This window comes from Lutra lutra, chromosome 3 (assembly GCF_902655055.1).
Source record: "Lutra lutra chromosome 3, mLutLut1.2, whole genome shotgun sequence".
NCBI classification, from domain to species: Eukaryota; Metazoa; Chordata; class Mammalia; order Carnivora; family Mustelidae; genus Lutra; species Lutra lutra.
In genome coordinates, this window is record NC_062280.1 from 33,996,118 (window position 1) to 34,122,403 (window position 126,286).

The window sequence follows — 126,286 nt, forward strand, 5'->3', positions numbered from 1 at the left end:
AATGTTTGCATTTTTTAAAATGCCACTTAAAATTCTCTTAAATAGGTTTTCTTTTATAGCCTTATCGTTAAAAGACCTACCAGAGTTTTTCATCTATTTAAGTACCAGAAATATTTTAGTCTGCATGCTAGAATCTCTTTAAAAAAATATGCCAACAAGGAACACTTCTGAACTTATGAAAAATGCTTACCATTCATTTCCCTTAGTGTATATATATATGTATATATATATATATACACTATATATATATTTTTTTTAAGATTTTATTTTATTTGAGAGAGAGAACAAGTGCACACCTAAGAGAACACGACTTGGGGAGGGGCAGAGGGAGAGGGACAAGCAGATCTCTCACTGAGCAGGGAGCACTAGGCCAGATCCCAAGACTCTGGGATCGTGACTTGAACCAAAGGCAGACACCTAACCAACTGAGCCACCCAGGCACCTCCTAGGTGAATTTCCACTGGAATGAGAATAGGTAAAATAGAGGAATTACCTGATTCTCAAATTCTCACTGGATATACCCCATGATACTTTGGAAATTAGCATTATATAGACTTTAGGGAAGACTGGTCTTTTCCCTCAAACAATGGATGCCAGAATTTTGACACAAACTTTCTCTCCTTAGAGTATCTCCCAATTACAGAAGGCTCAGCAAGGCCAACCTTCTGTTGGAGGAATAGAGATGGGAAATCATGAATCACTTGAACTTCACTTACCACCTGGAGCCTGTCGACTATAAGACACTATAAACATGGCGTCCTCACCCTACAGCAATGTGAAGTTTGTTAGGTGTCATAGTGCTCACAAAACATACATTAGCTATTGAAGAATGTCATGTTGTAGGGCTGTAAGACACTTTAGAAATCATCTAATTCTCTAAAGCCTCAATGCCTTCATCTTACAGATCAGGTAAGTGAAGCCCAAATTCATAGGAACCTCTAGGTCTCCTTGAAGGTAGGATTGAGTCTTATCATCACAAGCCTGGGCATAATCCTTGGGATGTCAAAAGTATTAAATACGTCAAGTTAGAATCCATGATGAATCAATTAAGTGTTAGATTTTCTAGCTCCCACATCCAATACCAGATCCAGAATGAGACAATTTGAAACCAGAGTGACCTTTGGTTCTTCTGACAGGTAAGTGTGGACCCCCAGGGTATTTCAGTTGTTCCAGACAACTGCACATTGAGTCTGTTTTCCTATTTTCTTTTTTAATTTTTTTAAGATTTTATTTATTTATTTGACAGACAGAGATCACAAGTAGGCATAAAGACAGGCAGAGAAAGAGGGGGAAGCAGGCTCCCTGCTGAGCAGAAAGCCTGATGCGGGGCTCCATCCCAGGACCCTGAGATTATGACCTGAGCCAAAGGCAGCGGCTTAACCCACTGAGCCACCCAGGCGCCCCTGTTTTCCTATTTTCTTTAGCAACACTGAACAGGATCAATAACTTTTACTTTTTCCACTATAAAAATGGACAAAAGGCATTGCTGTTTTAATTTTTCTTTTTTTATTACTGATACTGAGTAACATTTCTCATATTTACTGGGAAATGGTCTTTTGTCTATGAATTTGGAATGTACTTTTTTATTGTGTCCTATCTTTCAATGCTGATGTTAAGAAATACTGTTCATTCTGATGTTTGGTCTCTATGTGAAGCCTTATCATCTTCGGAGACATGTATGCTCTTTCCCTTCCCAGCATTCTGAAATTTCATTTCGTGATTATGTATTTTGGATAGGTTCTATTTTGAGCAATTGGGAAGGCCTCCCATCTGAAACCTTGTATATTCAGTGGTTGTGTCACTTATGAGTTATTCCTTTGATAGCCTTCCCTTGTCTTTGTTCCCTTCTACATTACATCCTGGGATTCCTCTGGTTTAGATCTCCCTCCTAGGCCAGTCTACACATTATCCTTCTCGCCTGTTTTCTCCCTACTTCTGGAAAATTTCAACTGTATCTTCCAATCCTTCTTCCATTGGGTATTTCAACTTGGTGATGGTATTTTTAATTTCTAAGAAATCCTCTTTACTCTCTAAATGCTCTTTTTCTTAGAGCAACCTGTTCTTACTCTGTAGATACTGCATCTTCTCTTAGCCCTCTGAAGATACTGGTGGCTCTTTTCAAAGTACCTTTTCACTGTGCCTTCCAAGTAGCTTTTCCCTGTTTGTCTTGGTTTCTCATGTTATATGCTTTGCTCTTCAGTTGTTAGAACATGAAACCAAAAAGCCAGTTGGAAACCGTGAGTGCTTGTGTGAGACTTGTCAACCATGGTCTTCACTTTGAGAGAGACTGGCTGGACCGTTTATTGAGGAAAACCCCTGACATCAATACCTTTGTGTCTTTTCTCTCGGTTGGTACATTTCCCTGTCTGGAGGAGTCCAGTCTATCCTGCCTTCAGGATGTCTGTCTGACTGCCAACATTCTTGGAGCCCCTTTGGGGAAGAAAGCTGAAAGTCTCACACCCGTTGTGTCAATTTGCATTTATCTCCCTTGTTCTCAGCAAAACAGCCCCACATTCAACTTGTTCTGGTACCTTCTATTTTGTTCTCTGCAGGAAAACAAACAACTCTAGTCCAGTTTGGGGGGTGGGAGAGAGCCAGTAAAAAGGCTCTGTGGAGACCAGGGAGTCCTAATTAGGGAGTCCTAATTTCTTAAACATACTAGGAACCGATCCTCTCTGGCTTTTAGCTTCACTTTTTCATCCACTTTTATAGGTTCCTGATAGGTCCAGTTCCTGAGACTTTAAAAGGTCTGTAGTGTGAATCAGATTGCTTCTTGATTCTCTCTCTTCCAGATTAGGATTTCAAGGAGCTGCTTAGTCAACTGCCATTTTCCATCTGCTTTGTGATCCTAACACAGGCCATTCCTTTTTCTGCCCTATAGTCTAGAGGAACTGCAAATATCAAACAAAGAAAAACGTTTACTCTCATTTTTGTAGCATTTCAGGAGGGAGCAAAGGTTAAATATGTGTGTCCAATCTGTATCTTTACAGTGGTCTTCATTTATTCTCAGATGAACCTGAGAACCAGTTTGTTTTGCTAAAAACGTATCTGTCATTAATTCACTCACTCCCACCAAAGGTCAAACTCTTCATTTTATCCATTACTTCTACTTCAGTTTATTTATCAATTAATTTCTAGTTTTATGTTTATTATTTTCTTTTCCTTCTTTTTTGTTTTCTGGTTATTGTTATTACGTGCTTGAATTGAATGCTTTGTCTCTGATTAAATAATAGAAGCATTGAATCCTGAATTTTCTTCAGTGGCCAAATTCTTCAGCTGTTAATATCTAATATTCCCATTGCTGTTCGATTTTAAGGAGCTTGTAAATTCAATTTTTATTTTCTTGCTGATAGGACTTATTTAGAAGAGCAGTCTTAAGTTTCCAAATGGGATTAATTTTATTATCTTTTCAATTATTAATGTTTAACCTTGTTTCACTGAACATGAGAGAAAGTAGAACTATAAAATTTTACTAAGATTATTTTTATATTATGCTGTTAAAAAATTTTTTTTTGCCTTTAAGCTTCGTAACTCCCTTATGAAAACTCTTCAGGTTTAACTGTCAAGATTATGTAGCATAATGGAGATAATGTTTTAAAAAATATTTACATGGTTTTCCCTTCTGCCTTTCCATACATATAAGCCCAAGGTGTTCATCTGCCACCAAAGAGATGTTGGAAAATGAGAATTACTAAGATTCATTTGTGGAGAAGAAATGTAACGATGAACAAAGAGTTTTCAGTTTCTGACATTTAAATGGCATTTTGCAAGAAGACAATAGGCAAATATGCTTGAAAGTCTGTTGGAAACAAAGACATGTCTAAATTCCTTTGCTTCTACTTAATATATCAAATGCTAGGTTGTGACCACAAAGCAGTAATTCTCCTAAAGTTTATAGAAAATAGTTTTGTCCACCAGGAGGGATTAGCCAAGAAATCGGAACCAGCAAGGTGGCGGATGTTAAGCAGAGGAAGTAAAAGAAGAGTCTGTCCGTTCTATTCCTGAGGGGGGACCTTTGGAAAAGCAGGACAGAGGCCAGGGGGCACTGGGACCTAGGAGGAGGGAGTCAAATGTGTGTCTGATTTTGCTCAGAGCCTTGGCTTCAGGGAAAGATGCTAAGATAGTGATGCCCACTGCCCCTCCCCCCGACCATGGTGGAAGGAGCCTGAGTCTCAGGGTGGCTCTGCTCTAAGGAGGGAGGGTCAGGTGGTTACAAAACGGGAGGGTCTAAATCTGTGGCCTTCATCCTTGTTCATAAGCCAAGGGATGGGGGATGCTGAACTGAGAAGCAGCAGGCAGGGGGCAGGCTCTTGGTGGATTGCTGAGCTAAACTGGAAGGGACGAGGGCCCACCAGTCCTCAGGGAATGCTCAGAAAAGGCTTCCTCAGAAATTTGCCAATGTAGCTCTACACTGCATTTGGCATTTGGTATTGCAACTGAGAATTAAAAAAAAAAATTTTTTTTGGGATGCCTGGGTGGCTCAGTTGGTTGGACGACTGCCTTCAGCTCAGGTCATGATCCTGGAGTCCCGGGATCGAGTCCCGCATCGGGCTCCTGGCTCCGCGGGGAGTCCACTTCTCTCTCTGACCTTCTCCTCGCTCATGCTCTCTCTCACTGTCTCTCTCTCAAATAAATAAATAAAATCTTTAAAAAAAATTTTTTTTTTAAGATTTTATTTATTTGACAGAGAGACTGAGATCACAAGTAGGCAGAGAGGCAGGCAGAGAAAGGGGGAAGCAGACTCCCCGCTGAGCACAGAGCCCAACTCGGGGCTCCATCCCAGGACCCTGGGATCATGACCTGAGCCAAAGGCAGAGGCTTAACCCACTGAGCCACCCAGGTGCCCACACTGAGAATTTTGATGGAAGTCTGATTCTCTTTCCTTTATAGGCAAACTGTATTTTGTATCATTTTTGGAAAATGCTTATTTTATCCTTAGAAATCAAATATATGTTTTTCAATTTGTTTCCACTTTTTCAATAATCCTGCCAAACATTTGTGAGGCATTCTGAGTCAGAATTCACAGAATCCTTAAACGTGGGGAAATTTTCTTTTGGGATTTATTTTGTTTTCGCTTATCCTCCATCTGCTTGCTGGTTTCCTAGCACTCCTATTCATGAATATGAGGTCTCTTTGGTCTCTCCCTTCTGTCTCATCTCTTCTTTTAGAAATTCCCTTCCTTGGTCTTTTTTGCTTTGCACCCTGGAAGAATTATTTACCCTTCTAAATCATTATTTCCATTTTGGGGAATGTTTTTCCCGTTAGTGCTTCTAAGATTAAAAATTTTTGACAATTATTTTTTTTTCTTATTTCTAAGAAGTCTTTATTTTTGTAAATAGCCCTTTCTTATGACAAGATTGATTTATTACTGCACTATTTCTGAAATGAGCAAGAAGCCACATGTTTAAATACTGTTGAACTGTCTTCTGCTTTCTGCATTAATTCTGTCATCTTGGGGTCGTCTGCTGCCGACTACTCAGTGAGGCGTATTTTCAAGTGATCCTGCTCCTATTCCTGCTCTGTGTCTCTGTTTTCACTTATGATGCCACAGCCCAGGTTTGTTGGAGATACAGGCTCTGTTAGTATCCATGTTGGTCTGACTGCAGGAGGCCAAAGCTTAGTTACAGGGAGGCTTTTGGGGTGATTTTATTTCTTGGGAGCTAAAGGGGATTCTCCTGAGCTTTGGAAGCCTGTGGGGATTATTCTCATTCCAAAACACCCCAGGGAATTTCCTGGGTATCTGAGCTTCCCCTGCAGGAGAACAGAGGGCAAACGTGTCCCTCTCATTTGTATCATCTCCGCTGACACCTGTGGCACCAGTACTGTAGATGCCTCCCATCTCTGGTTTTCATAGTGAGAGAGTATTCTCTTCCCACAGTAGCTGAGATTGCTGGGTGTGGAGACAGGAAAAGGATGAAGATGGAAATAATGTGTGTCTAGGCTGCACTCTTGCTCACCAGTGGCTGACCAGTAACAACGGGGGTTGAAAGGGACTGAGGCATACCACCCTCAGTGTAGTGTATTATTATATAATCCACTTTATGCAGTCATAGTTTAGAAAGAGGAAATCCTTGTTTCCCTGACTAGGTAAGAATAATTTCCTACCCAAAGTCCATCAATGCCTGCACGTTGTTCTGCAGGAGAAAGACACTAGAAAGTAAAATCTCCTAGAATTTGGAGCTATAATGAAATGTAACAGGATGGTGTTCATGAACAAAGAAAAGATTTAAAATCGTAAGGAACGAATGTCATCTAAATGGCTGTATTTCACGGAAGCACGTGTGGGCTATATTCAAACCCGTGCATTCTAGCCAAAGACCTGATGCTAGCTGCTTTCAAGACTTACTATAAAGCTGTGATAACCAAGGCAGCACGATACTGGTGAAAGAACAAACAGACCAACGGAGCAGAACAAGTACCTAGAAATAGACTCACACAAGCATAGCCAACGGAAAAAGGACCAAGGACAATTCAATGGAGAAAAGATCATCTTTTCAATAAACAGTACCAGAATTGGACATTAGCATGCAAAAAAAAAAAAAAAAAAGCGAATCTCAACACAGGTGTTGCATCTTTCACAAAAATTAACTCAAATGGACAATATACCTAATAATAAAACTTGAAGCTATAAAACATCTGGAAGATAACACAGGGGAAATCTATGTGACCTTAGGTTTGGCAGTGAACTTTTAGATTCAACAGCAAAAGCTTGATCCATGAGAAAAAATAAACAAAAAACTGGTAAGCTGGACTTCACCAAATGTTAAGCTTTTGCTCTGCAACACACATGGTTAAAAGAATGAAAAGACAAGCTGCAAACTAGGAGAAAGTATTTGCAAAACACCTACCTAATGAAGGACTTTTATCCAAAACACACAATGAGCTCTGAAAACCGAGCAGTAAGAAAACAATCCAGATGAGAATATGAAAAGATGATGCTCCTCATATGTCACCAGGGAACTGAAAGTTAAAATTCACCATGAGATACGACTGCACACCCTTTGGATGACTGAAATCCAAACACTCACAAGAATAAATGTGTGCAAGGGTGTGGAGCAGCAAGAACTCTCATTGCTGGTCGGAATGCAAAATGGTGCAGTCCCTTTGGGAGACAGTTTGACAGATTCTTAACAAAGCTTAACATAGCCTTAAGATATGATCCAGAAATCCTTGGTGTTTACCCAAAAGAGTTGAAAACTTCTGTCCACTCAAAACCTGTATGCTAATATTTATAGCAGTTTTATACATAGTTGGGAAAAGCTGGAAGCAACTAAGACGTCCTTTAATAGGGGAATGGATAAACAAACTGGGGTACATCCATAAAATGGAATATTAATCAGTGGTAAAAGTAAGTTAGTTACCAAGTCATGAAAGGACATGGAAGAAACTTAAATACATATTGCTAAGTGAATAAAGCCAGTCGGAAATGACCACCTGCTATGTGAGTCCAACCGTATGACTTTTTTTGGAAAAGGTAAATCTATAGAGAGAGTAAAAAACAAACAAACCAGTTGCTCTCAGAAGTTTGAGGGAAGCGGGAGTGATGAATACATGAAACCCAGGGGATTTTTATGGTAGTGAAACTATTCTGTATGATACTGGAATGGCAGATGTCTAATATTAGGCATTTGTCAAAACCACACAGACACACACACACACACACACACACACACACCAGAGTGGATCCCAATGTAAAATGCAGCTGTTAGTAATGATACATCCATATTGGTTCATTAATGGTAACAAATGCAACACACTAATGCACTAATGCAAGACATTAATAATCAGGGAACAGTAAGCAGAGAAGAAAGGATATGTGGAAACTCTCTGAACTTTCTGTTACATTTTTTATAGACCTAAACTGTGAAAAATAGTCTATTAATTAATATAAAACAAAAATGTACCTTCCTCCTCATTCCCTACCCTTCAAATTCTTCCAAGTGAAAACTGATTCAAATGAAATACTGAAGGAGCAAGAAAGAACACAGAAGTCTCTCTGGATGTATTGGCTGTCTCTTCAGTAATGGCTGCACTCCCAGCATGGCTAAGTATTTGTGTGATTTGTCTTGCCTCTTCATTTGGACGGTGTGTTCTTTAAGGTATTTCATTAGGTATCTTGCATGTACTAGATTCTTGATAGCTACTAGTTAAATCAACTTAATCTTACACCAGTTCTCGAAATTACTTTTGGTATCTCAAGTCCAAAGATGATACATTAGCAAACACACTGCCATCAGCATGGAAAGAATTGAGAAATTAAGACATACCATTATTCTGTTGGCCTTAACTTCACATGAGTTTTCTACTGGCAAAACACTTTTATACAACTTTCTTCAAGTGAATTATTCAGTCCGATTAAAGGATGGCCTTTTGCTAACCAGAAATAATGTTTTATATTGTGAAGTGACAGAAGAAAAGGAACTGGTCAATGCCACAAAAAAACAAAGGGGATGGGACACCTGGATGGCTTGGTTGGTTAAGCCTCTGCCTTTAGCTCAGGTCATGATCTGAGGGTCCTGGGATCGAGCCCCACATCAGGCTCTGTGTCCAGCAGGGAGCCTGCTTCTCCCTCTGCCTGCCACTCCCCCTGCTTGAGCTCTCTCTGACAAAGAAAGAAATAAAATCCTTAAAAGCAAAACAAAACAAAAACAAATGGGATCCACACGTTCCTCTGAGTTTTCACTTACCAATGCTCATCACACAACAGCAGAGATCTTTAAATTCCATGGGCTTCTAACCATAAGGAAAATAAATACTGATTATTTAACTAATTATAACGTTTTTTTGAAGAACAAGATAAAATGGTTTACTTGGTGTAACAGGCTGAATAATGCCTCCCCACCCCACCCCAAGATGTCCAGACCCTAATATCGGGAACCTGTGGATATATTATTTTATAGGGCAAAAGGGACTTCACAGATACAATTAAGTTAAAAATCTTGAGAGGGAAGATCATCCTGAGTCATCAGGGTAGGACTGATGTGAATACAGGGTCCCCGTAAGCAGGGGGTCAGAGTCTAAGACAGGGGGTGTGATTGACAGAGGCACTGGGAGAGGAGGAGAAAGTTTTGAGGATATTCCAGGCTGGCCTTGAAGATGGAAGACCAGGAGCCCCTCCCAAGGAATGTAGGAATTTCAAAGAATGCCAAGGAAGGAAGGCATCCTTCAGAAGCTAGTGAAGGCAAAGAAATGGGTTCTCTCCCATAGTGCCTACAAGGCCACAACCTTGCTGGTATATTGACTTTATACCAGTGACACTGATTTTGGATCCTGACTTCCAGAACTAACATAATAAATTTAAGCCACTATTTTCTGGTAATTTATTACAGCAGCCACAGGAATCTCGTACACCCAGGGAGAGATATTCTATCTTGTACTAGTTTTCACTCTGGAACAAGCGGATTTGAAATGAAAAACAAAAAACAAACAAAAAACAAAACAAAAAACAAAAAACCAGAAGGATTTGTATGTGTTTGTGTGTGTGTGTGTGTGTATACATGAAAATATGTCCAGTCAACCCAGGGACTCCAGGAAATTGAAACTCTGCTGGGGAAGGACTAGTAGATATCCAGGAGTCTTGGATTCTGTATCAGGAAACAACTCATACCAAACTAAAAGGAGTTGATTTATAATGACTGGACTTAGATTAAAATCAAGAAAAATACAGGGGTGCCTGGGTGGCTCAGTGGGTTAAGCCGCTGCCTTCGGCTCAGGTCATGATCTCAGGGTCCTAGGATCGAGTCCCGCATCGGGCTCTCTGCTCAGCGGAGAGCCTGCTTCCCTCTCTCTCTCTCTGCCTGCCTCTCTGTCTACTTGTGACCTCTCTCTGTCAAATAAATAAATAAAATCTTTAAAAAAAAATCAAGAAAAATACAAATATTTGTGACTCTTTGCAGATGAGATTTTTATTTTTTTTTTTGTTTTTGTTTTTTTTGCAGATGAGATTTTTAAAGGAAAATGCCAATCAGTGGAAGAATTAAATGTGGCTGAGATGTCCCATGAGCTGGAGACCGGGAGACTATATTTGGCAGTTGCCCCCTTTACACCGTAGTAAAGTCTTGATTTCATTTCTGAATGATGAGAACGGACATATCCAGCCTGCAGAAGATGTTTTTTAAGGATTTTATTTATTTATTTAAGATTTTGTTTATTTATTTGACAGAGATCACAAGTACACAGAGAGGCAGGCAGAGAGAGAGGAGGAAGCAGGTTCCCTGCTAAGCAGAGAGCCTGACGTGGGGCTTGATCCCAAGACCCTGAGACCATGACCTGAGCCGAAGGCAGAGGCTTCAACCCACTGAGCCTCCCAGGCTCCCCCAGGATTTTATTTATTTGAGAGAGAGAGAGAACACAAGCAGGCAGAGGGGCAGAGGCAGAGGAAGAAACAGACTTCCCATTGAGCAGGGAGCCTGACACAGGGCTTGATCCCAGGACCCTGGGATCATGACCTGAGCTAAAAGTAGACCAACTGACCAACTGAGCCACCCAGGCACCTGAGGAGCTCACTCCCTTAAAAGACATCAATTTCTTCTTTCATTTGGAAACAAAAGAAATATACATTACCTCAAGTTCAGCAGGTAGGAGAAAGGAGAAGAGCATCAAAGGAAAGTTGAGGTGTGGAAACTATACAGGGAGGATTAAACCAGATGTGTAGTAGGAGCAATCAGGAGCCTCATAAGATGGAGAGACACATCTGACTCAGAAAAGGATCGAAGGATCCAAGCTGGAGCCAGGCTGGGGTGAACCCAACACACTCATTCAGGTAGGGCCCTACCTGAAGGTGACAAGGTGCTTCCAGACACCAGCAGATTTGGAACTAATTTTCTTGGTTCTGCTTCACGTATATTATATGGCCACACCCTGAGAAGACAAAGGTCATGGGTGAAGGGTTTTGCTGCAGAGGAGGGAGGCAGAAGTTTGGATCGAAAAGCAGGATTCATTTTCAAAGAGCAAATATATAAAGGAGAGATCCTTTAAACATTAAGAGCTTGATTTGCTGGCACTGATTTTCACAAAATAAAGGTAAGCACATGAATAATTAATAAGACACATACTATACATTTAGCTCATCAGAAAGTGCTTTTTATGATAAAAATTAAAAAGATGCATGTGGGTTAATTGTTTTTCCAAATATAAGTTGGCACACCATTAGAGACAAGGAGCATGCAAATGGTAGAGTGTGAATGTCAGAATCTTTAGAGTAATAAAGTGTTTGGGGAAATGAGAACTCAAGGTGTGAAAGGAGAGTGACTTTGCTGAAGATTAACACAGTAAAACTATCTTACTTAATCTCCTTACTGATTTTTTTTTTTAAAGATTTTATTTATTTATTTGACAGAGAGAAATCACAAGTAAGCAGAGAGGCAGGCAGAGAGAGAGGAGGAAGCAGGCTCCCTGCTGAGCAGAGAGCTCTATGTGGAGCTCCATCCCAGGTCCTGGGATCATGACCTGAGCCGAAGGCAGAGGCTTAACCCACTGAGTCACCCAGGGGCCCCCTTACTGATTATTTTTATAGTGAGTAGAATTGCCATTCAAAATGCCTCCTTGCTGATTATGTTTTAATTTGTTTCAAAGTAATTTTAAATACCTTCCAGGAAGAGGAATTATGCAAGAGTTCACAATGATCTACAACTAAACTAGATCTAGAACAGGAACCTTTCATTTTTTATACAACTGTCAACTGTCAAAATGCTGGTTTTTCTCTAAAAGCATTAGACCAGAGTGAAAGTGAACTTATGGCCAAGTTAGGAATGCCTGAATTCAACTGCAGTAGCCAAAGAACTATGTGTGTAGAACACTCTAATTTATCCGGCATACATGCAACAAGTCAGACATTCACACTCTGTATTTTGCCTTCCCAGGAAAGAGCACTACCACCCACCTCCTTGTCCAAGCCCTTAAAGTTTTATCTACCAGAGGTTCCAGTCTTGGCTTCCATAGTTAGTCAGGAAGATTGCTGGATCTCCCTCAAAAACACATCATCAATCCACCTCATCATGGGAGTTCAAAAGCTGCCATCATCTTTTCAGGAAAATACTATAAAACCCTTGAAATCAGGATCTTGTCCCTCATTTGCCACACTACTGTTTAAATGACCACTTAAACTTTCAATCTGTCCATCCTCTGATTAAAATTCCCCATTGGCTTCTCACTGATTACATTTAAACCTCAAGCCAGTGGCGCCTGGGTGGCTCAGTCATTAAGGGTCTGCTTTCCACTCAGGTCATGATCCCAGGGTCCTGGGTTAGAGCCCCACATTGGGCTCCCTGCTTGGCGGGAAGCCTGCTTCTCCTCCCCACACCCCCGCTTGTGTTTCCTCTCCCGCTGTCTCTCTCTCTGTCAAATAAATAAAATATTTTATAAAGAAAATGCAAGCCAAACTCTATCAAAGGCTGCAAGATGTTGAACTAGTCCTTTACCTATTGTATTTTGAGAAATTAGCTTTATTGAAGCACAATTTATATACAATAAAATTTACTAGTTTTAAGGGTACATTCAATGAACTCTGACAAATACACTCATGATATAGAATACCTTTAATCCCCCAAATTCCCTTCTGGTTCCTTACAGTTAATCACTTCCCCCAATCCCCTGGCAATTTTTTTTTTTTTTTTCTGGAAAGAGCTAGATAGTAAATAATTTAGTATCCAAAGAGTTCCCATCACAACTATTCAAAAGCAGCCATAATACGGAAATGGCAATACATAAATGAGCATAGCTATGTTACAATAAAAATTTTTAAAGCATTATTTACTTGAGATACTTGAGAGAGAGAGAGAGAGAGAATGCACATGTGTGCACGTGGAGGAGGGGCAGAGGGAGAGGAAGAGAGAGAATCTCAAGCAGTCTCCCCACTGAGTGGGGAGCCTGACATGGGGCTGGGTCTGAGGACCCTGAGAGCATAACCTGAGCCAAAGTAAGAGTCAAACGCTTAACCAACTGAGCCACTCAGATGCCCCTCCCATTAAAATTTTATTTACAAAATAGGCATCAGGCCAGATTTGGCCCACAAGTGAGTGTTTTCTGACCACTGACTTATAGGTAAAAGATTTTGGAAAACGTTGATTATTTCTTAAATACATTTCAGTCTTTGTCTCCTTAGTCCTCCTACTGGGACTTCAATTACACATAATTTAGATCATTTAATATTGTCCTGAAAGTCATTGATGCTTTATTCTTTTGTTTTGTTTTGAATATCTCTGTACGGCCTGGATAGCTTCTACTGCTAGGTCTTCAAAGTTGAGCTTTCCTGCTTTAATGTCATCCAATATGTTTTTCATTTCAAATGCTGTGTTTTTCATCTCTCTCTCTCTCAACATTCCATTAGTCTTTTTTACATCCTCTATTTCTCTCTTCTTTATGATCTTGTTTTTCTCTCCTTTCTGAATATGTGGACTGTATTTATAGGAGGTGCTAGTTGCATTATTGCCATTTTATGGTTCTGTTTCTTTTATTTTTCTCCTGATAATAGGTCATATTTCACTTACTTGCACATCTAGTAATTTTTTTTTAAAGATTTTATTTTTAAGTAATCTCTATACCCAATGTGGGTCTTGATTTTACAACCCTGAGATCAAGAGCCACCTGTTCCACCAACTGAGCCAGGCAGACACCCTTCTAATAATTTTTTTGTTGTTGGATGCTAGATGTTGTGGATTTTATGAATTGATTGCAGGTTTTGTTATATTCTTTCACATACTGGTTCACAGTCAAAGTACTTGGACTCAGTTGGATTCTTCTGAGGTTTGCTTTTGATCCTTGTTGTTGTAGGTCTAGAGCAGCCGTTAGTCTATAGCTAATTTTGCTTCACTACTAAGTTGACACCCTTCTGAGGATTCTATTCAATGCCTTGTGTTTTGTAAGATTTTTGTAAGACTGGCTAATAGGGGCATAAATGACACCCGATCCCATTTGGGCTCTGTGACTCTTCTGCCTTCTCCTTTCTTGTGGATCTTTCCTTGGCTTTGGGTAATTTCCTCTCCTGAATGCTGAACTCAACCCTTAGCCAAAGACTGGAGAAGTCACCTCTGCAGGTGTCCTGCACTATTTCCAGGCACAGTCCTCTCTTCTCTGGACTATGATCCACAAATTCCATCCATACTTTGACCACCCTAAACTCTGATCTCAGATTTCTCAACTTAGAAAGACTTCCAGGTCCAGGTTCCTCCCTCCCTGCACTTAAGCCTGGGAACAGTCTCCCCATAACAACCTAGTGCAATCATAGGGATCGCCTTCTTTTTCCCCTTCTCTCAAGGACCACAGGTAAAAGGACCTTCTCTCAAGGACTACAGGCAAGTTGTCCAAAATCTGAAAACCACTGTTTTGTTTATTTTTAAATTAATTTTTAAATTTTTTTATAAACATATAATGTATTTTTATCCCCAGGGGTACAGGTCTGTGAATCGCCAGGTTTACACATTTCACAGCACTCACCATAGCACATACCCTTCCCAGTGTCCATAACCCAGCCACCCTCCCCCAACCCCTTCCCTCCAGCAACCCTGTTTGTTTTGTGAGGTTAAGAGTCTCTTATGGTTTGTCTCCCTCCAGATCCCGTCTTCTTTCATTTATTCTTTTCCGACCCCCAAACTCCCCACATTGTATCTCCACTTCCTCATATCAGGGAGATCATATGATAGTTGTCTTTCTCTGATTGACTTATTTCGCTTAGCATAATACCCTCTAGTTCCATCCATGTCGCCGCAAATGGCAAGATTTTTCATTTCTTTTGATGGCTGCATAGTATTCCATTGTGTATATATACCACATCTTCTTTATCCATTCATCTGTTGAAAACCACTGTTTTATATACAGTTTGTCCAGTTCTCTAATTGCTTAGAGCTGGAGTATAAATCTCACCCTTGTTGCTCCATCATAACAGAAACTAGAACTCCCCTTGCATCATTTTTTATCTTATCTTCTACTTCTTTCCCGGATTCTACACTGTGCTTGCTGTCTTGTTCTCTTTTTGCCCCTTGAATCCACAAAACTCCTATTTGTCACACACTCTATCCAGAATGCTTTCTGTGCAGATTTTTATTCACTGCTGTCCACAGGTCTTAGCTCAAATGCTCAAATTGCTTTGGGGAGGGTTTTTCTAAATCTTTATACCATTGCAAAGTAACTCCCTACCGTTCCTGGCACTCAATTTCCTTCATTGTGCATATCATTCTGAAAACACCCTACTTACATATTTGTTCACTAATTTATTACTTGGTCTCCCACCAAAATGGAAGCTTCATGATGACAAGCTTTTTGCTTCCCTATTTTACTACCATATCCCAGTTCTTAGACTAACACCTGCAACACAATAGATGCTCAATAAATATTAGTTGATATATACAATATTGAGGACATCTCAATATTCTATGCTCTCTATACAATAGCTGATGTCTCTGATCATTTGAAAAGTTAATTTTTATATAAATTTTATTATATAAAGCCCCAAAGTTCATAACAGAACAAATTAACTAAATAGTGATATTGCAAGCAAATTCGGATGTTTAGATTTAGGTGGAAGATCTGTCAAGGGCATCTCAAAGGCAGTCTTGCCTTGGGTGACAGGTTGGTAGATAGACTCTTTAGAGTCCTTCTAATGTTTCCGATTTTGTGAAGCCTGCTAGTGATCTTCATGTTGCTACATCCGGAGTTTCACGCTCAGTTCTCATTATACGTGACTAACTAGCAGTTTCTGACATAGCTGATAACTGCCTTCTTTGTAAACGTGTTCTTTGCTTGACTCTAGTGATACGCCATGTTCTTTTTTATTTTCCTCCTTCCTTGGCCATTTGGCTTACTCTGTCTCACCTTAGTCCCTCTTCCAAACCTCTTAACAGTGGGGTGCCCCAGACCTCAAATCCCTCAATCTCTTCTTCTCTTTACTATCAACTCCTCTTGTCAGTTTGGGCCCACTCAGGTGATGGATACCACACGTAACTTAAATGAAGGAAGTTTAAAATAAGGAATTAGTAAGCCATTTTGGAAAACTAATTGTGCAGATTTCAAGATAAGTATAAGGGTGTAGGCCAAGAGAGAGTGCTTGAAGGAGGACAGGCTCAGAAGGGGGTTCAGTCTTCCCTGAAGAAACTGCAGCCCACTGGAAGGAGAAATTTGTTGGCCCACTGTCACTGTGCAAGCAGGAACAAGCCTCTGGGAGGCAGGTGAGCCGAGGCTGACAGGCATGTGTGCATTGGGTGTTGGGTGTCTGTGTCGGGAAGGCCATGGGAAACAAATCCCCAGGTGGGTATGAGCTGAGGCTGATGATGGGATAACGGGATCGGTAGAACAAAGGAGATTGGGTGTGCAGAGGGGATTGAGGCACCACTGCAAGGCACTGCTGCAACCGGGAGTTCTAAAGGCCTGGCTCTGCTGGGATCTTGTACCCCTCTGTGCCAGACTCAGATACCTGGACTGCTGTATGGGAGGGTAGTCTTGCCTCCCAGCATGTATGCGGCGGGGGGGGGGGGGGGGGCTGAGGGGAGAAGTGAGGGAGCAGTGGTCTGTGCTGTGGTATAGGCCTACACTGCTTGGGGGTTGCAGCCAAATTGCCATGACTGGGTCAAGGGCTTAAGAGAGCACTGGGGCAAGGGTGGGGTGGCCAAATGCTGGGAAGACCTAGACCCTGGAATACCAAGGGGTGGGAAAAACATGCAAGTGGGGCACTGGATGAAAAAAACAAAAAGTGCCCTCTCAAAACCTGGTGGGTGAACATCAGGCCCAGGACACGAAAGCATTCCTCTTGTGATGCCTCACTAGTACCTTCTACTGACAAAACTTAACACTGTGTCACCTGGCAAAGGAAAACCATTAAAGGACTCAGATCCACTGGCACAGATGGAAGGGTGTGCCGATAACCGACCACATCCTTGGTGAGTTCCTCCAGTTTGACGGCTATAAATACCATCTACATATTGACAACTCTGGAATTTGTATTTCCAGCCCACCCTCCTGCCCTAAACCCCCGATGTGCAGATCCAACTCCTAGTTGATGTCACACTTGGTTGTCTACCAGAAACTGAAACTTAAAAGGCTCTAAACTGACTACAGCTCACCCCTTTCTCAAAACAAAATGACCAGTGTAGCTATGAACCTAAAACTACCCTAAAAATGACTATCTCCCCCAGTCCCCAAATACAGTCAAAAACAAAAAAAAAAGGAAGTGAGGGGAACGGGAAAGGAAAACTACCCCACTCACCTTTACCCCCAACTAGGGAATGGCAATGCTATCTCATCAGTTCCTCAGACCCAGTGCTCTGGTGACAGCTCTTTCTCTCAGAGCCCACATCTTATCCCTCAGGTTCTATGGATCTAATCACTTGTCAGCACAGCACAGCCATGCCCATCACCTGGGTCCAAGCTCTCACTGTCTTCACCTTGCGACTGTTGCAACAGCTATAAAACAGCGACTAGAGCCATCTTTTTCTAAAGCCTGAGTGAGATTTGTGTCACGGCCGTGCTGATGCCCCTGCAACAGTTCTCCAATTCCTTCCAGTAACAGCCAGTCTTTAAAGGCCTGCCCCCTTGTACCCCCCCAAATTTCCTACTTCTCTCTCCCTCTCCACTCTGCACCAGTGATATCAGCCTCCTGATATCCTGTTGCTCAAACATTCTAGGCAGGTCTTTGAACTGTCTTATTTCTCTGCCTGGAACTTTCTTCCCTGACAGTGGCGTGGCTTGCACGCTCCTTCACTTCCTTCAGGGCATATCTAGCTCAGATACAACCTTCTACAGGCGGCCTGCCTTCATCATCCTATTTAGAATTATAATGTGACCTCCCCTCCACCATGGCACTCCTCATTTTCTTGAGCTGCTTTACTTTTTCTCACAGCCCATACATTCTGCACACTATATAATTTAGTATAATTGACAATTCTCCCCAGTGTACTCCTCTTTAGGGCAAAGCCTTTTGTCTGTTTTGTTCACTGTTGAGTCTCCAGTGCCTAAAACTCTATCAGGTACATAGAAGATTATAGATAAATACATATGAAAATACATATTAAATATGGCTAAATATTTAAAAATACAAAATAAATGGTTACACAAATGAATTCTATGAAAAAAATGTCATTCAATATAGTGTAAACACATTTCATGACATTTACATTCTTTAAATGGAGGAGGTTATGCATGAAACACTACATAGCACATGGGGAATCTTCATTTAGTAACGACATCCCAATTCCACCTGGGGATGAATGGGACATCCCACTACTAATACCTGTAACTTCTAAAAAGAACCTGTGTATTTCACAAATTGCGCCACACTCTGTCTTGAGTAAATTAAAGAACGAATCAGAATTCTTTGTGGGATTTAGTCTTGTCACCCTACCCTCCATGGTCCCTTTTCAATGTCTTCACTCCTTTCTAAGTAAGTTTTCTTAGTAAACCTGGAATGACGGAAATTTGAAGAATCGGAACTCAGGATAGATGGCAATTTCACACTACACCATTACATGCCATTAATTCTGGAGGTTGGATTTCCCCTACACTTCAGAACCCAAACCGCAATTTCCTTCCAACATCTAGGCAAACTCTCACAAAGCCAGGCCCTCTCCTCCTCCCCGCCTCGTTTTAGCCTCATTCACTCCTAGACAGCAACTCAGCAACTGTGCTCTGTAGTTCTTTTGCTTCTTCTCTAGTACAGGGGAAGCAAGGAGGCTGTCAGAGGTGGGAAGCAAGGGGGCTGTCAGAGGTGGGTACCCTAAAAAAGGAGGCAACTTACAACCAGACTGGGAGGGAAGCCAGACAACCCAAAGGCACAGAACTTGAACTACTGCAGTTGATGCCCACGGACTGAGAGTTGTTAGAGACTGATCAGGTTATGTATGCACCCACCTCTTTTCAAAAAACTGTAGACGTCTATCAGTTGCAGAAAGCTGACATCTGAAATTATAAAAAGAATATAAATTATGTAAATCTCTGGTTACACTAAATATATCACATTTCCATATATATGTAGACATCTTTATGTTTATCTCTTTCTAGTGTTTTTTCGTTTTTTTTTTTGTTGTTGTTGTTGTTGTTTTTACCAAAGAGGGGAGTTATTTACATTGTTATATCTGACAATGACACACTTAACCATGGGGAATTAACTTATAAATACAACTTTATTTCTTAGTCAACAAATTTCCTAAAGAGTTCCATCTATGTAGGCTCGCATGTACCTGTACATTTTTTGCCTAACATAGAATTTTGTTAGTATTTAATAATACACTCTTTCTTAGCAAAGGAAGTGAAATAAATAGAATAAGTTTAACTGATTTTATTATTTTATTAACTGGTTTCCCACTTGATAAACTATATACCTAGTAATTTAGAACAGCAATGATCAATCTACATATCAGCTACGTACTACTCCAAAGATCTGATGTCACTCACCATGCACACACAACTGTGCACACCCATGTGCACACGTACACCCATATCCATACGCACACAAGCATGTGCAGACCATTTGCACAAAACTGGATTTCTACAACGTGATTGGATTGTAACTGTTTTAGTAAACTCACTTTTTGGTCATATTCATTACAAAAAAGGAAGTAGGAAAAATGGGCCTTTTAAGGAAGGGCTGCAGGAAGTAATTTAGATAAATATTATATTTCAAGAAGTTAAACTAGCTCAAAAGAGAGGGACGAATAGTATGAACGAGTTTAGTTTATAAATCCAAGTTTCTAGACCATAAATTCAGTTGATTAGAGCACGATGTATTTAATAAGGCTACTGCAACAGCTTGGGTTAATATGCAGATCTACTAACTATATAGAAGGGGCTATGCTGTTGTTATTAGTGGGTTGGAATGAAGTTAGCATTTGAGAACTAAGTAACAGGCAGGTAAGTAAGAGCTGTTACAGTGAGAGCATGTCACCAGCTAGTCCTTTGGTAAATTCAAGCTCCAAATCTTCTGAGAGAAGCTACAGAGGAAAAACCTCCCTTGGGAGCAGTAATGTTGTTTGTCATCCAGATCTACCACTGAATTCGTAGTTGAGGCCAATGGAGAAGTAAAAGTTATAAGGACAAGTGAACATTGATCGGCTGTGTATCCAGCACTTGGGTTGAAACAGCAGTAATTGGGGCCAGGGTCCTAAGCACAATAGCAATAGCGAGGAATCTCCAAAGTGCACCTTCAGGGACCACAGTACAAGCTAGAAGGGGGCTCTCCCTCTTTTACCAACCTTGAGAATGAGGTTTGCTTGGGGATGAGCTTGTGGATCTCCTTACACACTTACTTACTCTACACACCAAACTGATGGAATGATTTTTAGGAGTCTCAACTTTTTCAAGAACGAGAAAAAACAATTAAAAACATGCATTTTGCTAAATTACTGGTACAATAAGAGAATATGGATGATTCTATAAAGCTCATTACTGAGAAATAATCCAAAAGTCAGATTTGGCTATTAGGGAATTGGGAGTATCATGTTCTTAAGGGAGTCCCCTCATGTCAGATTAAGTGGATGACTGTCAAACAAAAGCCTGAATTTCACTGGAAACACTTCACATCATTTGGATCACACGATAATAGTGGAGACTATGGCTTATACTTTATGATCTCACAAAGTTGGCAGCAAAAACATACCAATTTTTGTTACCCAGATCTCATTAAACTGCTTCACAATCAGTGGTTCTTAGACTAGTGGCATAAAGGTAACTGAACTTTGAATACTTGGGTTTCTGGATTCAATTGCTCTCCATGGGAATGCCTGATTATAACTGTAAGACCACAGGTTACTCTTTGACTATAAGGGCATGATTACTGACTCATCCTCCCCCCACCCCCCATTTAAGAGAACCCACTAATGACAACTGGTGGGCTGTGATTAATACTGTTATCTGATTAATACTAACTGGCCCACATTGGAATCAAAATTCTTGATCAACATATTGTTTAACCAGCTGAGGTGTAGTAAATACATGTAAGGGGCTAAAGAAAACCTCACAACTTGCATATCGAATGAACGTTCTCTTAGTCAAATCAGGAATTTATATGCTTTAATGACTATCATCAAAATCAATGGTTCCCAAATTTAGCTGAACAAAAGAAGCACCTCAGACCTACTAAGTCAAAATCTACAAGAGGCATTAGTTTTGTTTTAAAGCTTCCTTAGAAAACCCTGGTATGCAATTAGGTTTTAAAGTACCAGTGCCAGGGCACCTGGGTGGCTCAGTGGGTTGAGCCTCTGCCTTCGGCTCAGGTCATGATCCCAGGGCCCTGGGATTGAACCCCGCATCGGGCTCTCTGCTCAGCGGGGAGCCTGCTTCCTCCTCTCTGCCTACTTGTGATCTCTGTCAAATAAATAAATAAAAAATATTTAAAAAAAAATACCAGTGCCACTTGCTGATCCGCTTTGGGAATAGTTTTTTTAAAATTCTGTAGTATGCTTGTATAACCTTAATGACTACAACCCTCCAGTTCTTTGAGAATGGATTACATTATTTTTTAATTAGCCCAAGTCAGTTCGGTTAATATGGATGCCTTATTACAAATTTGGATAATACCAATTTTTTTTTTTAAAGATTTTATTTATTTATTTGACAGAGAGAGATCACAAGTAGACGGAGAGGAAGGCAGAGAGAGAGAGAGAGAGAGGGAAGCAGGCTTCCCGCTGAGCAGAGAGCCCGATGTGGGACTCGATCCCAGGACCCTGAGATCATGACCCGAGCTGAAGGCAGCGGCTTAACCCACTGAGCCACCCAGGCGCCCCGGATAATACCAATTTTTGTTAAAAAAAGCATTAAGAATACATAGGAGTACTGCAAAATGGGCTTGCAGACAAACATGAAAGCATGTGTGAACATAGTGTGCCTACGTTTTAACTTTGAAGGCCATTCCACTCCCTTTTCCTTCTTCATTTAGCTGGATCCCATGCCCTTCTGCTAAGTTTTCTGTCTCTTTTGGCCTACAAACCCATTCCATTTAAAAACTGGACTGACTAGTGGTTATTTTTTAATAGAGGACAGTATCAATATGGGAAATAAAATTTAGGATGAATTCTACAGATACTGATATTGGACATCAGTTATATAATTTGAATATACCATATATACCAATACGTACAGCTAGTATTACCAATTTCTCTTGTGCACAATCTGTTTTACAGTATCAAATTCTCCAAGGAATACTTTCTAATAAATCAACAGAAACTTCCACCAAAATACACACAAAAAATCTACCCTCAGATTCAAATTCAATTTATAAAATTCTGTCCACACTTTACCAAAATCAGTCAGTCACTGGGGACACGTTAACACTCATTACAAGCATAGGGTTTGGAATCAGACAGATTTAGGCCCAAATCCCCACACCCTAGTAACTATTCATAGGCTCTTGAATAAGTTTTTGTATCATTCAGTCTGAGTTTTTTCAGATGTTGTGAGAGTCAAGAGGGCTTTAAAATCAGCATTAGGGGCGCCTGGGTGGCTCAGTGGGTTAAGCCGCTGCCTTCGGCTCAGGTCATGATCCCAGGTCCTGGGTTCGAGCCCCACATCGGGCTTTCTGCTCAGCAGGGAGCCTGCTTCCTCCTCTCTCTCTGCCTGCCTCTCTGCCTACTTGTGATTTCTCTCTGTCAAATAAATAAATAAAATCTTTAAAAAAAAATAAAAAAATAAAATCAGCATTAAATATCATCTGAACAACTGAGTGGTTGGTCTACATTTTCCACTTTTTACCTAGTTGCAAACCAAAGACCAAATTATTTCCATTTATGAAAGTAAAAAACATAATTCTTACACCATATTATTTGTCATACCTCCAATAATGCAGTACACATTTTAACTTCTGAAGCTGAATCCTTTAAAACTTCCTGCTAAGACACTTGGTGACCATGAAGTGAATTCATCTGATACTTCCAGAGCGCCTACCCCACCACATGCCAGGCATTGTGCTGAGGCACTGAAGAAGTACAACTGCAGAAAAGAATTTTGAGACTTCAAATTTTAGTTTTCCCATACTGCAAGAATTTAATATAGTTTTGTGTTATTTGAACTGTACTTTTATCCAACTATTAAAATTTAACAATTTGTTACTAAAAAATATGCAAGATTGTTTTGAGCTCCTCCCATAAAATTACAAGGCCATGTCTGCTTGATTCATTCATTGGAGGGTCAATTTAGGCCCTAATATGAGGATCAGACACTTAAGTGACACCATTGTAAATTTGCTATCTCTAAAATTCATCAAGGACTTTTCAAGACTTTCCAGCTATTCAGGTTCTCCTGAGGGCTTCATGCTCCATCTCTGCACTGTTCCCTGTTAAATTCACTGTCACTATTACGCCTCCTAAAACTTCTAGCTAGATAATGGATTTGGTACAAGGCATGCAAAGGAAAAAATGTCTTTTAGAATTCAAGATTTGAATTTAAGCTCCATTTAAGCAACTATCCATGCAACCCACTAGAGTATGTAAAACTTGCACTAAGCTTCCAGAATAGCAGGGATTGCCTTCTGTTTCCCTTCCTACACAAAACTGATGACCAGTAAGATGAAGTATCTCAAGTTCCATACCAAGATGTGTGGTGTACTAAGTTTAGTTTGTTAAGTAAGAGTGATTTTGCCATATCCTCTAACTTTCCTTCCTGTGAATGAGGAAGTAAATGGAGTAAAATAATGAATTTATAAACAGAAAGTTACATCAAGTGACACTTCTCAGGAGTTAGAACAGAGTATCAAACCCAGGCCCAACCGGCTTGGCTGTGCCATTTCCTAGCAGTACCCTTAGGCAACATTGACATAATAGACAATTTCCATCTTACAAAGCTCATGTGATAACTAATTAATGCACATGAAACAGAACAGTGTCTGGCACGTGGTAATAAGGATGTAAATGTTGTTATTAACTGTTTGCTTATCACTTATTTATCCCTGCTTTGGGGAATAGAAATAATTCATAATAATTTTGCTAACCTGAAATGTTTTAACGTTCATATCCATGGAATACAAAATACCTGACTATATGCACCATATAGTAAAATATAAGATCTTCAATTTTTGTTATCTAACAGTTTTCCTCCCCAAGTGGAGACAAACTAATAGCAGTAAAAGTCAGACAGCTTATATAAAATTAGGCTATAAAAATTGAGTCTCAAGTTACAGTAGATAGGCAAAAATAAAACCTGTATACTAGTCAGCTATTCAAAATAAGTATCTAAAAATTTAACAAAAATAGCATCATCTGGATTTATCATTTTGAAATTATTTTCCAAATTGAGGAACTAAATAATATTTAGAAACCCCAGATGATGCCTATGTACTAGTTTTCCGGGGATGCAGGCATAATCTTGAGCTCACTCACTGGCTGTCTCCTAAGCCTATCTTGATACCTAACATACACACTGGGGGAATGGAATATCAACAGTGCTTTACTAGGACAAGGATTCTTATGGAGAAGGTCTATCAGCATCCTGGGGGTTTGGGAGCTGTACATGTCTAGGTATACAATGCTACAACAGGTGATTCTAATACATCCTTTGGAGAGACATGTGTCCCTTCCCCCATCCCCTTTTAAAATTCACTGACATAAAGAATCCTTGTATTCACAACCACATTTTATTTTGTGAGGCTGTGTTCCCTAATTGCAATGAATTTTCAATCTTTAAATAATATAACTATATAACAATTCAAAATAAACACTGTCCTGGATTTGAAAATGATAGCAGAGAATTACAACTTAACAAGTGAACAAAGATTACATCATTTTTGCAGTTAGAAAACTATGTATCCACCCTCGAAATTCTTCAAGTAAGTCATCAAAATTTATTCACATCAACAGGATTAAATGATTAGGATGTATTATTCTTTGAAATTAAGACATTAAAGAACTGAGAAAAACAGCATGAATGACCACTTGCTGAAGAGAAAGCAATGTCAACACGTACCATTATGAGCTTTATGAGCTAAAATAATAATTGAGTCAAAACGTGTAACTGTGTTAGGTGACCCATTTTTGTTTTTCACTGCAGTTATCATTCTCTGGCCATTCAACCCAACTGGAGTTCAGAAACGTGTTTCAATGTACTTATCAGCATTTAGAAGCATAAACATGAACCTGTACTCCCAAACTAGCATCTCAAAGCTCTAGATCTACATCTGATTTGTACAACCATACTTGAGACAAAATATAAATTTAACTTTACTGATTTTTAGTGGTTTAAAGTAGCACTTAAATTTGCGTTTACTGAAATTTCATATGAAGTTTTTGTACCTTTCATATTTACTAACTCAACAATCTGAATTGTTCTATTTCCCAAGGTGTCATAATTATTTAATTGGGGACTGAAAGCAACAAAACAACTGTGCTACCTAAACTACCAGTATCTTCCTATAGACAAACACCCTCCCATTACAGAAATCCAATTATGAAAATCACAAGAGTGGAACCCTTTGGCTCACCATTCTACACCTGCCCTGCTAGTGCTCAAGTATGGTAAAAGTATCCTGAGAATAATGTTCATGATAGTTTTCATCTGCATCTTAACTGCATCATGTAAAAGTGGAAAATGTAGAGATTAAGAGCATAAGGCTTATAATTCTACAGTACAAATGGAGACAAAATTAAATGCAGTAAGAGAATATTTGCCAAGTTTAACAGGAAAATTATAACCCAAAGAGACGCATGGGGAAAAATATTTACGTGGAGTTTTTAATCCATTTTAGAATTCAGTTGTTGTAACTTGACCATAAATTTAAACAGAAACCATCTTCTGAGACATACATTCTAATATATGTATCAACAGTACTGATAGTCAACCAAGAGTTGGTTATTTCAACTCATTAGTAACATTCCACTTTTCTATCCAACATCAACCTATAGTGGTTTGCCCCAATTACACGGCTGAAACACTGTCTTATGAAAACAAAATGAAACAAAATTAAATAAAATTGAAGATAAAAATACTCTGAAGTTAAAGCAAACTATAATCCTTGGTGGATCAATCATGTAAAAAACATTGGTGAAAGTTGGAAGCACAGGATAACTGACATGAATCTTCAGCACAAAGTACATCTTTGAAAACATGAAACGATGACTCTTTGGAGGACAATAGCTAAATACCCAAGAATCATCAGGTTTGAAAAATATTGCTTAATCACTTCCCAAAACACAGCTGCAAGAACTGAAGATCTCGTTAAAAAATATCAAGGGATTCATATTTATTGCGTCTTTAGAATGCATTTTAGACAGAAAATTAACAGTGCACCCCAGCTTCACCAAAATATATATTTAAGAGAGGGGCAACCTAAGATATTTATAAACAAAGTACCGGCTGTATGTGCTTTTCAAGGGTCTGAATTCAATACAACCAGTTGCTAACTTTGTGCTCTGACATACTTGAATTAGTGGGTGTGTGCATACTAAATCATTTATTTTTGTCGATAATAAATGAAATAAAAACACTGCCCTATACAATCCACTATTAGCAGTGAGTACAACAGCAAAAAATTATTATACAATTTATACATACTAAAATATTTTCTCTCTCTAGAGATAACGTAAAACAAAACCCAATCATTAGAGGACTTAATTTGGGAATCTCAAAATACAATAGGGGAAAACCAAATCAGGGAGTGTATAGAGCCCAAAATAAAGGTTCCTGGTCATAAGGCTAGAAGATTAGTAAGTGCATATGGTAGAATAAAGCATGCTCATCAAATGTATGCTTGGGTCTGTGTATATTTATCAAACCTTTAAATTAAACAAGACTAGCTAAAGAAGTGTCTTAAGCAGAGCAAGATTAACTGGGAACTGTGTCATTTCTTTTACCATTTTTGTTACCCAACTTATACAATGCGCAAAGTGCTAAGCAACACTACAAAAACACATTTACATCAACACTGAAGACCTGGGGAAATGAAATCCAACAATTTTATTTTAATGAGCTGTATTTTCTAAATTTTTGTTTTATTTTTTCCTGTTTTCATACAGTATTGAAAACAAAACGCGGCACATTCACATTTTCCCGAGGAACTGTAAAGATGATCTCTACAGGGATAAACGTTGTAAAGCCTGAAGCTCAATCAACTGATGTTGAAAACTCTCAAAGGGAGTAAAGGCTTGATCTGAATGGTCTAGAACATGTACTGTAATTTAATAGAAGAGATGGTCGTCTTAATATTTAATGATTTAAAAGAACTTCTCAGTCCATGCGGAAGAGTACAGTCCAAGAATAAATCAAATTTCTGAACGCATTTTATGCTACATATGTGTATACTTTGCGATCCTCAGGTGTTCGTGCCAAATATTCTCTCTCAATAAGTCCTTCAATACGTTTCTTAATAACAACTGGACTTGGTAAGAATCGAGCCTTCAACTGCTGAGTTACCTAAAAGAGAAAGTAAAAAAAACGAATTCCTACCAGAAAATTTTTAAAATGCATTAACATCTCCATATAAACACACAAAAATTCTTATCTTTGAAAAGAAGTGACGTGTCATTTTAAGATTCAGATAAAATTCTACTAATCAGATTACCAAACTCAAAAATTTAACTTTAAGAAGGCTTTATTTGAAAATGTAATATATGGGTTAGAACATGCCTCCTTCACATGAGAATATGAATGCTGAAGGGGGTTAGTAGCTGAATTAGTTGGACTATATGAACGCATAGCAGATTATGGTTTAACCATTCTGATGGTCTAAATGTACTAACCTCTCTGTTACTCTCCCAACTCACAGAATTTAGGAACCACGATGTATTTAAGAGCACAGACTCTGGACCCCAGAGTATCTAGATTCAAATCCTAGCTCTCCCATTTATGATCACTGGACCCCTGAGAAAGTAAAGTCATTGCATATGCTAAATGAATTAATGGTGCTTCCTGGTCCTGGTAAATGCTACTGTTGTCATTCTTTTCTCCAGCTGTTGTCAGGATTCTAGGTACTGTGACACTGGTAAAAATAAAATGGTAACTACAGCAGCAGCTGAAGTCTGTGCATTGTGTATCAGTCACTCTGTATACATATATTTATTTATTTAGTGCTCTTAAACCTGCAAAGTGGGTTGTCTTTTACAAATAAGGAAAACAGCCAGACAGTAAGACTGACATGCATGCATTATAGTAAACAGAACCAGGAGTCAGAGATGAGAACCAAACCCTTCTGCCCGCAAAGATCAGTTTTCCCCACTGACCCTTCGTGCCTCTTGCAGAATACCCATCCACTCAAAAGCCAGCTTTCCTTTTACTCCTATTGGAGAGTTCATTTCCCAGAGCCGCAATGGATCGGCAATTCTTTGAAATGTGAACTTCAGTACTTCTCCCTCTAGCTAAAAATCTATCTTCTTTCTGGTATTATCCCTCCAGTATCAACAAACTTGTTCTCAACCCATGTGAGATCTCTCATCCTCTGACCCTTTCTTCTAAGCTACTAACAATTTCTTCTGACCTACCTCCTTGACGGGGTCCAGACTGCAGGCAAGATCACTTTCAGCTACACTCTGAACAGTACCCTCAACTCCCAGATTCCTTTGGTACTCTTCAACAAAAATCTGCTTCACATTTACATCATTCAGAATCTACTACTTGGGTTCCTTGCTGAGTAAAGTCATCATTTTTACACCTTTGGGGCAGACCAGGAGACAACAAGATGCAGCCCACAGGCCAAACAGCCCTGCGGCCTATTTTGTAAATCCTTACTGGAACACAGCCACACTCCTTTGTTATCGGTGGCTGCTTTCACACTACAACTGGCCATTATACCGATCTCTGGTACACACTGGTAACACAAACTTCATGTGTTCAAGTTCAGCAAGTTCCTGAGCACCCTCACCTCACATCCTGTTTCAGTCTGCAATTCCTCACATTCCCACACCGTGCACATAAACATTTATTCACACTTGTATCCACCCTTGTTTAGCACACCCCCTGCACCCTGCCCCCTGCCCTGGGTTCTCAAGAGAGGCATAGTCAGTACTATCCTTGTCAACATGTCTACCACCCAACTGTGTTCCCTACACAGTCCTCTCACCTTTCAACTGTCCCTCAACCACCATTTTCTTTCAAATATTCCTTCTTTATTCCTAGGATATAAACATGAATATCTTCCCATAAGAAAAACAAAATCCAGGACACCCCAACTTAACACTCAGTCCCCTAGTATTGTTCTCTGCTCCTTCCCATGAGCCAGAATCTCAAAGGACAAGGCCCCTTCTTGGTGCTTTCAGCTCTACTTCCTTCTTGAAGCACTGCCATCAATGTCACTCTACCAGAGCCATGAAAATAGCTGAGAAAACTAATGAGTTACCTAATTAGCAACATGGCATTAGTTTTGAAATGACTGACCAATCACTCATATAATTCTCTTTCTCTGCCAATGTGATATAAAAGTCAGCTTGTACAAAATACCGCAAATGCAGAACATAGTAGCATGCTGCCCCTCCCTCCCTCCATTTAGCCTCCAAACCAGAAAACTAGGGAGTCCTTGACTCCCTTTGTTTCCCATGACCAGTAAGTCCTATCGGTTCTACTTCCATTCATCTTCACTTAGCTCTCTATCCTCTACCAATACTTTATTCAGCCCTAATCATTCTTACCCATTCCAGTGGCAACACTGACTTTTAAAAATAATGGTAGCTTGTTTAATACAAAAATATTAAGTAGTAGGGAAAATTTTTTATTCTTCGTGTGACAATTTTCTATTATTTTTTATTACGAATATATTAGTTCTTAAAGTGTGCACATATTTGGATGTACTGATGTGTTTAATTATCAAGTAACTGCCATACTTTTAATGATAAATGTTACCTGACTCTGGTTTCCTAATTTTAAAACTATATTTTAAACAACTTGAATATAGTGATTTCCTAAATGTGAACTGTCAATATTTATTTTGCTTTTCCTACGTTAATGTAGTCTTGAAGCACCCTCACCTCTGCTACTAATACATTGTGCTGCATCTTCTTTCTGGATTTCATTATCCGCACAATAGCAGCTTCGATCTCATGTTTTCTGTCATCGTCCACTTTCTGCCTCGTTTCTTTCCTTTCTGGGTCAGATTCACCTTGTTTGGCAGCAACTAAAAGAGAAAGACACTTACCATGTAACTACCATTGATAAAAAATGCAGTTTATAAACAAACAATATAATTTAGAAAATTACCTACAAAGAAAAACCAATTTCCCATGAGTATACATTAATTCAAGTAAACATTCAAAAGGTGCCTAATTCAATGTTTAACAAATATTTAAACAATTAATAATCATGGATATAAATAAATCTTACAATTCTACCTTATTCTTTTTAAATATTAGGAATTTAATTTTATAGAGATAATAAAACCAATTTTATTTTTATAAAATAGAAGGATTCCTCTTCTGGAAGAAAAATGGCAGCCAGATGTATTTAGTAGAAAAATTACCAGAAAATAATTTTCATTGCAGAGTCAACTAGTATTTTACTAACATCACCCCAAGACACTTTATTTTTTTTTTTATTTTTTTTTAAAGATTTTATTTATTTATTTGACAGAGAGAGATCACAAGTAGACGGAGAGGCAGGCAGAGAGAGAGAGGGAAGCAGGCTTCCCGCTGAGCAGAGAGCCCGATGCGGGACTCGATCCCAGGACCCTGAGATCATGACCTGAGCCGAAGGCAGCGACTCAACCCACTGAGCCACCCAGGCGCCCACCCCAAGACACTTTAAGAGAAGCAAAGAGTTATGTGTTGGCAAGATGCAGTTAGCTCAACAAATAGTTAGAAAGTACCACTAAGATGTCAGTTAAAGGAATAAGTAATTTATCTGTACTTGTCACAGACTACCTAAAAATTTCTTATCATATATCTTATTAATTTTTTTCCATCACAATCTCATTATCACTAATGCATACTCTATTCCAGCCTTCTGGAAAAGAGAAGTCTTACTCTGTTATTCCTTACTGTCTTCAAGGCAATTGCTCAGGGATTAAATACTGAAATCCCTTTCTTTTACAACTCTGCTCTAACTGAAGTAAGAGAAAGAAAAATGGCATCTGATTTTTCATTTGGTCATCAGTAAGAGATAGGTATGAAATTTCTGGAGGCAGAAACTGGAAATTACAAAGAAGCTCTTAAGACATTGCTGACTTAGGCACAGGCACACCCACAAGACAGCAGACACTACAATTTAGCAGAACATCATTCTGGTGTGCATATCTATTCAGGTGCTTCTCATTAGAACCCCTTGGTTAAGAATTCTATTTTCAGTATCTTTTCCCAAGTTAAAAATAATCAGTATCTTAACAAAAAAGAGTAAAATTAGATTAAGATGACCTACTAACAAAGAATAAATAATGCTTTTCCTCAAAAAAGTCAATGTCATTAAAAAAAAAAAAGAGGTACTGGTTTAGATTAAATAGAAATTAAAAGGACATAAAAATCAATGTAATGCGGACACCATGATTGAATACTAGATTTAAAAAGTGATATGAAAGACAATTTTTTTTTTATGATTTACTTATCTTAAAGAGAGAGTGAGAGTGTGTGTATGAGTGTGGGTGGGGGACAGATGGCAAAGAGAGAACTTCAAGCAGACTCCCTGCTAAGCGCAGAGCCCAACTCAGGGCTTGATCCCATGATTCTGAGATCATGACTAGAGCTGAAATCAAGAGTTAGATGGTTAACCAACTGAGCCACCTAGGTGGCCCTGAAAGGCATTTTTGAGACAACTGTGGACAAATAAATATGGGTGGTATACACAAATATTTATTTATGCAAATAAATATGTATGAAATTATTAATTTTCTTGGGTACGATATAGTATTACAATTATTTTAGAAAAAATATTAGCCTAAAGAAGTAAATGTATGCTGAAGTATTTGGAGTGAGGAGAAGTGTGATGTTTGTTGAATAACATGCTGTAGCAAATACATACATACATGTATATATTTGAGGAAAGGGCGAGGGTAGAGTCAAAGGCACCAGAGCAAATGGGGCAAAAAGTTTAATGACTCATAAATACCGGTGATGGCCATATACCTTCATCCATTATGGTGTTTCTCACTTATTCTATGGATTTGAAAATATTTAAAATAAAATGTTGGAGGAAGAAATAATTTTTTAAAAAACAACCTATTTTGCTCTGTTGGTTTTGGCCGCCTAAAGAGGTATATTCCAAAATAAATGGGAAGACTGCGGTGATACATACTGAATTTAAATGTTTTGTAAAATGTGAGGGCAGGAGCTCACTCCCAGAGCCTCACACCATACCTTCCCTTAAGAAGAAGGTAGGCATTTGCTTGTGTAATGGGGTACATATGTATCTGGCTGTATCAAGGAAAGGGCAAGGGAAACGTGACTGGTGGTGGTGAGGACTATGAACTATGGAAACCGCTGTAGATTACAACAAATCTTTTCAAAGGTTGTGTTATTTAATACTTATAACTTCTTTGAACTTCTATTAATGACTATAGTAAAAGGCAGAATTAGGTAAGGACAGAAGAGTCTCTGCATCTTTGATTATGAGCTAAAAGGCAGGGCTGTATTTTGACAACTTAAGAAAACCTATGTGGTCACAATACTTATCACCAGGGAGAAAATTTTAACTTACACTAAATGTTTTTAAGTGATGATAATAATCTAAGTAATATTTCAAAATGAAAACATTATTTCTTCACAGAATTTTATAGCTGAAAAGAACATTAAAGACATCATCTAGTTGAATTCCTTATCATATACAACTGTATTCCATTTTAATTAGATTTAAAGTACTATACACACACACTTAACATCAAAAAAAATTTTTTTTTAATCTGAGAGAGGAAGCAAATGAGAGTGAAAGTGGAAGGAGGGCAGAGGAAGGAGGACGAGAAAATCCCAAGCAGGCTCCACGCCTAGCATAGAGCCTCAGGTCTTGATCTCACAACTCCGAGATCATGACCTGAGCCAAAATTGAGAGCTGGACACTTAACTGAACAGGCCACCCAGGTGCCCCTAAAAAATTCTATTTTAATCAGATGTAAAATACTACACAAAGACCAGGACCACCCACAATTAAAAATCCAGGAAGAGAAGACTATTTTTTTGATAACGATAACAGTATCTGAAACTACTACTACTGGACATGATGGAATCTGGGATTACAGAGTTACACTTAGGCTAAAGCAGGGTGAAGTTTGGTAATTCAGATGTATGTACATCCCCACACATCTTCCTCTAAATCTAGGATACAAACAAGTCCTAAAATCCAGAACCTGTATCTGAGTCTTATGTCTCACACTGGGGAAAACAAGGTATTTTATTCCATGAGTCTCTTTAGTGTAGTTCTATTTTATTTTCAATTTACATCTGTGTCCAAACATGGGGCCATTTTGGTGATGAAGATACAATGATATGGTCTGCAACTATGGGACAAAGTAGACAACGCTTTAAAAGAGACACCACTCTGCTTCAGAAGGCATACAAATACCAATCAGGGTCAAAAAGGTCAGTAGAAGGGTGTAGGTAACATTTTGAATGAACGTAATCTGGCAATCAATTACATATTTGACATAATAAAATTTTTTAAAAGACTTCATCTTTTTATTACTGTAAAATGTGAACACAGTTTTTTTTTTTTTAAATCAAAACTGCAATCACTTTAAAAACTTATTTGAAAATACTGTTTCAATACACAGACTACATGCACAGCTGTGATGGATGAAGTCAGCCCTGGGAAGTTTAACACTAAATTTGAAATCAGGGAGCAAACTATATGTTAGAATTTTAAACATTCGCAAAGGTAAGTTGCCTTTTCCCCCTTAAATACACCAAAAACACACTTCATACATTATGGTAAATGTATAATCAACAGGATGCTCATTATTAATTAAAAGTAAAAACATACTAAGAATCATTCACAACAGAATCATTTCTATGTTTTTAAAGTAGAGAGCTAATATGGGTTTCAAAGTTTTGAAACTTAAAAGATCCTCTACTAAAACAAATGGCTGCATCTAAAAATCACACAGGATAAACCCCACTATGAGAAATATATAAATCAGTTTTAAAAATAGATGTCCACTGGGGTGCCTGGGTGGCTCAGTGGGTTAAAGCCTCTGCCTTCGGCTCGGGTCATGGTCTCAGGGTCCTGGGATCGAGCCCCGCATCAGGCTCCCTGCTCAGTGGGGAGCCTGCTTCCCCCTCTCTCTCTGCCTGCCTCCCTGCCTACTTGTGATCTGTCAAATAAATAAATTCTTGGGGCGCCTGGGTGGCTCAGTGGGTTAAGCCGCTGCCTTCGGCTCAGGTCATGATCTCAGGGTCCTGGGATCGAGCCCCGCATCGGGCTCTCTGCTCAGCAGGGAGCCTGCTTCCTCCTCTCTCTCTGCCTGCCTCTCTGCCTGCTTGTGATCTCTGTCTGTCAAATAAATAAATAAATCTTTAAAATAAATAAATAAATAAATAAATAAATTCTTAAAAAAAAAAAAAAATAAGATGTCCATTATTGGTTAACTCAGCCAGTTAAAAAGTTATTTTGTCAACTTCTAATATATTAACAAAATTCTATTTCATTACTGAAAACCATACAGAAAGAAGTACACTTTTCACACTACCAATTACTTTTTTAAATGCTTACTGTACTTGGATTTAACTGTATTTTGACGGGAACACGTAAGAATAAAAACTACTTTACTCCTTAAGCCTATGTGTCATGCAGCACCAGAAAATCCTTACTTTTAAAAATTTTTTAAGATTTTATTCATTAGAGACAGTGAGTGAGCACAAGCAGAGGGAGAGGAAGAAGCAGACTCCCTGCTCTGCAGGGAGCCCCATAATGGACTAGATCCCAGGGCCCTGGGATGAGGACCTGAGCTGAAGGCAGACACTTAACCGACTGAGTCACCCAGGCACCCCAAGCATTACTTTTTTCAAAGACAGAACTCCAACAGATAATAATTTCTTTCGAGGAAAAAGATCATTTTTTAAAAGAGGAACCATATAATTCCAGATACCTGTTTGAATCTTGACTCTGTGTAGTTTGGATGTGAACTGATCATTAACTGTGAATATGTGGCCATTTTCTATTTCCTTGGACTTGGGCTCTTTTGTAAGAACCCGCTGGGTTGGTTTACCACAGGCAAGGGACTGCAGAGCTCTAACAAGTTCTCTTTCGGGGATATCCGTCTCTTGCTGAATTTCCTGAAATTCCATCAGATTAACATAGTTAGACTTTTTGAAAGATTACAGTAGATTAGTTAATTAGTAAAGTAAAACTGACCAAGCAGTAAGTAGTCAGAGGTAATTCCATTAAAGAGATAATTTGCAACAAAGAGCTCCCTTTACAACAAAGAGTTTATAACAAAGAATTAGGACTCTTCACTAAAATCTCACTTATTTGGAGAAACTAGAGTGAAAGTATTTCAAATTACAAAATATTGAAAAAATATGTACATTTTTGTTTCAGGAGATACAAGGCCTGGCCTAAAAATGTCATCCGGAAGAGTTTATTACTGACCTGCTTTAATATTTAGGTAAAAATAAAGTGTTAACCAACAAAGGACTGCTAATTTTGGAAATACTCTATAATCCTTCTCCCAAATTAATCCACACTACTTCTGCTCAGCAACTTCCTTTATAGAAAGAAGCAAAGTGAGCCTGAGCTAAGGCCTTCTATCATACAATCAAAATTTATAATCCAAGTTGACTGTATTTACTGCCTGTATGACCAAATGAAAAAAAATTATACACCTGATAGTTAATTCTAAACACGAAAAAAAGTTAAGACATGATTTAGTTCCCACACGTCTGCAGGATGTAAGATGCCGCCCAATCCCCATGGCAAGATATACAGCTGATTTATTGTCCAGAGCTGTTTCTTTCTCAAAAGCAGCTCAAGAAGAATGGGCATGAAGATGGGGATATTGATTACATAACTGATCTGAAGAATCATTTTCTCTTTCACAAATCTGAGCAACACCCCAGGCTGCTCTAAAGGACTGTCTGGCAAGTGAGGATTGAGAGAAATGCGAATTTAGTGACGATGAGGCACATTCCTTTGCCTCAAACGATCTCTGTATGCCTACGTTAGCCACATCAAATGCTATGTATGTTATTAATTCCAGCAAGTTAAATAGGTGCTATCAGAATGTTGATTATAATTATTATGTGCATGCCAGAACTGACTTATTTACATATGCTACTGCTTAATCATATTCAAAGAACTAGAAATACCTTCTTAGGTGTTATTTTACAATTGCAGATCACTGCAGGAGGTGACTACTGCAATTCAGTGTGCATCCTTTATGACTTTTCCTACACTTCTACATACACACACAGGAATACAAAGACCCATGTATGTAATGAAGATGCCCATTCATACAATGGCATTAACATTAAACATACATGGGTTATCTACTCTGTAACATGTAAACTTCCCATCTGAGCACATTTACCCTTTTTATATTCTTTTGCTTTTATTGCCCCCTTGGTACAAGTCTTCTACCTTTTCTGTTAGAATGATTCCTAGGAAGATCATGATTCTTATTTAAAATATAACTTTCCTCATCTCATTTTCCGATCAACTCTGATTTACAGACAAGTTGATTTTTTCTTTGGTGGGCGGGGGGAGAGGGGGTGCTGAAACCCGGGAACGAACTGACCAGTTGATTTTTCAACTGAACTCTCCTCAGACGATGTTCTCAGTTGATTACACATTGTCTACAAATTTTCTCACCTCCACATATTTTACCAAACCTTTTTTTTTTCTTGGTGTGTTAGTTAGGACCTATAGAACAATACCGAGTAGCAGTAATAAAGGCAGATATCCTAACGCTTGTTCCTAACTTTAATGGGAAGGGGTCTAATATTTTACTAACTACTGCTTGCTTAGGTCTCTCATCAGATACACCCTTATGACATTAAAGGCATTTCATTCTATTGTTAGGTGGTTAAGGGTCCTCCATATCCTGTAAATATGAAATGAAGACTAATTTCTACAAATGCTTTTTGTACATCTATAGAAATCATTAACTGATTTTCTTCTTGAAATGTCTAATAAGACAGCTAAGTGGTCAGTAAACTTAATTATTATTATAATAAAATTTAACAATACTAAAAAATTTCTTCTTTGCATTTCAGGAATAAATCCTATCTGGACACAATGAATCGTTCTTTCAATACACTGCTGAATAGGACTCGCTAATATTTGATTTAAGATTTGTGCATTTAAGGTTGAATAACCTATACAGCTTTTTCTTTTTTGTAGTCTCCTTATTCACTTTTAGTAATAAGGTTATGCTAGCCTTGGATATTTCCCAAGAGCAATATGGGTGTTTTGTTTCTGAGTTCAAAAGTTCTCTGTAAAGCTTTCACTTTGATTTGCTAATTATGAAATCTTCTGTATCTTCCTTTTTATTGTCTGGTCAGTCATTACATCTGTGAGGGACGTCTATGATTGTGAACTGTCTGTTTCACCTTGTACTTCTAACCATTTTCCTTTATATAATGTGAAATTATGCCATTAGTGATTGCTGTAACTTCTTAACAAAATATCAATTATCAATGTTGTTCAATCATTCTCTATTTATAGTCTACTGCCTAATTTTGATCATCTTCTATTTATAGTCTACTGCCTGACATTAATTTTGCTATTGTCCATTAGTTTTTATACTTCACACTCTTTCTCAGAAAAATTTAAGAACTATAATAAAGAACATTCAGAAAAATATGTATTAATACCCATATCTCTTTCAAAAACCAAATGCAGGTTACAATAATCCAAGCTATAGACTTACCACTTTATGTATGTCCTGATCTTAACTGTTTTAAATAATACAAACTTCTGTTACTTAAAGAAATACGTAAGAAGAGGAAAAAGCTTTAGCAGCCTGAATACTGTGGATGAATGTGACACTATGAATGAATGCCATCTTTTGCATGCAGCTTCCATGATGGCCTGTAATGACTCTGGTATGTTTTACCCCTGTGTGATCCCCTTATCCTATCAGGGCTGACTTGGGTGATCAAGAAAATCAGAAAGTGACAATATCTGATTTCTAAGGCTAAGTCATAAAGGCACTTCAGGTTCTGCCTGGGTCTCTTGGATGGCTGGCTTCAGGGAGGAGAATTAGCCACCAGGACGGAAGGACAATCGTGCGGTAAGGGCCATGTGACACATTTCCCCATGTATTAACAGAGGAAATCAACTTGTCAGCCTTGTGGAAGGAAGAGCATACCTATACCTTGGAAATGCATTTTCCAGCCCCAGACAAACATTAGATGATTGACACCCCAGCTGACATCTTCACAACCTCATGAGAAACTCTGAGACAAAACTACCCAACTGACCCTCACCTAAATCTTTAACCCACAGAAACCAGGAAAGAGAATGAATTGTTAGTGGTTGTTTTAGCCACTAAGTTTTAAGATGTGTTATGTAACATTAAGTAACTAATACACCACTTTTCTGAACTTGTAAAGAAACAACACTGAAGTTTAAAAATCAGGTTCCTCTCAAAAAACATTAAAGTTAAATACTTTTAACTATCTTCTCTAATTTGTGGAGATGATTTCTGTAAAAGACTCGGCTAACCTGCGCGGCAGACTACAATGAAACACATGGTATGAGTACAAACGTTAAGTGTCTTCTCATAATGCCCCCTGTTCAAGATGCAAGCAGTCAGAAGGCTTTGGGAGCCACAGGAATAGATCATATATATGCCATTTACACTCAGGCATCTGGTTTGTGACTTAGCTAAAATGTGAAACATTAGAGGAATTTTCTGCTTAGTTTTATCCTCTACCTAATGATGCTCATTAGCATTAGTGATCCCAAGCTAGTTGGGAAAGAGAAGAGTAAGCCTGAACCACTAAAATTACTAGTAATTCTAATAATGGCTTTAGAAAATTAGTTTGTTTTTGTTTCTCCCGTTATTTTCACCAGCTCTTTACAAAACAGGACTCTGAAAACCAACATTAGCATTTATCAAGCAATTTATTTTGCTTAAAATGTACTACCCATGGCAGGTGCAGATTAAAACATTCAAGCTGTGAGAGGTAATTTAATTCCACCTCTGTTTGAAGAGGTTTACCATTTGAGTAAGGGACTCAATACTTGCTTAATCAATACCCTTGGGAGTAAGTCACATGTAACTTGTCCTTGACAATTAAGATTACTCCCTAGGTAAGACACATCTGGAAACAGGTAAGAGCAAAACCTCTTGACTTAGCTACTGACCTAAAACACTTGGGTTTCAAAGCATTTCCTTGAGGTATATCACATAAAAATGATCATCTCTTAATTACATCTTTCACATAAATCCAAGTATGAAGGCAGGTATTAAAATAGGCCCACAATTTAATTTTGCTCTAAATTTCGAACTTTAACTTATTTCTAGTTCACCTGTATCTAAAAACTGACTTTCAATTTTAAGTATAAAATTTTACAGCTTTTCAAAGTATTTATTCTTTATCTTAAATTTAAACTTAAGAATCACACGATCTTTATTTCAACTCTAATGTACTCATTAAAGGTAAGGGAAAAGTCCAAATGTTTTTTTTTTTTTAACTTTTTTATTTTTTCAGCATAACAGTATTCATTATTTTTGCACCACATCCAGTGCTCCATGCAATCCGTGCCCTCTACAATACCCACCACCTGGTGCCCCCAACCTCCCACCCCCCACCCCTTCAAAATTCTCAGATCGTTTTTCAGAGTCCATAGTCTCTCATGGTTCACCTCCCCTTCCAATTTCCCTCAACTCCCTTCTCCTCTCAATCTCCCCTTGTCCTCCATGCTATTTGTTAAAAAGTCCAAATGAATTTAATGCAATCAAAGGACTTAAAGGAGGAAAGAAAAAAAAAAAAAGATGGTTATACAAAAGAAAACTGACACTATCAAGCTGGTATTCATCTAGCCTAAGGATAGATGGAGAAATCAATAAAACAGCTCAGAGTGTAGAAACAGACCCACACATATATGGTTAATTGACTTTTTTTCATAAGGGTGCCAAGGTAATTTAAAGGGAAAAGAACAAACTTTCTGACAAATGATAATGGAAATGAACAACTATCTGTGTGTGTGTAAGGGGGTATAAATCTTTATTTTTATGTATTTATTTTTTAAGTAAACTCTACCCACAACATGGAGCTTAAACTCCTGACTCTGAGATCCAGTCATATGTTCTACTGACTGAGTCAGCCAGCCACCCCAAGGGGGTGAAATAATTCTTAATCCTTAATCTTAACCACATAAAAAAATTAACCTGAAACTGATCATAGACTTAAATGTGAAAGCTAAAACTAAAAAGCCACTTAGAAGAAAACACAGAAGAAAATCTTTGTGACCTCAGGGTAACCAATAATCTCTTAGCTATGATATCGAAAGAATGAACTACAAAAGGAAAGAGGTGGCAACTGGACTTTTATCAATATTAAAAACTTCTGCTCTTCAAAAAATGTCATTTAAAGAAAATTAAAAGGCAAATGACAGACTATTCACAGCACATAGGTCTGACAAAGGATTTGTATCTAAAATTTATAAAAAACCTTTTAAACAACAAGTAAAGACAAGACTTCACCAAACAAGACATGTAAGTGGCAGAGGAACACAGAAAGGATGCTCAACATCTTTACAGTCAAGGAAAGGCAAATTAAATCCACAATGAGATACAATTACACTTACCAAGTTACACAGTTAAAAGACTATTACATTTTTTTTTTTTTAAAGATTTTATTTATTTATTTGACAGAGAGATCACAAGCAGGCAAAGAGGCAGGCAGAGAGAGAGGAGGAAGCAGGCTCCCTGCTGAGCAGAGAGCCCGATGCGGGGCTCGATCCCAGGACTCTGAGATCATGACCTGAGCCGAAGGCAGCGGCTTAACCCACTGAGCCACCCAGGTGCCCCAAGACTATTACATTTTTTAGAAGATGTGGGGCAACTGGAACTTCTCTATACTGCTGGCAGGAATGTAAAACAGCACAACATTTGGGACACAGTATGGGTCTCTTTAAGAAGTTTAACACATCTCTCTATTCATAACAGCCTAAATCTTGAAAGAACCCAAAGCCCCTCAATAGGTGAATGGGACTCAGCAATAAAAAGGAATGAACTACTGAAACTATACGCACACTAACATGGGCAAATCTCAAAAATGTGATGTGAAATAAACTGGACAATAGCAACACATACTCTAGGATTCCATTTATCTGAAATTCTAGTAAAGTAAAGCTAATCTACAGTGATACAAAGCAGATCACTGGCAGTCTGAGCACAGGGGGAGGGATCTGATTGCAAAGGAGTATAAAAATTTAGGGAGTAATATTCCATACCTTGATTGTGATGGCACTTATACAGGTGCATAGATCTGTTAAAACTCATCAAATTATGCACTTAGATGGGTCATGTTTTATCATGTAAAACTTATGGTTCCATAAAGTTAATTTTTAACAAACTAAATGAAATGTGACCTAATATGTGTATGGTGTTTATAAAGTTCATAAACTGTTCATAAGTTTTATGCTGTTTACTCAAACAGTATTCAAAGGTTACTTAATAATAATAATAATAATAATACTCAAATAATAATAACCTTACAGGTTACTCAAATAAGCAACACTCCAGTAACAGGTGAGAATCAGAGATAATATAATGCTTAAAATTTATACAACCAAACCATACCTCAAATGTGTATTTTTCTCTATTATTAAAGAGCATTAATATGGTCATCTGGAAAGTGGAGACCTGCAATATGTGCTTCCGCGTATTAGAGCCAGTTACTTGTGCCCCTCCAACACCAACTTCGGATCCATCTTCCTGTTTCATTATTTAAGAAACATAAACAAGATAAAATTATCTCCTGATAACTTTAACTGTATGTTTTTCAGAGATAAGCACTGTAATATCCAACTCTTCCCTTAGCAAAACTACGTAACTAATTTCTACATGAAAAGGAAATGTCACTTAAAAAATGGATATGTGTATGGGTATGTACACACACACACACACACACACACACACTAAATTTTTGTTAAAGGACTGTCCTTTTTTTTTCCTCATTATGAACATTTTAATGTATCTGATAAAATGAAGCAACATTCCTTATAGTTACAGCTGTAATTATTTTAACAGTACACAATGGGATAATGGATTTAAAAGATAACACTGCCATTTTATAAGCTCCAAAAAGTAGTAGGAGTTTCCTTCAGTGTGGTCTGATCACAGCAAGAGATCAAGTAACAGCACAGGATGGAGGGGAAAACTTCTGCCATCCTTCAGCCTGTTCCTGCTCTATGATTTAAGTACAAAATAGAAATTTAAGTCTTCAGTAATTAACATACAAACTGTTTTTAAAACCCAGTGATCTGTTTAATAAAACTTCAAAAGAAAACATGGTTATTTAGGGAAAAACCCTCTCCTCTAAAACAAAAGCAAGCAGTAATTAAAAGTTGAGTTTTTTGTATCCTTAACTTTCCCACTTACACTCAAATGTATAGCACTGTCAAACATTAATCAGTAAATGAATTGCAAAGAATACTTCCCATTTCAATTAAATATAAAAATCAGAATGTGTAGACATTGACAGTAGTAAAAAAATGTGTTACAGTGATATATGAAACCAGTAGCACTATTATTAAAATAAAGAATAAAACTGTTATTTGCTGCCTAAATAACAACTTGGATATTTTTTCTTAATGTTTTTCTAAGAGCTTTTTATTATTTTTCTATGTGAAGGAAAATGACTTTGATTTGATTTATACGCAAGCAATGAAAGTAAATTATCAGTCTAAACCTCACAATTTTTGATATAAAAAAGAAATTACATTTTTAAACAAAGGCAATTCATTAGTGCCTTGCTAATTTTTATAATAATCACTTTACTAATATGTTGCTTATCTCACAAATCTCGTTAATTTTCCTGGTTTTGATCTATTGGAAGTAAGAATTATAAAAGACTGAGAATTTTGAAAAGGAACAGTTTATTATCTTATGCAATACTGTCTCAAATTTAATCTTATAACGCACAATTGTATTATATATTCCTGAAGGAAGGCTACTGATACAGTCTTCATATTGTCCAGTGAAGCTAGCCAAATTGAGAGAACAGAAGTTAACGCCAGTTTCCCCTTTAGAGTATTTCAAACAAGTAGGAAAATTCTTAGGAGAAATACATTATTTATCCAGATCAACAAATATCAGCAATCAGTTCTATAAACTAACTTTAATTTACTTTATGTAAGTATGTTCAAACTATCAATATTTACCTTTTTAACTGGTCCATAAAATGTAGCATTGAGATCTGCAGAACCCATATGATGCTGGAGTGTGAGCTGTCGACCACTGTGTTTGGCTAAGTAAAACCTTTAGCAAATCAAACCAGGTTTTAGAGAATCATGTAATTTATACATTTGGAATTATAAACTACAGGATAACAACCCTTAGTAAGCATCTCCGTGCAAGGGAAACATTAATCTCTATTACTATCCTTTGCCCCTTGGCCTGCTGCTCATCTGCTACTATTATTCATAAGATCACTTTTCTCCATAGTAACCCAGCCATGAATTTGCTCTAAGCCAGGGGCAGACATCAACAACGCAAACTACACTAACCATGGAAAACGGTCCTCTCCAAAGAGTTTATGCAACTCATTTTTACATATTAAAAACCATAAAGAACAATTTCTCCTTTTGAACATGAGGTAAGAAATGGAGTAAATTCATCCTTCAATCAAGGACACACTTATGCCCAAGTTTATTTCAACTCTGGACAATTTTTGTACTTACAAAGTTTGATCTATGTTTACCTTCTGAATATCTCAAAAGCATGTCTTGGTGCTGGTGGGATGTTACACTTTGGTGTGGCTGACTGAGTGGGCCAATATCCTGTCGTGAGCACCCGGACTGTGAGATCAACACCACCTAAAGATACCTGTATGAAAGATAAAAAAGATATCTCCCTCAAATTAACTAGAATTTGTTTTCCATTCTGTATAGACACTGCATTAGAGTTATCCAAGTATTTATATTTAGCTCCATGTCCAATATCTAACAAATTATTCTTCTTAAAGATGAGATCAGTGTTTTCAAAATTTTAACTATCCTGGCAAATACCTATATTGCTTAAGATGCTGATTTTAAAATAATGACCAAAAGAGAGTTCTTAGCATACAAACGAAGTCTTACTGGTATCACTGAGAAGAGTGAAGTTTTGACCCTTATGGGTTTTTTAGATAAAATGTCAATGGGCCCTATCACTATTATTTTAGAGAGCATTCTGAACGTTTCATTTTAAGGATATTAATCTTTCATCTTAAATATTTTTATTTATTTAAATATTTTAAATATTTTTACCATCTTAACAACCTATTTCTAATATCCCGTTCCCATTTCAACTACAATGATCAGAACTTCCATGTTTTCATATGTAGTTCTTAATTTAACCACCTCTGCAGAGGGCACTGCAAATCTAGTTCTACACAGTGTGCTCTACAAATACTGGATAATTGATAACCACCTCTACAAAATATATGCTAGCATTACGGTCACATTTAGATGTTTCCTTCTTTATGCATAAATTTTTAAGAAAACTAGAAAGCACATTATAGGAATTCCTCAGGGTGAAATACTACCTTTACTATTGATATTCACAGCTTGTTCTAACCATTTTTCTGTATTTACCTAACCTGGGTGATTAGTGATGCAGATTTTTTAAAAGGGAGGGTTAAACTTCATAAATATCAAGAAGTATGCCACACTCAGATTCTTCACAAGTATCTACTAAGTAACTACTCAATTTTAAAGATGTTGGCAGGGTGAGGATGGAGGGCCGAGCGCCTGGGTGGCTCAGCTGGTTAAGCAGCTGCCTTCGGCTCAGGTCAAGATCCAGGAGTCCCAGGATCAAGCCCCACCTTGGGCTCCCTGCTCTGCCTTCACCCCATTCGTGCTCCCACTCTCTCTATTAAATAAATAAATAAATAAAACTTAAAAACCAAACAGAAGTTGACCTAGTAATCTTAGATGCCGTGGAGGAGAGAGGGCCACAGGAGAGACTCTTAGATGATGAGCAGAGAGAGGTTGGCAGTGGGAGTTGGTGCATTTTCAAGTGGCAGTAATGGTGTCACAACTTGGTTCAGTCCACCCAAGACAATACAGTTTTTTCTCCTTTCTCCCATGTACCCACATAGCTTGCTCTCTAAACTTCAAATCTTTCCTCAAAATGTCAGTTTTTAGAGGAAGCCTTCCCTGACCACTTTGCCACTACAGTTTTCCTCCATATCTCCTAGCCCCAGCTAAGGTGCTATGTGCTCGCTTGTTATCTGTCTCCAGATGAGAATGGAAGTTCCATCACGGAAGGGAATGAAGTCTCTTCCATTCTCTGCTGTATACCCAGCGCCCAAACAATGCTCAGCATGGAAAGCACTTAACGAGTTATTTGTTAAATGGAAAAAAAACAAAAACAACCTCAAAGAACTATTGCTTTAGTCGTTTCGACTTCCTCTTCCTGTAGCTTTTTAAGCAATATTTTGAAGACATTCAACTTATTTGCAAAGATAGCACATGACAGGGACAAGTATACAGAAACTGAGGTATCAGAAAAGTCTGCTGGGATGTGATATGACTTGCTGATATAAATAAACAAAAATATAATAGCAGCCTGGTTTCCCAGCCCCGCCCCAGTTTTTAAAATAAAAACGCAGGAAAAAAATGGACTAATACTTAAAACTTCCTTCAGCATAAAAATTAAGATTTATCAAAATAAAATATACCACAAATATTACTTCAATTTTAAGAAACCATGTGTCCTATTACTTCTAAAAGTAAATGGAAGAGCCACTATCTTGATATATCTCAATAGGCCAAAAGCACTTAATAAAGTTAGAGAAAGGTCTGCTTGAGCATTGGTGGTATTTTAAAAGGACTCAAAGATTTCAGAAAGCCCAGTATTTGCTCTGATTATTTTGCCACTTGTTATCAGAATGTTCCTAATGCAGATTAAGGCTTAAAAAGACTCACAGTTTAAGATCCTTAGCATAAACAATTATAAAAAGCCAGCAACTACAGGCAAATAATGGCCTTACAGTAAGTGGAAACTGCAAGCTGATTAACAGATATGTAACTCTGAGAATCTTGATAAGCATTCTACTTACTGCAGTTAACAAATTATTAAATAAATATTCTACCAGAGAGTACAAGATATACTTGGGTTATTAAGATAAATGAAAAATTCACAAACTTTATAACAGAAAATAACAAAGGCAAACAGGATCTGATAAAATCATCATGCTAAACAACCAACCCACTCCCCTTTTTTAAAATGAGCAACAGCAACGAAGTGGTCTACAGTGAACATCATAATTTTCTTATCAAAAGACCTTCACCGATCACAGACAAGGTAATTAGACACTTAAATATCGAAGAGTAAGACTGTTAAACCCATCCAGGAACATATCTCTTACAGATGGTTTATTTCAACAATATATTTACTCAGACCAGGTTATATCCCTATAGCACTCAATAAGTGTAGGATTAGTGTAAGAAAAAAAATAAACAGGAACAATAATGCTAGCACATGAATTTATAATTATATTAATGTATCAGACAGCATCAAGTGCAAATCTCTAAACTATCTAAAAAAGAAAAAAAGCATCTAGGATAACCACATTATACATTTCATGCCCAAGATTTCTATTTGTCACAGACTTGTATCTTTCCTGCTCTCAGCCCTTGTCCACAATAAACTTTTTTTTTTTTTAAAGATTTTATTTATTTATTTGACAGACAGAGATCACAAGTAAGCAGAGAGGCAGGCAGAGAGAGAGGAAGGGAAGCAGGCTCCCTGGTGAGCAGAGAGCCTGACGAGGGACTCGATCCCAGGACCCTGGGATCATGACCTGAGCTGAAGGCAGAGGCTTTAACCCACTGAGCCACCCAGGCGCCCCCACAATAAACTTTTATGAGGCAAATCATGTTAACTACTTACAATGGGGAAAGACCAGAAGTCCCTGAGTCAGAATGCTCACACACACACACACACACACACACACACACACATCTATTTCTATAGAATTAGGTATTTTCACATAATATGTCTGTGTTGAGACTGGGAGCAGTGTAAGCGATGGTTTCATACCTTATTATCAAAGGAATGGGGGTACCCTGGGAGGCTCAGCTGATTAAGCATCTGACTCATTTCAATTCAGGTCATGATCTCAGGGTTGTGATCCAGGCCCGTTAGCCTCTGTGCTGGGCATAGAGCCTGCTTAAGATTCTCTCTCTCTCCCCACCTCTGCCCTTCCCCACCAACTCCCCCTGCCCTGCATGCTCGCTCGCTCTCTCAAAAAAAAAGAGAGAGAAGAAAATCAGAGGAATGACCTCCAATTTTTTAAAATGGCTGTTACAAGTCTTAATTATGAAGTTGTATATGGTAACTTGTGAAAGAAAACTTTTAAAGAAAAACCTGTGGAGTTCTTTAAACTTAAGATGAAGTTGAAAAACAGTTAAAAAAAAAAAAAAAAAGAAACCAAACAAAATTCTGAACATTAAATTCTCACAAAAACCCTATGGACTCCAAAGCCATGTAAGCTGTAGCTTTACTGCCCATCTGGGAGTTACAATACAAAACCATATTTATAACACACTAATGTCAGCATTTTTATACCCTGGTTTATCTCCCACAGGCTCTGAGAACATGAGACCCTTTTATGCTGATCGTCTTAGAGCTGAGAACACTGAAGTACATAGAGGAAGGTCAGGTAACAATTCTAAGATCTCATAATCCTGGGGGGTAAAGTGAGAGGAAGAGTACTAACTAAACAGTGCAAGCTTGCCCAGGCCCTGTCTTCTTTCCACAATCTATAACGGTTATTAACAGTGGGATCATTCTATTAAATTTTCAGCACATTCCCTCAAGTGGAGAGGATAAACTAAGTTCTAGGAGAATAAGAAAAAAATATTTTAACATTAATAGTTAAAAAAGGGGGGGCTTAATATGGGGGAGAATAATTTTTTAAGGTACACACAGGCAATACAAATATTGCCACTAATAACAGTTAAAGAAATGATACCAATTCAGTTTAACTTGGAGGAAATGCCCATTACAAAAGACTTCACATAGACACATACACATAAGTAGAAATTAATGGAGAATCTTACCCCAGTTGCCTGTAGATGCTGCCTGAATTCATCCATAGTTGTGTTTGAGATGCTCATATCCCTAAACATTCCTTCCAGTTTTGACGTGAACTGACATCCGCATTCAGTCTGTGGAAGAAAAACGCAAATATATACAAATAAACAATGGATTTTTCCATATGCAAATATATAAAGAAGTAAATTCTTCCATGTAACTGACAGCCTTTCTAAATCTTTCCAATAGCTGCACTATGCCTATGGCTACCAAACTTCAGTGTGTTTAAGAGTAACCCACGGATTTTATTTTAAAATGCAGGTTCACACTCTTTTGGGGATCCCAATACACCTCACTAAAGGCACGGAACAATACTCTCTGTGTTGAACAGGCAGCTCAGGTGATATTGTGAAATCAAACTAAATGGTGATACTCCCTTTCCTATATCCCTCACACTAATCCTCCTCCCCCAGATCTCCATGAATGTGTCCTGCCACATCAAGAGGAATTCCAGCAAACTACGAATGTCCCAGAACCTAAACAAACTTAAGTGCAGCATGCTCAAAAAACCAAAGCTTTATTAATGTACAGAAATAAGCATTTTAAATCAATTAAATATTTTCTAATCACATTGTGGCGTTCAATCATGTGATAAACATTAGTTAGGGGCACAACATTCCAGCTTATACACACCTTACCTTTAACTTAGATATCATATTTTTTTCAGAGTCATCAGAAACACTTTTATTTGTGAGAAGTCTCCTTGCCAAGTGTTGTTTATAATAACGTTCAAATACATCTTTTTCTTGCATAAACCTAAAAAGGACCATTGCCTTATCCAATATTGTTTCTACTTCTTGTTCCGTTAGCTGTAAAATCAATGAAAAGACATTTTAATAACTACAAAACTTTAGTTCTAAAAAAAATAGCACCACAGTTCATCTGCTGTTTAAAAACAAGACAAGGGCACCCGGGTGGCTCAGTGGGTTGAGCGTCTGATTTCAGCTCAGGTCATGATCTCAGGGTTGTGAGACTGAGTCCTGCATTAGGCTCTGTGCTAGGCTTGGAGCCTGCTTGGGGTTCTCACTCTCCCTTCTCCTTCTCCCCTACCCATCCCCCAAAACAAAAACAAGACTGGACAACCATGTAAATAGTCTGGTTGAGAGATGTTGTCAGGAGGGACCTAGTTTGAGAACGTGCCTCTTAGAGTAGCACCACTCTTCTACATCCTCATCTAGTGTGAATGGATCAGGGACTGGAGTTCCCTTCCCTAGAGGGCTACCACTGATGGAGCAAATAAGGGGATACTGGCTGGATTAAAGGATCACTGAGAACAAATGAAATTTTTTTTAAAGATTTTATTTATTTGAAAGCGAGCAAGTGAGAGAGAGATCATGAGCTGGGTTGGAGGATGAGGGTAAGAGGGAGAAGCTGACTCTCCACAAAGCAGGGAGCCCAAGGTGGGGCTCAATCCCAGGACCCTGGAATTGTGACCTTAGCCCAAGGCAGAGGCTTAACCAACTGAGCCACCCAGGTGCCCCTGAAATGAAATTTTAATCACAAAAAAGAATCTTACAATGCTTTTTCATAGCATTTAGGCAGAAACTTATATAAGTAAAAGACAGGTATTTTCCTATCAGTTCTTCTGTGCAAACAGAAGAATAATAATTGGTTATTTAATTAAAACTAAAAAGGCCTCTGTTCTTTTCTTTTAAATAAGGGCAAAATGGTATTGTAGCAGATTTTAAGCATACATTTAAAAATATGAAGACTAATGGATGTTCTTTCCTACTGTGATCTTCTTCTTGTTTGTTTCTTCATTGTTATAATTGTTACGGCTGACTGGAAAACCTATGGCCATTTGCCACTTTTCCCTTTTGTTTCACATATATTAAGATGAAGTTAACAAGACCGATGTATGTGTGATCACAATATTTTTAATTTGGCTTTCTTTGCTGTAGTAAGCTCCAAGATCCCAGATACATAATAAAGGCTTTCAAACTAGTTTCTGGTAGCAACTCTACTCCTTCACATTCTTGGCATCCAAGTACTATTGTTTGATACGTAACTCCCAGAACCAGATGACTGCAAGCAACATTCCATGCTGATAGTTGTCTTCTAGTTCCCTGTTATCTCTATAGCATATCAAACCCTCACAGTCCATAGACTGTTGAACAATTGTGGCTGTGTAGCTGTTTGGTTCTGATGTAAATTATACATTAAGTGAAATGTCAAAATACTTTTAACCATTTCAGATACCTTAAACAATCCTTTTCAAACATCACAGCACACATTTAAAGCACAGCAAAGGAACAGGCTTTATTTCATACCTACAACATGTCCTATTTTTGTATTTCCTAATTTTATATACTATTTTAAATCTACAAATAAAACGTAATGTGTTTTCAAATGCTTTAATACTTACCCCTTTGACTCCCTTCTTCAGCTTATCATCAATAAATAATGAGAGGTATTCAGGGGACCTGGAGTTGAGGTTGAGAAAATACTCAAAGTCACCCGCAATAGTTTGTTTAAAGAGCCGGTCATTATTGAACGATTCCTGGAGGAAGCGATCAAACCTACTCTTCAGATCCAATAAGCCCTTCCAAATAGAAACAAAGAAATTCAGGATACATTATATAATAATTTTCTTTTTATAAACAATACACTTACAATCAGGTATGTTTATCTAATCTTGCTGGTAATAAATGGGTGCATTCGGTGTTAAACTTATAGGTTCTGTATTATTATTTTCAAGACTTTATCTAAGCCCATATTAAACATGTCAGCAATCCATTTTCCATTTATGTATTACTCTATTGAAGATGAACTAAAGAACCTCTGTGCTATTTCCCCACAACCTTCTTTGTCTTGATTGAATGAGTAAAGCCTAAAAAAATCAGCTTTTTAAAAAATTATTTAAATTGAAACATGAAAAACTTGAGGCATAATTTATTCATAGTATTGCTTGAAAACACAACGTTTTCAAGCAGCAAGTATTTAACTGAAAACAGTTACTTTTTTCTCATACCCCAAAGTACAAGAACACTAAAGCATACAAAAAAGTAGTGATTTTCATTCCTGAAACAATTTAAACAAGGTCTTCATGAAACAGGTTAATGACTGAAAAGTAGCAGTTTGGTTCCCTGATATAAAGATACATACTTGGCAAAATCCTAAAATATTTAGGATAATTACATATACTACATTTTTCCATTGGGAAAATTAGAGTAAAAAATACAAAATACAGCTTAGGAAAAGTGAACTTCTTATTAGCATGTGTCAAAATTATTTTATCACAAACTTAAGAAAAATCTTCTGTATTCACTTACCTGGATATAGTCAACAGGATTCTTTCCTTCGCCTTCCTCAGAAACAAGGGCTTTACCTTGCTCCCTCAAATAGGAACTCATACACTCACACATTGTTTTCAAGCCATTTGGCACACGACTAAATAACTTGTACATGCAAGCAAGGTCTGCAATCAGAAAGAACATACAAATTGACTACATTAAGAATTAAGAAAAAAATGTGCATCTGTTTATTGACTTGTAAATTTAAAGAAGCTTACTTTTTAACTTTTCACTACTACTTGCTGATCATGTAAAAAATTACCAAAAACACCCAGCAAAATAGACAAAAGGAAAAAAATTAGGCTAAAGATTATTATTGCAACTTATGAAATACAGCTTTCAGATAAGATGCTTTGAGGGCATCAATATGTCTGAAAACATTTTACTTTACATGGAAGACGCCCATATAGCATAATAAAAAAGCCACACACACAAAAAGAAAACTGCAGCTTTGAGTTCTTACACAATTCTAATCTAAAGCCCAGTAATAATACACAATATCTATCAAAAGAATAATTTCAATTATTGTGTAACTAGTAGTCAACATAATAAAAACCAATTAAAAATCTTACAGATATTTTTGGGTATGTCTATCTCGAAGTTCAAACAACATGAGAATAAATAAAATAAAATACTAGAATTTATTTCATTACACACCATGACAAAGTTTATTTATGAAACTTTTAGCATATATTCCTATTCCTTAGTATTTCACTCAAAGCAATCCCTAATATTTCCCAGGTGATTTCCTAGGCCAATACCTATATTTTAAAAAGTGGTTTATCTCACTATATTATTCTTATTTAGAATGAGTAATTCTGGATTCTGTCCATTTTTTCTATTATTTTTCACAATATTAAAATGTGGAGGTAAAATACTGCTTTCCTGTTATGTCTGCTGTTTCTTTGAAATAAGAACTTACCGAGACTGTGTCAAAACCGTACAATGATATAAAAAGCTTTATAATAGAGAACTTTTGAAAATGTAATTAGAATAGCAGTTTCTAGACTGGGGGCTGGGAATTTTTTTCTTGTAAAGTACCAGAGAGCAAATATTTTATAGACTTGTGGGCCGTATGGTCTTGGTTGCAACTACTTCAGTTTTGCCACTGTAACAAGAAAGAAGCCACAGATAACACAGAAATGAATGGGCAAGACTACGATCCCATAAAATTTTACTTAAGGACACTGATATCTAAAAATTCATTTAATTTTCATATGCAGTGAAGTATTACTCTTCTTTTGATTTTTTTGCCCCCTAACCAAACTGATGGTGGGCCACATTTGACAGACAGGCTATAATTTACCTATACAGGTCTTCGTTTTAACAGTTATTTAGAACTTAAAACTAAAGTTGCATATACTTAAAAAAAAAAAAGTTAGATCCAAGCTTTACAAAAAGGGCTTCTAAAATTTGTTTCAGTGACTTTCAAAAAATCAAACTGTATTAAAAGTAAGTGTTCAGCAATGTATGTCCTAAAGTAAACTACATACAGCAAATCTTATAGTTTCACATTTGGCATAAATTATAACCCCCCAAAAGTAATTTTTTTTTAAGATTTTATTTACTTTGAGAGAGACAAAGAGTGCAAGCAGGAGCGGAGTCAGGGGCAGAGGGAGAGAATCTCAAGCAGACTCCACAGTGAGAACGGGAACCCAACGTGGGCTCGATCCCAGGACCCTGAGATCATGAATTAGCCGAAATCAAGAGTCAGGTGTTTAACTGACTGAGCCACCCAGGCATCCCAAGAAGGATCTTTTAAAAGGTGGGGCACCTGGGTGGCTCAGTGGGTTAAAGCCTCTGCCTTCAGCTCAGGTCATGATCCCAGGGTCCTGGGGTTGAGCCTGCTTCCTCCTCTCTCTCTGCCTGCCTCTCTGTGTACTTGTGATCTCTGTCAAATAAATAAATAAAATCTTAAAAAAAAAAAAAAAGGGAACATTGTCTGGTTTAATCAAACAAATTTACATACAACTTTCAGGAAGAAAGAAGTAGAAATATAAGCATTTCAAAACACAAAGCAAGGACTACACTAGAGGAAGCACAGAAAACAACCTCCTTTTCCATCATCTTACTTTTCTCTCCTCTTACATCCCTCCTCCCCTTTAAATTGTTCACTTAAAATCTGTTTTTCATTCCCTGTCAAGCTCTTAACTTCAACAGGCAATATGTGTTTCTTTTATAAGAAGTAGCAAAATGCTACTAACATATCACCTAAGAAGCAGGAAAATAGCATGAGTACCATGTTTGTTTATTTTTTAATAGCCTATCAGTAATTTCCAAAGTCATAGTTTTGAAGTAAAAATTCAGAAATTAAAAACAAGGACAACAGTGACTATTACTCTTTATTTTCTCATAGGGAAATCATAGAATACTGTTTTTAGGAAAAAAAGGGTAAATACCCAATAAGAATAAATGCTACAGTTATCTCAAAACTGTGTACCTTTACTTTTATAAGGCAATTCTTCTTTCTCTGAAGTCTGTAACCTCAAAGTTCCCAAAACCAATCTACTTAATCTATCTGAAATGTCACATGAAAGACATTATTTTTCCATTTCCAGCCCCCTTATCACAACTCACTCCCAAGGAAAGCCTACAGAAATTTTATGATTGGAATGTCACATTTAGAAGAATCACACACACAAAAAAATCATATAGAGACTGTAGCAATGCCGAGTCCTACTCTCTTGTACATAAAAAGGACAGGAATATTAGACCTCTGGGCTAAGAAAAACAAAAAAGTGAGGAGACTAAAATGAAAGATAGGAAAAAAGAGCCATTCAGTTAACAAGAAACACCAAAAAATCTTCATTAATAAAGTGTAAAGCTTTACACTTAAACCTCATCAAAGTAACAACAGTTAATAAATTAATGACACACATAACTTCAAGACTAACATTTATAATCTATTTTAATTATAGGAAAATTTTTAAAAATTACTAAGAACCTGGCAGAATTATAAAGATTTAACTGTATTTCAATTGCTGACACTTACCTTCTGTCTTTCCATTTTTCAACATATGTACTAGCCCAGAATTTTCCATTTCTACTATGGTTTTCATGTGCTTGGAAATGAGCTCCCTCTCAACCACCTTTACTATTGGCTCTTCAGTTGATTTGTCAAGGCAGTGCATCACCCGTTCTATTTCTTCATTAATTCTAGCTTCTACTTTCTTTATATATACTGAAGCACTGTTTTCTGCTAAAAATTTCTGGCTTTCCATCTGCAAATAAAAAGGTGTTTTTTTTTTTTTTTTTTTTTTAAACAGAGAAGCAAAATGTGTTTCTCCTTTTAACTGGGTTTCTATAATATTTACCATAAGCCAAGCTAAATATAAGCACTATTAACATTTTATAGTTTATCATACATATCCACATAGTCTGAATTATATCCTTGAAAGCACTTATCACATTAAGAGACATCAATACATTATCCTTAAGCAGCGTTTTTTCAAACTTTGCCAATGTACTTCAAACAGCAGAAAAAGTAAGCACATGCCATTAAGGGTCAAAAGTATAGAATGAAGTATCTGACCCCAAATCAGAGTGGAAGTGTCTTTTTTGACTTGTTTTATGTATAACTAGAAAGATTCATCATGTTTATCATAGTTCTGCTGACATACTGCTAGTTACGTAAGTCCAACTGCCCCCCCACTCCCAATCTCAAAGAAGTATGTGTGCACACACACACTGAAGTTTGAGAAACAGAGTTTTTAAGTAACTCTTAATCTTGTCTGCTAACACCACCAGAAGTTCCACTGAACTGTAAATGTTAATCCGAATTATCTTAACCTATATGACAGCAGGACTAATGAATATATCTAAGATTTACAAAACAGAAGACATCTTGATATAAACTATGTATAAAATTCAATAATACTTCCCACTTTCTTAACAAAAAGTAGTTTTAATCCTCGAAAATAAGTTTCTAAGGACATTAACACACCAAATAAAACTCCTGGTGAGACCATGTCTCCATTCACTGTTAAAAATAGTATGTATTGGGGCGCCTGGGTGGCTCAGTGGTTAAAGCCTCTGCCTTCAGCTCAGGTCATGATCCCAGGGTCCTGGGATTGAGCCTTACATCGGGCTCTCTGCTCAGCAGAGAGCCTGCCTCCTCCTCCTCTCTCTCTCTGCCTGCCTCTCTGCCTACTTGTGATGTCTGTCAAATAAATAAAAAATCTTAAAAAAAAAAAAATAGTATGTATTATGTATATATGCACACTCATACACAGATCAGTGCAGCACATTTTGGAATCCTGACAATCTTCTACTGGTACATCTACAACGTAATGAAGGAAATTAAAACAAATGTAAAGGTCAAAAATATTGTCAAATACATCTACCATTAGTTGCTGCATTACTAGAAAATATAGCCTGCCTCCTATAAAATTAATAGTTCATAAAGGAAGGTCCAGGCTCACCAGTGCAGGCCACAAAGGTCTTCCTGATGTGCAACAAACTAATTAAAAAAAAAGGGGGGGGGGCAATTCTTTGTTTATGTGTAAATGACACCAAAACCTGAGTTCCATCTTTATATACATCCAATGGCTCTTATGAATGACCTACTGAACTATTAAGAACTATTATAACTTTGTATTCATTCATTTCTTAAAAAGCCTACTACTGGGGGTAAAAATTTTCAGTATTCAGCTAAGTCTGTTTTAACACTTAATAAAGCTTATCCTACTGTAACTGAGGTTTTCAGGAGGATGCCTTTTTATCATTATCTTACTTACATTTACATTTTGTTATTTCATTACAAATTAGTATTAGTTTAACTTCACTTTTAGCAATTTAGCTAGTTCTGGGTTGTTATACTGCAAAATTTCTAATTTCCTCATCAGTAGTCTTTAAAATATATATATATATATATATGCACTATGAGATCATGCACATTTCTGTACTTATTTTACTAGTAACTTAGTACTACCAAAAGCCTGAATAGTGAGACCTTATTAGTGATACACTGCCTGTGAATTTATGGTAAATAATTTATAACATGTAAAGATCATAAAATATTATAGTTATTTCTAAGTTTGTATGTTATAACACATAATTTAAAAAATCGTGTATGTAACTCCAAACTCTTCCCATTTTTTTTCAATGGGTTTCTTCCCTGGAATGTGAGCATGGGGAGTAGGTGTCTGAAGGTATTTTCTGTACCTACCCTCCTTCTCAAACGGCCTCAGGAGAAAAGGGTCAAATGTTCAAATCAGTAACTACGTTCGGTTACTCTGAGAATATCTTAAAAGAGCACTTATTTATATCTACACTGATTACCTGAAAAAATTCTGCAGACATTTCCAAAAAAGGAGCCTCAAAATCTTCTTCATAGACGGATCGTCCTTCGAGACCTAAAATCATTAACATCTGGCAAGCATTTCTTATTGCGCCTCTGTCAAAAGAAGTTAAACCACCTGATAATCAAGTTATATTAAAGATTCAAGTAAAAAAAAAAAGCAAGCGAAGTAGCTAGAAAAGACCTTAAGAAGATTTTTTTTTAAATCAAAGCGACCCAGCTCCCATAAACAACTCATTTATAACATAAGGATTTAGAGTAATTTTAATCCAAAAGCATATCTTAACTATAGAGCCATTTATCTCAAGTTGTCCTCATACTGTTAGAACTTTAAAATCTGAAAGAAAATGCACTTAAAATGTCTAAATATTTCTGTGCAGTTAAAAACAGACTATAAAAGACTATCAGAAAGCAGTAACGAGAGAAGGAGGCTATATTGCTTGACATGGGTACAATACGCAGCTACTCTGAGGCATTATAATTTTTTTTTCTAATCCAATGGCTTTGAGGCAACCCTGCCCAAGCACCAAAGCTGAAATAAAAAGAATTTTACAAGTCTTCCTCTATTTCTCTGAGTGCGGACACATAGAGAAAGCAGTCTTCCATGCTTCAAGCCGTTCTAGCTGCAGTGTCACAAAAATGATACTGCAGCCATGCAAGAAGGGGAGACAACGTGACCTAACAGAAAGGGCACGGGAGAGTTCTTAGTCATCGTACATTATGTTCAACACTTTTCTTCAAATGTGTTAAGAACGAAGGCTAGCCGGGCGCCTGGGTGGCTCAGTGGGTTAAGCCGCTGCCTTCGGCTCAGGTCATGATCTCAGGGTCCTGGGATCGAGGCCCGCATCGGGCTCTCTGCTCAGCAGGGAGCCTGCTTCCCTCTCTCTCTCTGCCTGCCTCTCCATCTACTTGTGATCTCTCTCTGTCAAATAAATAAATAAAATCTTAAAAAAAAAAAGAACGAAGGCTAGCCTAAAGCCTTTAAAAAGAAAGACAAAGGGAACAAAAAATGTTATCACACAGTAAAAAAGAACAAAATGCCAGCATTAAAAAATACATGAAAAACCAAAAGGGAAGACTAATGGCTGATTTGTTTTTTTAAAAGTATAAAAAAAGCTTAGGATGGTCTCTTTTAATAATAGGTATGTGCTTTTAAGTTAAAATCTAGGTGACTTTATTAATTGTAAAAATGTTTTTGAGGATTTTCATTATGTCCTAGACAGTAAATCGGTTCTCAAGATATTAACCACTAAAAAAACCAAACACAAAAATATAAAAAGATGATTATACCGATCTACAACTTCTCCTTTCCGCTCTCTTGCAATCATGTCCAATAGTGTTTGTCGTAGGTGATCCCTAATACACCCATAACGTACAACTTGATCGCGAAAAATAATTAATCCCAAATTGTAGACATTCTCCACATTATTTTGTTGTACATATACACGGTCCTGCAGTGAAAACAAAGTCATAGAAACATGAGCACAATTCCTGCAAACATAAAAACAATCATTGTGAGCTACAATACAGGAAATAAAATTCCAGAAGCAGCCCATTTTTCAGGTGAGAAACACTTCAAACTATTTTAAGCACCATGGAATTTTCTAGCACCTCCCAAATGAAGTAAAAGTCAATCTTTACAGTTTATAACTGTACAATTTACAAACAATTGGCTATAGGTGGTCACCCATTTAACCTGTAGAAAAAAGGTGCCAGGGAACCACCACATCCAGGGAAAGGCAGGTGAGCAGAAAACAGAGGAGAAAAGTAGACAGCAAAGGTAGAAACATTTTCCTTTCTCTCCAGAGCCATACCATGCATGAACATGGTTTCATATTTCCTTAAATACCGTACTTAAAGATCATATTTTATGAAGTAAAATTAAGAGCTGAATGAAATAAAGATCCATGTAACTTAAGCTGATTGCTTACTGGTAAATATTAAAAGGCTTTAATGCTTATAATACAGCGGCATTGAGAATTACATAATTAGAACACCTCTAGTTATTGCCATTTCAAACAGATTCCTTGTAGTCCTCTTATTTTCAAGTTCTTGCCAACTTGATTACAGGTGTGTCCTCACTTTATAGAGCACATAAATTCTAGAATTATTCGCTATACAAGTCCTATTTTCTGCATTATTTGAAAATCCATATTTACACCAAAACACATTGGAATAAAACTACTAAGTTTTTAATTCACAAAAGGATTAGCAACAGAATTTCTTTCTGTTCTTAACCAGGATCTCCCTGGGCCTCAGTCTCAAAACTTCAAAAATTATGTAACTATTGTGTGTTTGCTGGTACATAATACTAGCTTTCACCAGATTCTTAAAGGCATTTATGATCCCAAACCAGTTAAGAACCACTGCAAACTGTGATCCTGAAAGTTTCGTAAGGAACACTGTTCTTACACGCAACACCAAGCAAAGCCACCAGGTGAACATAAACAGAAGCTCAACCGTATCAGTGATGCAAACGAAATGGCACCTACCAACAAGGGCTAACTACATTCTCCCCTAGCACCATTCTCTTCATGTGACATCACTCCCACAACCTTCTCCATTCAGCTCCTCCAGGGCACACCCCTCCTGGCTACAAGGAAAGCCACTCTTTGATTAGTATCTTCGCTGCTCACATTCTACATTCTGTATCATCTTGGCAGAAGCTCACATTTTTAAAATCGTGCAACTTCAATAGGCTCAGAATTTTCACAGATGACTCTCTGATAAACTTCTGTTTTTTAAATATGCTTTTGTTTTTTTCCCTTTGCATAAAACTAATGTGGTGGCCACATCTGGAGCCTGGGTCCTCTTCACGGAGACTCTGGTGTGGATCTTTACAAGAATTGGTGAGTTCCTGATAGGGAGACTTGGTGAACACAGTCTTTCCAGAGGTCAGGGTGAGAGAGCTGTAGGTCTTAGAAATGATACCAAAACTTGGCGAAGCTGCCCAGGGTGGCAGTGCAGCCCCTGGCTGAGGGGGAAGCAGTCGTCAATACCACAGGCATCATCAGTAGCTTCTCGAGCATGGGCTGAGACGATGCCAGTACCTCTAAGGGCAAGGATGAGGCGTATACTACCACAGAGCCACAGCAAGCCAATCACCTTGCATGGGACAGTGTGGCGCTTGTTGATCTTGTTCCCCCATGGGGACCCTGGAAAGCTTAGACGAGGGTGATGGACCCTGGATAGCATTGGCTATTTCCTTGTAGCACTTAATACCCAGCCCAACGTATCCAGTCTAATGTCCGAGGGCAACAAATGCCTTGAACCTGGTCTGCTGGCCGGCACAGGTCTGCTTTTGCAGAGTTACTACCTTCAGAACCTCAGCCCTGAGGGATGACCCTAGGAAAAAGTCAATAATCTCATACTCCTTGATGGGCAGAAAGAAGAGAGATTTCCTCTAGGGATCTGATCCCCATGTCATTGACCAGGCAAGCCCAGCTTGGTGATGGGGATCCACTCCTTATCTGACCTTGCCCCTGAAAGCTCCACAGCCTTGGACTCAGCCCTAGCCCTGAGCAGAGGCTGCCAAATCCTGTGAGGAAGCTGTTACCGTCTCCCATTCCAGAACCCATCGCTGGACACTCCAGCAGCACTGGGGTCATCCCCCATTTGGTGCTCTCTCTCCAATAAATTCTTAAGCTTTACATGTCTACCTCAAATCTTAAATTGTGTCTCCCCAACTACTTGAGGGGGGGAGCAACAGACAGAGAACACAGAGGAGAGACAGTTTTTTTTTTTAATTTTATTTATTTGATAGAAATATCATGAGTAGGCAGAGGGTAGGGAGCGAAGCAGGCTCCCTGCTGAGCAGAGAGCCCAATCTGGGGCTCCATCCCAGGACCTGAGATCATGACCTGAGTCGAAGGCAGAGGCTTAACGCACTGAGCCACCCAGGCGCCCCGAGAGACAGAAAATCTAAGCAGGCTCCCCGCTGAGCACTGGGCCCCAATACAGCTCTATCTCATGACCCTGAGATCACTACCTTAGCTGAAACCAAGAGTCGATGCTCAACCAACTGAGCCACCCAAGAGCTTCTGCCTTATTTTTCAGCATGAACAGGAATGCATACAATAAAGCTGGCATAAATCTAACATTTAAAAAGCACCAAGAATCTTGTTAAAAAATACTCTATTGCAGGGGCGCCTGGGTGGCTCAGTGGGTTGGAGCCTCTGCCTTGGCTCAGGTCATGATCTCAGGGTCCTGGGATCGAGCCCGCATCGGGCTTGCTGCTCAGCGGGGAGCCTGGTTCCACTTCTCTCTCTCTGCCTGCCTCTCTGCCTACTTGTGATCTCTGTCTGTCAAAATAAATGAATAAAATCTTAGGAAAAAAAAAAAAATCTACTGCATAAATCATTTGTAAATTTGATGTTTACAGTTTTAAACAGTACCATATACAGTATAACTCTCACCCTAAATAATCAAAACTAGTAACTGGCTGCTTAACTGAACATAGGTGGTAAAAAGAGAAAAACAAATGTACATTCACATATTTGCATCTTAAAAATTTTATTTAAAACATAATACATGTTCACTGAGCTATCAAGACTTTCTTCCATCTTTGAACAAGAATCCTGTGACTGGAGTTCAGTGTTCTTTCTTACATACACTCTCACCTCATAGCAATTTTTCTACTTTGTTTCATTAAGATGGAGCATGAAAACTAGAGACATTTGTGAAGCAATCTGAATGTAAAAAAGTCCTTCTAGATTATTACGATCCCTGCTTCATTCTTTTAAATTACTCATATCTAATTCGAACGAATATTTAGTGATTTGCCTTTGTCAAGTCTTTCTAAAACATTCAATTTAGTTTACCAAAGAAAAAATTCTATCATTTTTAACACCATTTTATTGGTTTACAGGGTATTAAATTATGTATTAATAACAAGTACAACTGGCATAAACAGACTTGAAAATAAATACAACTGACTTAGTAAACACAAATAACTGGTAAGAGCAAAAATACAGAAGAGATACTGAAAGTAGTGAAACAGCAGTGACAGAATTCTGCATCAGGCTGTTTCATAGAATAGAAAATACTGGTAATTCCAGCAAGCACTGCAAGTTCCAACTCTACTACATGACTATGGGATTTGTAGGGTGTGTGTGGGTCAGATTCGTATCATATATAACGTATATATGACACTAGCAAGTTTAAACTCTTAGGAAACCAAATGTTCTTACAACAGATGTCAAAAGAATTAGGTCAGATTGTACTGTTTTTGGTAAAAGGGCTACTACCTATAAAAATTACAGAACAAAAAGGCACATATAATGTAACCTTCAGAGTAAATTATGAATTTTAGAGTGGAATATTTTTAATGTTTCCCCCTTTTTTGTCTTTACTGCAGTGTGATTTATATGCCACTCATTTTAAGAGTACAGTTCAGTAATCTACAGTACATTTCTACAGTCGTCTAACAATGGCCACAGTCTAGTTCTAGAACTATTTCCATCACCCCAAAAAATCCTTTGAGCCCATTTGTAGTCAATACCACTTCCAGCACCCCTGCTTTCTCTCTCTTTCTACAAATTTCTTTTTATGGTCATTTAATATAATTGAATCGTATGTAACCTTTCCTGTGTGATTTTTCACCAAGCATAAAGTTGCGAGGTTCATAATGGTGTTAACATTTGTCAATATTTCATTCCTTTGTAGTGCTGTATAGTACTCTATTGTATGGATATGCCACATTTAGTTCAACTGCTGATGGGTATTTGGGGCTGTGTCCAGTTTTTGTTTACTATGAACAATGTTGCTGTGAATGTTTGGGTACAATCCTTTGGTGGATATAGGCTTTCGTTTTTCTTAGGACAGATTTCTAGAAGTGGAAGTACCAGATCATACGGAAATTACTCAACTGTTTTCTAAAGTGGATGTGTCAGTTACAGCAGATTTTTGAATACAAAATACTAGATGTGGAGTTAGGAATTCTTCATGTGAGCTCTGGCTGTACCATTAACCTTGGCTATGTGACTTTGAGCAAGTCATTTATCCTCTCTGGTCCTGGGCAACCCAAAGGGATGGTAAACATAATCTCTAAAACTCTAGTATAATTCCTTAGAATTATACTATTCCTTAGAAGAAGCTTAACTCTCTGATCAAAAATTAACATATATAAAGGATCAAGATATACTTCACTATCACTTCTTCCCTTTCTATTTTTGTTGCCAGTCTCCCTCTTTCCAATCCTAAGCACAGTGATGTGGGTGAATCTATAACCCCTTGGCTGATAGTGCTGTCTAGCTCAAGTCCTCTGGCAAAAAGACAGAAAAAGGGTTGGTTGCAACTGATGAATTCCTCATATATATTCTGTATGGGGAGAAACAATGCTTTAGTAAAGGAAGCCAGGTATGATGGGAACAGGTGGGTAGAGTGTTTGAGTAGGGCAGACAACATTCAAATCCATGGAAGATTACTGGAGACAAAAGAAATACAGATGTAGTATAAGATCTCAACCTCTGTCTTTTAATGTGAGACTCTCAAGGTGTATATAATGAATGCAATTAAATGACATATAATATTAAGAAAACCTGTTACCCCTAAGATTTGAGAGTAACAATAAATGGACAAGAGAAAACCCACAAAATATGTGTGGCTATTTAAACTAGATAATAATAGTTATTTATATTAAATGTTAGATATGTATGACTAACTACCACCAAGCAAAATAAAAGACATACATGCATATACTAAAGTGTTTATATGTACGTATGTTAAACAGAAATGCACACACAATAAACCTATGATCTGCACATGATATATATTAAAATATTTACTAAATAAACATGCTGAATCTTCTATTTCTTGCTTACTGGTATTATCAGAAGGAATACAGCCTGTGGGTACACAACAGCATTTTTCTAATAGATTCCAACAGGAAAAAAAAAATAGTGGCTAGGGTGCCTGGCTGGCTCAGTCGGTGAACGTGTGACTCCTGATCTTGGCGTTATAGGTTTGAGCCCAACACTGGGTTTACAGATTACTTTAAAAATATAATAAAATAAAATCTTAAAAAAAATAAGTGGCTGAATTTATGTAATACATAATGTAGTTTCTAATTATTTAAATCACCACAGGACTTTTATTGTGTATATGTTTCTAGGTGAATATTTAATTTAAAAAGATCTAAAATCCCACCTCTAGTTAACCTCTAACTAGCTAAAAGAACACAAGCTCAAAGGACAAGATGAAATCATCCCAAAAGAGAGAAAAAATATTAAAGAATAACCTAAAAGCAGTATTTAATTTCAGACTTTTTAACCAAAATATGGTTTGTATGAGTCCAACATTAGTCATTTATCTATTGAGAAAGCTAAGCAGAGACAGAAAGTTGGTGGTTGCTTCTATTTGCCTTTTTAAGAGAAAATACACCACTTTAAATGTATAATGTTCTAAAAAACACGTTTGAAAGCTGAATGTCTGAGTCAAACATTAGATTTACTAAAGGGATAGGAGTTTCACCGCTACAGAGATAAACTATTTTCAATCTCTATTTATGGTTCTCTCTCGGGTTGCTATTCCTAGGCCAAGCAAACCTACAACAAGCAATCTTCTTCACAAGCTAGATGAACCCAGAGGTGAGGAGGAGCAACTAATGATGGGACTAACTCATTGGCCCTGTTTTCACAAACTTGGGGAAAAGCCAGACTGCTTTTGTACCTGCAACCCAACTGCTACCCAACACACTACCTTACAATGCTACCCCACTTATTTCCACCCCTAGTCTTGAAAGAATACTTTTGTAAGGCCAACCTCCCTGCCAAGAACAACTATAAAAGCTAGATAAATTATAAGGTAACTGTTTAAAAGCATCAACTAGGGCAGGCAGGCAGTTCTCTAGGAACTGAGGTAGCGAGATTGGAGTCTTTCTTCCTCTGCCACAAAAAAGGGAGACCTCAACCAACCAACAGATTTCCACATAAATCTCCTTCAGCAAATGCCTACTCATGACCGAGGCTCTTCACATTACCAGTTGACAACAGGACATCTGCCTACAAGGTACTTTAGCCCTACAAAGCCACAGATATTACTACTCCCACCATCTTGAGAAATATCTGCCTTCCCCCCTTAACTGATGTTACCAAATGCTAATATTCTTAGAGATATCAAAACATGCTATGTGGACATGCAGAGCTTATGAAAGCTAAACCTGTACAAAGTCAAGGAGTGACTCTGTGAGTTAAAGAGTTCATTACTCAGAAATGGTATTAAAACAATCAAAATAGACCAAAACCATGAGCATGAAGTTCAAAAAAAAAAAAAGAAAACAAAAAAAACATTAATTCTTAATACTTAATTTACCTGCAAGAAATAGTTCAGCAAATTTTTTAACCAACAGGTTGTTTTTTTTTTTTTTTTTAATTTGTATTTAAAAAAGAGGATAGGGGGAGATGAAGAATGTAAACAGGGGTAAAATCTTTACAAATAGTAAGCATTTGTCCTGCTTATAAACTAGAGACAAACCCTGAAAAGATTAACTCATTAAAACAACAACAACAAAGGCAAATAACCCTGTAACAAATAGATACTACCTGTTAGAACCAGTTTGAACCTGCTTTCCTAAGCTTAATCACTAGGCAATCTTCTATCAGCAAGTAATAAATATAAGTGTTTTCGAACAGGTTCACTTTTTTTTTTTTTTTTTTAAAGATTTTATTTATTTATTTGACAGAGAGAAATCACAAGTAAGCAGAGAGGCAGGCAGAGAGAGAGGAGGAAGCAGGCTCCCTGCTGAGCAGTAAGCCCGATGTGGGGCTCGAACCCAGGACCTGGGATCATGACCTGAGCCGAAGGCAGCGGCTTAACCCACTGAGCTACCCAGGCGCCCCCAGGTTCACTTTCAAGCCATGAAACAAATACAAGTTAAGAAGGCTTAACACTATAAAGACAGAAAATTTAAAAAACCCAAACCTGGGAAAAGTAACAAAAAGTTTCTAGTGCAGTTATAGTAAAAAAAAAAAAAAATCAATCAAATTAGAGCAAAGTTTAAAGAATTGGCTGTCCCAGTATTTTCCACAATGTTAGTCCTGACTACACTGTGGAAAGGGCACCAGTAGAGAGGGAAATAGTAAACTGCTCAGACAGATTAACATTTCTGGATTTTAAAAATGTTACTGGGTAAAGTACGTAGAAAAGCAAAGAATACAGATGGCTTGAAAACTTACATCCATGACTAAAGTTCAAAGTCACAGTTTCCACCACTGTAAAATGGGTCTAAAATCTCTCTCAGGACTGTCAAAGTTTTTAAAACAATGTAGTTATAGAAATTCTCCTTGAAAATAACTTTCATGTATTTTAAGAACTGTATCCTAGGATATCTGACAAATCAAAACCTTGGTCATGTGTCTCTAAAGCTGTGTAAATTGCACCAAATCCTAAAATAAAAGCACTGTCCCCTACTCTAAAATTCAAGAATCTAATGGTAGCAGAAAAAAACCCGTATTAGAACCATAAGAGTAATCAAGTAACAGAAATCAAGATCTTGGGGCGCCTGGGTGGCTCAGTGGGTTAAAGCTTCTGCCTTCAGCTCCGGCCCTGATCCCAGGGTCCTGGGATCCAGCCCTGCATCGGGCCTCGATGCTCGGCGGGAGCCTGCTTCTTCTCTCTCTCTCTGACTGCCTCTCTGCCTGCTTGTGATCTCTGTCTGTCAAATAAATAAATAAAATCTTAAAAAAAAAAAAAAAAGAAAGAAATCAAGATCTTGGGGAGGCCTGGGTGGCTCAGTCGGTTAAGCACCTGCCTTTAGCTCAGGTCATGATCCCAGGGTCCTGGGACTGAGCCCCATGACCGGTTTCCCTGCTCAGCGGGGAGCCTGCTTCTCCCTTTACTGCTCCCCTTCCACCGCTCTTGCTCTCTCTTGCTATCTAAAATAAATCTTAAAAAAAAAAAGGAAAGAAAAGAAAAGAAATCAGATCTTGGAATAATGAGGTTGTAAGACTTTAGAAAGGAAGTCCTATATTAAAGTAGCAATAGAATTCATTGGTGAAGAGCTCAGATTTAAGAGCCGGATAGGTTATTTCAATCCTATCTCTGCCATTTACTAGGTGTGACTTTAGCATCTGTCTCTTTCCTCATCTTAATAGTAACACCTACATTAAAATGCTATTCCACTTACTTCCACTTTTAATACTCAAAGACTAGCTTTTACAAGACCAATTCCTCTGCCAAGAACAACTATAAAAGCTGGATGAAAATAAAAAGCTACCACTTCCTCATACCCATCAAAATAGCTACTATCAGAAAACAAAACAAAACAAAAACAGAAAATAACAAGCGTATGAAGAAACTGGAACTCTTGAGAATTGCTGGTGGAAATGCAAAATGGTGTCATTGCTATGGAAAACAGCATGGTGGTTACTCAAAAGTTAACAATGGAACTGCCATATGATCTAGCAATTCCACCATCCGGGTATATATTCAAAATAACTGAAAACAGGGTCTCAATGAATACCCATGTTCATAGCAGCACTATGCAAAATAGCCAAACAGTGGAAACAACCCTAGTGCTCACTGACAGATGAATGGATAAGCAAAATGTAGTACAAATAGGGGCACCTGGGTGGCTCAGTCGTTAGGCGTCTGCCTTGGGCTCAGGTCATGATCCCAGGGTCCTGGGACTGAGCCCCATGTTGGGCTCCCTGCTCTGCAGGAATCCTGCTTCTCCCTTTCCCACTCCCCACCCCTTGCTTGTGTTCCCGCTCTGGCTGTCTCTCGGTCAAATAAATAAAAAAATCTTAAAAAAAAAAAAATGAAGTATACACATAAAACAGAATTATTATTTGGCCTTAAAAAGGGAACTCTGACACATGCTACAACATGGATTAAACCTGAGTCCCAAAAGGAGAAATACTCTGTGATTCCATTTATATAAGTTATCTAGATTGGTCAAGTTCATATAAATAGAAAATACAATGATGATGCCACGGGCTCAAGGGAGAGTAATGGGAAGTTACTATTTGATGGGTACAGAGTTTTAGTTTTACAAGATGAAAAGTTCTGGAGGTAGATGGAGGTGATGGTTTGTACAACAGTATGAATACTTATCACTGAACTGTACACTTAAAATTGGTCAAGACAATAAATTGTATGTTAACTGCATTTCACAACAATTTAAGCAAACAAACACCAACTGTTTAAAAAGCATCAAAGAGCAACAAAGGGAACCTGGACTTGTGGGGCCAAGATTCTGGAGAAAAGGCAAGTAAGTACACTGAAAAGAGACCAACATTCACCCTCAGTCGTTTCCTTGGGTCCTTGGTTTATCTGGAAAAACTGGAAATGAGCGGCTAAGCAGAAAGTCACAAGTAGGCTGGCTATCAAGTAGCTAAGACTTATGAAGCCAAAGTCTGAAAAGAAAGCAATGCAAAGAAGAACCAGAACTTTTTGCAAGCAGTTTTCGTCAAAATGTTTAGTGACAACCATGTAAGCATGGGCAAGACACCAAACACCAAACACAAAGCAGCACTGGGAGGCTAAAGAGCTGAAGAGAGACCACACCGGCAGGCTCGAAATGGTGAGGAGACAAAAGATGGAATTCAAGGCAGGGTAACATGGAAAGTAAACTGATAAACACCTCAGGCTTCTAGACCCCAGATGGCTATTCTCTACGAGTAAAGACATGCTTCAGAAATAAAGGGAAACTCAAAACAGACAAACTTAGAGCCTAAAAGCCAGCTTCAACTAGATCACGGTGATTTGCCCATATTATGCCTGCCTGGCAGATGATTACATTTCCTTGGAAGGAAGATACCATCCAGGGTCTCCCAATTTTTCATACACAATGTTGACAAAATTTGCAGGTTTGTCCTCCATACCAAAACAAATACCCAGTACCAAATATCTAAAAGCCAAGGGGGAAAAAACTTCAGGAAGTCAAAGCATTCTAAGACTCCTACCCAGGAAGTGGTTAAAATATACACATATATAAAGTAAACTCTAAGTCAAGGATCTATGTTATAATCTCTAAGGTAACCACAAAAATAATTTAGAAAAAGAATACCTAAATATAAGTAACACAAGGTAATATTATAAATGGATAATAAAACATACTCCATTCACCTAAAAAAAAGGCAAGGAAGCTGGGAAAATCCAATAAAGAATAGGTGAGACATAAAAAAAAAATCCAATATAATGGCAAACTTACACCCAAATGTACTAGTAATTATATTAAACATACATAAGCCATATGCTTCAATTTAAAAACAAAAATTATCAGATGGGCTTAAAAAGCCTATTACTGTATGGCGCTTATAAATGATAAGGACACAAAAAGGTGGAAAGGAAAGAATGGGGTGAAATTTGCCATAAAAACACCAACCAAAAGAAAACTCATATAGTAATATTACACAAAGTAGACTTTAAGGCAAGAAGTATAGGAAATAAGAAGGATATTTCATAAAATAAGAATCAACTCAACAGGAAAATCAAATAGCCCTAAAATTTATATTCATTTTATAACAAAACCCTCAAAATATTCAATTAAAAGGAGAAAAGACAAATCCACAGTCAAATCTAAAGATTTTAACATTTCTCAGGAGCTGACAGGACAAGCAAACAAAAATATTTAGTGAAGATGTGGAAGATGTGGACAATTTGAATATGGTTAACAAATTTAACCAAAGAGATGTTTATACAGCACTTTATTCAACAACTGCAGTTTGAAAAACTGTAAATAACTGAAATTTAAAGCTTCTCTTCAGAGATACCACTAAAAGAGAAGAAAAAAGGCATGCCCAGAATGGAAGACAGTATCTCTTAAACTATATAAAATACATCTAGAGGGGCACCTTGATGGCTCAGTCAGTTAAGCGCCTGATTCTTGATCTCAGCTCAGGTCTTGATCTTGGATCGCGAGTTTAAGCCCCACATTGAGCTCAAAAACAGACAAACAATAAAAATATTTATCTACAAAGAACTTTTACCCAGCATATATAAAAACCTCCCACAAATTACTAAAAAACAAAAATCCTATAAAACCCACATTTAAAAAAAACGCAAACAGACTTTTCCACTTTTATTTATGTTACATGTCAACAAAAGTGTCAAAAAAATTAGAAGAGGACTTTCAAATTACTGCAGGGCTAGAGTACTATCAACTGGATAGAATAAACACTAAGGCATCTAATATTTTTGGTGATTTTCTAGATATTCTGGTAATGATGGTGTTAAGTAACTTCTGATGACAATTAGGAAACTTAAGTCTTAACCAAGTCACTCTTTAAGAATTTTAATATCAGATTCAAACAAAATAATAAGAAAAGAAACCAGAATACTATTCTAATATGCTTCAATATTATAAAATAGCTTACACTTGGGAGCATGGAAAAAGTCACTGTTCTTCAATTCCATTTGGGGAACCAAGACTATCTGCCCAAACAGATGTCTACATCATAAAACTGCCCAATGACAAAACTTGGAAAAAGAAATCACAGTTGTTGAGAGCAATGCTTGATACGTAATACACTCATTGTATACTTGCTGAATGAATGAATTTATCCTCATAAGCACAAAGGTGAATGAATGTTAGCTCAACTCTGAGAAAATTATCATAATTCTGAGAGCCCCTGGTGGCTCAGTCAGTTAAGCGTCTCTTAGTTTCGGCTCAGGTCACTATCTCACAGTTGTGGGACTGAGCTCCAGTGCAGAGTCAGCTAGAGATTATCTCCCTTTCTCTTTGCTCCTCCCCTGTGGGCTCATGCATGCTCTCTAAAATAAATGAAATCTTTTAAAAAATTATCAGAAATTCGGGGCGCCTGGGTGGCTCAGTGGGTTAAAGCCCCTGCTTTCGGCTCAGGTCATGATCCCAGTGTCCTGGGATCGAGCCCCACATAAGGCTCTCTGCTCTGCAGAGAGCCTGCTTCCTCCTCTCTCTGCCTGCCTCCCTGCCTGCTTGTGATCTCTCTGTCAAATAAATAAATAAAATCTTTAAAAAAAAATTAAAAAATTAAAAATAAAAAATTATCAGAAATTCTGTTAAGCAGAGTCAATATACATAATTCTTCTGCACTGAGGTGGTTCAGGCGAAGTGATGAAGACTATGGGCTTTGAATTCAAAAAAGACTTGGATTCACTATTCCAGTAATATAGTAACTGTGTGATCTTGGCAGATTATCTTCTCTCTCTAACCTTGATTTATTCATTTGTGAAATGGAGAGTACAATACTCACCTAGAAGGTCAGGTATTTAAAACATTTAGAAAAGAGATGCAGCCATATAATAAAGAGTATATATTGCTATATATTCAGGAAAGTATTTTTACTTTTTTAAAGAAATTTAAGAATAAAAATTCTATTAGTAAAAAATAAAAATTATTGCTTTCCCCAACTACTTCTTAAAAACAGCAACAATAAAATAGCAACAATTTAAGGATTAAATGAAATATACTTAAATATGCTAAAAACAATGCCAGACACACACTAAGGGCTTTGAAAGTGTTAGGTGCTATTACAAGAAATAGTACTGGATAGACTCCTAGCCAACTGATGCTCTATCAACCCACTTTAAGAGTTCTTAAAGAAACTGTCATCAGCTTAATACTAAATCTACCCCTCACCTCTTGTTTTTTCCTTTATTACAAACAACACAAGTAACTGATCACTTTCAGTTTTAAAAAAGGTGTATGGGGGGCGCCTGGGTGGCTCAGTGGGTTGAGCCGCTGCCTTCGGCTCAGGTCATGATCTCGGGGTCCTGGGATCGAGTCCCGCATCGGGTTCTCTGCTCGGCAGAGATCCTGCTCCCCCCCCTCTCTCTCTCTGCCTGCCTCTCCATCTACTTGTGATCTCTGTCAAATAAATAAATAAAATCTTAAAAAAAAAAAAAAAAAGGTGTATGGGGCAACTGGGTGGTTTAGTGGGTTTAAACCGCTCCCTTCGGCTCAGGTCATGATCCCAGGGTCCTGGGATCGAGCCCCTCGTCGGACTCTCTGCTCAGCAGGGAGCCTGCTTCCCCCCTGTCTCTCTGCCTGCTTCTCTGCCTACTTGTGTTCTGTCAAATAAATAAAAATCTTAAAAAAAAAAAAAAAAAGGTGTAAAATGTCCAAGTTGAAAGATTGGAAAATTTAAAATGATCTAACCAACACATCTTCAACAGATCCCATAGACCGGCCTTAGTGAACCCATAAACCACTTGAAATTGCAAATAAAAGTATACGTTGTATGGTATGTAGATGCACAGATATCTACTTTTGGTAGAGGGTCAAAACCCCAAAGAGATAAAAACCAGAGCTCTTACCCAATAAATCTATTTTCCTTATAAATAAGGCATTAAGAGTTTTGCCTAGAGAAGTTAAGTAACTTAAGCACATTAATGACAATGTAGGAACTAAAGCCAAGTGTATCTTAATTCATCATTAATATTTTTTCTCCACTACTCCCCATTTCCTACAGGAAACACAAACACACACACACACACAGAGGAAATCTGTACACATAAGAAGTTTGTGCACATACAGACAACATGGGACAGTACTCTTTATGAACAAAAGTTTCATTTCCTTTACTACCTCAAGAAATATGTGCTCTATTTCTGACCATACCACAGGGCCTACTTCATGCTGAACAAATACTTGCCTCCCTAAAGTCAACCTCATGGACTGCCACATCATCACTCCACACACAAAAACAGTTCATAGGGCATGGTAATCGAGGGGTTTACGGGTCTATCAATTTGTCAGAAAGAGTAACTGAGATGGAAGGCAAGATGAAATCCTCATTATCAAGCACAACATTCTTGACCTTCAACAGTATTTATGATGATGACTTTTTTTTAACATAAAGGTCTAGTACTTGGCTTGGGATCTAACCACCAAAAAATGCCAAGGTATTTATACTATCAGTCACAATACAAAAAACTACAGCACAGATGGGGAAAGCCTGTTGTTCCAGTCAAGAAAAATATCGAACAGGTGCGAAACTTAATAATCTCAAGCCACTGGATCCTATCTTCTATTATTTGTATTTAAGATGACATTTTAAGAGCAGAGGAAGTGCCAAAAGACCTCTTAAGCAACCTATCTGTGTTGTTCCAGAATAAAGTTTATTTTCAAAACTTCTCTAAATGTGCAATCTAGAATGCTGTAAAGAAGAAACATTCAAGCCTCAAAACCTACAGGAAAAACATGGACAAGAATTTCAGCATCTCAGTGTTCTCACCCTCTCACCCTATCTTCTGACTTCCCAAAAAACACAAATTCTTGGTAGCTTCAGCGAACAGCTTACTTCTTTCTCTCAACTCTGCTTCCTGCCACCTATTATCACTGGTAACTCAGCCACTGACAAGAATGACCAATCTGACATGCTGTTTACCGGTACCCTAAATATTTATTCCCATCTTTATCAGGACTCCCTTCACCCACATACTGATATGGGCAACCCTGAACCTCATTAGAAGACACCAAATATCTCTGGCCCTGGCGATCTTCTTTTTCCTCCTACCTTTCCTACTTTGTTACACTGAAAGGAACCTGCTCCTTACTCTCAACTGGGTCTCCAGGTCTACTCATCCCTAATACCTAATACCTCCATTTCCTGGGATCTTATGACTCAGATGCCTACTTATTAAAGAGCACAGACTCACAATCAACAATCAACCATTTCAATAATGCTACTACATTAAAATCCTCCCCCATACCCAGTAAGGCTAAATTTACCTGAGCATTCTTACCTAAGACTGCCAAGTACACCTGGAAAAAGTAAAAACTCTGCTGACCACCTCTACTATGTAAACTCTGTGCTAACTCTTGCCTAAATTACCCCTTACAACTAACTACGAGATGATCCATTTATTTACAAAGAGCTGACCCCAGCACAAGAGATCCTCCAAACCTTTTCCTTGTATAGTCCTATTATTGCTGAGTACCACGACCACAAATTTAGTAGCTTACTACTTTTTCACAGCTCTAGAGTTCAGAAGACTAAAATCAGTTCCCTAGACTTAAGTCAAGATGTCAACAGGGCTGATTCCTTGTAGAGGATCTGAGGAGGGAGCCCACCTTTTCTTGCCTTTTCCAACTTCTAGTGGCTAGCTGTACTCAGCTACAGCCCCTCCTCCATCTTCAAAGCCTATCATTTCCCAATCTCTGCTTCTGTTACATCACCTCCATCTCCTATTGACCCTCCTTCTGTAATGAACCTGTGATTCCACTAGGCCCACTAGGATAAACCTAGACCAATCTCTTCTCTCAAATCCTTAACCTAATCACACCTGCAAAGTTCCTTTTGCCCTATAAGGTTAACAATCCCTAGGTTCCAGACACTAGTCATGGGCATGTCTGGGGGATCATTATTCAGCCTACCAATCTTTAACACCCTCACATACTTCAGGTCACCCTAAACCAATGGTCCCACTTTCTACTTTACAAAGGAGACCAAGAGCATCAAAAGTTCGTTAGCTTCTCTCTTCTTCACAATGTTATTGCTACATTCTGCTTGACCTCTTTACTCATACTTAATGACTTTCCAAATAAATAGCTCAAAGAAGCAGTGACCCTCCCTTCCTGGGTTAACTCTCACCTTGTGCCTATAACTCACAGCCTCCCTTTAAGGAAAAACCTGCAATGACACTACAGCTTTGTTATTTGTGAAAATGACTGAAGTATGGACAAATTCAAGTAAAAAAATGAAAATAAAGTTGCCATAGTTTTATGCAGAAAACTTCTCTACTAACCTTCTAGTAACACTATATATCACATTAGAAAACGTTTTTCTATTTCCTTTGCCATTAATTCTAATTGCTCAAAAGTAGCCTACAGAATACCATCCACAACTTTAACTTCCCTTCACACTATATTCATTTTTATAGTTTTTAAATTTTTTTTAAAGGATTTTATTTATTTGTTAAAGAGGGAAGGAGAGAGAGTGGGAGGCAGGGAGAAGAAAGCAGGGGGTGGCAGGCAGAGGGAGAAGCAGGCTCCCCACTGAGCAGGGAGCAGGATGCGGAATTTGATCCTACGACCCTGGGATCACGACCAGTGTGGAAGACAGACGCTTAACCGACTGAGTTCCCCAGGCATCCCGTCATTTTTACAGTTTACAAAGAAAAATTAACTGAATAGTAACATATACTTATGAGCTATATTGACAATTAAAACTTTTACAGAACCAGGACAAATTTTCTTGTAAAATGCTCAAATCTTTCTCCAATCATTAATCTTTTAAACAATTAAAATTGAAAATGAAACTTTTATTAAGTAGCCCCAAACCAATCTTAGAAGTTCAACATGTAAGTTTCAAATATTAGGAAGGGGTAGAGTGGGCAGAAACTAGAAGTGACATGTTCCATCTAGAGACATGTACACATTGCTTTTGAAATGTTGCACACAGCCGCACAACCAAATTATGTGGAACAAAGTGTGACCAGTGGCTGCCTCCACATAACCAATGATTCCACTTTCATTTTCAAGAGTCAGTGTGTCCCACAGTATCTATACGTCGAGGCTGATGCATGGCATTTTATAGACATCTCCGTAAAGAGCAAAAGTCAGCTAGCTGAGTAGGTAGGTGGTAGGTAGGTAGATAGTGAAGAATCTTCTCTCCTCCCTCTCGGAGCCTGAGATCTAGAATTCCAACAGTTATAGCCGGTATTCACCATCAGAAGGTTATCTGTCTAGGATCCATGATGGTACAACCAGTATGCTTCAGGTATGTGCCCTATCTAGCAGGTTATGTCACCTGAGAACTCTGGAATGATGGTAAAACTCTTCAAAGAAAAAGTGCAGACATCGGGGCACCTGGGTGGCTCAGTGGTTTAAGCCTTGCCTTCGGCTCAGGTCATGATCCCAGGGTCCTGGGATCGAGCCCCGCATCGGGCTCTCTGCTCAGCAGGGAGCCTGTTTCCCTTCCTCCTCTCTGCCTGCCTCTCTGCCTGCTTGTGATCTCTCTCTGTCAAATAAATAAATAAAATCTTAAAAAAAAAAAAAAAAAAATTGGGGCGCCTGGGTGGCTCAGTGGGTTAAGCCGCTGCCTTCGGCTCAGGTCATGATCTCAGGGTCCTGGGATCGAGTCCCACATCGGGCTCTCTGCTCAGCAAGAAGCCTGCTTCCCTCTCTCTCTCTGCCTGCCTCTCCGTCTACTTGTGATCTCTCTCTGTCAAATAAATAAATAAAATCTTTAAAAAAAAAAAAAAAAAAAAAAGAAAAAGAAAATGCAGACATCAATAGGAAAAAGTCCTTAGATTCTTGGCAATTAAAAGCATTTGTATTTCTTGACCAAAGTATTGGTTACATAAATGCCTGTATTTGTCAAAGTAATTTTCTAACTCCAGTTCTGCACATTTCAATGTATAAAATCTTACCTTAATTTTAAAAAGCACTTATTGGGGCGCCTGGGTGGCTCAGCAGGTTAACCCGCTGCCTTGGGCTCAGGTCACGATCTTAGGTCCTGGGATCGAGCCCCATATCAGGCTCTTTGCTTAGTGGGGAGCCTGCTTCTCTCTCTCTCTGCCTGCCTCTCTGCCTACTTGTGATCTTTCTCTGTCAAATAAATAAATAAAATCTTTAAAAAATTAAAAAAAAAATAAAAAATAAAAAGCACTTATCTTTAAGCTCAGAATACTAAGCATAAAAAGCAAATAAAGAGAATAAAAGAGTATGAAAATGAAAGAATTCTATCTTGTGGAATGTGAAGATATTTTATCAACAACACTTTAAATTCTCTCCAAATCCTTAACAGCATGTATTTTTAAAAGATTTTTTGATTCAAGAAAGAGTGAGCAGAAGCAGGGGGAGGCTCATAGGGATAAGCAGACTCCCTGTTGAGCATGGAACCCTTGCAGGTGGATCCTAGGATCCTGAGATCAGGACCTGAGCCCAAAATCAAGAATCAGACACTTAAACCGACTGAGCTACCCCAGCACCCCAACAATAGTATATTTTTAAAAAGATTATTTATTTACTTATTTATTTGAGAAAAAAGAGTGCATGAGTGTGCACAAGCAAGGGTGAGGTGCAGAGGGAGAAGCAGACTCCCCACTGAGCAGGGAGCCCAATGCAGGGCTTGATCCCAGGACACTGAGATCATGACCTGACCCGAAAGGCAGACAAACAACAGCATATTTTAAAAAGCATTTTGCAAAACTGTAATCCATAATCTATTAAAAATTAATTTATAATCTATAAAAACTGTAATCTATAATCTATAATCTACTAAAAATCTATGATCTATTAAATCTATATCTATATCTATTATAATCTATAATCTATATTATAATCTATAATCTATTTTTAAATAAAGATTCCATGTACATGTATTTATTCAAGTTACACTTGAATGCCTAGTTGGTGCAAGCTGTGATAGGTGTTGGGGACACAGTGGTGACAAGACACTGGCCCCTCCTCATAATGTTCAGTCTAATGGAGAGACAAGGCCCTAAACAGCTGTTAATAATGATTGTGATAAATGATACAAAGGAAGAGCACTGGGTACAAGGAGAGCAACTGCGGCCAGTAGGCAGTACACAGTGTAGGTCAGGGAAAGCTTACCAGAAATCTACTGAGACTTAAAGGATAAGTAGGAGCAAATCACATACGGAGAGGAAACGTTCTAGAAACATTTCCACACAGAAGACATGTGTGAAGATTTCAAGATGAGCAATAAGAACTTCAGCCGACTTGATCACATGCTTTCAACTAAGCACTCTAGGAGCACAGCGAGTGTTCTAAGACTAGTCACGAAATGCTCTGAGAGAGAAATGAAGGTGCTTTCCTGCTGGGTAGTTATGAAAATCGAAAAACTGCAGATTCTAGAAATATATGATGGAGGGATGAAGACACTGACAAGAATAATTCCCAGGTTTCTGGCATGAACAAATAGAATGGTACCAATTTTGCATTCATTTGGAAATGCCAACTTTGAAGTCCCTCTCAGACAACAAAGATGGCCATCAACTTGACAAATGAATATAACAAAGCTTAATCTCAGAAAATGAGAATGGAGATGTGATTTGGGAATCATCTGCACAGAGGTACTTACTGAAGCTACAGCAGGAGCTGAGTGAACCAGGAGGAGGAAGTCCAGGTTACTAAGCCCTAAGACTGCCTCTATTTAAAGGGCAGAGGAGGAGGAGCAGCTGAGAAGGAACAGTCGGGAAAGGCAGGAGGCATACTGAGGGAGTGCTATGTCACTGAAACCAAAGGCCAGCATGTGAAAAGAAAAGAGTAGTCAACTGTCCCCAAAGGCCAGCACGTGAAAAGAAAATAGTAGTCAACTGTCCCCAGTGCTGTAGAAAAAAATCAAGGAGCACAAGCATTTGCAGTGATCTCTGACTTCAGAGATGTGCAGACATGGTGATCCTCATAAGAGCAAGACTGAAGAGCATTAATTGAGGAAGAAGCTTAACTGGAATGTATTCAAAGTGAATCAAAGATGAGAAAAGGGAGATAGCCAAGGGTCAACATTTCTTAGGAGACATTTGCCTGTGAATGACAATGACCCTAGGAGGCAGCACAGAGTAAAAGAGAAAATTTAGTAGGATTCTGAGGATGTGAGTGGCCTAAACATGTCTCATGTGTATAAGTAAGACTCAGTAAAAAGAGGAAAACTGGCCTTTAAGATGAGGGAAGACAATGCCTCCATTAAAACAAGAGGGAAATGGAAAAACACAAAAAGGGAAAAAATACAGGCAAAACTGGAGATTTAGTGGTTAAGAAACGAACATAGGTTCCACCTGATGCTTGTTCTTTTCTGTGAGAAGTGGAAGGCAATATTATTTAAGAGTGAGGAGGCCAGCAGGAAAGCTGGAGGTTTGGAGAGAAACTAGTAGAGGGGAAATAAGACAACTGGACATTGTGACAAAGGACAAACAGTTGTAATGATCTACCCTGTTGGAGTTTCCTCCAGCAGAGGCCCAGGAAAACTAAGTTGCTGGTTTTATCCAGGGCTGTGGTCCTATCAGGTTTGATGAAAGGATAAAGGGACAAGAAACCTTAATCCTAGTGAGTTTTTACTGAGCACATTACTTGGTCCAGGGGCTATAGTACTCTGTATGAATGGCACCTTCAAGCATCATGGCTACCCTACCCAATGAGCAAAATATTATTTTTCATTTTATAAATGAGGAAGCCGAGGAATAAACTGATTTGTTTCTGGACTATCGTCACATAACAGTTTGACATTTCATTTGGGAACCCTATCCCCCACCCCCCAAAGGAAGTGAAATAGAAGAGAAATTTTTTAAAACATGTAAGATTGACTGTGTGTATAATCTTGAAATACTTCTTTATCAATAGAGTAATGGACCATAAAATTACAAGTGGTTTTCTATCTTAGTGTTTGTTAGTGTTAAAATTTAAAGACTCGTCAAATCTAGGACTTAGTGAGAACAGTATAAGCTAACTCGTTTCACATTTATATCCAAGGCATTGTATGTCTTCACATGCTGTCTCCTTTACCTCAAAATGTCAGCACAGAATGAATCTACCTCCTGAAGAGGAAATGAGGCTCAGAAAGGCTAAATACTGTTCTACTTTTTTTTACCAACCCCTAAAAATTGAAGTAGCCTCTCCCTGACCCCTTGCCACTAAGCCCTGTAAAACCAGGGGTAATAGGCCTGACTGCATTCTCTGAGCAGAACAAAAAACTCCAGAGCGTTTGCTCTCACTGGAAATTCTTTCCAACCACTGCTTTATGCTAGCAAGTGAAAAACTAGGACATGCTCTCATCACTATAGCTAGAATCAAACTAAAGAAACTGAAAATAAAAATTTGAAAAACAGAGAGTAAAACCTTAGAAGAAAACTGTATGTCCAATTCCCAAATATAAACACTGAAGTAACAAGAAAAGTTATTAGACTTGTTAATTTTGCCCTGACACAGTAATTAAGCTTGATGAATCTGGCTCCATTCTATAATCACACAAAGGTAAGAAAAAACTCGATAGTTAATCTCCTTTATAGTCATTAAACAGCTTAGCTCATATCAATGTTTTCCAAATTGCTGAATACGGTTTTTCCTTGACTGACAAAACAAAAAACAAGAGTAACAGGTAAGAAATGGAATATGTATCTGAATAACATACTGCAAAGATTTACTATTAAGACAGACAGCAGCTATTAGAATATAATTATTACAAGCATACTTGTATAAAATGACACCTCATCACTGAAGATGTAAAGACATTAGGTTTTTAAAAACATGTAAGAGAATACTAAGCTTTCATCTCTCATGCTGTCATTCAACCACTGTTACTCAAAAAGAGACATTAATGAAGTTTTTCAGCATTTTCCATTTTGAAGTACAAGTGTTGTATACTGAGAAAAAAAAATTAGACCTTTCTCTTTCAGTCTTCCATTCTAATCATTAAATATATGAATAATTAAGGTTCTACTTCATATAAGCTAAGGCTGGTCCCTGTAAGGGAAGTTTTTTTTTTTTTTTTTAAAGTAACGCCTTCCACACTTACCTGTGCAATTCGACTAAAGGGACAGAAAGAAGAAAGACACGGTTTTGAAATGCCCAACTTCTTAAAGGAAAAACAAAAAAGCTCTACTTACCATATACATTAGTATGTCTCTAATCATCACCATAGCTGTTTGATGATCATTCCAAGCTTGATTTAGCGTTTGAAGAAAGTTGTTATTCAATGAATTTAGTACATCTTCTCGCACCTATTAACAGAAGAGTTCATTAAAGTATTTTACACATGTGCACACATACAAACACACTCTCATATGTATACATGCACATATCTGTTCAATAAAATGGTATGGAATATTCAATTTTACATCAAAGAAATAGGTTATAGGCCAGTAGAAATATTTTAAGCTATAATATAACCTAAATACAGATAACCTAACAAATGTGTTGGATAGTCCAGACCCATCTCCTGATCTCCAGAATTATAAGGCAACCACCTGGGCAGTTCTCAACCCTCCAACAACCTAATCACAGTCAAAATAAAATCCGAAATACTTTAAGGAACTACAGGGCCCCAGAGAATTGGTCCCAGGCTATTGTTCCAACTAAATTTCTTACTACACCTCCCCTTCCCCATCCTTGCAGAATGGTTAAAAATGTTGACTTAGGAGTCAAACTACTGGGCTCAACTCCAGCTCCCTGACTAGCTGTGTCACCTTGGGTAATTTATTCCATCTCTGTGCCTCAGTTTTCCTTACATGTGAAACAGTATCCATTTTGTAGATTGCTGTCGAGGTTAAATGAACACTAGTGACACACTGAGAACAGTGCCTGGCACTCGGCCAGCACTTACTGAACATAAACTATTAACCTCACCATGCTCCAGCTACCGTGGGGCTGCATCCAACAACTGTGTTCTACTCTTTGCTCTGCACATTTCACACAGCTTACACCCTGTTTTCTACCCAAGTTTCACTTCCACAAAGAGGTCTTTCCTGACCACCCTATTTCAAACAACTTCTATCTCCACTCTTTGCACTAATTTTTCCTCACAGTACTTGTCATTGCCTACTGTTTTACCTATTTATCCACTTACTGTTCCTCTCACTAAAATGCAAGATCCACACCAGCAGGGATTTTGTCTTTTTTCCATGTGTGCCTCCCACACCTAGAACAGTGCCTGGCATCTAGAAGACCCTTTACTTTATTCACCCTACCCTCCAATACCATGAATCCACCATCAACATGGTAAGCTTTTTCAGGATATCTATCTTTGCACATCAAGTTGCCTTGAGTCTGAAATGCCTTTGCAATGCAATCCTGCTAAGACTACTCAGACTCCAAGAATTCCTTTCCATAGTCCACAAGCATATTGCCACCTTCTCCAATAAATTCCTAACTACTAGTACTTCCTGCTACGCTATCTGTCCAATGATATGATTACGGACTAGAAAATGGAATTTAGACTGATTCTAGCTTTATCATAAAAAAGCAGTTTGTTCTCTAAGTTCCTGTAACTTTGGGACTACACTGCCAACCTCCCTAATTATTCCAACCCACCCAAATCCTCCACGGTCTAGCCCTAACCAGACACGTTCTAGCTCCAAACACCTCTAGTAGTGATTAAACATTTTTAGGTTGGGGAGAATCTGAAGTCATGGTGTTTTGTGAAAAAACAAATTATTTAATGGGTGTTGAGATATATAGATAACCTATAAACTTGAATTATAAACAGTAAATAAAATGTCACTGCATATTAGCACTAGTATAAACAAGTAAAAACAAGTAGTGGCAAGTGCCGAAGACTAAAAAAAATATATATACAAAACACACTATTCCCACAAACGGGAGAATAAATTCAAATTGAGAAAACTGTATCTAATTTTTCTTATATACTAGAGGAAAAACACCTGTTAAGAGATTTTAGTGATGAACAATGTCTGTTCTAGTAGATGTGTATTCTGAAAATCACTAGCCTATATCACATAATTAGCACTGTATCACAGGTAATCTTTCTTCGTATGACTAATAAGCTCCTTGACTTTTAAACGTATCACCCATAAGCATACTGACTATATCAAAGTGACACACACGTGGTTCATAGATAGTACTGTGTTAAATACTTTTTTGTAAAGTGGATACTAAAGCATTTATTCCAACTCATTAAGTCTGGCACTTGTCAGATGCAATTCCCATGACAGCTAACACTAAAAAACCCCACAAACTGAAAATATGCCTATTTATAAAATTCCTCACCAATCCTTCATATACTTTCAGTGAACCACTAAATTTTGAATAGCAATTAAATTAAATAATGACAATACTAGGGAAACAGTACTATATATCTAACAATTAATTATTCTTAATGACTTAAGTGAACTTCTGAATACCCCTCTGTTATAAAGTCAAGTTACATGTTAACAAAGTCACCCTAATTTTGGAATGCAAAAATGTGCTTGGTGTATCTGTTAAATGAATGAAAAACTCTGACCACTCAAATTTTTAAAAGACACGTGTCCTAAAATTACTGATTTATATACACTTCCAAATAAAACACCTCAAGTATTTATATAATATTTATACTTACACCTGCCTTTCAACAAAATAAAAATGTGATCAACTAGTACAATGTGTCATAAATGATAAAACTGCTTTATTTGCATCATGCCTCAAAAATTATCCTGACAAATCAGTAACAATGAATTTTACTTAGCAGAAAATAGCTGCTATTAATTTTGTTATTTTTACTTTGTTTTTTACTGTTGAAGTTAGATGTGGTCATGGATCTGCTTTGGCCAATGACCTAAGCACAAATGATATATCATTTTTATATAATGTAAACTTCATCATCTTAGTAATTTTTAAGTGTAAAATTCAGTGATATTAAATATATTCACAATAATTAACCTCTATCACAGGACATGAGAGTTGTAAGAGGTGCCCCAGAAGATCTCCTGCTGGTCAGACATACTCTGTTACATTTATTTTTGAATGATTATGCTCACACACACAGACACAGGACTATAAGACATAAAATAAATGCTTTACATACACTTGCTGCATTCTCCTAATTATTCAGATCACTCTATGAACAAATACTTCTTCTGCTAGTGATGCCTCAGAAAACTGTCCTTCTACTCTGAGAGATGAAAAGTGAACAAATATTTGTTCAAATATACATAATAAAAGGTAGGAATAAGATGAAAATTCAACCTTTATGAAGATTAAAATGGGCTTTTTAAAAGGTAAGTTTGCATATAAACCAAAAAACACATTAAGTAGGGGATAAAAAGATTTAACTCTTATTTTACAAACTGTTAACAGAATACATAAAATTTACAAGAGATAGGAATTGGGGTCAGTTTGTGTGTGAATAACATGGTTAATCTCACACCCTCAAAACCACAATTAGTTTTTGCATCAGCAAAGGCAAACAGGAAGGAACCCTGCTGTAGAGGTGGTACCAGTACCATAGGGGGCAAGCAGACCAAGTATATCCACCATTACTGTATAGGAAAAGCTACATGAAGGTTATCCAGGTGAAGAGCTAGAATTTGAGGGGTGAAACAAGGAAAAAACAAGCACCAAAGCCATGGAAACGGAGAATAGGATGGACCAGCTGTGACAATAAGGCTAAAATGAGTAATTGAAAACTGATGGCTTGTTCATGGCACTTAATCTTGCAAAAAACAAGATACAGACAGTAGCCAAGAGCAGTAGATCACGAACCTGGCAGAAAATTAGAATCCCTTGAAGAGCAACAGATTTTGTTCAAGAGCATGAGATGACAAGACACAGACTGGGAGAAAATATTTGGAGGTGTATCTGGTAAAGGACTGTTACCCAATATATACAAGGAATTAAAAAAAGTCACCAAGAAAACCCAATCTAAAATACTGGCAAAAGACCTGGCCACCTCACCAAAAAAGATAATCAGATGGCAAATAAGCATACTGAAAGATGTCCAACATCTGATTAAGAAGTTGCAAAATGAGGGGCGCCTAGGTGACTCAGTCTGTATAGTATGCGACTCTATAGTGTAGAGATTACTTAATAAAATCTTAAAGAAAGAAAGAAATTGCAAATTAAAACAACAATGGGACACCCTTACACATTTATCAGAATGGCCAAAATCCAAAACACTGACTACACCAAATACTGCTGAGGATATAGCGAACAAGCACTTTTGCTCACTGCTGGTGGGAATGCAAAATGATACACAGCCACTTTGGAGGACAGTTTGGTAGTTTCTTACAAAACTTCATGTACTCCCACCATACCATCTATCAATTAGGCTCCTTGCTATAAATATTGAAAAAGTTGACAACTTATGTCCAAACAAAACCCCAGACTCACATGTTTACAGCAGCTTTATTCATAATTGCCCAAACTTGGAAGCAACCAACACTTCCTTCAGTAGGTGAAACAATATACTGTGGTACATCCAGAAAACAGAGTATTATTCAGTACTAAAAAGATATGATCCATTAACCCACCAATGGTGGCACCTTAAGTGCAAATTACCAAGTGAAAGAACACAATCTGAAAATGCTACTGCCTACCATATCATTCCAACTACATGACATTCTGGAAAAGGCAAAACAAAAGAGACTATAAAAAGATCAAAAGAGGGGCGCCTGGGTGGCTCAGTGGGTTAAGCCGCTGCCTTCGGCTCAGGTCATGATCTCAGGGTCCTGGGATCGAGCCCCGCATCGGGCTCTCTGCTCAGCAGGGAGCCTGCTTCCTCCTCTCTCTCTACCTGCCTCTCTGCCTGCTTGTGATCTCTCTCTGTCAAATAAATAAATAAAATCTTTAAAAAAAAAAAAAAAAAGATCAAAAGAGGGGCGCCTGGGTGGCTCAGTGGGTTAAAGCCTCTGCTTTAGGCTCAGGTCATGATCCTAGGATCGAGCCCCGCATCAGGCTCTCTGCTCAGCAGGGAGCCTGCTTCCTTCTCTCTCTCTGCCTGCCTCTCGGCCTACTTGTGATCTCTGTCAAAATAAATGAATAAAATCTTTTAAAAAAAGAAAAAAATCAAAGAAGAAGATCAGGTGCTAGGAGTCAGGGTAGAGGGAAAGATGAACAGACAGAGCACAGAGGATTTTTAGGGTAATGCAACTATTTCATATGGTACTATAATGGTGGATACATTTCATTATACCATCATTAAAATCCACAGAATGTACAACACATGAAGAGTGACCCCTAACATAAACTATGGACTTTGGGTGATAATGACAAGTCACTGTAACAATTGTACCACTCTGGTATGGAGTGCTACTGATAGTGGCGGAGGCAGTGGGAATATGGGAAATGACTATACCATCTCAATTCTGCTATAAATCTAAGAATGACTGAAAAAATAGTCTATTTAAAAAAAACAAAAAAGATTCGGGGGCTGACCGAAGACCAAGAAAAGACAATCTCTCTTTTTTCAACACAAGTATGTTTTGTATACTTGTAATAATATTGATACAATTCTGAATCCTGATTTTTTAAAGAACAATTAACATTCAACATTACCCTCTGCTTTAGGAGAAAAATACCTAGTTATAGCATTTCAAAGCATGATAACAATTCAAAGAAAAAGGTTCTATCAGAATAAAATACAGAAAGAAAAAGTCATCTGAGATTTTAACCAACTGCCAACCTAACACCAAAAGCATTATCTATAAAAGGAAAAAATGATAAACTGGACCTCATCAAAATCAGAAACTTCTCTTTTGCAGACACTGTTAAAACAATAAATGAACAAGCTACAGACTGGGAGAAAATATCAAATGATCTGTATCCAGAATCTCTCTCTAGAGATATAAAAACTCTTACAACTCAGTGAAGAAAGCAAACAATTAAGAAATGGGCAAAAGACTTGAAAAGACACTTTACTGAAGAGGTTATATAAAGGCAATTTTACACATGAAAACATGTCCAACAACACTAGCCATTAAGGAAATGAAAATTTTAAAAATAAGATACCGATTATAATAGCTAAAATAAAATATACTGACAATACCAAGTGCTGACAAAGATGCCAAACAACTCAAACTCTTCTTATACATTGCTAATGAGAATGCAAAATAGTATAGCCCTAGAGGAAACAGTTTGGCGTATGACCTAGCAATCCCACTCATAGGTATTTATCCCAGAGAAATGAAAACTTACATACACACAAAACCTATACATTTATGTTCACAGTAGCTCTCTTTATAATCACAAAAAAACTACATATCATCCAAAACTCATTGAACAAATAAATAGGTAAATGGATATGTAAACCGTGGTACATTCACACAATAGAACATATTATTCAGCAATAAAAAGGAACAAACTACAGATACATACAACACCTTGGCGCAGTCTCAAAATAACTATGCTGAATGAAAAACGTTTGTTTCAAAAGGTTACAGACTGTATTATTCCATTTACAAGACATTCTTGAGAAAACAAAAACTACAGTCACAGAATAGATCAGTGGTTGCCAAATCTCAGGGAAGGAGGAGTATATGATTACAAAGGGAAAACAGTGAGTGTTCTGGGGTGAAGAAATGTTCTGTTCTAATTATGGCAGCATTTATATGAATCTATACACATGGGCTAAAATTCATAGAAATGTATATGAAAATAAACGGCTCTTATCAACTTTTTAAAATCTGCAACAACTATGATTCTCAAGTTGTGCCGTTTTGTTATTATACTGTAAACATAAACTAGGATGTCACAATGTTTATTCTTAAAATTTGCAACTTGAGGGGTGCTCTGGTGGCTCAGTTGGTAAGCAACTGCCTTCAGCTCAGGTCATGATTCCAGGTTGCAGGGATTAAGCCAGAGACAGAGGGGCTCCCTGCTCAGCGGCAGGGGCAGGGGCGGGGGCTGTCAGTCCGCTTCTCTAGCTCCCTTTGCCCCTCCTCCCAGCTTGTACTAATAAATGAATAAAATCTTAAGGGGAAAAAAAAAAAGGCAAACTGAATGCCAATCAAAGAACTGTTAATTACTTCAGGGGTGTCAACTTATGAATGACTCTGGAATAATTCAAACTGGCATACTACATTCTTCATTTCTGTGAACATAGCTTTTCCTGTCCTTTTAATTACATCCTCAGCCAAGATTAAAGTGGAATTACTAAGTCAAAAGAAAATGTTTATTTTTCAGCACTGTGATTAAAATCTGTTCACTGATAATGTCCAAGTTGCATGAAACACATCTTCAATCAAATTATTGGCAAAAGGAAGAGGAGGATGGAAAGGAAGATGACAAGAGAGGCCAGTAGGCATGAGCATGCCAAGACCTACAAGTTCCCAGTCTTTGCCCTCGAGTTTTCTTATCTAAGTATCTTCATGGATTGACAAGGATGCTAACCTTGGGCCAGGAGTTCTTGGCTGGTTGGAGAGTCAAAGACATTAATAATCTGCACAGTCTTTCCCCCCACCCCTGCCGCCAACACACACAATTAAATCATTAATTACAATTTTCTTTCACCCTCTCAGTTTCAATGCCTGGGCAAAATCCCAGCCAGCCAATCCTAATTAAATGTTTAGGTAACACAAAGAAATTCATTGGCTAAAACTAATTATAAAAATTTTAGCTCTAAAGTCCACTGAAACTAGAAATGAGCCATATAATTAATGTGATATGGACTACTGAAAATTAACAACTTCCTTCTTAAAAAGTCTCAAAACTCAGGACAATTTTTAATTCAAATACAGACAAATCTCTGAAGTACAGAAAACTATATTTAGCATTATTCTGCATTGAAATATTGAAATACACATTGTGTATTAAAAACACAAAGTGGGGGCGCCTGGGTGGCTCAGTGGGTTAAAGCCTCTGCTTTCGTTCGGCTCAGGTCATGATCCCAGGGTCCTGGGATTGAACCCCACACTGGGCTCTCTGCTTAGCAGGGAGCCTGCTTCCTCCTCTCTCTGCCTGCCTCTCTGCCTACTTGTGATCTGTCAAATAAATAAATAAAATCTTAAAAAAAAAAGAAATTGATAAAAAAACACAAAATGGGTCATGAATAACATGGAGCATATGCTAAATTACACAAAAAACATTTACAAAATATCACAGAGAAACTAAAATGTTAAAGGCATATAATCTCCTAGAAATCTAAAGTATTTTAACCATCACTCAAAGTTAAAAAATCAAATTAGTATTTGAGGACAACTTTCAGGGCAGTTACTAACCAGAACTTTGAATAAGTTAGTTAACTTATCTGGTCTGTAGCTCCTCCTACCCATATTATTAACGAGGTTGACTAGAACAATGGCATTTATTTCCTGCTCCACTAAGATGTCTTAATACTACTGCAAGGTAGGCTCCATTTTCCTGAATACATATGATTTATATTGGTTCTGTAGAATTTAAAAAGTGCATTTTCCACTCTTTGGAAAAAAAAAATTAAGAGCCACAGGATGTCTGCTAAGTACCCTCCGGTTTCCAAATTCTGAAACAAATATTTCATCTGACTATTTAGATAAATATGCAACATTTACATGATCAAAAATAACATTTAAGTTCCCACTTACATCTGAATTTTTTCAGGAGCCTGTCACTTTACAAATTTTACGTTATGTAAACCCTATTCTTCTAAGGAATATCATTAAAGAGTTATTCTTGAAGAGCTCAAAAACTTACATCAGTGATGACATAAACCTGTCAATAAAAGTGGCTACCTAGAGAAGTCCATCTCCATGAAGTGTAGAAGACACCTCTCCTAATCTGACACACATAGGTTTTAAAAAGCTCCACAGATCTTCGCTTTCTCCTGAGAACTCTTAATTTAAAAGATTAAAAAGAAATAGTATAATACTTTGCTATTTTTACGTTAACAGTCCTATATAGGGAATAGTGGCGGCACAGGAGTGCAGTTGCTGAAAAGTTTGCCTGTCTGATGCAAATCACAGATCCAACACTTAATAGATACATAACCACCAGTAACTTCTTTGTGTATCAAGTTTTTACAAAAGAGGAATAATAACAACACCTACTTCAAGGAGTTGTGTGGATAAAATGAGTTAATATATAAATAATGCTTACAACAGGGGCCAGCCCACAGTAAATGTCATATACGCATTTGTTATAACCATAATGTTATTGGTATTACTTATTTATAATAGTATCACATAAATATTCGATCTTGCTACTCTGTAAGTGTGGCCCTTACATAGAATAAGGTTCAAGACCGTCATCATGATCATTATCATCACCTTGGAACTTGTTAGAAATTCAAAATCTTGGGTCCTAGGTCAGTTCTACTGAATCAGGATCTGCATTCCCAAGTGCTTTAGATTTTGAGAAACATGTGACACAAAACACATATACATAAATATGGTGACATATGTTATACAGTACTTCCTAAACACTCAATTTCTACTTGATTCTTGCTTTCCTTCCTTCTAAAAAACAAATTTCTCTGTTAACTGGAAGGAATCCTTTTACTTCATAAGTAGAGGAGTTTGTAAAGCAGCTAATATCTAATATCTGTATACTCAATGTAAGTTTGAATAGATACTGCTCTCTCTCACAATACATAACAACCTTAAGATTTTTGTATTTCAAAAGCAAACTTGTACTAAGCTTACGAGCATTAATCTTAAATTTGTTGGTATCTTAAACTTTCCAAGAATTCACTAACGACAAAAGATTCCTCAATGATATAAAATTCACTGCCTTCCTGATATTTTCTAGTCTGATAGTACTGTTTCTCACTATTTTCACTATCATTCAGAAAAAAAGGTGGCAGTCTCGATCAGAGGAATCATACCAGTATCATGGACAAAATAGTAAGATAGCTACTACAGGGTAAACTTGTTTCTTGGGTGCTGTCAGAACATTCTTCTGTAAGTAATTTTACTAACATATATTTAATACTTAGTAATGTATGTTTAAGCATTTTATAAGGAGCACATTACCTGAATTTCAACTTAAAATTCATTCCTAGTGGCAGAATTTCCCCACTCACTTTCTAAGTGTCCAAAACAAAGCTCGTAATTCAAAAGAATACATAAAAATCTTTCTTCAAACTGTCAATTCAGATATATAATGATTCCTTCCAACAAGCAAAGCAGGGTGCTAGCCACTATGGGGGATAGAGGAGCCCAATACTAGCATTCCTATGACCTTAATACAAAGTAGAGTACAATGAATAGCAGTAGAGAATCATGAGGCACAAAGCAGGGGCACACAGTGGTAAATTAGGACAATGTATTTTTATAATTCCATACATAAAGAGTATTTGCTACATGTTAAAGCAAATAAGAAATCATCTAAATTTGGCATCATTTTAAAAAATATGTCCTCAGTTAATATAAAAAAAGAGTTAGAAAAATCAGGATTTCTCTATGAGTACAAAGTAGTGCCATGAAAACCAGTAGAGCTTTTTACCTAATGGCTGGAAATGAAAACTGAAAGAAAGGAGTATACCACAGAAGGACATGAATTATCTATCACTTGTAAAGTATTACCTTCACAATGGTTAAGACAAAAGATATACATTAAAAACCCTTATAGCACTAGACCATAATTAAACTCTGGACAAAGATACTGACAGAATAAGTAGTAAAACATACACAAAGCATGGCAATATGGTAATTAAGTCTTTTTGTTCTCTTCAGTAACATGGGGAAAGAAAACCCCCCTCGTTCCACAGGATCACACAATCTGGCTCCCTCCAGACAGACAAACTCATCTCAAAAAATGAGAGCTATAGACCCCAAAATTTTCACTGTGCTTTTAAATGGTGAAACATACTCTACTTGAACAGGGTTTGGATTTAGCAGTTAACTGGGTAGGTAGAAGCACATCTGGAAGACAAAACGGAATCTGGCAGCTGGTGAACATAATGCATGGTTTCCATCGGACTGCTAGTATTCTCAGGGATTCGTTTCCATAGACAATTATTGAGCGCCAACTATATGAAGGAGCAGGAGGCAAAAACAAGAATAAGACAGGTCCTAGGTTGGTCACTTGCTCTTTTGATAAACATTAAAAGAACACCACTAGAAAATATAACAGAAAGCAAGACAGAAAGGGGTATCTGCCCTCACAGTGCTTAGTCTACACAACAATTTAACTGGGAATAGCGAGTATTTAACACATGGGTGAATTTACCAAATTAAGTAACACCTTAACCTTGGCTCTCCCCAACATCATTTCTCTTCCAATCCTTTCAAAGGAGAAGCTACTCAATTTCTTAGGCTCCTCCCATCCCGTGGCTGCCATCTTCCCGGATCTCTAATAATCTCTATTACCTTCATTATCCCCCCAAATCTCTTTCTCTTTGGGGATTCCTCTAATCATATTCCAGTCACTCTTCCAAATCATATTCTTAAGGGTTTGTACCCCTAGCTCAGACACAGCTTTCCTCCTGTCATCACCCTAAGCTACTTCAATATTCATTGTAATAGTTGTTTCTTTCAACAACTTAAAAAGTTAGAAAATAAGGACAAGATGGCAGGAGAACAAAAGATATGTAGCAATGAAGCACTTAAGATGGCATGTCTACTAAATCTTTCACACCATCTTCACTTCAGTCAGTCTCTTTTGGAAACAAAAAACCAATGGCTCCCACCACCCACAGGATAAAACCCAAATTCCCTGTAATGTCTTCCTAAAACCTAATCCAGCCTACTTTACCACTCTCATTCCCCAAAAATGTATCTGAAGCCTTTTATAGTCCATCTTCACTGATCTTACCTGACTATACTCATGCTTACCTGCCTTTTTTATTTATGCCATTTTTTTTACTATCTTTTCCCTCTGTTCGTATGATGAACCTTTAATAATTCTTTAAGGCTCATCAAAAGTGACCTCCTCTTTCTACTTTGCCCTGAATTCCTCAAGCAAAATAATTCTTCTTCAAATCTGATTACCTCACTAAAACTGGAAGATTCTTGCTGACAGGCATAGTGTCTTAATTATTTTTTGGTAGATGAAACACAAGAGACTCAATATCTGTGGGCTTCTGAAATGAATCTGTCTTTGCTAACAAAAATCTTATTCCTGAGTGTTTCTATCAATGTCCTTTTATAATTCACTGCAATTATTATTCTAATAATATATTTTGTACTTAAATGCCATTAAAATAAAAACCACTACACTCATTCACATTTGCCTAGAAAGAAAGAAAAGAACTAAAAAAGCTTTATTATAAATGCTAAGTCTATTAAGTAATTGGCTTAACAAAACAGTCCAAAGCTTACCAAGAATACCAACTTCATTTCCACATGCCATTAGTACCCTCACAGAAACACTTTAATTTACTGGTGAATAAACATAACATTTAAAATTCTGGCTCTTCTCTTTCTCCTTTCAAAAATGGGGAGAAAAATCAATATACTGAAGAAAAGTTTATATAGAGACATCATTTTTAGCAAATGAAACCCTATATACAAAAAATAAATAATAGGGTGTTATAAAAGATTTTTCAGTTTACCACACAAACAAAAAACCTCAAACAAGAAAGCCATTTAAAAATTCAAACTATTTTTCTAAGCTTCAGTTTCTCTACCTGTCAAAGTGCTTAGAATTGATCAGATGACTAGGCACAGATTCAAGTGCTTAAGTTCCCCAAAGGCAGGGACTTTTCATATAACGCAAATGATTATTATTAGACCAGTGCTTGGTACGTAAGAGGTCCTCAATAGGGAGTTTTTCTAAATGAATGAAAAAAGTCAGCAGGATCAAGCTCCCTTATTCTGCCTTCCATCCAAAGTAAGAGAATATTTGAAGAACAGGATATATGGATATAAAGACTTCATTTTTTTTCATTGTGTGGATATAAATCCACTTACTCAACAGTCTATTAGTGAACATTTATATAGTTTTCAGCCTTTTTTAGCATTTAAACAATACTACAGTAAATATCAGTATAAATACTTTTTATACACATATTTAAACGTATCTATACGATGGATTCTTTTTTTCTTTTTAATCTTTCAAGTTTTTATTTAAAGTCCAGTTAGTTAACACGTATAGTGTAGTATTAGTTTCAGGAGTAGAATTTAGTGATTCAGCACTTACATATCACACTTACAAATAACGTAATTCATCACTTACATATAACACACTTACATATAAAAGATATACTTTTAAAAAAATCACTGAAATCAATGTTCTTTTTATTAGGAAGAAGCTGTTTCTAGTAGAGCTAAAGTCAACATCGTTTTTGTTCAAACTTTCAAAGTACAAAAATTAGCTCATTCATGAGGCTACCATAGTATTATTCAATTACTAAAGAGAAATAATTTGGGTAAGAAAAGAAAATTAAGCATAAGGCGAATCTAAGAAACCTATTAAGCATCACAAAATTGGAATAAAGTTCTTTCCATATTAAAACCAAAGGAAATTTCTCTCCCCTGATTTCAAGAAACAATTAAAGATGGAAATGTTTTTATGCTAAATACATTTTATGGCACAGAAAAGGACAACAGTAAACTTTAAAACTATTAATATTCCTAAGTCTTAAAAAAATAAAATTTTCAGAATACATAATCATTATATAACTTTAAAGCCCTAAATTTAGGATAACAAAATCAATCCCAATTATAAATTAGTAATTTGAAGTCCAGAGAAGTCTAGTAATTTGTTCATGACTGTTAGTAGCAGAATTAGGCCTAAAGCCCAGTCCTCCCTACTTTCTACCCAGTACTTTTTCCACTACAGATACTTATAAATTATTTCATATTATTAAACATGAAGTGTTCAACAGTGGATACAAGAAGCAAAAGCAGGTCTTCAGTTACTTCACTATGAGCTTAAACACTTTCCATCAAGTTTAAATCCCAAACAGGAATCTTTTAAAAGAGGACTCCAAAAAAATGAACAAGACCCTTAAGTATCTTACAATTTTGTCAGTTACACCTCAATAAAGCCAAAGGGTGGGAGATGGCTCCACCCTTACCTAACCCTACCCACAAGTAACAGAACTGATTAGCACTATGTTTAATTTTAAAATGGTCTTTAGCGATTAAACACACACACAAACACACAGAGTCAAATGGTTATAAAAACCACAACTCTGGGGCGCCTGGGTGGCTCAGCGGGTTAAGCCTCTGCCTTCGGCTCGGGTAATGATCCCAGGGTCCTGGGATCGAGCCCCACATCAGGCTCCCTGCTCAGCGGGGAGCCTGCTTCTTCCTCTCTCTCTGCCTGCCTCTCTGCCTACCTGTGATCTCTGTCAAATAAATAAATAAAATCTTAAAAAAAAAAAAACAAAACTCTGCTAAATAAATGTTGACATCATTTTATAACTTGAAGTTAAAGCTCAATCTGGTCATTTTTCAGTTTCCATTGCAATCCTTAAATATACCTAAAATGTTTTAATTCCTCAGGATTAAATTCCTCATTTCTCTTTCCTGTGACTTCATCTATATGCTCACGATTCCCAAATTTACATTTCCACTTCAAATTTCTCAGAGAACTAGATTTGCATATTCAATTTCACCGGCAGCTTAAAATTAACCTGTTCAAGGGAGTTCCTTTCTTTACCCCATCCCTATATTAAAAAAATGGAAAACACCCTGTTGCCCAAGAACCAAACCTAGTCCTCTTGAATTCTTTCCTCTTCCACATTCCCTACAACCAACCTATTAAGAAGTAACATCTTTCTACATTCAAAGTATCCTGAATCTGTAATCTTCTATTCCCACTGTCACTACACTGGTATAAATCACCACTATTGCTCGCTCACCTGAATTACTGGATTATTCCTTCCTACTCTCCTCACTTCAACTCTTGGGCCCTCTAATTTATGCATCACACAACAACCCGAGTAATATTTTAAAAATCCGTATCAGATCATGTCACTGTCTTGTTTAAAATTCTTTTTTTTTTTTTAAGATTTTATTTATTTATTTGACAGGCAGAGATCACAAGTAGGCAGAGAGGCAGGCAGAGAGAGAGGAGGAAGCAGGCTCCCCTCTGAGCAGGGAGTCCAATGTGGGGCTCGATCCCAGGACCCTGGGATCATGACCTGAACCAAAGGCAGTGGCTTTAACCCACAGAGCCACCCAGGCACCCTCTTGTTTAAAATTCTTGAATGGCTTCCTAATGTACATGTAATTAGGTATGAAGCCCTTATACCAGGGCTTCAATGCCTCTCTTTCCAAACCTCATCTTGGTCCCATTTTTCCCCACTGCCAATACTTAATTCCCCATTCACAACAGGCTTTGTTTTCAATTTCTCTATTCCAGGGATTGGCAAAGGATGGTCTGCTGTCTTTTTAAAATAAAGTTGTACTGGAAAACCGCCACAGTCATTCATTACATATAGTCTACTGCTCCTCTGGTGCTAAAAGAGGAGTGTTGAGGAACTACCAACAGAATCTATGGCTCAGGAAACTAAAAATACTGACTATCTGGTCCTGCAAAGAAAAAACATTCTACAGCCATCCCCTTTACCTGGAACACTCTTCTCATGAGCACCTTCTCACTTTTCAAGTCCCCTCTTACTCAGAGAGTCATTTCTTGGATATATAGTTTTCCTCTATCACTGTATCCTGTTTTCTTCACCATGTTTTATATTAAACATTTGTTTACTTGTTTAACTATTCTATGACTGCAGGGATCAAATGCATTCCAACATATTTTTTATACCTAAGTCAGAGGCTGGCAAATAACATACTTCTGGATGTTGAATTATGTAATAAGAAGTCTTACATGGGTACTTTTGAGGCTTTGACAAAATGATCTATAATTTAAAAATCCTTAAAACTGGAAAGATCTTCTTCTCCAGTAAAACCATGCTTTTAAAGTTATTTAGAAACAAATGTTAAAGATAACCCTGTCAATTCTGAAATGTTTTCATATTTACCAAAATGAGGTTTTTTTTTTCTTATGGAGAGGCACAAAGGCCATATAATACTCCAAATTTTGCTTTGTGGTTTAGAGAAATTCACTGAATTCCTCTGGGTCTCAGTTTCCTCAAAGGGAACATTCTTCTAGAGATTGGAAGAATTTACTACCAAGTTAAAAGAAAAGCATTTAGCTTTTCTATGCCTGCTTCAATTTTGTGAACTTACTTCTAAAGCCAACAATTAGCTACCTTAATCTCAGAGAAGTTCCTCCATTCATCCACCCTGATAGTTTGTGCCACGCTGCTTTATCAAAGATGCTGCTCAGATATTTACTGTTCTCATCTTGCAACCAGGGTACTAGCAACAAACTCTTGAGTAAAAATTGTATTTCATTTGAATCTTTCAAAATGAAAAAATAGGTCCTGGCTGCCTATATACCACAGCACTAAAATGTTCACTTCAGTAGAAAGTAACTTTGCTTTAAAAAAAATATATATTATTGCTTACGTAGTTCAGCAAAGTGCTAAAAGCATAGTGAACAAAGAAAAAAACAAACAAAAGACCCCACCTGACTAGACCACACATTAAGGTTTTCAGAACCACAAAAAGGAATACATTCTGGGAGACTGAATACGGTTACTTGCATACCACAGAACCCTGAACCTGAACCAATTTCTCACCTTCTAGTCAGAAAGTGCACTGCATAAACAGGTAATATCAATTTTTATGCAAACTGTACTTCTGCACATTTGGTAGAAAAGACAGAGACTTCCTACATCAGAACACATTTAGGCTATTATATAAGGGCTCTGCCTGTCAGTTAACAAATTTCTTTGGGCCATGTCCCCTTCATATAGTAGTACTGTATCTGTATGGTTATTAAATGTTTTCATAAGACTAAGAATGAAATAAGATCTATGGAGAACACAAAAATGAAAGCAGATATTAGCAGAGGTTAAAAGATTTAATTCAACTGAAATAATAAAATTAATCATTAGATACACTGGTATTGGTATATTTCCTGGCCAGAAATTGATTAAACTGGTCAAATGATTTGTGAAAGAAACAAAAAATTAAAAAACATTTTCAGATGCTGGTGATGTATGACTAATGCCTATGGCAACAGAAATAAAAAGAATTTAGTGTATACAATTTCTTTAGCACAATTAACTTGAATACATGTTCTCTGGAACATATTATAAGGAACTGCCTATATTTTGAAATAATAACAGCTAACCTGAGATATGGGATCACTTTAAGCAACTCACAAGTATGCCAAAGCTTTTACAGTTATAGAATTATTGGTCACATGACTTCAATTTCTACCTAACCATATTTCGGAGTCCAAAAAAATCACTTAAACACTGACTTCCCACTCTGGTCTCCCCTCCTCTCTTCACTTTTTGGGTAAACCAATTCTCAATACAGCATGTAACTACAGATGTTTTTTCTGCATCTATGCCCAAGCTGCAAAGCAAATTCTTCAAAACAAACAAAAAAGACAAATCACATATTCAGGCCAACTCCTACTGGGCTATTGTTTTCCTCACTTGCCAATTCCTTAGTATATTCCCAAGAAGGGCTACTCCAAGTCTCTTCATCTCATCTTCAGAAGATGCATGGCTTAATTACTAGATTTGTAATAGTTTCAGAACTAAAGAATCTCAGGAGATATTACTACTAGCTCCTTCGTTTTAATTATAAATAAACCAAGAACTAGAATTAAAGGACTACAGCTTTACAAACACTGAGCCAATTTACTCAAAGCCTCTCCTACACCCTCAATTTCATTGAGTTTATTGCATCTTGATCCATTCATTATGCCTCAGGAGTAGATCTACAGAGGAGTCAAGGACTTAGCCTGAAACCACACTGCCTAAATACTGTTACAGCTAGGGCGCTTACTACGTGCATCTCAACAAATCACTAATTCTCTGTGCCTTGGTTTCTCCACTTACAGAGAAAATAGTCATATCCTGCTCATTAGATTGTGACCACTAACACAGGTAAAAGCACTGGAACTGAACCTAGCACATACAAATGCTAAATAAGAGTAAGTTATGACCACTACCATCATTCACTATGGGACCGCTGCTAAATGAGAGCATGCCTCTATTCTACCTTTGCTTCTCTGTTCTCAAATCCGTACTCTCTCCATAACCAAGAACTCAGTTGCTTCAATCATCTCCCCTTCAAGAGCTTTAAGCAAAACTCTTGCACTCTACATTTCTTTCTTTTGATGCCAAGTTTCTTAATTTAGTCGTCTTCATTTCCCACACCTACATACCATAACTTGCTTTTGAAAATTCATCCTCTGGCTTTAGGATTTTTTTCTCTGAACTCCAATACTTCTTCCTTGGAGTACATGCTACCAAACATCCAATCTTCATCTTCAGTTTAAGTTTCTGCTCAAGCTCAAAATCTATCTCTAAACAAAGGATATTTCTAGCTGAGCATTTTATGATGATCTCACACTCAATTTCCCTCATATAAAATAATTTCTAAGGTATCTTCCAACTATAAAGATCTCCAATCTTATCTAAAACAGTATCTGTCACATCCTCTATCCATTCATGTCTAGCCTATCACTTTACTCAAAATTTCCAGCAAACATCCAGCAAACACCCAATTCTACATTTATATCATTTTCATCTTAATCTTCTTAAAATATTATGTCACATTATCTTCCACTTAAAAACCTCCAATAAACCTCCACTGTTAAGTCCAAATTCCTTAGCTTGGCATTCAAGTTTTTCCTCCAATCTCTTCCCAAACCACCTTTATATTAGAATGCACTAATCCCCATAAATTCTTATTTACCTCAATCAAACTCTATTTACCACCTAAACGTATCCAATTTATTTCTGTATAATCACATGACATCTGCCATCCTGGAATGCCTTCCACATTATTCACTTATATCCCAAATGTCTCATGGCTTGGTTCAATTTGATACTTTCCCATTTAATCTTACAGCCCCGGATAATTTCTCCCTCATTTGAATTTCTAAGCCATTTATTGCCTATTGAATTCATTTGCCACTTAGTTATATAATGCCTCACACTGTTATCTAAATGTCTGCATCATCTCTCACATCACAGTACAAATAAGGGATATCATATCTCTTTGTACCCACTGTATATTCCTAGAAAGCTGTGCACAGTAGGCACTAAAGAAACTGTTGGTTGCATGAAGAACACAATCACCTTGCTTCATGAGATACTAGGTACCTCCTCATGTAATCCCATGTAAGAGAAAGAAATTATGGAAGGAATAGTAGAAATAGAAAGTAACTATTCTGTAACCACCACAGTAATAATGATTCATGCAAGAATCATCAATGGGTGCTAGAACCATCACATGAAAGTTTCTTGGGGAAAAGGATATTTATACAGTCTCAAAATATATCTGAACAAATTACTTATGAATTACAAAGGGAAAAAAGGTACCTTCACAGTGGAGAAATCTGGCGGACACCAAGTGATCAAAGTTAACATCACCAATAATGGGATAAACTGACATCATGTGCCTCCTGATGTGATGCACTGAGGACACAACATCACTTATGTATTATTCCTGCCAAAAATGCATAACCTGAAACTAGTCATCAGGAAACAATCAGACAAACCAAAAACCGAGGGACAATCTACAAAACAACTGACCTATACTCTTGAAAAATGTCAATGTGCTGAAAAGACAAGAAGCTCTGGAACTGAGTGTGTGATCCTGGATTGGATCCTGGATCAGAAAACAAACTGCTATAAAGGACATCACTGCTACACAGGACAACTGATGAATCTGAATATGGACTATATTAGATAACAGTATTATATTAATGTTAAACTGCCTGATTTCAAACATTAGTCTTCAGTTAAGTGAGATAATTTCCTTGTTCTTAGGAGAAACATCCCAAAGCATTTGAGGGTAAATGAATTTAAAACTTATTCTGATTCTTCAGCAATAATAGTAATATCAATAATAATAATAACAAGTATCAATAGAAAGATTAGCAAAAATGTGGCAAAATGTTAACTGGTGAATCTACAATACAAGAGATCATTGTACTATTTGGTACAACCTTTCCATTTTTTTTTTCCAAATAAATTTTTAAAAAACAAACCCTAATACCACACAAAAACTTTGAGAAGTTTTTATTTACCTGTGGTAATTTTACATTTTATCTGACAATTTTAAAGCAAGACATACTTGCAATAGAAGAATTTGTTCTACATAAATATTTTAAAAAGTAAAAACATCTTTTTAGCACCAAAGAAATATTTATAATTTTAATAGCCCAACACTACTTTAACTTTAAAAAACAATTCACATTTACTATAAAACTCAGCTAAAATAATGTCAATTTCAACTGGTGTAAAGTCTTAGACAGTATTTTTTTAAACAATGTTGTTTTATTACACAGAGAAAGTAGAGAAAGATAAAATGGACTGACTGGTTAAGCATTTTAAGGAAAAAATAATGATCTCTAATTCATACATTAATAAATAAGCATTCATAAACTAATGAAAGTCTGTTTCCTTAATTATGATTACAGAGAATGTATTTATTGTAAATCACAAACTTCACCTTCCCTCAATTATCAAAAATTGTGATTTTGCTGATCATAAGTTTTGAGTGAGGTTTTATACTACGTTATAATACAACTATTAATTGATTACTATTTCTATAGGCTTCCTGGAGCCCTTAAAACTAGTATTTCTAGTCAAAGTATAATATAGTATATAAAGGATTTTCTAGATTCCATATAATTAGCAATAGTCCTTTAAAGTCGGATACCTTATTTATGAGATGTTCGGTAACAACTTCTCTTAGTCCAGTGTAGAGTTTTTCTCCATGTTTATGCAAAACCATTGTATAAGCATTTCTATAGAGCTCCTCAAAACTAAGACCACTGTTATTCTTACGCTGGATTTCTTGAATTGCATTTTTCAGAAGGTCCCAAATGCTGTTTACATATTTTTCATCCATGGTCATCTGTAATATCCAAGAGAGAAAAAGAGACAAAAAGAAACACCAATGGTTGAAAATCTGTATTTGTCCATATAGTAATTATCTTATTATATGCCTAAGATTATAAATCTGTATGACTTATAAGACTTATTGTTTTAACAATAATAAAGGGGTACATTTAAGAAGTTTTTAGAGATGACATAGCAATTTTTTAAAAATCCTTTAAGACCGCCCTCCTTTCTTATATGCATTAAACCCCTCCAATTTAAATGAAATCAAAATCCCTGATGTTAATACTTGTTTTATTTAGCCAAAAGTGTAAAGCACACTTTTCCTTAGTTTATTTAGTAGAACACAAGCTCAGAGAGCTACTGTGACTAAGAGTTCCATGATTTTAAAATAATATGGGGGGTGCCTGGGTGTCTCACTTCATTAAGGCTCAGACTCTTGGGTTTTGCTTAGGTCGTGATCTCAGGATAGTGAGATAGAGCCCCACGATGGGCTCCACACTCAGCGCAGTCTTAAGTTTCTCTCTCCTGCTCCTCTGCCCCCTCCAGTCCTCCCTGCATGCACTCTTTCTTAAAACAAATAATCTTAGGGAAAAAAAAAAAAACTGAGGACATGACCACTATCTTCTCCTGAGATTTACAGAGCTCCTTAGCAAATTAAAGATTGAAGAAGACCTGCAGTTAAAAACAAAACAACAATCACTCCCACACACATTTTCTGTTTAACCTTATTTTCTTCCTTTCCCAGTTTAGATTCCAAGTCCATTATATGTAGCTACCTTGTATATACCTATGAATCACTTCCTCCTCTCCAGACCAAAATACTTGCTATTCTAAACCCCATCTACACACCTACTCTTCACATGCACCATGTGTAAATGAAAGTAAATGAATAACATATATACACCAATATTCAACATGTCTCAGTTTAAATTCATAATCACTAACCACCAAGTAGGCCCTGGGTGCAACCCCATAATCCTACATTCTAGACTACTGACTACCTTCCTAGATGATTTTACACCATTTCCTCCAAACTCACTCTCAGATAATGACTTGCTTCCTGTTCCATTGAGAAAACAGAAACAACCTGAAGACATACTGTACAAACCCCAACCATATCCAGCAATCCATATGATTATGTATCAATATACTATTCTACTGTTCTTGAGCTCAAAGTACGAAGTTCTTATACTCAAAGTATACACAGGGACCATAAACCTAGGCATCATCAAGGACTTACTAGAAATGCAGAATTTCAGGCTCCACCCCTGCTACAGAACTATAATCTGCAATGTGACTCCAGTGATACCTATACAGAATGAAGTTTAGTTCCATCCCGACTCCTCTTTTCAAGGACTCCCTTTATCAATCCCCTTCTCAGCATCATCAGATTCTTTCCTCTCTGCTAGACAATTTCTATACACATTCAAAATCATCAATTTCCCATCTTAAAAACAAATCCTCACAAACCCACCATTTCTCCAGTACCATCCAATCCTGTCTTTTCCATTTACAAAATCACAAGAATTGAGACATTTCTACATTCACTATCTCCAAGTCTCATTTTTCTCATTATATCTTGAATCTATTCCAATAAGTCTTTCATCTCTACGGTTTCAATGAAATTACCCAAGGAGGTCACCAGTGACTTCCATCCTGCAAAATCTAAATGGTCAGAGTCTTAGTTCTCATCATTCTTGACCTATCTGGCAGCAACTAAAAGAGCTGTTCACTCCTACTCCTCACTTGCCTTCCAAGCACTATAATCTTGTTTTTCTTCCCATTCCTCTAGTTTCTATTTGTCAGTCTGCTTACTAGTTCTTTCCCTCCCAGCAGCCTCCAAACTTGAACTTCTTTGTGTAGCCACAACTCAGTTTTCAGGGGAAGCTCATTTCATCTATGCTCATGGCTTAAGTTAACATCAATATTTATATACTGTGTTTGGCCCTCTCCCCTTGATACCAGAGTCCTATATTCAGCCATGTTTTTAACTGAATATCTACTAGGTATCTCAAACTTACCAGGTCCAGAACAGAAATCCTAATCCTTGCCCTTAATTCTGCTTTCCCAGCAGTCTTCTCTGAACAAGCAAATGTCCACTCCATCCTTCCAGTTGCTAAGGCCAAAAAAAGCTTGTAATCACTCAACTTGATTCTAACCCATAGGAAATTCTTTTTTTGTCTCTACCTCCAAAATGTACCTAGAATCTAACTCCTACTCACCCTTTCCACTACTACTAGCCTTGTCCAAAACACCATCATCTCTCAAGGTATTCCAAAAGTTCCCTAACTGGTCTGCTCCTGACCCACTATCAAAGAGCAACCAGTGACCTTCTAAAACATAAATCATGTCACCCTTCTGCTCACAACCCTCAAGTGACTTTTCATCTCTCTTGAAGTTAAAGTCAAAGTCCTTATACAAACTACAAAACATTATTTGGATCTGATAATCTGACTTCATCTATTCTTCCTCCTTGCTCCCTGCTCTAGCCACAGCAGACTCACTTTGCCATTCTTTGGAATATGTCAAACAGATTTTTGCTTCAAGGTGTTTGTATCTGCTACTCTATCTCTCAAATGTTCTTCCTCAGGTATCCCCATGGCTCATTCACTTTATCAACCTCAAAATTCTTGTTCAACCATCACCATAAAATGAAGCTTTAACTTCACACTCCATTTAAAATAGCAGTCTCCTCTTACTAGTCACCCCCAAATTCCAATCCCACAGTCCTCATTTTTTTTCCTTATTTCTTTTCCTGCCTCCCTCCTCCCATTAAAATGTCAGCTCCATGAAGGCAGCGATTTTTTTCACTGAGGAATCCCTCAGCCACTGAAGTAATACATGGCATATAACAAACATTCATACTTGCTGATGAAATGATTTCCTGCTAATCTATGACTAAGGAGCTGTTATTACACACCATGTACTGCACTCACAACCTGGGAAACATGGCAACAGTTATTCATCAGCTTCACACCTATTTCTGACTTGGATGGACAAAAATTACTGAGTGGAATCCTCTCTGAAGAGGTTACGAAGAAACTTTTGGAGGTGATAAATATGTTTACTGCATAAATCATGGTGATGGCTTCACACTCTCTTCCAACTTGCATTCGTTAAATATGTACGGTTTTTCCATGTCAGTCACACCTCAATAAAGTGATTAATGAAAACAAACAAACAAACAAACAAACCACACTCCCTCCAAGCTATGTTCAATGGGTATGAATGTGAAAGAGTAAGGAACGTAGATAACCAATAGTTCTTTCAGTTACCCTAGCAGTAAAATATCAGTTCAACCCTCAATCATAGAGGATTCTTAAGCAGACGACTCCAATAGAGCCTTATTATTCTAATCTCTTCTGAAGTGCTTAAAAGGAAGTCTGTAAAAAACAAAAAAAAAAAAAAACAACTTTTTTATTACTTTAATCTTATTCAAATCCCAGGTCTAGTAAACACTATTCTGAAAAGGCCTTAAGAGAATTTACCACTAGATCAAAACTACTATCTCTTTTTTTAATCAGATATCCTGATACACAGAATGCCATCCTTATAAAATAGTTTAATAAGATGTAGTTGTTCATAACTTTTCACAATAAAAGATACAAGTCCATATGACAATCATGGCCTCAAGTACTCTATACACTGAGGTTATAAAAAGGCAGGCTAAGACACCATCTCTAAACATTAAATAATGAACACAAAAAGCAGAACATTCAGAACAATTCCAGAGAAAGACCAAAGTTAATGTTGACTCTAAACTCCAGAGGTAACCATACTGCGAATAGTTGAGCAAAACTTCAAATGATCTTTTCAGGTTCTGTATGATAAGACCCCATGAAAGCTAGAAAATGTACAAAAATGTCCCTATCCATCACGAATTACTAAATTTTCTATTAGAAATTAAAGAATTTAAAACACATAAACCAAGAGACTTTGAATATTGTAGAAATGCCCTTACATTATAATAAATCATTTCTCACATATATAAACCAAGAGTTGTTTTACAATCCAAGATTTCTACATAGTACTTTCCTCAGTATTCATGCTTTATAGACAGAGCAGAGATGGAGTCACAGGACAACAATGTTTAGGTATAAAAATTTTCAAGTAAATGAAAAAATGGACCCAGAGACATTAAACGACTGACTCCAAATCTCAGACCAGAGATTAGAATTTATATATCCCCAGATCTAGTCCAAACCTCTGGACTCATGTTACATTCCACTGTGCTAATACAGTATACCAATATCACAGCGTGACTGATTATCCTGGTAAACACAGTGTGATATATCAGTAGAGAACATAAGTTCTGCTGTCCAAAAGGCCTGGGCTGGTATCATGGCTTTGCTAAATTAACAGGCCATGTGACCTTGGGCAAGTTACTTTACTCTTCAAAATCTTTTATTTCCTTGCTTATAAAGTAGGTTTAACAAGAGTATCTACCTCAGGGCACTATCCTGAAGATCAAAAAAGAATGTCAGTAGAATTTAACCCAGCTCGGGGCACAGCACAATCCCTCACAGTTGACTAAATAAAGTGTCCAATAATAGAATCTCCGAACTGTCAACTATGGGCATCAACTGTCAGAAAAAAAAAACAAAAAACTTTTCAAGCTTAATAAATAAACAGATAGGAACTAAAACAAAAGTACCTGAAAAGTACAAGTATGCATACAAGTCAGTATAATGTAGCCTTCTTTCGGAAACACTATTCCCTACTTTCCATCTCCTATTTTTCGGTACCATTTAAAACATTTTATTCCCCAGAGCTCTGTCCTGACTCTTTTCACTCTACACTGGGCTACTATGCATTGCCATCCATTATCATGGTTACAATGATTACCCACACATACAAAGTTCTAAAATTTACAAGACACAGATTAGTAAGGGATTCTGGAGCCTCCTAAAACTGTACACAAAATTTTGCAAATATAATGTGTGCATTTCTTTTTCCTGGATAATGAGTCCTGAGCTCTTATCACATTTCCAATGAATTTTGGTCCACATCTCAAAGAATAAACTATTGGCTTATATATTAATTGCTCCCAAATCTCTACTGCCAGCCCAGACATTCCTCCAAAGTCTAAAACTACCATATTCAACTGCCTGCTGGACATCTCAAGCCAAATGTTCTAGATATAGATCAAACTTATCAGGTCCAAAATCCCTGTTAACTGAACCCCAAACACACACGTATCTTCCTTTTGTATTCTCTAATTCACAAGCCACTTAGTCATATATGCTAAAAGCCAAGGCTTAACTTTTCTTCTCCCATCCTCTTTCATTCAATCATCAAGTGCAGCCAACAGAGGGCCCCAGATTATTTCTCAAATATGTTCCCATTCTTTCATCCTGCATACTATTCTCCTAAAACCTGCACCTAGATCACCATGTCAGCCCGCCAACTATCATGAACTCGAATAACCTCTTAGAATCTACCTTCTTCAGAATCACCATTTAAAAAAATAAACATGAGCATTCTAGCCCTGTTCAAAACCTAACTCTTATTAACTACAGAGGTGGAAGGATGTACTTTAAAACTATTCAAAATCTAGTCTATGTCTACTTCTCTAACTTCACTCACTACTTTCACTCATCACTACCTATCTTACATTTATTCCCTGACAACATTAAATCAATAGTTATTCCAATCTAATGACACACCTCCACCTCATTCACCACCCTCCCTTGTCTTCTTAAAGGCCCCCTCCTCTGCCTCTTCTTTATCCAATTCTTTACATAGCCTCTGAACACAGCTCATATACGTATCACATATGTATCTTCCTTCTCTGACCGCCTCAAGCAAAACGGACTCCCTCCTCAGTGCTTTCCTAACACTCAGGTCATATCTATCCTACACTTCATACTGATTCATAAACAGCTGTGCATCTTTTTCCTCCACTAGACTAAGAGATACTAAAAGGGCTATGCATTTTTCTTTAATGTCACTTAGATGGCCATAAACAAATGTCTGGTGAATGAATATTGCTTTACCTATATTATACTAATGCAAGTTTGAACCTTTAAATTAGTAAGCACAAAGATATGGAAAAAAATTTTAATGTGCTGATCTACAGCAATTAATGTAATTCTAAAATAATAAAATGTCCTTTTCAAATAAAATATAGTAACGGACAAGCAACAAACTCTTAAATTTCATTTATCAAGTAGTGCTTTCAGATTCTCCTATTTATTTAACTGCTGCATCACTAATTTTATTAATAAATGTTAACTAGGAGAAAAATCATAAGCAGAAAAGGCCCCCCCAGGACAGGATCCATAAAGCCATCACATCCATAAATCCATGTGAAAGGAAATGGACTTTAAGTGCAGATTCTTACATATGCATGCTTTGGTCTTGGCATCAAATGAACATGTCAGTAACAATGGCAAAATAATTATGTTACTGATGAACTTCAAATTCTCACTCATCCTTGGTAAAGAATACAACATTAACTATCAATGAAAATTAAAAGGGCTAAATGAACTTTAATATCATCATTATGTTAACCATAAAAACATCAGTCCATACTTCACTCAGAGTCACAAAACTTAAAAGCCTTAAGACTATGTATTTTTTAAAATAGAGTTAAAACGTACTTTAAAATAATATTCTAAATTATTCAAGCAGGATTTTAAACTCATTGATGAAACTGATTTCCTTAGGTTCCATTAATTGCAAAAACACTCAGGAAGGAATTTTGTTAATGCTGCAACAAAAGCAGTAACATAATAAAATGCACACACACACAAACATTTAATGTTTGCTAATTATTAAGCATATACAGTATTCTGCTCCAACAAGTTTAAGTTATAAAGTGATCAGCAGGGAAAGTAAACTCATTCAGCAAGAATAGAAACAAAAGCTCTTTTAAAGGAAAGGTATAATTAAGCATTAAGTGCTTATGGTTTAATGAGACTTTTAAAAACCAAAACAAAACTTTGATTTTTAAAAATGACCTCCACCCCCTTTTGCCTCTTTTTAATCCAGGATTACAATATCTTCATTAGTAAGTATCAATAACAAAAACAACCCTAACAGTCTGTTGTTTTTTTGTTTCCCAAAACATTTTTGATTATTCATCTGCATTATTTCAAATTACATAAAAACCTTCAAAATGCCAAAATTTGGGGGCACCTGGGTGGCTCAGCTGGTTAAGTGTCTGCCTTCAGCTCAGGTCGATAAGGGTGCTGGGATCTAGTTCCAATTTGGGCTCCCCGCTTAGCGGGGAGCCTGCTTCTCCCTCTGCCTGCTGCCCAGCCTTGCTTGCGCGCTCTCTCTCTCTCTCTCTGACAAATAAATAAAATCTTTAAAAAAAAAAAGTGTGAATCTGGAAGGATATCAGTCTATTATATACTTACACATCTTGTAGGATCTGTAATAAGAGTTGGAGAGAACTACAGCATGAGCCAATTAAAACTAAAACGAAGATAACTGTATTCTTTACATCCACTATATACAAAGCACAAGAAGTCTTTAGTTCCCTGTGAATAATTTGACAAGAAATTTAGAACAGGGTGGGTGGGGGAAAAGAGTGAAAATTTGAAATTCCAGGCAATTCAGAATGACACAGCTAGAAAAAAATAAACAAGGAAAAATGCTTGATCATAATTTTGAGCTTCAGCCTCAAAAAGGTTGCTCTGGTACAAATATCTGAGGAATGGCAGTATTCTAGTCAGATACAACTAAGCCATAAATTATGTAAGGATGCTCCCTCAAGAATTATAAGCACCTCAGAGCAATATAGTCTTCCTTTATTTTATTGTACCCTTTATAACACATGGCAAAATGCCTAAGTGACTTTCAAAAAATATGATTTGAACGTGGTCCAGATACGGTTAATAATAATGATGAATCTTATTTGATTGACCAACAACTACACAATGACTTATAACATCTGCAAGCATCCCATTTATCCAACAGTTAATCTTTAAGCAACCTCAACCATCAAAAATCTAACCAAAGACCCAAGTGTTAAGGGAACAGTACAATGGGATATTCAGACTTCGCACAAGTTATTTAACTTTCCAGAATTTACTTGCTTCACATGCTTGTGGCAGAAGAAACAGGAGATGATCATGTACTGTGTGGCAATTAACAAAGTCTGTGAAAGCATCTGGCACACAGCACTTGTTCTATACATTCGTTTTCTTTACTACACAAAACTGATACAGAGCCTTACTTAATAACTTAACCTGAATGAAAGTTGAGATTGATGTTTGCTTAACTGGAACTTCTGTGGTTACAGTGGACATCAGATGGCCACAGAACTGTGCTGCTAAAAGTAATAAAATTGATGTCAAAGAGCAGAGAGAAAGATTATCAATTAGAAAAGCACAGGAGCCTAGGATAATTCTGTGAATCACAAACTGAATCTGATCAACATTCATTTGGACTCTAATATCATTACGGAACAGTAACATTTATAATGAGAACGCTGAACTATCAAAAGAAGGTTCAAGGGGCGCCTGGGTGGCTCAGTGGGTTAAGCCGCTGCCTTCGGTTCAGGTCATGATCTCAGGGTCCTGGGATCGAGTCCCACATCGGGCTCTCTGCTCACCAAGAAGCCTGCTTCCCTCTCTCTCTCTGCCTGCCTCTCCGTCTACTTGTGATCTCTCTCTGTCAAATAAATAAATAAAATCTTAAAAGAAAAAAAAAAAGGAAGGTTCAATTATAATCTGTATTTCAGTCCTCAGCATGAGTAGGCTGTTCAAAAATCAATTTGAAACAATTTTTTTTCAAGTATCAAAGATCAAACTTCCAGATTAGCCTATTGAAGTCCATGTTAAGTCACAACTGACTTGAGTACAACGTATTTCAATGACTTTTGCTTATATGAAAAAAGGTACGTGTAACATTTCACGGTCTGATGATAATCACGGTAAGATGCAATTTTAAGTACTGTCACTGAAGCAAGAAGTTTGTCACTGTCCTACTATTGGTGCTGTTTTCACAAATGAAAAAATAAAGGCCACCAACTGGGCACCCTGAAACACATTTTATCCAGAGATATAATTAGAGACCTTCCCTATTAAGAAAATCACTTCTAGTTTATATCTAAGTGCACATCTAAATCTCATGTTTCTATCCTACAATCTAAAATTATTAATTTTAATCAAAAGTGACAATATTTTCTTCTCTTTAGCTTAGGTAACTTGTTTATTGTTGTTTTTGAAATGGGTAAACCCTGTTTTTCTAAAACTATGATGATGTGTAAAAAGCTCTACAAATTGTAAATTAGTTTACACTGGAATCAGCTACCCACAGTCCAAAGGGAGAGGGGGAAAAATGTGATAAAGTATAAATTACCAGTTAGCAAATGTGATATGACAACAAAAGCCCATCGTATGAAATTATTACAAAAATCTGGTATCAAATCTGCTCAAAATTTCTCCAAAACTACCAATTCACACACAAAAAAGAGTACACAAAAATATAGCTAATTTCCCACTGCTTCGTACTATTTAACTATCATCACTGAAATAAACCATTTATTTTAAATGAAATTTAAATTTATTTTAAAGAAAATTCTAAATCCAAAACATAGGTAGGTGACTTTTACAACACTACACAAAATGTTTTACGCTACAACAGAACACACCAGCATTCCATTCCTAGACTTATGCATAAGTATACCTATTTAAATGAAACTTTTAGAGTTGGAATGAGCCTAAAATAACCAAAAATTAAAATCTCATTTTACAAATGAGGAAACTGAGGCTAAGTGGCTTAACCAGGATCACACAGCTAATCAGAGCAATGAAGAAATCTAAGTGTCCTAAACTAAGTGTCCCTCTGCTAACCCCAGGTCAACTCAATGGGTGTTCAATATTAAGATGTCTTTTTATAGTTGTATAGGCTAATGTTACCACTAAATTATTATGGCTACCGGCATGTTTCAGTTCAATCTAGAGAAAAGAGCCTTTAACTTAAATCAGGCTTCTAGTCATGGTTCTCCGTAAATTCAAGTCCTGAAAGTATCCCTTGGTAAATCATCCTCTCTAGACCTCCCTTTCTTCATCTATTACGGAAGATGGGAACAGTCTCTCAAAATCCTTCTTAGCTTTTAAAAATTAAAATATGAATACAAACAGGAGCAAACAAATTACTTGTTTATTTGGCTAGGGCTAGCATTCAGCAAAAAACCCCCACAAAAAACCCTCACACTTCTCTCATGTCTCATTTGCATATACCATGAAAAAAAGTGAATTATTTTTAAGTGCCTGATTCCTGTGCTTCAGAATTCGTTTTACTGTTTAATCTATTTAATATGTTCTCAAACACAAAAAATAAAGATTATATTAAAGCATTTTAACATGTTAACGTCAAAGAATCCCTTTTTGAAACCTATACTTAGTAAGATAAATTCCTATTGAATTGAAATTCAATAAATTCCTATTCAAAAAGTTTAAAAAAGTGTGCTATCAGCCTTATAAAGAGGAATGTGTTAACTCACCAATATGTCAACTAATGTCCTTCTCATAGGTTATAACTTTGCTTTATTCAATGCAATACACACTGGGATACCCTTAAGCAATTTATATACTCAAATTTTACTGAAAACATACTTCCATTGATTAAAAGTTCTTAATAACATTTATTCTCTTATGAGAGGTGCATTTACCTTGAATCGAGAGAGGCTTACACTTGCAAAAGCTCCTTCCACTGGCTGAAAACTAATTTTGAATTCTTTTTATAGAGTACTGCATTGTATAAGCTTTAGGGCCCCAGGATCTGCCCCTGGCTAATAATTTGAATGGCATTCTTAGAATTAATTTTCCAATATATTCCTATTAAATAAATGTTTCAGAATCTAGCAAATGCTTAACAGAATACAACTAGGCAGTGTAGTGTAGTGGGAAGAATATGAATCTTTTAATAGATACACCTGTGACCTAAATCCCAGCTCTGCCCTTTCTTAGTTGGATATGCAATATTACACATACCTTACTAGGTCTCTCTGAGCCTTAAGATTTAAAATCGTAACAACATCTAAAGGTTGTAAGGATTTGAGGTAATTTTAATTCAAAGCACCTAAAACACACTAACATAAGGTAGACATTCAACAAGTTGTTGTTACTAATGTTATAAAGCAATTTCTCATACTATCGATCCATAAACTGGAAAGAAAATAGAATTTATCATGATTACTTTCTTTTTTTTTTTTTTTTATTTTTTATTTTTTAAGGATTTTTTATTTATTTATTTGACAGAGAGAGAGATCACAAGTAGACGGAGAGGCAGGCAGAGAGAGAGAGAGAGGGAAGCAGGCTTCTTGCTGAGCAGAGAGCCCGATGTGGGACTCGATCCCAGGACCCTGAGATCATGACCTGAACCGAAGGCAGCGGCTTAACCCACTGAGCCACCCAGGCGCCCCTCATGATTACTTTCAAGAGGATAGACAAATACATACGTAAGGTTGCCCAGTCAAGAGTTGCTTCAAATAAGAATGACTTGCAATCTTATGTTAAAGAATTCCTCTTAGCAATGAAGCTTTGCTTTTATCGAAAAATATCTCTAAAGGAGCTTGTATTTTCTTAAAGTAGGTAAAGATATTCCTTTGAAGTCTTTATTCATTTGCTCAGCAGCAACCTTTCACATTTATAAAGTAAATTTGGGTCCATTCCTTTTTCAGTGATCACAAGTACTAAATGAATGAAAGTCACGAAGTTTTACTTAACTACATTTTCAACTTCAGACTGACTTTAAGAAATAAAGCAATGATTTCTAGTAGCAAAAGGTCTGAATTAGGGGTTAAGGCAACTAAACAATCAGTACTCAATTTACTATTAATTATCTCAACTTGGGCAAGCAGCACTCTCCTCAACTTTAAAAAGGCTGGATTTTAAAGCAGTGGTTAATAGAACTTTTCCAAAATGAAATCTTGTATACAAATGCCAGGTTTTAAACAGCTTTAAATAACAAGAGAAGGAGATTTTTGAAGCTACACCTAATTCTACTCCTCCTATGCCTCCAGGGTCCTGGAGACTACAAGTTTGAAAATAACTGTCCTACATAAAACATAATACATTTTTTAGTTGAAAATTCTGACTTTATGATTAGAAAATTCATTCAAATGTCTCAGTGATCCCACTGTTTATTAGAAAACACTTCCTGATGTTTCTTTTAATCCTCACAACTAATCTGTGAAAAAGACTGCTCCAGTTCCCATCTTAAAGTTGAGAAAATGAAGAGTGTATTAGTTCATTCACTCAACGTTGTTGGATACTATTGTGCTGCGCTGACAAAGATCAATACAAAAAGACTTGATGCCGCCTCTAAAAAAACACACACATTCTAATAAAAGAGATACAGACTATTCTTTGAACACTTTTGGATAGGAAAAAAAATAGTATGGTAGTTAGCATGACAGGGAAGACAGGAAAAGAACATTTTCCTTCTCTGAGACCTGAGGGAAGGCACTGAGAGAATGAGTAAAGATACAGGTTAAAGGCTACAATTGAAAAAGAAAGCTGAAGAACTTACACAAGATAACATTAGTTTTTGACAGTGAAGCAGTAGTTAAGTTTCTGGAAGAAGACAGATAAGAGAATTCTCAATAAAGAGCTTAAAGCCAGTGACTCAAGTTTGGAATAGCTCACACAGGAGAAGAGAGAGGGAGCTTACCAGGGACACACACACAAAAAAACTGCCGAGAGGCCCTGGGAGTCCAGCTTAGATACCACTATCTTCCAGTTTTCCCCAGGAGTGCACAACAGCCTAAAAAATATAAGCAGTGAAGGCAGATGGATGGAATGATCCAAGATACTTTGTGCCATTTCTGGACTTGCTCTAGAGAGGTAGTAAGAAAGAAGAGGCAACTAGTAACTGGCATCATCGTTTGGGAGAATGAAAGGGGTCTTCTTGAGGTCCAAGAGCGCATTAATGTGAGAAGGAAACAAGCAGAAAGTAGGAAAGAATAATTAAATAACAACAACTGGCATTTACTTACAATGTCTACTTTGCACCAGGTACTATTCTAAGAGCTTTACATGTATTAACTCCATTTTTACAAAGTAGGTGCTATTGTTTTCTCCTTCTTATAAAGGAGGAAAAGAGGTTAAGCAATTTGCTCATTATTACAGCTAATAAATGAAGATGTTAGGATACAATGCAACATTGGAGTTTAAGATTTCTAAAGCAATGGAATAACAAGCTCTAAGACAGAGTGAACACCACTGTAGTAAGAAGAGGCCAGGTCCATTTGATCATCATTGTATATAGTGCCTGACCTCCAGTAGGAACACATAATAAACGTATTTTAAATTGAATGAATGTCTATGCCACACACAGTGGATAAAATGAAGATCCTAACTGGAAAGAATATCTGTGAGGAAGGTATTAAAGTCTTCAAAGACTGAAGGAACATGTGTAAGAAGTTAGAGACGAGCATAGGAAATGCACAAAGAGTAGTTCACAAGGGCCCAAAGCCACAAAAAAGGATGATGAATGTGGTAATAAATTGTATGTGGGCCCAATGATTCAAGGATTACAAGGAAAACAGACACCTCAATTTAAGAAGATAAGCCAGTATTCTCAGGGCAAAGCCAGGTTTCAGATGAAAAGGCAGTAAGGAATTCTGAGAACAGGCTGAAGATACAGGAGAGTCAATCTGCAACAAAAGTAGATTATAGTGGACAGCTAAACAGGCTGGGAAGAAGGAATCATGGTGGAGGGAGTAAAAGATAAGAGTACAGCTAGTTAACAGAGAAGACTGGGCCACAGGTTTAGTCTTCTGAAGATCAAGCCAAGGGTACTGCAAATGCATCATACTATCTTTACTTTCAAGTCATTATTGTTTCAGAAGACTAGACTGACTTCAAATCATTAATGACCGACTACATCTTAAGACTTCACTTATAGTGGCAAAAACAGCAGTAAACATCTTAGAGTACTACTTGCATCAACTTACCCAATTAATCAATTACTATGGTTTGGCTTAAAGGATTAGTTTCTCATTTAATCATTCACTAACAACCCACACTGTGTCTAACACTATGCTAAGTATTTTGTGGTTCAAAAGGGTGTCTCGGTGTTAAGTTTTGGGCAGGGACCACAATCTAGTTCACGAGTGAAAACGCAAATAAAAGGAAGGAATGGAAAAAAAAAAGGGAGGAAACGAAGAAAAGCAAAATGTATTTTTAGGTAACATTTAAAATACATAGTAGAATGTACACACCAAATGAATGTGTGTGTAGACATTCATTTATTCCTTCAATAAAGTTACCTAAGAAATGACATACTTACTTCAATGATTATGTAAGAATCGTTACTGGAACTTTTTTTTTTTTGAAACTACCCCCAAGAGCCAATAGCATTCTTTTCAAGTGCCCCAGTGGTACCTAATCCTTTATCCTTTGAGACTGACTTTTTAGTGTGGTTCAAATTTGCCCTGCAGGCTTTTCAGAATAAAAAACAGTACCAAAAAAATGGCAGCATCACTAAAGTAAGCATACAATATTATAATACAACTACTTGCAAAAATAACAATCAATTTTAACATTTAAATTGTGGCATAATCATGGCTAAACAGTAACCACAGCTGAATGCTAGACAGGGTACTAATGCTTTTTTCTTTTTTTTTTTTTTTAAATCTCTCAACAACCCTGTAATATAGGTCCCACTGATAATTTCATTTCAGAGGAGGAAACTGAAGCTAGAAGGGGTTAAGTAACTTGTTAAAGATGATGTGGCTAGGAAAAGGTGTAAATGACATTAAAAATCTGGCAGCCAAAAGCCGACCATACTCTATTATACTCATTCTATTTTTTAGTCATACTCCTAACACAGATGTTGAATACTCTGAAGGGAAATTCCGTTAAAGACTATCCATAGTTTTGGGGCGCCTGGGTGGCTCAGTGGGCTAAAGCCTCTGCCTTCAGCTCAGGTCATGGTCCCGGGGTCCTGGGATCCTGGGGTCCTGGGATCAAGCCCGGCATCGGACTCTGCTCGGCAGAGACCCTGCTTCCCACCTCTCTCTGCGTGTCTCTCTGCCTACTTGTGATCTCTGTCAAATAAGTAAACAAAATCTTTAAAAAAAAAAAAAAAGACTATCCATAGTTTTATTCTTAATGAGTAGTCAAAGAAACGCAAACTAAAGCATTAGAGTACTATTTTTTCACCTATGAAATTAAAGATATAAAATGTTGGCTAAGACACTACTACACAGTAGAAACCCTGACAGGTATAATTAATTCTGAAGAATATTCACTTACGAGCAAGATTAGGATCCCAGTTCTGCCACTTACAAGCACAGTGACCTGAAGCAAATTTCTTAGGTTCTCAAGGCCTCCTTTTCTAAAACAGAGGATAGTAGTAGTACTCTATAGAGCTGTGCAAATGAAATGAGTTTACACATGCAAAGCACAGAGAACAGTGTCTGTGGCCCATGATAAGCATTCACTGAGTGTTAGCTATTATTATTCCTACTTTTCTGGAGGTCAACTGGCAATATGTACCAATTTTGTTTGGCTTAGTAACTCCATAATCATGGATAGGTTCAAATATTTATGTGCCTAAATAATCACAGTTGCATTATCTATAACAGAGGAAATATGAATTAACCAGAATCGATCAAAATACTGGTAGTAGGGAAATGGTTAAGCAAACTGAGGTGCCATAGAATACTAGTCTTTACAGATCATATCCTTAATATATTTAACGTGAGAATACTGCATTTTTTAAAAAGCTTTTTTTTTTTTTAAATGATATTGTACCTCAATTTTACTGGGTGCTCAGAAGTCTATGAAAGATTAAAAGAAAATACAACAAAATGTAAATGTTGCTTATTTCCAACCAGTAGGGTTAGATGTGATTTTTATTTATAAATTTAGATACTTAAGTATTCTATCATAAATATGCATTATTTTTATAATTAGAAAACCTACTAAAATGAATTCATTGCTTTGACAGATTGTGACTGAATAGTTTTCACAATACACAGATAGACACTAATTGCAATTCCTATTATACCTCAGTGATTTGTGCTTACTAGTAACATCTTTACTTTTTTGCTGCATTTACAATGAATAAATGAGATCTATTTTCAAACTTGCATTATTTGAAACTACAAATTGTCCAGTAACTTTTATAAAATTTAAGAAAACTGCTAACAAACATCAGATGATCTTCAATGAAAATAAGATAAAAAATTATCTGATAGTTGGGAGCAATTTAGAAAACAAAGGGAGGACATACTTTTTTTAGTCTTAATTATATAACCTTTACGAACTAGAGAAATGCTGTTATTAGCTACATTTAATGAATGATGTACAAACAAATGAAGCTTTCTCTACCTTGTCTCAATGAACTGACCTTATTTAAAAGGCCAAATTCTACATTATACTCTATACTCTAAAATAATTTCAAATTCAATACTGGTACTTTAATTTTCCAGGCTCCTCTAAACTGCTATCTAGGAAGATAATGCAGAATATAAATATCTTATAAATAACTACTTTAAGTTTTGTTTTTTAACTTCTAAAGCCAGAGAGGTACTAACAGTTACAACATAGCTGGCTGTCCTGAAACTGTCAAACAGAAAGAATCAATCTAAGTATAGGCAACACTTTAATGAATCTGTTATACCTTACTCCATAATTTCTCTGTTAGAGAATGAAAAATACTTAATTCCCCACCCTGTGTGATTTGCAAGACTATTATTCAGCTTTCCTGTACATAGTTCAGGTAGTCGTAGACAACAATTACTTTCTCTAAGGAAGAGAAATCTATTACGAAGATCAAAGCTGTTCCCCCAAATCTAGCAAATTTTACAACAGCTAGGAAAAACAAAAACATTAACTGTTCCCAATTGTCATTAAACTCTTGCGTTCTTAAGTACATCACATATGATCTTGAAACTCCTCTCTTTCTAATGTCATTCACTCTGTGGTTTCCACCTAACAATAACCTCCACATCACTGTCTATGCTACACAGGTGGAGCTCTGTGAAGCTCATCTAGGATTATGAAGTGGACATCAAAACCAAAGATTCTTCACCATGATTTAGCATGCTTTTTTAAAAGCTGAAACAACTTTCAGATCACACTCTAAAGACAATCCCTTTCACAATATGACTCGTAACTCTGAAGACTAAGATAAGAAAGGACTATTAGAAGAGAGAAGAATATTTTCAAACATAGCCTTTCCAATCCAATCAAATTTTTCAAGCCCACGTGGACAAAACCCATGTGGAAAGTACAAGTGATGAGGAATGGCTTTTCAAAGATAAGGACAAAAGGTTCACCTGACAGCAACTAATCCTACATAGTGGAACAAAAACTCTGGAGTGAGATATTCAGCAACAGCAAGGCAAGAAGAGCAGGAACTTCTTGGGGCAGCACTCTGATCCAAATCCATATAGCTTCCAGGAGTTTCACAACTACAGCCTCCTTCCTTAACAAAGTTTTGTGGCCCTTGCTGTTAATTTTGGGTACCAGGAAAAAAGGGGAAAAAAAAAAAAAGATGTGAAATGACATGCATTTTGTGCGGTGCAGGAAACCTTACAAACTGAAATAAACTCTAACTCCATCAACAATTTTTAAATCCAGAGAGTCCCTATTGGTCTCCATCTTAAAAATAAGTAATTTCTCTTAAAACCTTATGAAAAGTTTTACTTAAAATTGTGCATAAAACTGTGTTATGACCTTTTACTCTTGTGAACAATGATGAAGGCATTCAAGACACTAAAAAGAGCCTGATTTTACTGATGGGACTGTATCTGGAATAGGCTTACACATCTATAAAATAACCTCTAAGTTCACTTACCACTCTATTCTGCAATGAAAACAACCTCAAAACATATTTTTACACTTTCTACACCTCAATTTTATAAAACAGAATCTGAAATGAGCACCTGAGACCTTTGGTTAAACTACAATTTTCTTAAACTACAGTACCTACAATATGTCCAAAGATTAATGCAAATACTATAGCTGTAAATAATGTACATATGTACACATATAAATACTATTTTTTCTTTACAGAATACTACACCTTTACTACTAGAAGACTGCTAACCTGGAAGAAAAAAGAAATTTTGAAATGTCTATAAGGTACTCAAACATTCACCAAAGGGTAAGTCATGAAATATCATACCACTGAGGCATCTATCTATTCTTAATGAGGGCTCAAGGAACAGGGACTTAAAAATTTTTATATTAAAAGGTATAAAGGTTCTTTTCAGTGGAAACTACTTATGAAGATTAACACTCACAAAATGAAAAACTATGCTTTTAAAAATTAGCAGACATTAAACTGAGTATCAAACACAAATCATTTATAAACTTCATTAAAAGATTTTAGAAAATTTTAGATGGCAACAAGTTATGAACAGAAAAGGTCCAAATTAGCTCACAACCATAAACACTACTTTAAAAAAAAATCAGTTTCAACACTGCGTGCTAATCTATCATATATTATACTCTTTCACTAAAGGAATAATGCAATTCTCTCCTGTCTCTTCCAATAATATACAACATCCAGAAAGAAGGGATCTTGATCTTCAAGCAGTACTTATTTCAAGCTCCTAGAACGGTGCCTGGCACACAGTACTCTGTATTTATTGAACGAATGAGGGAATGAAGACCAGGGGAACAGGTAAAACCTAAAGAGACGACAAAGCTGATCACATTTAAAGGTACAACTGGTTAATCACAATATTAACAAAACTGAGTTAATGTTATATGTGAGCTATTCCACATTTTCGTAATAAATCTGAATTAGAAGAACACAGACTTCAAAAATGGCAAATTTTCCCTAGAAAACTTGTATAAAACTATTTAAAATTCATAACAATTCTAAATTCTGGTCAAAATGTTCACAACTGACTTAGCAGCAAAACTAACATTACCCCAAAATTCATAAACCCAGCTCACTTCATTACAAGGGAAAACACGCTAATCGACTTCATTAATTCCCTTTGGTATTAGTAAGTCTTGCCTCAGTGCAAATTACACTTCTGAAAAAGCAAGCTTAAAAAAGTGAATTCAAACCCCATTCTCCCCCATCACAAGGTTATGTTTATAATCCTAAAGCATTCAAGATCTTTCTCTAGTTTTACTGTTCTAAAATCTTCAGTTCAACTGCGAGTTTGTCTGTCTTGACGTATACCTGTTACTGTAGCGATGTGAGCCAAGTATGTCCAGTTTCTGTTACAACAGTTTATTTTAATTGCTTGCCATTGGCTATCTGAATCAGGTATGACATCCGAAGTTATACCCTACATGCTTAATACTTCAACCATATGACTCAACGTAATGCTAAAAAAGAAAGTTTCTAAACAACACGTTTGCTGTCACTAAAACCTATAGAGTAGAGCAACTCGGGGTAGTGACGACTCGTTCTTTTGGGCTTCCTTGGCTAAGAAATGGAGAAACAATTGTCCAATGTGTTTTCTTTTGCTTCCCCTTGACCCTCCTTCGAGTGGCGGGGCAATTCCTGCACGAGAGAGTTTGTAAAGTGCTTTGGAAGCCTGTGGATGAAAGAGGCTGTAATTACAGCTGATGTTAGTACGTTACTATTGAGCATTACAGGGAACCACTGTCACTGCGTCGGGGGTAGACTGGTGGCAAAACCCTTCCTGAGGAGGGGGAGAGAGAGGGAGAGGACAGTCCCCTTCATCATCCTAAAGGTCTGACTGGCCACCTTTGGGGCTAGGTTATTTTTCAAACTGCAGCGAGACCACACGTGAAAAGTTACACACACGCCCCATACACGGAGGACTTCCACAGTCCTCGTCCCTGCAGTCTGGTGGTCCCGGGAAGTGAGCAGGGAGAGAAATACGAGGGGTTGGGCCTATACCCCAGGAATGTGCGAAGGTGCTGGGACCGGCCAAGGGGCCCTGGCCGCAGCCGACGCCCGCTGGTTGGCCGGAGCAGTAGCTCCTTGGCGGGTGCGCGGCGCCGGGCGCCGGGCTCCGGGCTCCAGCGCGGGAGGGCGGCCGCGCCGGGGCCCCGCGCCGCCCGGTTGCCGGGAAGGCTCGCGCCCCGCGGCCGGCGGCGTGGGGGAGGGGAGGCCGGGCCTGCGGCCTGTTGGGGGAGTTCAGCCCGGGCCTCGCGTGCGGCTCTCCGCCGGGCCCCCGGCCCTGGGGTCCCAGGCGCCGAGGAGAGACTCACCGGAAAGGCCCGGATCCGCATCTTGGTGTCCTTCCGGCTGCCCGTGCCTTTGCTCAGATTCGACATGGTGCTCGTCCCCTCCCCGGCGGCGGCTTCGGGTCGCACTCCCGAGGCGCCGGTGTCACATTTAAGGCGGGCGGGGAGGCGAGGGGCTACGCTGGGGGCGGCGGCGGCGCGGCCCCCGGGCTGGGCTAGGGAGCTGGCCGGCCGCTGGGCGGCCGCGGCGGGGGCGGCAGCGGCTCGGGCTCCGGCGGCTCGGGCTCGACTGGGGGGCTGCGCTGGCGCGGCGGCTCCGCGAGTCCCCCTCACGCCCGGCTCGGCTCCCTTTATCGCGCTCCTCCGCGATGGCGGCGGCGGCGGCGACGGACAAACATCTCACTGCGCAGGCCGAACGTCCTCCTCCTCCTTCTCCTCCTCCGCCTCAGCGAGACGAGATCCGGCCCAGAGGGTGGAGGGGGGAGGAGGAAGGGAGGAGAGCCGGAGAGTGGAGAGATTGGGGGGAGGGGGGTGGGAGGACGGGAGGGGGAAGCAAGCGGCCGCGGCGGGGGACGCTCAGATCTCGCGAGAGGAGGGCGAGCGCGCTGCTCCGGGTGGGGCGGGGCGAAGCTTAGGAGCGGGAGGGGTCAACTGGAGGAGAGGAGGGAAATGAGGAGATAGGGAGTGGGAGGGACCAGCAGGGCGGGGAGGTGGGAAAGGGGCGGGGCTGAAGGCGGGAGGAGAAAGCTGCCTTTTTGAAAGAGGAGCGTAGGAGACGAAGCTATGGGAGGAGGTGGTTGCTGATTGGTGGAGCGCGGAGGAGGGGGGTGGGGGCCCTGATCACGTGGACGGGGTGGGCGGGGTAAGTTCAGAGAGCCGGAGCAGGACAGTAGTGGGCTGGGTCTTCCTGGGCTGGGCGGGGTAGGGTCTGGCCGAGATTGGCGGGGGGGGGGGGGGGGGGGGCAGGGCCCAGGGCTGGGGCCGCGGCCGGGGCGGGGCTCTGGGCTGGGCCAGGAGGAGGGCAGTCTCGGGGAGGAGCTTAGGGGAGCTAGGTGGATAACTAAGTCCTAGAACTGGTTCTGTGCTCTTCTAGGGCAGATGAACTAGGGAGGGTTACTTGAGCAGAAGCCGGAAAGTGGAAGAAGAGTTTGTGCAGGAGTTACCTGCAGTTGTTAGAAATTAGCGTACTGTATGTATACGAGATCGTCGGATCGGATGTGCACAATCCTCTCAGGACTGAGGGGTGGAGATGTTAATCCACAAAATTTCCTTAAACTGCAGAAGCCCTAAGACCTCTTGATTCATTGATCTTTCCTAGGGGAACCCAGGACTTTATAGCGTTAAAATCTCTTTTTCGTTATCATTGAAGTAAAATGACAGCTCCCTTCATGTAGTGCAATATTTTGGTAAGTGATGAAATATAGAGGATAGGGTGATAGAAACCTGTCTTTAACCTGCCAAATCATGTTTACCATTACCAAGAGTGTTGTCGGTTTTGAAAGCCAAAATTATTGTCTTTGATTCCAGTTTGATGTAATTTTGGAGGGTTTTGTTTTATTTTTGTCATTGCAGCCAAAAGGTCTAGTTGGATTCATCAGTTTTGCCTTTTATCTTTTTAGCTATTATGAATTTTGCTTCCGAATATACCTCTTCGCTGAATTGATATTATATTTGGACTTCTGACACTGCAAAAAAGATATGTGAGTTCTCACTGAAGTCTGTAATCTCTTTTTTTTTTTAAGATTTTATTTATTTATTTGACAGACAGAGATCACAAGTAGGCTGAGAGGCAGGCAGAGAGAGAGAGGAGGAAGCAGGCTCCCTGCTGAGCAGAGAGCCCTATGTGGGGCTCGATCCCAGGACCCTGGGATTATGACCTGAGCTGAAGGCAGAGGCTTTAACCCACTGAGCCACCCAGGTGCCCCTGAAGTCTGTAATCTTTTAAATAAGAACCTATTGTTGGGATGGATACCTGCATATGGAAGTTGAGGTTTTAATACTTTATTTATTGTAATACTTTTTAATACCTTTATAAAAGCTAGGGTGTTAATACTTTTTCATTACATTTGGAAGCTGGAGTTTTATACTCTTAAAGTAAGTAAACAAATGTTCTTTTTTTGTGTGTGTGATAAGGTTGAATTTGGCCCAAGTTAACTTAATCATGATGACCGAATTTAGGAATGTTGTGCTTTCGTCCCCTATTTGGTTGACTACTCCTTATTTTCTTGCTTTGTTTTCTGGTATTTACTAACTAAAATTTGAGTTTAAGAAATAAGGATATTGCTTGAAGCAGTACCTCTGTAAATATTGAAGCTAAAAATAGGTCACCAAGAATTGGGTTGATAAGGTAGGATTGGGAAGGGCTCTGATTTAAATATAAGATAGTAGGAGTCTTGGGTAGGAGTTTATAATCTGTATGCTGATTGGATCTTCATTTCCATAATCATTAGAGTATAATAACAACTGAATGTTTTCCTATTGGTTGCATTATCATATGGCCCAGTTTCCTTGTAATAAAAGACCATTTCTAGAGCCAGCTCTATCAGTTTATTAGCTATATTTTGTGTCTTTTTGGGCAAGAGGCCTCATCTGTAAAATGGGGGAAAAATAATACTTCTTTCTTGGGCTACTGTGAAATTTAGATGATTAACACATTTTTAAAAGCCCTAAGAGCAGCGCTCTGCACGGAGTAGCCACTTTACACCCATTGGCTATTATTATCATGGGTATACTATGATAAGGTCAAGGGTATACTATCTATTCTCCTTCATTCAATATGTATTTTTTTAATCACTTGTATCCTTTATAAATGAATCTTATTTTAAAACTAAGTCAGTCTCCAACATTTGGATTTCTCAGAACAATAAAACATTTTTCGAAAAGCTGAGGAACTAATACACGCTTGGCAACTTTATTTTGGCAAATAAGAGCATTAGAAAAGAATAATTAGCATAGACTAGCCTCGTTATCTTGGTTTTTTTTTTTTTAAAGTATTTTAACCATGGAAACAAGAGAAAGTAATTTTTGAATAAAGGACTTTAAAAAAAAATAAAGATTTTATTTATTTATTTGACACAGAGCAAGCAAGAGAGACACAGACCAAGCCAAGCAGGGTGAATGGCAGGCAGGGTAGAAGAAGGCTTCCCGCTGAGCAAGGAACCCCATGCAGGGCTCAGTCCTGGGATCCCAGGATCACTACCAAGCTGAAGGCAGACGCCTAACGGACTGAGCCACCCAGGTGCCCCAAAGATAGTTTTTTTTAATTAATTTACTCTTATGAAAAATAATACAGTGAGCTGATTTTGTTATTTCATCATGAACCTGAGAAAAGGTAATGAGCCAGCATTTAGGAACCTTCTGAATTAGTACATATTTCCATGTAATTGTGAAGCATATAATCACCTTTTAATTTACAATATATTTGTTTTGTGAACCCAGATTTTTTTCATATGCTGGTTTTGCTCAAGCAAAATTTGGCTGCATCTTAAAAGAATTATTGTCAACTGCATCTTTTGTTAGGCTTTTACCCACAATAGGCCAAGAAAAACTCTTCAAAATGAATTTTCCACTGACATTAAGAAATCCACTGCTAATTTATTTGTTCATTTACTCAAGAACTGCTTATTTAAGTCTGCTAGATGTTAGTCACTAAGGGGAATAAGACACACGAGACCTGCCATCACTAAACACAGAGTCCTTTTCACATCTCAAAATTTGGAAACCACAGACCCAAGTTGGATTTGGCAACAACTTCCTATATGCTCCAGTCCTGAAATCAGAGATTTTCCTGCCTAGAAGACCAGCAATCTCAAAACATGTATGAAATATTGTCTAAAGCAGCAGACTATTCTTCTGTACCTAATGGAGTTCTGTGATTTTTAAGTAGCAAATGAACTTTCAAAATACTAGTTTTTCTGCCAACTGCCACCTGATCTAGCAGAGAACGCAGGGCTGCAATAGGAACTCACTAGATGTTGCAGGCCTGCCGGGTAGTATTCTTAATGATGCTGACCATGTCCTGACCCAGGAGAACAGTGGCCCCATTTTCATTTATTTGTATGGAACACGTGCAGTCAGAGAAGCCAGGAGGCTGAGTGGGCCAGTGCCTTTTCTACATCCCAGTCTAAAATAGCATGGGCTATGAGAAGCCAACAAAAGGGAATAGCCTCTTCTTGACCATGAGTTTCTAGGTATCCAGGATACCAACCCACTTTAATCACTAATTTGATTGTATAGATGTTGGTTATTAAAAGAGCTGACAGCCTACCAATTCAATTAGACCTGTTCGATGGTTTTGAAGAGGCAAAGACTGTTAGGGAAAGATGTATGGTTTTCAGATTAAGAGGAGGAGGATTAGAGATACCATCACTTCATTGAAAATAAGAGCTAGATCTACTTTCTTCCTTGTCTCCAATAGACAACCAGTAGGTATTGTAGGCCATTTAATTTATACATATTTATAGAGTAGTAGCATTCATATGTGCTTATAAGATGACATGTTATAGGAGTATCCTGTTGAGAATGTAACCCCCAAAACTTACATATATGAAAATTATAGGTTTTCTGTATGTACATTTTCTACTTTGTCCTTAATATATACCTCCAGAACAAGAAGCCTGTAAGATGTGAGGGCACATGAGAAAAGTTACATCTTGAATTAAAAATCTTAAATGTCTGTTGTATCATAAAAACCCATCTCCATTTTCATAATTTTGTCATGCTAAATAAAATCATCTCACGGGCAGCTCTGGAAACTTTGTAGTTAGCCTGGGCAGTGTTCTGTCTTCCATATTTATCAAGCAAGTTAATATTGTGGAATAAAAATACCTATCTATACAGCCAACTGAATTTAACAATATAAATTCATGATTTAAAATTATAGGTATTGCATGCAATTTTGTAATTTTATTTTGAAGAAAAAGAATTTATTTTGTGGAAAAAGAATTTCCTCTTTCCGATAGCAGTAACTATGTTAAGAAACCTCCAGAGGGCAATTATGAATATGTATTGCTTTCCTTCATGATAAGTAAAGTATATGTTGAATTTTATAACTCATCATCTCTGTCTTTGTGAAGTAAGTTGATTTTGGAGTTGAGATAAAGCATGTTTCCAAAGAAGCTATTAAATTTTACGCTAGATATAGTAATTGTGTGAATTATAAATACAATGGTCAGCAGTTAGCATATGTAATAAAATAACATTATTGTCAAACTTGTTCGATAAGCTATTTATCTTTAGTTCATAGTTAAATGGTATTCTTTACTATATCTTGAACTAGTAAAAATCAAAATTTGGATAAAATAAAGGAGTGTTGGTAGAGGTGAAGAATAACCTTTAAGAGACTAAAAAATAAGAAGAAAATTGTTTGGACCAATTTCTAGCTACATATTGATATAATGAATTAATTCCTAAAGAGA

The 126,286-nt window shown here is 37.4% G+C and overlaps 1 protein-coding gene, 1 long non-coding RNA gene and 1 pseudogene across 4 annotated transcripts; all 3 read right to left on the reverse strand.

Moving 5' to 3' along the window:
- Positions 1-25,791: 25,791 nt before the first annotated feature.
- CUL3 (cullin 3) lies at positions 25,792-121,525 on the reverse strand. Of its 3 annotated transcripts, XM_047721132.1 has the most exons (16): positions 120,894-121,525; positions 100,592-100,789; positions 80,144-80,257; positions 57,944-58,104; positions 56,635-56,749; positions 54,347-54,575; positions 51,334-51,479; positions 50,427-50,603; positions 48,700-48,870; positions 48,028-48,135; positions 43,680-43,804; positions 43,141-43,237; positions 41,558-41,692; positions 34,892-35,078; positions 29,859-30,004; positions 25,792-27,315 (listed from the first exon to the last, which is right to left on the reverse strand). In XM_047721132.1, exons 1-16 carry the CDS (start codon positions 120,957-120,959, stop codon positions 27,184-27,186), a joined length of 2,307 nt encoding a protein of 768 aa, XP_047577088.1. In that variant the 5' UTR covers positions 120,960-121,525; the 3' UTR covers positions 25,792-27,183. The 3 variants fall into 3 exon arrangements, with proteins under 3 accessions (XP_047577088.1, XP_047577089.1, XP_047577090.1); XM_047721133.1 differs by lacking the exons at positions 100,592-100,789; positions 120,894-121,525 and adding an exon at positions 99,247-99,348; XM_047721134.1 differs by lacking the exons at positions 80,144-80,257; positions 100,592-100,789; positions 120,894-121,525 and adding an exon at positions 61,048-61,052.
- Positions 40,283-41,551, reverse strand: LOC125095135 (uncharacterized). Its single transcript, XR_007125797.1, has 2 exons — positions 40,789-41,551; positions 40,283-40,580 (listed from the first exon to the last, which is right to left on the reverse strand). It is a non-coding gene; the product is annotated as an uncharacterized LOC125095135 (long non-coding RNA).
- LOC125095133 (40S ribosomal protein S2-like) lies at positions 58,154-60,388 on the reverse strand (annotated as a pseudogene).
- Positions 121,526-126,286: the final 4,761 nt, after the last annotated feature.

What these genes read in the sequence shown, in the direction of transcription:
- CUL3 (XM_047721132.1), bottom strand. Translation starts at nt 120,959, where the DNA reads ATGTCGAATCTGAGCAAAGGCACGGGCAGCCGGAAGGACACCAAGATG. An exon ending in TGCGGATCCGGGCCTTTCCG is followed by an intron (nt 100,790 to 120,893) that starts GTGAGTCTCTCC and finishes TGGATATTACAG; the next exon opens with ATGACCATGGATGAAAAATA. An exon ending in ACAATGTATTAGTAGCAGAG is followed by an intron (nt 27,316 to 29,858) that starts GTGAGGGTGCTT and finishes TTTCTCTTTTAG; the next exon opens with GTAACTCAGCAGTTGAAGGC.